Source organism: Chiloscyllium plagiosum, unplaced genomic scaffold (assembly GCF_037043375.1).
Source record: "Chiloscyllium plagiosum isolate Xiang-an unplaced genomic scaffold, Cpla_swu_hap1 HiC_scaffold_43, whole genome shotgun sequence".
In the NCBI taxonomy this organism is placed as follows: Eukaryota; Metazoa; Chordata; class Chondrichthyes; order Orectolobiformes; family Hemiscylliidae; genus Chiloscyllium; species Chiloscyllium plagiosum.
Window position 1 is genome coordinate 27,534,440 of NW_028270181.1, and position 144,179 is coordinate 27,678,618.

Below are 144,179 nucleotides of genomic sequence, written 5' to 3' on the forward strand. Positions count from 1 at the left end.
TTCCGTGCTGTATATCTCTATGACTCTAAATATATTGAACTCATCAGTTTTAAATATGTATACGTCTCTGGCAACTATTTCCAGGCAAACTGTTGTCCTTCCTGGTGCATAAACCCTGAGCAGTTTTCAGCTCCTGGGATTATTTTGTGACCAAACTTAACATTAACTTAGAAAAAGAAGACTTTCATTTACATAGCACCTTAGATGACCACTAGTGATATCTCTGTACAGCTAATGAAGTACAAAGAAACAGAAACAGACCAGCCTATGCTGTTTTTATTTCATTGATATACTTTGTAATTACATAATACAGCTGACATTTGGCAGCAATATATGACAGGAAGTTTGGTACTTTAATAGCAGATGAAATTTGGTGCATTAGGAGAAAGTGTGTTGTTGCAAAAATGAGGAAGTATGGTATAGAAGGAAGAATATGTGAGGAAGATTCACTTTGTCATAGAGCGGGAAGCTTGGTGCTGTGATATCGGAGGACGTTCAGAGCTACAATATCACAGAGGCAAAAAAAACTCATTAAAAATACTGGGAAGAAAAAAGATTGCGAGAGTCCAGTTTGTGACATATACCAGGTTTTTGCAGCTTTTTTCCTTTCTGGGATAGGAAGGAACTTGTTGCTAGAATATGGGAAGAAGATCAATATAACAGTATAGGACGAATTCTGAAATTTATAGTTCTAAGGAAGGGTCACTTGACCTGAAAAGTTAACTCTGATTTCTCTCCACAGGTGCTGCCAGACCTGCTGAGCTTTTCCAGCAATTTCTGTCTTTGTCCTGGATGAATTCTTGCGTTGTGATGTAGGATGAATCTTGGGGCTGTAATATATGGGGACGTTGAGTATTGCAATATAAGAGGGTGTTCTGTACTGTAATATAAGAGGAAGCTCACATAATAACATGAGAAGCTCAGTGGTGTAATGTAGGAGAATACTTTGTGTTGCAATACGGAAGGAAACTGAATGTACTAATATTGGAGGGAGTTTAGGATTAGCATTCAGCAATACTTTCACAATCAAACTCCAGTAAGTGGAGATGCAAAAATCCTTTGACTTTTGCTCTGTTGTATGTGGAGTGTGTGGATTAAGAAAGTAGGTCCCCACACAACAGGCACTTAGTTTTACTGTTGACTTTGTCTACGCCCTGCTGTCTGAGTTCTTCCTTAAAGTCTGAAATCAACCTTTTCTCCTCAGTGTAGTTGTACCATGCATCTTGACACGTCCTGGGAAAGTAGGCAGATGCTACGCCACTCACTCTTATGGAACTCTCTGGGAAAAGAACATAGAGAGAGTGAGGAGGTTCATTCATACAGGGCTTTGTGGGCTCTTTGTTTCACTGGCTGCGTCTCCACAGAGAGTTAGTGGAAGATTGTCCCCAGGTAGACTGTTACATAGAGCGATGGTTTCTGAAAGGATTGGACAATGCATTAAGCTCTTTCCAATTTGAGGATGCCATGAGGACTTGGATGAGGAGATGCTCAAACAACTCACAATCTCGGGGAATGTAAGTCGGTACTGTAGATCTCCCGTTCGTCTTAGTAACGATATTTATATTATTAATCTAATTAGTCCCTGATTCTGTCATGCAGGAAATGATGTCATGTTTAAGATGAGGTCCTCTTCTCATTAAGAATAACTTGGTTGCAGCAAACAACTGCAGGTATTCCAAAACAAACATAATATCTGTGGTGAAGATTGAAATTTGATTTAGTGGTTCCATGCAACCAAGTGACAGTGAAAGTTGTGGTAGCCCAAGGAGCAGTTGAGTCATAGAGATGTACAGCGTGGAAACAGAGCCTTCGGTCCAACCTGTCCATGCCGACCAGATATCCCAACCCAATCTAATCCCACCTGCCAGCACCCAGCCCATATCCCTCTAAACCCTTCCTATTCATATACCCATTCAAATGCCTTTTAAATGTTGCAGCTGTACCAGCCTCCACCACTTCTTCTGGCAGTTCATTCCATACACGTACCACCCTCTGCGTGAAAACACTGCCCCTTAGTTCCCCTTTTAAATCTTTTCCTTCTCACCGTAAACCTGTGCCCTCTACTTCTGGACTCTCCTACTCTGGGGAAAAGAGCTTGGCTATTCACCCTATCCATGCCCCTCATGTACTGGACTCGTACAGCATTATGGTTTTAAGATCCAGTCCAACAGCTGCAACAGATGAACAATAAAGCAGTTGAAGAGTTATATTATGTACAGAGAAAATATCCCAAAGGGGAAACAGCATTTTGTGGTAAAACCTTTCATTTAAGACAGAAAAGGAAGATCAGAAGAAAGCATGAGTGAGAAGCAGGTCACCCCTGGATTTGCCAGAATCTGTCGGAGCAATCCCTATAAGATGTTCATTCAGGGCGTGAATGGACATTGGAGCTCCATAAGTAAAGCTAGAAATCCTATGGAGCAAAACTCAACTTGAAATTATTGGAATGGAGTGGATGGGAAGGCTGGAAGGAGTACTTGCAGCACACAATGAGTGTGCAATCATAGTGATTAGATTACTTACAGTGTGGAAACAGGCCCTTTGGCCCAACAAGTCCACATCGACCCTCCGAAGAGCAACCCACCCAGTCCCATTCCCCTACATTTACCTCTTCACCTAATACTACAGGCAATTTAGCATGGCCAATTCACCTATCCTGCATGTTTCTGGACTGTGGGAGGAAACCCACGCAGACACAGGGAGAATGTGCAAACCTCACACAGACAGTTGCCTAAGGCAGGAATTGAACCTGCGTCTCTAGCACTGTGAGGCAGCAGTGCAAACCCACTGTGCCACCATGAGTGAATATCACATTGAATGGCTAGAGTAATGACATCAAGGGCCATAGAAGTAATTTCAACAAGGGTCACAGGAGTGAGAACATTGTGAAGCCAGAATTAAGATGTCAAAGGGACATTCAAAAACCTGAAGAAGGCAAAATATAAAAAAAGAACATAATGAGAGGTCTACTGAGGCTGCAATAAGAGCAAGAGGCATCAGGCATTGTTTGGGAAAAAACATTCTTTCCTGGGCCATGATTGGTTGGAAATCATGGATAGCTGTGCTACAAGAAAATGGAAAAATTTGCCTGCGAAATCAGGAAACCCCCACTCAGCAGTACAGAGATGCAGCCTTGCTAAATGACAGTTTAAATGTATTTAGGAGAAGAGAAACAAAACAGCCTTACTGTAATGAAGAAGTCAGAATCTCGTTGGGAGAAAGAATAAAACAGCATTGAGGTACGCTGAATTGAAAAACTTTAAATAAGAAAAAAATGTGTATTACATTAGAAAGACATGACAGGACAAATAATATGATCTGGCAGATTTAATTTCCGAGACCTCCCAAGTAGAACACAAGTTTTGACACCTTGGCAAAAAACAATTCCTAAGATACAGATTTGCTTTCAAGCTAAACACTAAATGACAAGCTGAACAAGCTAATCATAATGCATTCAGTTGAATCTGCAACTGATGGCTTTATAATTTGTCAAAATGTGAAAATATGTACAAATATTTTTGATGAAAATCTACACGATTTTAAAATTCCTTTAATTTGAAAACAAACTAAATTCTTGACAGAATAAGATTTAACAGAAGAGTGCAGTATCTGTAGAAATCCATTGATATATTAAATAATGATCTCTGCAGATTAGTATCTGCAAAGACTGTGGCATTTTGGAATTCAGAACTCATAAGTGACAGAATTGTTGTTGGAATTACCGAAGAGATTTTTAAATCAGGTTTATACAGTCTAAAGAAGGTTTGGTTTTGAAGTAAGCCATGCATTATGTGATAGAAGAATGGACCAGGAAGGAGAACAACAACGCTATCATAAAACTGCAAAAGAATCCATTCAGTTTATGAAGTATAAAAACCCTAAAAACACGTCTGATAACACAAAAAGTGGACCAGGCAACAGTTAGTGAGTGTCAGTGAGAATGCTTTGGAAGGACGATTTTGGTTGGAAAAACAACAAAATGGACTGTTATCTAAATGGTGAAAAATTGCAGCATGCTGCTGTGCAGAGGGACCTGGGTGACCTCGTGCATGAATCACAAAGTGTTGGTTTGCAGGTGCAGCAGGTCATTAGGAAGGCAAACAGAATATTATCCTTCATTGCCAGAGAGATGGAGTTTAAAAACAGGGAGGTCATGTTGCAGCTGTACAGAGTGTGTATAGTATACACCTGTGTATAGTTTTGGTCTCCTTACTTAAGAAAGGATTTACTGGCACTAGAGGGGGTGCAGAGGAGGTTCACTGGATCGACTTTGAAATTGAGAGGGTTGGCTTATGAGGAGAGATTGAGTCGAGTGAGACTTTACTCATTGGAATTTAGAAGAATGAGGGGGGATCTTATAGATATGTATAAATTAAGAAGGAAATAGATTTGTTAGAAGCAGGGAGGTTGTTTTCAATGGCAGGTAAAACTAGAACAAACGGGCATAACCTTAAAATAAGGGGTGGAGGAGGGGAGGGGGGTAGATTTTACTGAATGGAAGGGTTGTGAATCTGTGGGATTCCCTGCCCAGTGAAGCAGTTGAGGCTACTTCATGAAATGTTTTTTAAAGCAAAGGTAGACAGACTTTTGAACAATTAAGGGTTATAGTGAGCGGGTGGGTAAGTGAAGTTGCATGCACAAACAGACTAGTCGTGAATGGTGCAGCAGGCTTAATGGGCCAGGTGGCTGACCCCTGCTCCTGGTTCTTATGCCTTATCACAACGTTTCGCAAACTGCACCCAAATTATTACAAACAGGAACCTGTCGCAGGATGGGGAGAAACTCAACATGGATGTAATCTCTTCACCTGAAAGTACCATTGAGAAACCAGGATTTCACCGCCCACACTATTCAGCCGTCCACACCACAGGCTAGCTACTCCTACAGGCTCCATCATATCCACAATCCACCTGCACTTCTCCTCTCTCAACCCAAAGTCTCTAAGCAACTATATTTATGGCCTAGTTATTTTTGAGAAGTTTATGGCACTGCAATTAATGGCTGTTAGTTTCCTCAAGGTCCTCTTCTTCTCCAATAACTCTTAAAGAGAAATCAGTCTGTAATGCCATCATAATACCAGTCTGTAATACCTCGGTAATACCAATTTGTAATACCATGGTAATACCAATCCATAATACCGTGGTAATACTAGTTTGTAATACTGTGGTAATACCAGTCTGTAATACCATGGCTATATCAGTCTGTAATATCATGGTAATGCCAGTCTGTAATACCATGGTAATACCAGTCTGCAATACCATGGTAATACCAGTCTGCAATACCATGGTAATACCAGCCTGTAATTCTGTGGTAATACTTGTCTGTAATACCGTGGTAATACCAATCTGAATACCATGGTTATACCGGTCTGTAATACTGTGGTAATACCAGTCTGTAATACTGAGCTAATACCATGGCGATATAAGTCTGTAATGCCGTGATAATAGCATGGTAATATCATGGTAATACCAGTCTGTAACACAGTGGTAATACCATGGTAATACCAGTCTGTAATACCGTGGTAATAACTGTCTGTAGTACCGTGGTAATACCAGTCTGTAATACCATGGTAATATCCATCTATAATGCCATCGTAATACCAGTCTGTAATACCATGGTAATACCCGTCTGTAATACAATAGTAATACCAGTCTGTAACACCGTGGTAATAACGGGTTAGGGGGAGTTGACTAGACAACATTTAAAAATATCACAGCATACAATGAAACAGGAAGCAGTCAGGAAATCAAAAACTCACAGTATTGGTAATGGAGAAACAGTGTTAGTGTTACTTCCAGTGATAGGTGAACCTTTAAAAGCAAGTTTTAGTGGACCTTATCAAGTTGAAAGGAAATTGAGTGAGGTGAACTATTTGAAAAGGACTCTAGACAGAAAGAAATCTCACAAAGTGTGTCATCTGAATATACTGCAAAGGTATTTTGACAGGGAAGGAAAGCAAAAAGAGAATGTGCCACTTGTTACAACACAGACTGAAGAACCAAGTTCAGAGGATATTGAATTGGACATTCCTCAAATGAAATTGGACAATGAGGATGTTGTCATTGGGATAAACTATTGAGTTACCTTCCAGAGGGAAATTGAAATGATCTGAAAGAGTTATTGCTACTGCATGGGGAGATATGTGGAAATAAGCTGGGAGGTACTAATCTAATTATGCATGATGTAGATATAGGAAATGCTGTTCCAATTAAGCAACAGTCATATAGACTTAACTCTCCAAAGTTGGCACAGGTTCAAAAGGAGGTTGAACGTATGCTCCATGATGACATAATTGAAATGAGTTGCAGTGACTGGAGCTCACCCATAATATTGGTGCCAAAACCGGATGGTACCTAATTGTTATATGGTTCATTCTCATAAAGTCAACACAGTTACAAAGTCTGATTCATATCCAATTCCACATTTGGAATCTGGGACAAACTGCGTATATTTCTAAGTTGGACTTACTCAGGGGATACTAGCAGGTACCTTTATCCAAAAGACCAAAGACACCGGCCACTACAGCGGACAGCTGAAACTGACAACTGGAAGCGGTAGGGACAGGCCACTATAAATGCCGGAGGAAACACCACAGAAGCGCTTCACAGGAGGCTCCCAAGCACTGAGGATGTCACCTAGACAGGGGACGAAACGTTTGCAACAAAAACTTCCAGCTCGGCGAACAGAACCACAGCAACGAGCACCCGAGCTACAAATCTTCTCACAATCTTTGAAGACCAAAGACAATTTTGGCTTTTGTTATCCTGAATGGACTGTATCAATTTAAAGTCATGCCATTTGGTATGAAACATGTGGCAGCCACACTTCAAAGAATAATCAGTGAAGTCGTTTCCGTATGACCAAGTTGTGTGGTTTACATTAATGACCTGGTGATTTTTAGTCACACGTGGAAGGAAATTTATCAGAATTATTCGATTGGCTATGGAAGGCAGGCTCGGTGATAAACCTGGCAAAGCCCAACTCACCTTCTTGGGCCATGCTATTGGACATGGACAGATGGCCCCACGGAATGCTAAAACAAAGGTAAATGGGGAGTTTCCCATAGCATTGATGAAGCGAGCAGTACTATGATTCCTGGAATTGAATGGATTTTATTGGAAATTCATACCCAATTTTAGCAGTGTGGCTGCTCCACTCACTGATTTACTAAAGAAAAACAGGAGGTTTCAGTGGACAGTTGACTGTCAGAAGGCATTTGATAGCCTGAAAGCTGTGTTAACCACTGCCCCAGTATTAGCCACATCTAATTATGCAAAGCCATTCAAGTTGGCTATTGATGCAAATGATGTGGGTGTTGGTGCTGTGCTCTTGCATAAAGATGACGAGAAGATAAAAAAGACCTATCAGGTATTTCTCCATGAAGTTTAACATTCATCAGCAGAAATATTTGACAAATGAGAAGGAGACTTTGAAATTAGTGTTGGCATTACAACATTTCAACATTTATCTTGCCAGTAATGTGTCTGAGACAATTGGGTATATAAAACTGTATTCTTACCATAACCCATTGAAATTTTTGGAGAAATTAAAGGACATAAATTCTAGACTGTTTAGATGGACCTTATTATTAGTCATTCAATCTGGAAATTGTATATGTGGCAGGGCAGGATTGCCGACGTATTGTTGAGAAACAGAGGCATTCGATGGCGGGAGTAAAACAGACTCAAATAGAATGCAGTAGCGCATGTTTACATGGTTATAGTTAATGTAATATATACGTATTGTAGTGTACTAACAGTGTAAGACTAAGGGGTTTTAAAATGAAGCCATCTTTGTACATTGATTATTCATTTCCTTTTAAGAGGGAAGGCATGACGATGCTGTCTCTTTAAGAAGGTTATGTTGTCCCTGGGGTTTTGTTAAATAGAGATCGTAAAGGCAGAGGTGCCGATTTGTCTGGAAATGGTCACTATGAACAATGGCAGGGGAGTAGCCAGTTCTCCCAGTTCAGGTTTTTTTCTCCACACCTCTACACACATCATCTATTGCATCCGCTGCACCCGATGTGGCCTCCTCTATATTGGGGAGGCAGGCCGCCTACTTGCGGAACGTTTCAGAGAACACCTCTGGGACACCCGGACCAACCAACCCAACCACCCCGTAGCCCAACACTTTAACTCCCCCTCCCACTCCATCAAGGACATGCAGGTCCTTGGACTCCTCCATCACCAGACCATGGCAACACGACGGTTGGAGGAAGAGCGCCTCATCTTCTGCCTGGGAACCCTCCAACCACAAGGGATGAACTCAGATTTCTCCAGTTTCCTCATTTCCCCTCCCCCCACCTTGTCTCAGTCAAATCCCTCGAACTCAGCACCGCCTTCCTAACCTGCAATCTTCTTCCTGACCTCTCCGCCCCCACCCCACTCCAGCCTATCACCCTCACCTTGACCTCCTTCCACCTATCGCATTTCCAAAGCCCCTCCCCCAAGTCCCTCCTACCTACCTTTTATCTTAGCCTGCTGGACACACTTTCCTCATTCCTGAAGAAGGGCTTATGCCCGAAACGTCGATTCTCCTGCTCCTTGGATGCTGCCTGACCTGCTGCGCTTTTCCAGCAACACATTTTCAGGTTTTTTTCTAGCTTGGTTTAGTTTTAGCAGGCAGTCAGAAACTGATGGGGATCTAGAGAGGCAGCTACAGTGAAAAGAGGCTCCATGCTTCAACAAATGTTTCTTGCCCGGTCTTTCTGAAATTTCACTTGCCTGTAAGAACCTATGTTTGAATTTACCTTTTGTCAAGGGGTGCATTATTGGGATGTTGCACAGATTGAAGAGCTCGTTCATTAGGTCGCAATGGGTTATCTGATAAATTAGGGGAGAAAGTGAGGTCTGCAGATGCTGGAGATCAGAGCTGGAAATGTGTTGCTGGAAAAGCGCAGCAGGTCAGGCAGCATCCAGGGAACAGGAGAATCGACGTTTCGGGCATAAGCCCTTCTTCAGGAATATCCTTAATTTATCCTATCTGATAAATTAAGTTATTCTAAATTCTGCTTTCTTTTGTACGTGTTTAATCTGTAGTGTTTGAATAAATTCTGTTTTATTTAAAGCCAAGTGATTTGACCAAATGCGTCACACCAGGATTATCCACTCTACATCTGCCTTTAAAATAAGACAAAGTTAGGGTCTGGGCAACCTTCTTAAGATGTTTTGAGGGGGTCTGGCCTGGTCCACACACAACAAAACACACACTCACACACCCACACATACAAACATTAATAAATTTGATTAGTAAGGTTGCAGATAACAATAAAATCGTGGACTGAGGAAGGTTATCAGAAATTGCAGCAGGACCTTTATTATAAAGTTGAAGGCGTGTACTGTACCTTTAAGACAGTGTGAATGCATTTTGCACTGAGAGTTTACAAGCACTAGTAGGCTCAGAGTGTACTGGAAAATTGAAAATATGTAACATTGTGAAATAGATACCTGAGTTGGTTGCTGTTTTGACAACTATTCAAATTTAACCAATCAGTTTAACTTATGCCCCAGGATACTAAAACCCAATTGAGTTTGAATTTATTGTTTTACAAACATCGAGCCAATGAGACAATCTGATGTTGGGGCTATAAAAAAGGCAAGCATTATGAAAATCAGACAGAGCAACTGCCATCAGGAGAACAACAGCCACCTGAAACACTCTCTATCAAAGGTACCTTTCCATATGAAACATATTTACAGTAAAAAGAAAGAAGATGACCCAGGGAGATCCTCAGCCGGAAGAAGACAGTCGCTGTATGGTTTTGAAATTAAGTTGATGTAATTTTAATAAGTGTTTTATTGGAACAGCATATTGTTATAGAGTTGGAGGCAGGTAATAAGCAGTTAAGAGAAAGGGGGGCTTAGAGTTGTGAATAGCTGTTGTTTAATGTTCACTTTTCGAGTTAAAGAATGCATTTACGTTATTTTCTTTAAATGGTGGAATTTGGCAAGTTATCTGTCACTCATATTGATTATGAGGTGAGGTGAACTTTTGATTTAATTAACAGAGTGGTTCACCACTGTGTCATAACACCTTGATCAGCAGGGGAAGTGGGCTAAGAAATGGCAAATGGAGCTTAACATAGATAAGTGTGAGGTCTTGCATTTTGGAAAGTCAAATCAAGGTAGGAATTTCATGGTGAATGGGAGGGCCTTAAGGAGTGTAGTGGAACAGAGGGACCTTGGAGTTCAGGTGCACGCTTCTCTGAAAATGGAGTCACAGGTAGACAGGGCAGTGAAGGCGGCTTTTGGCACAGTGGCCTTCATCAGTCAGGGCATTGAGTATAGAAGTTGGGATGTTATATTGCAGTTATGCAGGACATTGGTGAGGCTGCACTTGGAATATTATGTTCAGTTTGGTCACCTTGTTATAGGAAGGATGTTATTAAACTGGAAAGAATGCAGAAGAAATTTACAAAGCTGTTGCCTGGACTCAATGGTCTGAGTTAAAGGGAAAGGCTGGACAAGCTAGGATGTTTTTCTTTTGAGTGGAGGAGACTGAGGGGGGTATCTTTTAGAAGTATATGGCATCATGAGAGGCAAGGATAGGGTGAATGCACTCAGTCTTTTTCCCAGGTTTGGGAAATTGAGGGCTAGAGGGTGTCAGTTTAAGGTCAGAGGGGAACGAATAAAAAGGAACCTGAGGGGCAACTTTTCTACAGAGAGGGTGGTACGCATATGGAATGAGCTGCCAGTGGAAGTGGTTGCCGGGTACATTAACAAGATTTCAAAGGCATTTGGACAAATACATGGATAGGAAAGGTTCAGAAGGATATGGGCTAAGTGCAGCGGAATCGGGTTAGCGTGGATGGACATTTTGGTCAGCATGGACCAGGTTGGGCCAAAGGGCCTGTCTCCGTGCTGTAGGACTCTATGACATACACACACACACAAACATGCACGTACACACACACAGAACCATACTCAACACCCACTCACATAAATGCACATGCACATGCGAACGCACACATACACACGCACATTCTCACGGATTCTCACACACACACATATACACTCACATATACACCAATACACATGCACACTCTGAGAAACACACATACACATACAGAGACACAGACATGTGCACAGACACTCACACACACATGCACACTCACACACACATGCTCAATCATTCACACACTCACAACACAGAGATACATGCACACTCACACAAAGGCACACACATATGCCCACTCAGCACACTCACTGAAACATGTATACACACAAAAACATACACACTCATACACACACACATGCGTATACACACACGTGCACACACACAGATGCACACACACAGACATGCACAGACACATACACATTCACACACAAAATACATGCACACCTATACATACACAAACACATGCACTGTCACACATGCAAACAGACACATGCACTGTCACACTTACACACATGCACACATAGACTCACACTCTGACATATACAGATACACCCATGCACACAACCACATGCACACAGGCACATGCACACTCACACACACACACACACATGCACACTCACATATACACGGACACACATGCACACTCTGATAAACACATACATGCACATGCTGCAACACACATGTGCACAAACTCATGCACACAGACATACACATAATATGTACACATAGACACATGCATACTTATACACATATGCACACACAAGCACACACACACATGTACACAGACGCACACACAAACACACATACACTAGCACACATACACCCATGCAGACACATGCACACAAATGCACAGATACACAGACACACACTTACACACATATGCATGCAGACTCACACACACACGCACACATCTTGCGACACTGTAACAGAAAGACGTACTTGAGCAGACAGCCAACCTATTCCCTCCAATATACTGTGAGCTCCAGGTATAGCCATTGTCATCCCCGCACTCTTCATACAGTCGCGACTTTCTTAGGAAAGCAAAATCGTAACCCTGTAAAACACAGTGAGAACATGTCAGCACGGGTTTGACTTTCACTTTAGGGAGAAATATCTTTTACAACGTGAATCAAATAGACCTGTGAAATTTTCCAGCCTGCAGGCCTGAACACAAGTGGATGTCACGATATAACACATCTGTCTGCATTGCAAAGTACAATGGGAATGCACTTCTGTTCCTCAGAAACCATTCAGGGATAAAGGGCCACCTGGAACAGTAGCATGATGGCTCGGTGGTGCTATCTCACAGCACCAGGGGCCCTGCTTCAATTCCACCCTCAGGCGACTGTCTGTGTGGAGCTTGTACGTTCTCCCTGTGTCTGGGTGGGTTTCCTCCAGGTGCTCTGGTTTCCTCCAGAGTCCAAAGATATGCAGGTTCGGTGGATTGGCCATGTTACATTACCCATAGTGCTCAGGGATGTGTAGGTTAGGTGGATTGGCCATGCTAAATTAACCATAGTGTTCAGGGATGTGCAGGTTAGGTGGATTGGCCATGCTAAATTAACCATAGTGTTCAGGGATGTGCAGGTTAGGTGGATTGGCCATGCTAAATTGCCCATAGTGTCCAGGGATGTGCAGGTTCGGTGGATTGGCCATGCTAAATTGCCAATAGTGTCCAGGGATGTGTAGGCTAGGTGGATTGGCCATTCTAAATTACCCATAGTGTCCAGGGATGTGCAGGTTCGGTGGATTGGCCATGCTAAATTAACCACAGTGTCCAAGGATGTGTAGGTTAGGTGGATTGACCATTCTAAATTACCCATAGTGTCCAGGGATGTGTAGGTTAGGGTGGATTGGCCATGCTAAATTACCCGTAGTGTCCAAGGATGTGTAGGTTAGGTGGATTGGCCATTCTAAATTACCCATAGTGTCCAGGGATGTGCAGGTTCGGTGGATTGGCCATTCTAAATTACCCATAGTGTCCAGGGATGTGCAGGTTCGGTGGATTGGCCATGCTAAATTAACCACAGTGTCCAAGGATGTGTAGGTTAGGTGGATTGGCCATTCTAAATTACCCATAGTGTCCAGGGATGTGCAGGTTCGGTGGATTGGCCATGCTAAATTAACCATAGTGTTCAGGGATGTGTAGGTTAGGTGGATTGGCCAAGCTAAATTACCCGTAGTGACCAGGGATGTGTAGGTTAGGTGGATTGGCCATGCTAAATTACCCATAGTGTCCAGGGATGTGTAGGTTAGGTGGATTGGCCATGCTAAATTACCCATAGTGTCCAGGGATGTGTAGGTTAGGTGGATTGGCCATGCTAAATTACCCGTAGTGTCCAAGGATGTGTAGGTTTGGTGGGAAATATGTAAGTTAGCCGTGGGAAATGCAGGGATGTGGGTCTGGGTGCGTTGCTCTTTGGAGGTCTGGTGCAGACCTGAAGGGCTGAATGGCCTGCTTTCACACCGTAGGGAATCTATGAGCATCATTTTAAAATAGTCTCTCCTGGGATGCGAGGGTTGCTGTTAAGAAAGCAGTTCCAGGATTTTGACCCAATGGCACTGAGGGAACGGCAATATATTTCCAATTCAGGATGGGGAGAGGCTTGGAGGGAAACTCACAGGGGGTGGTGTTCCCATGTATCTGATGCCATTGCCCTACTGGATGGTAGAGGTTGTGGGTCTGGAAGATGATACTGAAGGTCATGTCTTGGTGAGCTACTGCACTTCACCTTGTAAATTGGTACACACAGCTGCTACGCAGTGACACAGCAAGTGAATATTGAAAATGATGGGTGAGGTGCCAATCAAATGGGCTGCTTTGTCCTCAGTGGTACTGAGCTTTGTGAGTGTTGTTGGAGCTGCACTTGTCCAAGAGTGTGGGGAGTGTTCCATTATGCTCTTGACTTACGTCTTGGAGATGGTGGACAGACTTTGGGAGTTAGCAGCTAAGTTATTTGCTGCCAGATTCTTAGTCTCTGACCAACTGTAGGAGCCTCAGTGTATATATGGCTAATCTAGATCAGTTTTTGGTCCGTGGTAACCGCTAGACTGTTGAGTGGTGGAAACGTTGTTGAATGTCAAAGAGTGGTGTTTGGATTCCCTCTTGTGGAAGATGATTGCTGCCTGGCATTTGTGTGGGTGGTTATACTAATTACCACGATCCAAGCTGATAATGTGTGGACTGTCTCTGTACAGATCTGTGTCTTTATGTGTGAGTGTATCCCAGGCTGCTGTATACAAGGTTACATTTTTAAAAAAATTCATTCATGGGGTGTGGACATTGCTAGCTGGCTATTATTGGGTAATTATTATTGCCTAATTACCCAAAGGGCAGTTGGGTAATTATTATTGACTAATTACCTAGAGGGCAGTTGGGTAATTATTATTGACTAATTAGACAGAGGGCAGTTGGGTAATTATTATTATTAACTAATTACCCAGAGGGCAGTTGGATAATTATTATTGCTTAATTACCCAGTAGGCACTTGGGTAATTTTATTGCATAATTACCCAGAGGGCAGTTGGATAATTATTATTACCTAATTACCCAGAGGGCAGTGGTTAATTATTATTTCCTAATTACCCAGAGGGCAGTTGAGTAATTTAATGGCTAATTACCCAGAGGGCATTTGGGTAATTATTATTCTACTAATTACCTAGATGGCAGTTGGGCAATTGTTATCGCCTAAATACCCAGAGGGCAGCTGGGTAATTATTATTCCCTAGTTACGCAGAGGGCAGTTGGGTAATGATTATTGCCTAATTACCCAGAGGGCAGTTGGGTAATGATTATTGCCTATTTACCCACAGGGCAGCTGGGTAATTATTATTTTGTCTTATTACCCAGAGGGCAGTTAAGAGTCAGCCACATTGTTGTGACTCTAGAGCCCAGACACATCAATAAACTTCCGTCTTTCGAGGACTCCAGTGAGCCAGATGTATTTTTCCTGACAATTAACTATGGTTACTTAAATCACAAAAAGTCGGTTTACAGGTGCAGCAGATAATTAAAAAGGCAAGTAGAATATTGTCCTTCATTACTCGAGGAATGGAGTTTAAAAGCAGGAGGCAATGTTGCAGCTGTATAGGATGCTGGGGGGACCAGACCTGGAGTACTGTGTACAGTTTTGGTCTCCTTACTTGAGAAAGGATGTACTGGCACTGGAGGGGGTGCACAGGAGGTTCACAGGGTTGATTCTGGAGTTCAGAGGGTTGGCTTATGAAAAGCGATTGAGTAGACTGGGATTATATTCAGTGGAATTTAGAAGAATGAGGGGGTTTCTTATAGAAGGGAATAGATAAGATAGAAACAGGGAAGTTGTTTCCACAGGAAGGTGAAACCAGAACTAGGGGGCGTCACCTCAAAATAAGTGGGGGAGCAGATTTCAGGCTGAGTTGAGGAGGAACTTCTGCAGCCAAAGGATCATGAATCTGTGGAATTCCCTGTCCAGTAAAGTAGCTGAGGCTACCTCGTTGAATGTTTTTAAGGCAAAGATAGACAGATTTTTGAACAATTAAGGGCTATGGTGAGTGGGCGGGTAAGTGGAGCGGAGGTCATGAAAGATTCAGCCATGATCTTATTGAAGGTTGGAGCAGGCTTGAGGGACCAGATGGTCTGCACCTGCTCCTAGTTCCTATGTGCAGGAAAATCCGATGTTTTGGGCAAAAGCCCTTCATCAGGAAAAGTATTCCTGGTGAAGGGCTTTTGCCCGAAATGTCGGATTTTCCTTCTCCTCGGATGCTGCTTGAACTGTTGTGCTTTTCCAGCACCACTCTACTCCAGAATCTGATCTTCAGCATCTGCAGGCATTGTTTTCACCCAGTTCCTATGTAACTATTGGGACCACAGATTTTTTTTTTAAATTCCAGATTTCTATTCAAATCTGTCATAGTGGGATTCGAATCCCAGACTATTAGCCTTTTATTTTGCATTAAACGTTTAGTACAATGACCATGTCCACCAGTGCTGATACCCTGCTGTAATGTGTCACCTCTTCATTCGCTCCTGTTACCATCTTGATGCTGTACATCTGTTTAACTAGCCGCATACCTTCAACGGACACCATTTAACATTCTCTCTGGGAAACTCTGCACCAGCAAATGCCAAGTGATTTGACAGCAATTGATTTAAGTTATACATTCATTTTACTGTGATTGGAAGCAAGTGGACAAATCTTGGTCTGACCAAACTCACTAAATGACTATTTGCTTGCTCCATAGATTGCTATATCTTTACTGAGAGATTATCCCAGAACCATCAATATTTGCATCAGATATGAACATTGGAATGAGCTACCTATTGTGGTGGCTGCTACTGATATCTTTGGAAAGGTCATTGGGTCAACAAGTCCAAGGAAGATGAGGAATGAAGAAGATTGGTAACATTTTTGAAGAGTGCGAGATTGTTGTTGCAATGCTGTGAGTTCCCACCTGGTTACACATCGGCTTGCAATAGCGGGTTTTATTATGAGTCAGACATATCAGACCTCCATTAGCAGGGATCTGTGGAAAGCTGCAGTTCTTGGGAGGAACATTCTTGCAGGCTGTAACGGAAAGAGACGCAAGAGAACGTTACACATTCACCAGCATGGAAGGAAAGCAGCAACTCACGTTTCTCAGCAACCATTCAGAACATTAGCAATTTTCTGACAAAACGTTTGAAGTCCAGTCACCATTGTAAAGGAGCAAACAGCCAATTCTCACATAGCAAGGTCCCACAGTCAGTAAAAGTGATTGTGACCATTAAATCTGTTTTAATGATATTAGTTGAGGGATACGCATTGACTCAGACCACAGAGGAGACCTGTCCTACTTGTTTCTGAAGTGTGAAGTGATCTTTAACATTCATGCGAAGATTACCTTTAATATGAACAGAAAACATTTCAATCTCTCTGCAGTGCAAAGACTGCTCTTCTCATTTTTCTTGAGGTAAAACTTATTAACCTGCATGTCTCACTCTTCATCTCAATTGTACTGAATTCAAAACACCGCTCCTTCGCTTAACTGACCAGCTGCGCTTTTCCAGCAACACATTTTCAGCTCTGATCTCCAGCATCTGCAGTCCTCACTTTCCCCTCATAGAATCACAGAGTCATACAACACAGAAACAGACCTTATTGTCCAACCCATCTGCACTGACTAGACATCCCAGTGTGATTTCATCCCATTTGCAAACATTTGGCCCATATCCCTGTAAACTGGCACAGTAGTTAGCACTGCTGCCTCACAGTGCCAGGGACCTGGATTTGATTCCAGCCTCAGGTGACTGTGTGGAGTTTGCACATTCTCCCTATGACTGCATGGGTTTCGTCTGGGTTTCCTTCCACAATCCAAAGATGTGCAGGTTATGTGGATTGGCTGTGCTAAATTTCCCATGGTGTTGCAGAACTGTGTAGATTAGGTGCATTAGTCAGGGGTAAATGTACAGCAACAGGGTAGGGGAATGGGTTTGGATGGGTTACTTTTCAGAGGGTCAGTGTGGACTTGTTGAGCCGAAAGGCCTGTTTCCACACTGTAGGAATTCCATGATTCTAAACACTTCCTATACATATTCACATCCAGGTGCCTTTTAAATGTTGTAATTGTATCAGCGTCCACCACTTCCTCTGGCAGCTCATTCCATCATGAAAAAGATGCCCCTTAAGTCCCTTTTAAAACTTTCCCATCTCACCTTAAACTTATGCCCTCTAGTTCTGAACTTCCCCAACTCAGGGAGAAGACCTTATCTATTTATCCTATCTGTGTCCCACATGATTTTATAAACCTCTATAAGGTCATCCCTCAGTCTCCAACACCCCAGCCTATTCAGCCTTGTCCTATAGCTCAAACCCTCCAATCTGGGCAACATCCTTGTAAATCTTTTTTAAATCCTTTCAAATTTAATAACATCTATCCTATAGATGGGTGTTCAGAATTGTACGCAGTTTTTTAAAATTGACCTAACCAATGTCCTGTATAGCTGTAATATGACATCCCAATTCTTATACTCAATGTTCTGACCAATGAAGACAAGCGTGCTAAATGCTTTCTTCACCACCCTGTCTAACTGTGACTCCACTTTCAAGGAACTATGCACCTGCAACCCTAGGTCTCGCTGTACGACAACACTCCCCAGGACCTTACCATTAAGCATGTAAGTCCTGCCCTGGTTTGCCTTTCCATAATGCAATAACTCCCATTTATCTAAATTAAACTCTATCTGCCACTTCTCGGCCCATTGGCCCATCTGATCAAAGTCCTGTTGTACTCTGAAATTACCTTCTTCACTGTCCAACATAGCCACCTATTTCGGTGCCATCTGCAAACTTACTAACCATGCCTCCTCTATTCATATCGAAATTATTTATATAAATGATGAAAAGCAGTGCACTCAGCCCCAATCGTTAAGGCACACTGCTGGTCACAGTCCTCCACCCTGTACCACCACCTTCTGTCTCCTACCTTTAAGCATAGAAACATAGGAGCAGGAGTAGGCCATTCTGCCCCTCTAGCTTGTATTCAATGAGATCAGGGCTGATGTGTGGCCTAACTCCGTACACCTGCCTTTGGCTCGTATCCCTTAATACCTTTGCTGAACAAAAATGTGTCTCTCTCAGATTTAAAACTACCAACGGATCCAACATCCACTGCTGTTTGTGGAAGCAAGATCCAAACAGCTATCATCTTTTGTGTGTAGGAGTGCTTCAGACCATCTCCCCATGGACAGCCTGGTTCTAATTCTTGGACTATGCTTTTGAGTTCTAGAATCCTCAACCAGTTGAAATAGTCCATCTTTATCTACCCTGTCTTTCCCTGTCAATATCTAGAAGACTTCAATCAGATCGCCCCTTAACCTTCTAAAATCTCAAGAAAATAGGTCTAATTTAAACAAATTTATTTGTATAAACTCTCCTCATGGCTCCTGAAGTCTAGAATTCATTCTTGTAAACTCACATTGCCCTTCCTTCAAGGCCAGTATATCCTTCCTAAGGTGTGGTGCCCAGATCTGCTCAGAGTGCTCCAAGTGAGTTGTAACCATGGTTTTGTGTAATTTCAGCATAATGTCTACATTCTTGTACTCCAGTTCTCTAGACATAACTGGCCAGAATCCCATTTAGCTTCCTGATTATTTTCTCCACTTGTTTGTGACAATTTAAAGATCTGTGCAACCGAACCCTCAAGTCTACTGTATTTGACTTCATAATTTCCAGAAAGTCCCCTTATCTATGCTTTCTCAGTCTGTAAGGGATAATCTCACACTTGTTTACTTTGAACTCCATCCGCCACTGTTTTGCCAATTCACTTGGTCTATCAATATCCTTTTGTACTTTTATGCTATCAGATACACTATATACAATGCAAAGTCTCTCCTTCAAGATTCCAATCCATAGGTTAATCAGATTTCGAATTATCTGACTGGGTTTGTCAAGGTTTCATTTCTCCTGGAATTACAATGTGACTCAGGCGTGAGTTTAAAAGCAGAAACAGTACGACAAAGTTCTCCACGCCGATACCCAGTGGATTTAACATACTCCCACTCCTTATGTGCTAACAAACAAATTCATTACCTACTGCCTTCGGACCCTTTGGAGGGTTGGTGTGGACTTGTTGAGCCAAAGGGTTTGTTTCCACACTGTAGGGAATCAAATCTAATCTGATCTAAATTTCTCAACCCCATTTTCCCATATTCTCCCCATAACCCTTGATCACATTGACGAGCAAGAACCTATCTATCTCCATCTTAAATATACTCAATAATCTGGCTTTCGCAACTTCCTGTGGCAATGAATTCAATAGATTCACCATTTTCTGGCTAAAGAGGTTTCTCTTTATCTTCATTCTAAAAGGTCTTCCCTTTACTCTAAGGCTATGCCCTTGGGTCTAGTCTCGCCTACCAATGGAAATATCTTGCTAATATCTAATGTTTTAATTAGATCACCCCATCTCCTTTCAAAACTCCATCAAGTATAGACCCAGAGTCCTCAAACATTCCTCATATGTTAAGCTTTTCATTCCTGGGACCATCCTTGTGAACCTCCTCTGAACATGCTCCAGGACCAGTACATCCTTCCTGAGATATGGGGCCTAACACTGCACACAATACTCCAAATGTGGTCTGACCAGAGCCTGATAGAGCCTCAGAAGTACATCCCTGCTTTTATATTCAAGTCCTCTCAAAACAAATTCCATCATTACATTTGCCTTCCTAACCACTGACTCACCCTGCAAGTTTACCATAAAAGAATCGTGGACTAGAACTCCCAAGTCTCTTTGTGCTTCAGACTTCTGATTTGTCTCCCCATTTAGAAAACAGTCCATGCCTCTATTCTTCCTACTAAAGTGCATGACCTCACACTTTCCCAGGTTGTATTCCATCTGCCACATCTTTGCCCACTCTCCTAACCTGTCCAAATCCTTCTGCAGCCTCCCCGCCTCCTCAATGTACCTGTTCCTCTACCTATCTTTGTATCATCTGCAAACTTAGCCAGAATGCCCTCACTTCCTTCATCGAGATTGTTAATGTATAAAATGAAAAGTTGTGGTCCCAACACTCAGCCTTGCGGAACACCATGTGTCTTGGCTGCCATCCTGAGAAGGACCCTTTTATCCCCCTTTTATCCCCACTCTCTGCTTTCTGCCAGACAGCCAAGCCTCCAACTGTGCTAGCAACTTGCCTCTAACACCATGGGCCCTTATCTGGTTCAGCAGCCTCCTGTGTGGCACCTATCTTGAAGTCCAGGTGGATAACTGCCGTTGGCTGTCCTTCATCTAACCTTTGCGTTACTTCCTCAAAGAATTCTAGCTGATTTGTCAGGCATGACCTCTCCTTGATGAAACCATGCACTTCCAAGTATTCAGAAATCTCATCCTTCACAATGGACTCCAAAATCATACCCACGACCAAGGTTAGGCTAACCAGTCTGTAACTTTCCATGTTTTGCTTTACTCCCTTTTTAAATGGGGGTGTCATGTTAGTGATTTTCCAGTACTCTGGGACCCTCCCTGGCTCTAGTAATTCCTGAAAGATCACCACTAAGGCCTCCACTATCTCTTCAGCTATCTCTATTAGAACCCTGGTGTGTAGTCCGTCTGGTCCAGGCAATTTATCCACCTTCAGGCCATTCACTTTTTCTAGCACCTTCTCCTTGGTAATGGCCACTGTATTCAGCTCTGCCCCCTCACTCTCTTGGACCTTTGGGATGTTACTTGTATTTTTCCACCATGAAGATTGACGCAAAGTAATTATTCAGTTCCTCAGCCATTTCCTTGTTCCCCATTACTATCTCTCTACTTTGCCTCTCTGTTGCCCTTTATATATCTGAAGAAACTCTTACAGTCTTCCTTTATATTACTGGCAAGCTTACCCTCATACTTAGTCTTCTCCCTCCTTATTTCTCTTTTTGTTGCCCTCTGTTGGTCTCTGTAAGCTTCCCAATCCTGTGGTTTCCTCCTGCCCTTCAACATTTTATATGCTTTCTCTTGTGTTTTTATGCTACCCCTGACTTCCCTAGTCAGCCATGCTTGCCTCATCCTTCCTGTATAAGCTGCTTTTCCCTCGGGATGAATCTCTGCTGTGTCTCCTGAATTACTCCCAGAAACTCCTGCCATCGCTGTTCCACTGTCTTTCCTGCTAGGCTTCTCTCCCAGTCAATTGTGACTATTACGGGGGCAGTTGACCCCAATATTAAATACAGTTGGTTGATGGTAATTTAAAGTTTATTGAATAAGATTTATCTGCTTATACTAGGTAGAAAGGAGGCCTGGAACTTAATAATAAACTCAATAACAAAAAAAATCAACATTTAAATTGATCGATAAAAGAAAATATCGCGATATTTTATAACAAAGTTAAATTTTTTTAAAAAACGGTTTGTGAAATTAATTAGGGTTTGTGGAAGTCTGATTAGTGAGTAATAATTTTTTAAAAATTCTTTGCTATAAAACTGAAGTAATTTTAAAATGGGTAATTACATAGACAAAACAGATGATCCATCCTCAACATTCGTGAAGTTATGTGAAAAAGCTCGAGATCCAGGACTGTTTTGAATCTGATTTGCATTTTGGAAATTTAACATGATTTCTTTTAAGGTTAAGGGTTCAGAGATTATGAAATAAAATATTAACTCCTGTTCTTTTTTACAGGTTATGACTGCCTTACTGTCAGTTTCTAACTAATCTATTTTATCCTTACATGAAAGCCAACCTTATTTGATTTCAAATCAGTTTAATACAGAGGAGGTCAACATTATAACCTTTTTTAGTTTCAGACTTATTTGTTTCCACTTAATTTTAAGACTGCTGTGTTTTATTGGTGATTATTGATAAGGGCAGTTGTAATCTTATTGAGGGAGTCCCCCCCTCAATGACAGTTGAAGTTTCAGTTCAACATTAGGTTGTGATAAATCATCTAAAAAATTAATATCCTATGGTTAATATCTGTGTCTTTGGATTCGGCCATTATTTGTGCATTAGAAGTTGTTTTTTCTTTGAGTAGGCAAAACCTTTTAAAGGCAGCTCCAGTTATTTCATGACCTATAGCACTGTAAATGAGCAATGTCTGGTCAGGACTACTTAAGAAACCTAATCTTGGATTTAAATTAAGGGACTAAAACTGAGTAATTATCATGGATTTCAAAGTTGGGAATTGTATACATTTTACATTTTAAATATTAAATACTGAATAAATGAATTTCCAATTTATACTGATGACTGGAAGAAAATAATATGTTGCATGTTACTCATATATGTTATAAAAATAATGACCATTGATATATTACCACAGAGGAGTTCTGCTCTCAAAACAAGACAAAGAGAACTAAGCTCTGTTGATCCTCCAATGTCCACAAAAGTAAATGAAAACTTATTTTCTGGACTCTTCTTCAGCTGGATCCCCACTCAGTAATGCATAAAGTGTGCTTGGTATCATTCCACTCAGTGCTCTCTCCAAAATCCAAACAGAATTCTATCCATATCATTAGGTGTCCCTAACAAATGAGAAAGGACTACTGCCTGACTTAAGCAGGCATTGCTGTCACCCAGCATTCCACCCTTTCGACAATAGGGACAGCCAAACATATCGAGGAACAGGGTGGTAAATAAATCACTATTTCTTTTATCGTACCACTGCCCCCAATGCCATGGAGTTAGCGGGCTCCATAATGTCACAGCCATGTGATACAGTGACCAGGACAAGTGAACGAGACACATCACCTATTTAGTTATTCTCCTCTTGCAGTTTTTGATTAGCTGAAAATTCAAATCCTAAAACTAGCTTTCAGATTATGACAATCAAGTTTCCAAAAATGTATAGTTAGGAACAGGCTTTAAAGTTAGACAAACATAAATTGATAGATTGGTTAAATAAGGTTACAATGCAAGGAGATCAACTACAGAAGGGAAGAGAATGATGCAATAAGAAAGATAAAGCAGCAGAGCACAGTTCTTAAAAATGTTTTAGTCACTTGTTGCGTTTCAATATCAATATTGTGTAATATTTATAATAATCAATTGTATTAGCCCAAAACAAAATTAATTGGCATGATTGCTTGTTTTTAATTCCTTTACGTGATGTCAGTGGCCTGACTTACTACCTCATGGTTAATTTAAAACATGGCTGCATTAATTCATTGTTAATTAAAGAATGGAAAGCTACCTTACTGGCCAGTTGAAGAAATTCTGCTTATGATTGTGGGATAGGGATAGATATATATGGCAGATGGAACTCCCAAAATCTGGGGAGGTGACTGTGAATGGGTGTATGTAATATATATAATTTATAAGGCCACTAAGGTTGAGGAATATATAAATAAGGTTAAAGCAACAATACTATAAAATAAAGAACTTGGATTCTATTCAGAATCCCGAGTCTATGTCTGGCATACCGACCCTTTTTGAGGATTGGGATTTTGTTCCTGTATACCTGCTGAGCCCCGAACATCTCCTGATTGTCCCAGCCTTAATTTAAACCACTCACTTGCTACAAACCTTTCCTTCTTTTGAAAATGAAGCATCCAGTCTTCATAGCCGATATCATGTGGATAAGTTTTCTGTGCCACCCTAAACTGGGTCGCCTCCCGGGAATTAGAATTATGTTAATGAAGTATGCCCCTAACTGTAAGACTAAACCGGCCAAATTTGCTCAATTTGTCCAAGGGTGATACAAATGTAAATGCAGTAAAATTCTGGGAATAGCCTGAATATGAATGGCTTGTGTTACAAGACTGAAAGATGTGCCTATCTGTCTGATGGAGGTGACAAACAATTGAACAATAATCAAGAAGCTCAATTACCTTTATTTAACCCCATGTTTTTGCAATGTTTTCCGCCTAGAGTCACTGTCAGGATCCAGACCAACAGTACAAACCAGTCCAGGAATTTTCAGTCGCAAATGAGATGAGCCATGGTTTTCTATTGGGATGGCCAGAACTGAACTGAACCATGATGCAAGTTACAGGTAAAACCAATTATATCCACTGCCCTCGCGATCCCAAATGGCGTACGCCAGCCCTGATTGGTTTGGTTGGAGCCAGAATACCCACTGGGGGGCAGACCCTACCTCATGTACCTACCCGATGACTACTGTTGGTCAACCTTTTCCCAAGGGGATCCTGAAAATGGGGACAGGCAGGCCCCAGCATTTCACTGGCAACAAGACATCAAAAACTCCAGGGGCAAATGCTTGGTCCTTGCTTTAACTGTTGAAATTTGGCCAATGGGGAGCAATGTATCTTTAATGTTACCTCAGAGCTGGTGATTGGAAGTCGACATGCTTTCATCCTATCAAAAGGAAAATCTACTAATATACACTGACTCTTCATTGTGCTTTTAATATGACCCACGATTTTGGAGCCTTGTGGGAACATTGAAGATTTTTAAGTCCCTAAGGGCCAGCGTTATAGTAATACTATTTTGTCCAATCAATCTAACAATTGCTTGACTCATGCTGATGAAACTGATACTGTTTCTAAAGTAGTGGGTAAGTGTATGCAGCTGCCAAGCAGGCAACCTTACACCCCAAACTTCTGATCCCATTGGGTCCTCAGCAAATCCCGGTTAGACACAGTATAAGGATGGGTATGGCAGACCCGGGTAATGTGCAAAAAAATCACCTTGAGACTGTCTGTTCAGTGCCAGTTCACAATGTAGAAGTTGATTTCTTTATTGCTTACTGACTGTAATCATATGGGTTTAGTGTTTGGATTGTTTTCCATATTGTTTAGAAATTTGGAAGTAACTTGCAAATTTACATTTCTGAAATAATTACAGGGCACTTTATATTACAATATACTACTGACTGAATTATCAAGTGGTTTGATTTCATACATAGACGCTAAGCCTAAATTGTCTTTGCTTTGTGTATGGAGCTTATAAGAATACACACTGGTTGATTTGATTTATTTTTGGATTGGGCTGTTAGATCTAAGAAGGAGTATCTGGCTGAGCTATTATCTTCATTTAGATATTTAATACTGAACAGTGATGGTTTATCATTTTAAGACTGTACCAACATCTAAATTCTATGGTTAGCTCAATATTAGAAAAATTTCGGTGTTGTTTGAAAGCTTTGCATCTTGTTACCATAATCTTGGAAAAGCATTGCCCTCCAGCCAATACTCATCACCAACTTTTCTGCTGAAAATCACCATCTGGTTTCTACACTCAATTCTAAATACTACAGCTGTAGATCAGGCCATTTGATGGGGCACAAAGTTAATGTATGTTTTTTCTTAAACATATTACAGAACTAATCCAAATTTTAGATAAAATTGATGTTTTTAGTAGCAAAGCTTCAAAGAGTATTACATCCTAGCAAAGCTGGATTTATAAAAATAGGTTTGCTTAATTCGCCCATATCTGGGCTTTTCCATATAAAGTAAGAAAATGATGGGTAGGAAGCTTTTTTACCAGTATGGGCAATATATTAGCACAAATTATGGCCTCAAATTGGGTGCTCGTCTGATACTCAAACCAGAATAGATTAGTTTGTGTTACTTCTTTGCTGCTGCCTATTTTATTGAAATGGGTAAAGGTGGATAAATCCCCAGGACCTGATCAGGTGTTCCCGAGAACTCTGTGGGAAGGTAGGGAAGTGATTGCTGGGCCTCTTGCTGAGATATTTGTATCATCAATAGTCACAGGTGAGGTGCCGGAAGACTGGATGTTGGCAAACGTGGTGCCACTGTTTCAGAAGGGTGGTAAGGACAAGCCAGGGAACTATAGACCAGTGAGCCTGATGTCGGTGGTGGGCAAGTTGTTGGAGGGAATCCTGAGGGACATGATGTACATGTATTCAGAAAGGCAAGGACTGATTAGGGATAGTCAACATGGCTTTGTGCGTGGGAAATCATGTCTCACAAAATTGATTGTGGTTTTCGAGGAAGTAACAAAGAGGAATGATGAGGGCAGAGCGGTAGATGTGATCTATATGGTTCCCCATGGGAGACTGATTAGCAAGGTTAGATCTCATGGAATACAGGGAGAAATAGCCATTTGGATACAGAGCTGGCTCAAAGGTAGAAGACAGAGGGTGGTGGTGGAGGATTGTTTTTCAGACTGGAGGCCTGTGACCAGTGGAGTGCCACAAGGATCGGTGCTGGGTCCACTACTTTTTGTCATTTACATAAATGATTTGGATGCAAGCATAAGAGGTACAGTTAGTAAGTTTGCAGATGACACCAAAATTGGAGGTGTAGTGGACGGCGAAGAGGGTTACCTCAGATTACAACAGGATCTGGACCAGATGGGCCAATGGGTTGAGAAGTGGCAGATGGAGTTTAATTCAGATAAGTGTGAGGTGCTGCATTTTGGGAAAGCAAATCTTAGCAGGACTTATACACTTAATGGTAAGGTCCTAGGGAGTGTTGCTGAACAAAGAGACCTTGGAGTGCAGGTCCATAGCTCCTTGAAAGTGGAGTTACATGTAGAAAGGATAGTGAAGAAGACGGAGAAAGTGAGGTCTGCAGATGCTGGAGATCAGAGCTGAAAATGTGTTGCTGGAAAAGCGCAGCAGGTCAGGCAGCATCCAGGGAACAGGAGAATCGACGTTTCGGGCATAAGCCCTTCTTCCTGAAGAAGGGCTTATGCCCAAAACGTCGATTCTCCTGTTCCCTGGATGCTGCCTGACCTGCTGCGCTTTTCCAGCAACACATTTTCAGTAGTGAAGAAGACATTTGGTTTGCTTTCCTTTATTGGTCAGAGTATTGAGTACAGGAGTTGGGAGGTCATGTTGCGGCTGTACAGGACATTGGTTAGGCCACTGTTGGAATATTGCATGCAATTCTGGTCTCCTTCCTATCGGAAAGATGTTGTGAAACTTGAAAGGGTTCAGAAAAGATTTACAAGGGTTGGAGGATCTGAGCTACAGGGAGAGGCTGAACAGGCTGGGGCTGTTTTCCCTGGAGCATTGGAGGCTAAGAGGTGACCTTATAGAGGTTTACAAAATTATGAGGGGCATGGATAGGGTAAATAGGCAAAGTCTTTTCCCTGGGGTCGGTGGGTCCAGAACTAGAGGGCATCGGTTTAGGGTGAGAGGGGAAAGATATAAAAGACACTTAAGAGGCAACTTTCTCACGCAGAGGGAGGTACGTGTATGGAATGAGCTGCCAGAAGATGTGGTGGAGGCTGGTACAATTGCAACATTTAAGACCGTCCATGCAGAAGTGTCTGTTTCCATGCTGTACATCTCTATGACTCTATGGCTCTATGACAATGGACACTCTGCGGCCTCTAATCTTGCAAGGAGGGAGATGACAAAGATCAAACTTGCCTTGCTGTGTGGACAAGAAGAAACAACTTACCTGTGTGATCCTGAGCAAACAGAGACTGTGTACCAACTATGCCAGGAAGATGTCTTTGTGTGCCAAAAGACTGAATGCCACCAAGAATGACTATTGCAGTGGTCAACTGCATCAAAAGGATTCAACAGTTCATTTACAGAACAAGTCTAAATGTTCCTTACTCTGCAAAGGTGTTGTGTGCCAGTTTGATTACATATGTAGCCCTGGTAAGGCTTGTCCTCATTCAGATGGATCATGTAATAAAAGAGACAAAGGGGAGATGTTATTTTTAACTAACAATTTGTTTTTAGAAACCCATAATAAAATATTTGGAGAGGATGAGGTAGTTTGTTACACTCCTACTTTGACGAGAGACTCTTTCAACCCCTTTTTTCCTTCCAAATTCTAACATAGGGCTATGGAATAGTGCTAAAGTATTTACAGGGTGTAATATCTCTTTTAGTTATTATCTATCTCCACCTGCTTTTGGACTTCCTCCAATAAATCCGCAATATCCTATCCAAATTGCTATATTGGTAAGGGATGGGGGTGCGCTTATGTAAGAGTGTCTAGAATTATCCCCTGTGCTATGATTAAGCGTATTAGTCGTCACTGTTTCTCTGAAGGACCTCGCATGTCATGTGTATGACTTAACGAGAAATATATCTCTATTACCACTGGAATTCAACCCCTATGTGGGGAGGGTAACAACATCCACCTTCATTATGATACCCCGAACGGGGCTAATATTTTCCCAATTATTGGATAGGTAGAACCATTTTGGGATGTCGACATGTTTCTTAACAAGAAACCCACCTCATTCGATTAGATGATTTTCACCCTCAGCACCCAGGACCAAATTATGTAGTCGTGGACTATCTACATACTCCAGGAAGTCACAAATATAGGCCTGTTTCTTACTGGGAAGGTCCCGCAAGTATCTATACTAAACCTGGATATTATTTTTTCAGTTATAATAAGGCATCTAACTAGCTTGTCCTAAATTGAGCAAATACTCTTCATGCTGTGGCTGGAGGAACACTCTTTTCAATTACTGTTCCCTGTCCAATTACCTGGCAACGAGATCATAATTCCCCTTTTAAACGTTCAGTTTCTTCTGACTACTGTGCAGAATGGAAGAATCCAAAGGCCATATCAAGACGTAAAACACACTCATTGGCACATGCAGCTCTTAGCATTCTTTCATTAGGCGGATCTTCAGGAATTATTAGTTATCAAAACAGTAATTATCTCATTTGCGGACTCACGATTTTGGGAAATGAGACAACTGCTGCCTTAATAGAAATTAGGCACATGCTTTCAGAATTGCGCCTATTTGCCCAACAAAGCCGTTATGCCTTTGATTATATACTTGCGAAGGAAGGTGGAGTTTGTGCTATAGTGAAAGGAAAATGCATTATGGGGGTCACTGATCTTATCAAAAACATTACTAGACATATTGATAATATACGCACTCTTGTCAACCAAACGAATGAAGGTACGGGGTGGGGAGATTGGGGTTTTGGCTCATGGTACAACTGGCTAATTAATATGGCTAAGTATGGTGCTATTGTTTTAATGTTGGTATTGCTATAGTTCAGTGTATTATTGCTAAAATATTAACTTTTATTGACAATATTGGTTCCACCAAGAAAAAGCTTCTTCTCCACTTAGATAAAGATGAGGAAACACCATTGCCTGCCCTTGGTTCCTCTTCAGAGGAAGAATGGCAGTCTTTGGCTGCCACTGAATTGGAATAATTTGATCAATGCCATTATGGTATGGTCATGGGAGGTGATGAGGATCTAAAATTTGAATTTGAATTTAGGTTATTATTAGAAACAACAGGTATATGTAGATTTTCACTAACCACAAAATGGCTTTTCAATTTAAAAGAATACAAGAAAATAGCTGAGAATAGTGATTGAACCCTGTGAACTTCTACTGCTGTTTTGCTGAATTAAGCTGAAATCCAAAGATATGAGGACAATGGAACTTTCATAAAATGATACTGACACATTAATTGACCGTTCAAACTAACCTTGAACCACGACCAGGGCATTATGATTTATGTAAATTAAGACCCCTTTCCCAGGAAATATGATTGGATTAGCCTGTTGTCAATCATGTCACCTTATTACAGTTGATTGGACTTTTCTTGTAATTAAGAACCCTTTCCCAGGAAGTATCATTAGATTACCTTGCTGTAAATCACTCTTACAGATGTTAACCTGCTGCTTTGTGTTTGACTGGGGGAAGTTTTACCCCTCCCCCCCCATCTCTAATTTAAAGTCTGATGAACTCCTATATTGCTCCAGTTCAAACCTGGAATACTCCTCCTCTTGAATGCTGTGCCAATGGGAAATACATATCTCATGATGTCACTGTCCTCCAGTAAATCTTGTGACTACAATATCATGTGAGAGTTTTGCTCAGATTGACAAATACCACAGGGTCCTTCTGAACACTCATCTTCGACCTTAATCCCAAAAAAGTTGCTATTGTTCAAAGATGTCGGATATTCTGATTTCAAATGTTTCAATGAGGGAACAGCTTAATGGATGCTCTACTCTGAGCCTGTCGAAATTCAAAAGGACAATGGTATACATGCAAACAGCAACACGTTCCTTGGGCTCTGAGAGCCTGGCTACCAGGTTACCAAGGATGAGGACCAAGACTAAGAAGGGCGTTCCTTAGATTGAGAACATTATACCTTTTAAACGCAGAGATTTCAACTCATTGGCCACAGTTTGCAACAGTCCAAATAATTCACTCTGTTTTTCAACTTCCAAATGCTTGGTGAAATTGCCGGGACATTTGGCCAGTGCCTGAAGACAAAAGTGGAAAAGAAATTTGAAGAAGTGGTTGATGAACTACTACAGGTTAGAAGCTAACTTAGGTCTTTCTCTCTGACTAATTCTCTAAGTATCAAGACATTTTTGTAGACAATTGTACAACAGATGTTTGAATGAGTTCAAGTTGGTAAGGGTGAACGATTGAAAGATACTCACTCCCTCGGCCCACCATTGTATACTGTTCAGTTCATTACACATCTAGTTGGTGGCATCGCTACATGTCACTGGACAATGGTGCAATCGTGCACAGTGAATAAGCTGACACAACGCCTCCACCTTTGATTTTGGGGATTGGGGATTGGTACTGATTATAAAGAATTGATCCCCATGAGCTGGGTTTTCCCCTTCCAGCCAGGCTGTTCCGCATTAACATGGAAACATAACAAAAGGAGAAGGTTCATTAACCCCCTTCCTGCCTGCTTTGCCAGTCAATGAGATCATGGTCTAGATTAGAGTGGTGCTGGAAAAGCACAGCAGGTCAGGCAGCATCCGAGGAACAGATTTTCCTGCAGCTCGGATGCTGCCTGACCTGCTGTGCTTTTCCAGCACCACTCTAATCTCGACTCTGATCTCTAGCATCTGCAGTCCTCACTTTGGCCTAATGAGATTATGGTGATCACATTTCGAGTCCAGATCTTCAAAGAGTTATCCTGAGACCTGCTGGGTTTCTTTAATTTTTTTTTTCTTTCTTTGAATACAGTCATGACTAGCTCATAATTCCAGATTTATTGATTTGATTTAAGCTCCACTGGGTGCCATGATAGGATTTGTCCCCACATTCCATGTCATTAGCCTGTGCCACAGGATTATTGGGCCAGAGACGTTATCACTATGCCAGCATCTCCTTTGACAATCAAAGATCTGTCCTCGGCCTGCTGCAGAGTCCCAGTGAATCCCAGAGCAGACTGGAGGAACAACATCTCACTTTAAACAAGACACTTTACAACCTTGTTGTGGTTCTGTTCGCCGAGCTGGAAGTTTTTGTTGCAAACGTTTCGTCCCCTGTCTAGGTGACATCCTCAGTGCTTGGGAGCCTCCTGTGAAGCGCTTCTGTGGTGTTTCCTCCGGCATTTATAGTGGCCTGTCCCTGCCGCTTCCAGTTGTCAGTTTCAGCTGTCCGCTGTAGTGGCCGGTATATTGGGTCCAGGTCGATGTGTTTGTTGATGGAGTTTGTGGATGAGTGCCATGCTTCTAGGAATTCCCTGGCTGTTCTTTGTTTGGCTTGCCCTATAATGGTAGTGTTGTCCCAGTCAAATTCATGTTGCTTGTCGTCTGCATGTGTGGCTACTAAGGATAGCTGGTCGTGTCGTTTCGTGGCTAGTTGATGTTCGTGGATGCGGATCATTGGCTGTCTTCCTGTTTGTCCTATATAGTGTTTTGTGCAGTCCTTGCATGGGATTTTGTACACTACATTAGTTTTGCTCACGCTGGGTATCGGGTCCTTCGTTCTGGTGAGTTGTTGTCTGAGTGTGGCTGTTGGTTTGTGTGCTGTTATAACCAGCCACACTCAGACAACAACTCAGTCTGTTAACTGGAGAGCTCTGATGCTGTAGAAGTCTGGCTGACACACAAAGTTTAAAACACAGTTCCTGGTTTTGAGAAGATTTGTAGCTCAGGTTGAGGTTCTGGATGTAGGTTTGCTCGCTGAGCTGTAAGGTCCATTTCCAGACATTTCATCACCCTACTAAGTATTATCTTCAGTCGGCCTCTGGGTGAAGCACTGTTGATAATTCCTGCTTTCTATTTATATGTTTGGGTTTCTTTGGATTGGTGATGTCATTTCCTGTGGTGACGTCATTTGCTGTAGTGATGTCATTTCCTGTTATTTTCCACAGGGGGTGGTAGATGGGGTCTAACTCAATGTGTTTGTTGATAGAGTTCCGATTGGAATGCCATGCTCTAGGAGTTCTCGTGCATGTCTCTGTTTGACTTCTCCTAGGATGGATGTGTTGTCCCAGTTGAAGAAGAACAGGAAATGACACCACCACCGGAAATGATGTCACCACAGCAAATGACATCACCAACCCAAAGAAACCCAAACATATAAATAGAAAGCAGGAATTAGAAAGCTTTGCCCAGAGGATCACTGATGATGTTACCTAGTAGGGTGACAAAACGTCAGGAAATGAAACTTCCAGCTCAGTGAGCAAACCTACATCCAGAATATTCCCTCTATATGAGATCGAGTTGACAATCCTGATACTCACAGTGGAATTATAATCCTCAGAGTTATGAAACTGTTACCTTTAACTTATTGCTAAATTCCTGGTAGTTGGCATCATCAAACGTGGTCTGACAGGTTTCGGTCTCCTCAGTCAGGTATACCCCTAATGGGAAAGAAATAATTTAACTCAAAAACTACAAACATATGCTCAAAAGTTCAATTAATCTGTTTTTTCTGATGTCTCTGCATTTTAGATTAGATTCCCTACAGTGTGGAAACAGTGCAGGAAGGCTTTCGGTGTTTATAATTTCAGAAGGAAAGATGTTAGTGCTTTGGAAACAGTTCAGCCTCACACCTGCAATGAGCAGATTGCCTTTCGAGGAAAGGCTAGAAGGACTAACCCCTGAATCTATGGAAGTTTAGAAGAGTCAGAGATTTCATTCGAATGTCCACATCGTGAGTCAGGCAGGGGACTCTTCCAATGTCCTTTCGTTGCCCACCTTGTGCTGGGCTGTTTGACCTCCTTCACTGCTGTCAGATTCCTGAATTTTAGGGGCACCCTGCCACCAAGGTGGGAGTCTCGGCTGGGATGAGGGTAGGGTGGTGGTGGTTGGGTTGATTTAAAAACGCTGACGTCAACCGGTTGGGACAACAGTCAACCAATGGTCGAGGTGTTTTGGAGGAGCGTTTGTACATATAAACTGGAGCTGGTTACCCAGTGCCAGGGCAATGGGTCAACCTCTTGTTCTGCCCCAACAAGCTCCTTCTGCCTACTGTGAGTGGAGATGCAGCCAAAGGCCACTGTGGAGGGGGCACGCCCTTCCATTTTCCCCCACTGCGATGTCTTTACTGTTTGCGATGTTGCTTTTTGGTGCAAGTTTTTAAAAAGTGGGTGAGAGAACGACTTTCCCTTTTGAACCAAACTCTCAGTTACTTCCCCGTAACTGTAGTTGGGTGCTCCTCTGAAGTGGTAAGGCCCCAGATGGACCTCCATCTTCAAGTGGATGGTGGCCATGTTTAATTGGACAGGGATACCATCTCCAGGCCCCCTGGAAGTTTTTATTATTACCCCACCAACTGAGGTAGATTCCTGACCAGAAAATAAACCCATTTCCTGATTCCCAATTCTGCAGGTCGACTTCAGGATTTGATCAAGTTTGGATTTTTATTTCTGTCTAGGTCCCACTTAGACACACACACAGTGGTCAGCACTTCCAACATGTAATGGTTAGATTCACTATCCCCAATCCTTATTCTTGGTATTAATCCTGTTACAAATTGCGAAGGACATCCCCACTATATATTTAACAGAAGACTGGTGAAGTCTTGATTAAAGTTGTAAAAACGTATTACATTGTATTTATTAGTTTGTCACCTTATAGTTAAAGATACATGATTGTCTCTTGTGAGATATTAGGCTCAACTTAAGAGAAAGCTGCTGTGACCAGTGGTAGTGTCCCTCCCTAAGAGCCAGAAGGGCCTGGGTTCAAATCTCATTTGTTCCAGAGGTGTGTCGTAACATCTCTAAAACAGGGTGATTAAAACTATCACAGAGTATCTTAGCTGCATGCTGTTAATCACTGAAGCACTCGTTAGGTCATGCACAAATCCTAGCTCCTTCCAGGTTCAGGGGAAAATGAGGACTGCAGATGCTGGAGAGTCAGAGTCAGAAAGGGCTACGTTAGAAAAGCACAGCAGGTCAGGTAGCGTCAGAGGAGCAGGAGGGTCGACGTTTCGGGCATAAGCCCGCATTCCTGATGAAGGGCTTACACCTGAAACGTTGACTCTCCTGCTCCTCGGATGCTGCCTGACCGGCTGTGCTTTTCCAGCACCACACTCCTTCCAGGTTCAGTGCTCCATCTTCTTGCCTTTTATTGTGAGTTAACCCTGTCAAGTACCACACTGTCCTTACTTAGTACTTTGTATAATGGCTCTCAGAGGAGAGAGTTGCATCAAAGGCTCAAGAGGCTTGGGGAGCTGAGGCATTTCCCCAAATGCAGAGAAGATAGGAGCAGGAGGAAGCCATTCGGTCCATCCAGCCTGTACTGCCATTCATACATTTGTAATTATGACATCTTAGATACTATGATTGCCTCTGGTGAGATAAGACATAGAAAGGAAGACAGGCTTGGACTTTTCTTGTTTTTCACAGCCTTGGGACATTCAGATTCACCACACTGAGTCCTTTAAAGGTGCAAACTGACTGTTTAGTGGAGGAAATGGTGAGCATGAGTACACAGCACCAACGCAGCAGGCTAATTGGCAAAGTCAAACACAAATAGAACTTCGACCCACTGCATTCTTCCACCTAGGTCAATCTCACCTTTCTGATCACTCCCTTGAAATGATTCTGTGGACAATTATCAAATTATCTTCATTTAAGAAGATCGCCTCAAGACGTAACATCGAAACACCCTTACATTTTTGGTAAGTTGGTGGTTATTTTACTCCTTAATACTTTGTTCTTTTCACCCCATTTTGACCCCTCTTTTCATGGGTCTTTTGTGCATGCTGCTGTTTGGAAAGATTCATCTGAAATGCACCTACCTGGGACCAGAATGCACACTACAGCGCCCAGTACAAGAACTGTCTGCCGTCTGTGATCCATGTCTGCTTGTTTCAACTCTGCTTGGCAATGGCCAGTTTAACATGCCCTTGGAGTGTGGGTTTATATTGCAAACAGTGAGGGGGGAGAGAACGAGCAGGAATTACATTTGGTGAATCATTAAACAAACTGGAGTGCCTCCTGTTCTATCTGAATGCTTCCTGCAGGGAAATGCATTTAGAAATGCCAGCAAAAGCCCTCAGCTGACCTGCTCAGACAAAGCTGACATTCCAGTCCTGAATGACCACACAGTCACACAAAACAGCTTGTTCTGAAATGTATCCATGGAAACAAGTTTTTCTTATTAATTGGGTATGGGAAGGGAGGATAAGGGAGGATGACAACAGGGACGAGTACATGAAAAGGACTTTGTATTTTTGAAATGCAACATCGAATTCTACAAGAAAGAAAGTTTCAGGCAGAAAGGAACGTTTTAGATTTATATAGGACCTTCTGTAAAATCAAGAATTCTCAAAGGAGGATTTAGGATTTTTTGGAGCAACAATCAGCCCTCAGGCCTTCAGACATCCCGATGTAAATAATGCATGGAATAACTCCACAGAGGCTGGCATCCCGTCACCAAGTCACCCTTTATTTACACGTGCATGGTACCAAGACCCAAACCAGCCAACTCAGAGCCGATCCCTAGACTGAGGACGCTGTCTGAGTCTGCTGTTTATTTTTTTCTTTTTCTTTTCTTTTTTCTTTTTTTTAAAACCCCCCACACTACCACCTAAGTGCGGTAGTGCTTATTTTTTACCCCAGCACCCATGGTGTGTGTGTGCAGGTGTGAGACACAGTGAAAGACACAAAGTGCACGAATCTTTATTCAAATTCCACCACCAGGAAAATAGGAAAACACCCAAGTGGCCAGTGACAAACACTGCCCTTCACATCAAAGCTGAAAATGTGTTGCTGGAAAAGCGCAGCAGGTCCGGCAGCATCCAAGGAACAGGAGAATCGACGTTTCGGGCATAAGCCCTTCTTCAGGAAGCTCTCTTCCTCCCTCTACAAAGAAGCTCTCTTCCTCCCTCTACAAAGAAGCTCCCTTCACATCAAAGGGCAGTGCTGTGTGATCAAAACAGTGAAGGGGAGGGTAGGAACTAAATCAAAATAGAGTTGGAGGGAGAAATAATGCACTCCACTCCCTGCGGCGCCCACCTCTCCCTGAACAACTCCAGGGTGTTGGTGGACACCGTGTGCTCCTTCTCCAAGGACACCCGGGCCCTAGTCTGCTGTTTATATATGTCAACCAGAGCTCCCTGATTGGCCCAGGTTAACATCCCCATTTGGGGATCTCATACTCAATGAGATCCACCTAGCCAACCTCACTCCAATCACTACAACGCAACATTGAATATTGTGTACAAGTGGCAATGTAACGAATTGGAAAATATCTGTTTGATCTTCCTCTCACCAATCCGTGTATCATGGATGACAATGGTGATAGATGGACCATCATACTGTCCTTGTGATGTTGAAGTCCCGTCTTCACACTGAGGATAGTTTCTACCACTTTACCCTTATAACAACCGCGGTGCTGACTGGGGTAGATTAAGGGCATATCTAGCAGAGTTAAACTAGGCTTCCAGCCTGAGCTCAATATAAGCAGCAGAATTGTATTCAAGCACAAGGTGTGACCTCAGGGACCAATATTCTCCCATTTGCATCAAGGTGGGAGATCTACCCGAGTTGAATGAAGAGTGTAGGAGGGCAGGAGCAGTACCAGTAATACCTGAAAATGAGCTGTCAGCTTGGTAAGGCTACAACTCAAGGTGAAAGTGAGCACTGCAGATGCTGGAGATTAGAGTCAAGATTAGAGTGGTGCTGGAAAGGCACAGCAGGTCAGGCAGCATCTGAGGAGCAGGAAAATTGGATTTTCCTGCTCCTCAGATGCTGCCTGACCTGCTATGCCTTTCCAGCACCACTCTAATCAAGGCCACAAGACAGGCCTATCCTAATGTCAAGAAACAGCGTGCAATTGACAGGGCGAAACGATTCCACAGACAGCAGATGAGATCTAAACTCTGCAGTCCTGCCTTATCCAGTTGTGGATGGTGGTGGACAATTAAACAACTCGCTGGAGGAGGAAGCTCCACAAATATCCCCATCTTTAATGATGGGGGAGTCCAGCACATCAGCGCAAAACATAAGGCTGAAGCTTCCGCAGCAATCTTCAGCCAGACGTGTCTGGGTTGACGGTCTATCTCAGCCTTGCCCTGAGGTCTCTACCATCACAGATGCCAGTCTTCAGACATTTCGCTTCACTCGGTGTGATATAAAGAAATGGCTGAAGGCACTGAACATTGCAAGGGCTAAGGTCCTGACAAAATCCCTGCTGTAGTACTGAAGACTTCTGTTCCATGTCTTGCCACATCTCTAGCCAAGTTATTCCAGCATAGATGCAGACACCAGCTGACAATGTGGAAAACTGCCCAAGTATGTCCTAAGTGCAAAAAGCAGAACCGATATAACCTGGCTGATTACTGCCCCATCTGTCTACTCTTGACCATCAGCAAAATGATGGAAGGGGTTAACAACATTCCTATCAAATGACACTTGCAAAGGATTAACCTGCTCACTAACACTCTGTGTGAGCTCCACATGGCCACCCAGTTTCTGGCCTCCTTTTGGTCTTAGTCCAAACATTGACAAAAGAGCCAACTCCAGCTGTTATTTGAGAGTGACTGCCCTTGAAATCAAGGCAGCATATGACCAAACATGGCATTAAGAATTTAAGCAAAATTGGATTCAGTGGTAATCAGGTGAAAGCTATCCACTTGGCTGGAGTATTACCAAGCAGAAAGGAAGCTAGTTATGGTTGGTGGAGGGCAGTCATCACAGTCCTAACTCAGCACCAAAGGAGGCGGGGAGACAGTGGTGTAGTGGTAATTTCATAATGTCTGAGGGCAAGAGTTCAAATCCCCCTATGGCAAGTGGTGGGAATTGAATTCAACCTTTAAAAATAAATACCTGGAATGCAATCCTAGCAATGTGACCATGTTGTAAAAACCCGTCTGGTTCACTAATGCCCTTTAAGGAAGGAACTCTGCCATCCGAATCTGGTCTGGCTCACATGTGACTCCAGACCCATAGCAATGTGGTTGACTCTGGGCAATTTGGGATGGGAAATGAATGTTGGCCTAGCCAGTGACATCCTCATCCCATGAACAGATCAAAATCGAAGTTCCTCAGGGGAGTGTCCTTGGCCCTACCATCTTCAGCTGCTTCATCAACAATAAATTCAAGTCAATTCAATTCATCTTCTCTCCATCATAAGGTCAGAAATGAGGATGCGCGCCAAGAATTGCACAATGTTCAGCATCATTGATGACTCCTCAGATATTGAAGTGATCCATAACCTGATGATATGTAGCTCCATCCAAGGCCCTAAAGGAGCCTTCCACATCCATCAAAGTTTTACCTGCACATCCACTAATATCATTTATTGTATCTGTTGCTCCCGATGTGGTCTCCTCTACATTGGGGAGACTGGACGCCTCCTAGCAGAGCTCTTTAGGGAACATCTCCGAGACACCCGCACCAATCAACCAAACCGCCCCGTGGCTCAACATTTCAACTCCCCCTCCCACTCTGCCGAGGATATGGAGGTGCTGGGCCTCCTCCACCGCCGCTCCCTCACCACCAGACGCATGGAAGAAGAACGCCTCATCTTCCGCCTCGGAACACTTCAACCCCAGGGCATCAATGTGGACTTCAACAACTTCCTCATTTCCCCTTCCCCCACCTCATCATAGTTTCTAACCTCCAGCAACACTGTCCCCTTGACTTGTCCGACTTGTCCGACCTGCCCAGCTCCTTTTCCACCTATTCATCCACCCTCTCCTCCCTGACCTATCACCTTCATCTCCTCCCCCACTGACCTATTGTACTCTATGCTACTCTATCCACACCCCAACCCTCCTCCAGCTTATCTCTCCACGCTTCAGGCTCTCTGCCTTTATTCCTGATGAAGGGCTTTTGCCCGAAACGTTGATTTCGAAGCTGCTCGGGTGCTGCCTGAATTGCTGTGCTCTTCCAGCACCACTGATCCAGAATCTGGACAATATCTAGGCTTGTAGATATTCATGCCACACAATGACCACTTCCAACAAGAGAGAATTTAACTATTGTTCCTTGACATCCAATCACTGAATACACCATGATCGAGATCCTAGGGGTTCCCATTGATCAGAAACTGTAATGGACCATCGATGTAAACACTGATAGAATAATCCCCATTTACCTGGGTGAGTGGAGCTCCAAAAACATTCGAGAGGCTTGACACCGGCCAGGAGAAAGCAGGTTGCTTGTTCAGCGTGCCTTCTACCACTTTCAGCATTCACTTCATTCACCAAAGAAACACAATGGCAACAGTACGTACCATCTACAAGACACAGTGTAGAAATTCACCAAGGCTCTTTTGGCAACACCTTCCCAAGCCAAAACCTCAAGATGAGGGCAACAGATACATAGGAGCTCCAAGGCATTCACAATCTTGACTTGGAACTACATCATCTCTCATTAGCTGTCACTGGGCTAAGATCCTGCAACTCTCTCCTGACAACACTGTGGGTTTCTACCTCAGATGGACTGCAACAGTTCATGAAGGCAACTCAACCTTTCTTTCTCCAGGAAAATTAGGAGCACTATTGAACATAGAACCGCTGGCAGCCCTGTTGATAGGATTGACAATGAAGCTACCAGATCTTAGAATTGTCAGGATTAAAGTGCACAGGCTTGGACTCAATTCTCCACAAGGGAAAAGGTTTTGCGATGCTCTAATAAAAGGTCTCTAAAATTATGAAAGGTTTTAACAGGCTAGATACGAAGGGGATCATTCCACATGTAGTGGAGGTGCCCCTGTCAATATAATAAAAGCAACATGCTGCAGATGTTAGAAATCTGAAATGTGAAGAGTCATATCGGACTCAAAATGTTAACTCTGTTTTATCTGCTACTTGCTACCAGACCTGTTGAGTTTCCCCAGCTATAAGTATAATATTGTCACTAAAAAAACCAAGTTGAGATTGAATGACAAACCTATTTTTCTGGAGAAAGTTTAGAGTGTGGAACTCACTTCCACGGGGTGTGTTTGAGGTGAAACCATAGCTGGATTTAAGGTGAAGCTTGGAAAGCACATGATGAAAGAGCAATGTTTGGAGGAGTTTGCTGTTTGAGTTTTAGAAGCACAGGGACCAGAGCAGGTCATTCAGCCCCTTGTGCTTGGTCCGCCATTCACTAAGATCATGGCTGATCCATGGCCTTGGGTCCATATCCCTAGATGCCATTGCTTAATAAAAACATTTCTATCTCAGATTTAAATTGAACAATTGGATTAACATTGACCTCCATTTGAGGAAGAGCGTTTCAAACCTCTACTACGTTTTGCACATAGAAAGCATTCTAACATTTCTCCTAAATAGCCCGCCCTGAATTCACAGGCCATGCCCCCTGGTTCTGAAACCTTCAAGCAGTGAAAATAATTTATCTTTACCTGCCCTGTCTTTCTTCTGCTAACATCCTGAAGACCTACTAAGACCTACTAACCTTCTAAATTCGAGAGAATAAAGGCCTAATTTGTCTAATCTCCTTCATAACGTAAACCATGAAGTCCAAATATCACCCTTGTAAACCTGTGTTGAACTCCCTTCAGAGTCAAACCACCCTTCCAAAGGTATCGTCCCAGATCTGCTCACAGTACTTTGAGTGGAGTCTAACTAAGGATTTGTATAACTGCAGCATAATGTTTGCATCCTTGTCCTCCAACGATACGATGATATGAAGGCCAGCATTCCATTCGTTCTCTTGAATATTTTCTGCACCTGTTTGTGGCATTTTAAAGAGCTGAGCTCCTGAACCCACAGATCTCATTGGACACCCACTGTATTTAACTTTGTTGGATGACAATAGACAATAGGTGCAGGAGTAGGCCATTCTGCCCTTCGATCCATCACCACCATTCATTATGATCATGACTGATCATCCTCAATCAGTATCCTGTTCCTGCCTTATCCCCATAACCCTTGATTCCACTATCCTTAAGAGCTCTATCCAACTCTTTCTTGAGAGTATCCAGAGACTTGGCCTCCACTGCCCTCTGGGGCAGAGCATTCCATACACCCACCACTCTCTGGGTGAAGTAGTTTCTCCTCAACTCTGTTCTAAATGGCCTAACCCTTATTTTTAAACTGTGTGCTCTGGTTTGGGACTCACCCATCAGCGGAAACATGCTTCCTGCCTCCAGAGTGTCCAATCCTTTAATAATCTTATACATCTCAATCAGATCCCCTCTCAGCCTTCCAAACTCAAGGGTATACAAGCTCAGTCGCTCCAATCTTTCAGCGTACAATAGTCCTGCTATTCCGGGAATTGACCTCGTGAACCTACGCTGCACTCCCTCAATAGCCAGAATGTCTTTCCTCAAATTTGGAGACCAAAACTACACACAATATTCCAGGTGCGGTCTCATCAGGGCTCTGTACAGCTGCAGAAGGACCTCTTTGCTTCTATACTCAATTCCTCTTGTTATGAAGGCCAGCATGCTATTAGCTTTCTTCACTACCTGCTGTATCTGTATGCTTGCTTTCATTGACTGGTGTACAAGAACACCTAGATCTCATTGTACTGCCCCTTTACCTAACTTGACTCCATTTGGGTAGTAATCTTCCTTCCTGTTCTTGCCACCAAAGTGGATAACCACACATTTATCCACATTAAACTGCATCTGCCATACATCCGTCCACTCACCTAGCCTGTCGAGGTCACCCTGTATTCTCCTAACATCCTCCTCACATTTCACCTTGCCACCCAGCTTTTTCCCTTTTGTCTTTATATGGTCCTTAACTTCCCTCATCAGCCACGGCCACCTCTGCCTCCCCTTAGGATCTTTCTTCCTTTTTGGAATGAACTGATCCTGCATCTTCTGCATTATATCCAGAAATATCTGCCATTGTTGCTCCACTACCATCCCTGCTCGGGTATTGCACCATTGAACTTTGGCCAGCTCCTCCCTCATAGCTCCATAGTTTCGCTTATTCAATTGAAATATTGTCACTTCCGATTCTACCCTCTCCTTTTCAAACTGCAGACTAAAGCTTATTGTATTGTGGTCACTATCTCCTAATGGCTCCTTTACTTCGAGGTCCCTGATCAAATCCGGTTCGTTGCACAACACCAGATCCAGAATTGCTTTCTCCCTGGTAGGCTCCAGTACAAGCTGTTCTAAGAATCCATCTTGGAGGCACTGCACAAACTCCCTTTCTTGGGGTCCAGTACCATCCTGATTCTCCCAGTCTACCAGCATGTTGAAATCCCCCATAACAACTGTAGTAGTATCTTTGCGCCAGGCCAATTTCAGCTCCTTATTCAACTTACACACTACATCCAGGCTATTGTTTGGAGGCCTGAAGATAATTCCCATTAGGGTCTTTCTACCCTTAGAATTTCTCAGCCCTATCCATACTGACTCTACATCCCCAGATTCTAGGTCCCCCCGCCCCGCGCAAGGGACCGAATATCATTCCTTACCAACAGGGCCACCCCACCCCCCCTCTCCCAGTCAGTCTGTCCTTACGATAGCATGTATAGGGATAGGAAGCTCATGTGGAGCATAAATATCAACAAAGCGGAGTTGGGCTGAGTGGCCCTGTCCGTGTGCAGATGCACAGTCACATATCAGGGTCAGTATGCAACTTGGAAATTGTTTGCCCATGAAAGTTCATGGCACCTCAGGAGCAGCGCTTCATGATGCTGACACCATTTTCTTTAAGTGTTGGAAGCCCCAGAGACATGCTTGGTCTAGTGAGGTAGAGGTAATCCACTTCCTGTCTAAATAGAAGAGCCTTTTGTAGTCTACACGATATAATTTACAATGCCATATTAACAACTTGTTAAAAAAATGGTACTGGATCTACTTTTGTTTGTCTTTTATATAAATGATTTGGATGAGAACAAGGGAGGCATGGTTAGTAAGTTTGTGGATAACACCGAAATTGATGGTATTGTGGACAGCGAAGAAGCTAATTTAAGACTACAAAGAGATCTTGACCAATGGGCCAATGGGTTGAGGAGTAGCAGATAGAGTTTACTTTGGATAAATGCAAGGTATTGCATTTTGGTAAACCAAACAAGGGCAGGATATCTACAATTTATGGTAGGGCCCGTTTAAAATGTCGTAGAACAGAGTGAGCTTGAGGTTCAGGTACACAATTCCTTGAACTTTGTGTCACTCGTAGACAATGGTTAAGAAGACATTTGGTACGCTTATTTTCATTGCTCAGACCTTTGAGTATAGGAGTTGGGACGTCATGTTAAGTTGCATAGGATGCTGATCAGGCCACTTTTGGAGTACTGGTCACCCTGTTTTGAAAGGATATTATTAAATTGGAGAGGTTCCAGAAAAGATTTACAAGGATGTTGCCAGAAATGAAAAGTTTGAGATATAAAGATAGACTGGATAGGCTGGGACTTTTTCATTGGAGTGGTGGAAGTTGAGGGATGAGCTTACAGAATCTTGAGGGACATAGTTAAGATGAATAGCAATGGTCTTTTCTCTAGGGTGGAGGAGTTTCAACACTAAGGGGCATATTCTTAAGGTGAATGGAGAAAGATTTATAAAGGATATGAGGGGCAACATTTTTACACACATGGTCGGAATGAACTGCAAGAGGAAGTGGTAGATGCAGGTACAATTACATTTACAAGACATTTGGGTAGGTTCATGAATAGGAAAGGTTTGGAGGGATATGGGCCAAGCACAGGCAAGTGGGACTAGTTTAGTTTGAGAGTGTGGTCAGGGTGGGCTAGTTGGACTGAAGGGTCTGTTTCTGTGCTGTATGACTCTATGACTAATCACACCGATACTGAAACCGAGGAATGTTGGGTCTCACTCCTTCCTGATTCTAAACCATTCTATCTGCAAGTCTGTACCACATCATCGCAGTGGGCAGTTCTGCTGGAGCTCTTTGTATTGACCCTCTCCGGCTCACATACAATTAAATTATGATAAAACATTTTGAATGCCAATTAAAGAAACACAAGAATTAAAGGTATTCAGTCACCTTTTTTTTTTAGATTAGGAATTGTTGGTCAGTGACTTCAAAATGATGACAATGCAGATAAAAGATTCACCGTAGTAAAGGCCAATACCTTCACTTCAAGGTTAGCACTGCTGCCTCACAGCGCCAGAGACCCGGGTTCAATTCCCGACTCAGGTGACTGACTGTGTGGAGTTTGCACATTCTCCCTGTGTCTGCGTGGGTTTCCTCCGGGTGCTCCGGTTTCCTCCCACAGTCACAAAGATGTGCGGGTCAGGTGAATTGGCCATGCTAAATTGCCCGTAGTGTTAGGTTAAAGGGGTAAATGTAGGGGTATGGGTGCGTTGCGCTTCGGCGGGTCAGTGTGTACTTGTTGGGCCGAAGGGCCTGTTTCCACACTGTAAGTAATCTAATCTAAAAAAAAGGTGACTGAATACCTTTAATTCTTGTGTTTCTTTAATTGGCATTCAAGATGTTTTATCATAATTTAATTGTATGTGAGCCGGAGAGATAATATCATGGTAATGGTCACGGAGAGCAACTTATGGAACTTTCCCTGTTGCTAAATATTTGTTTATTTTAGAGGCACATGAATCGAAGGACACAGTGTACACAGGAATCAGCACTGGTTCAGTGATAACACTTACCAACTTGGTGGGGTGGGGGATGGTGGGAGGTTAGGAGGCCCTGTGTTCAATCTTTACTTTAGCACAGCACAGAGGGAGTGCCTTCGAGGACACTGACTCCAAGGTCCTGTCTGCCTTCACAGGACAGTCTAAAAGATCCCATACCTTGATTGACAATTATAATCGGACTAACTGGTTAATCATCTCGGGACTTTCTTGCGTGTAGGTTAAACTGCTGTGTCAGACGACACGGCAACTGTGCTGGGGTTAACATACAGAATGATGATTATAAAAGCAAATGCTATCAGGGTTGCATGATTAAGTGGAGTGAGCTGGAGGGAGCAGAAGCTCTTACCCCACGTAGTGATGATGTGTATGCAGCAGCATCATGGGGACGGATTAAAACTCTAAAGCACTTATGGAGATACCAAATGTTTAATTCCAATATGTTTTTTTAAAAAAGACATGATTGTGAAAGACAAGAGCTGACTGTGGATGTACCTTCAGTGACTTTGAGGTTTATGAGGGGCATAGATAAGTTGACTAGATCGGGTCTTTTCCCCAGGGTAGGGGAATTCAAAGCTAGGGGGCATTTTGTAAGGTGTGAGGAGAAACATTTAAAAAGGGTATGAGGGGCAACATTTGCACATAGAGAGTGTATACATGTGTGGACTGAACTGCCAGAGGAAATGGTGGATGTGAGTACAGGTACAACATTTAAAAGACATTTGGGTAAGTACGTGAATAGGAGAGGTTAGAGGCATATGGGTCAAATGTGGGTTCTGGCGGTGTTCTGTGTAGATAGATGAAAAGTCCCTGTTAACAGAGTCAAACAGAAAGAGTAATAAGGAGGAGATAGTGAGAGGCTGACTGCCCACACACCCCCTTCTCAGGAGGAAATCATCTGCTGAAGTTATGTTTGTTTTCTACTCTCCCACTGACATCCAGAAACGGAAGGTTAAAATTGACCACAGCTATTGGTCTCTGTGTTGTTAGTGATGTGGTGTAGTAGTGATTGGATTAGAATGCTGCAAAGGAGACAGATTAGGAATGGCCATTAAACACTCCTGCACTGCAAGTAAAGGAGATAACAATCTCTCGCTCTCAGTGTTGTCAGCCAGCTACCATCGAAAGGAACAATGACAAAATAATTTCAATCAACCGGCATCTCAAAATTGACTGCTCAACCACCAACATCACGCCCCACGAACAACATCCAGTGTAATGGCTGCAATATGTTAATATCTACTTTTCACAAGTGTGTCAGTGACTGATCCATATATCCATTTTAAACATGGTTTTGCACACATGTCTTATTCCTAATCTGTGTGTATGTGCTACATTATTATTTCTTCTTTTGGTTAGTAACCAATAAGCTCCCTCTTTTGATAACTCAAGGAAGTCTGGTTAAATTGGCCCATTTTAAAACATAAATTCATGCATAAGGTATCCACAAGGGAAAGGATCTTTGCGAAATTAATCTGGTTGTGATTAACTGAAGGGCCTGGTGATCACAGAAGATGAACCAGTTCATCCTTCCTCACCCAGGAACTTAACAATTTGGGGCATCCTCTTGGAATTGAAACATATTAGAGGGGACTTGCTTGGGGACTGATCATCAATAGATCAAGCTGCAAATAAAACATTTTATAGATAATTCCATAGACTCCAGCAGCATTACTTTGCGAGACTAAATATAGTTAAACATCACAGAAACACAGAGAATGATGGAGAAACTCAGCAGATCTGACAGCATCTGCAGAGAGAAAAAGCAGAGTTAACGTTTCAAATCCAGTGTGACTCTGCTTCAGAATGGAACAAGTTTTGAACTGAATTTGAAATGTTAACTCTGTTCCTCTCTCCACCAGTACTGCCAGACTTGCTGAGCTTCTCCAGCATTCTCTTTGTTTATTTTAGATCTCCAGCATCTGCATTGTTTTCATTGAAGAGCTGGACCCTAAATGCACAACAAAACATGAATCATGTGGAAAATCCTGAGGATGTGAAAGGTAAAATCTATAAAATGTTACAGTTGGATCCCCAGATATCTTCTGTTTAAATAGATACACCAAATGTCCTTCATTTTCCTCAACCTATATCCACTTGACCTCTGACTCATTCAATTCCTGAACAAAGGGTTTACTAATCAGTTCCACAAACGGTTCTGGCAGCTAATTTACTTATTTAACATTTGTAAATCTTTTTCTCACAGGAATTCACAGTTGATACGGCTCCGACCCACTCAGCAAACTGTCGTAAACGCAAAACCTAGTTTATGCTCAGTGTCACAGAGATGAGATTGAAATTATTTAATTCTGCGTTGTATATTGTAGGAAGAATGTTGCAGCCAGAGAAAGAGTGTGCAACTTGGAGTCACTGGGATCATTGGAAGATAGGAACAGAAAGAGTCTTTTTCCCAGGATGATGTACAAGGGGGCATAGCCACAAATTGAGGTGTGATAGATTTAAGGCAGATGTCAGAGGCAGGTTCTTTACTCAGAGAATGGTAAGGGCGTGGAATGCCCTCCCTGCCAACGTAGTTAACTCTATTATTAGGGGCATTTAAACAGTCCTTGGTTAAGCACATGGATGATGATGGGATAGTGTAGGGGGATGGGCTTAGATTAGTTCACAGGTCGGCGCCACATCGAGGGGCAAAGGGCCTGTTCTGCGCAGTATTCTTCTATGTCCTATGCTCTAACGAACACGCAAACCCACGAGTCTGCTGTACTCTGAGTCAAAAGGTCACAGGTTCAAATCCCACCTCAGAGACATTATTTCAATGAAAAACCAAGGAGTTTCCCTGATGACCTCAACAATAAGTATCCCTCTGCCAACACCAAAGCCTTGAATTCTGATCAATATTTCATTGCTTCTTTTTTGGATCTTGCTGTACATTTGGCTGCCAGGTTTGCAATGTCATAACAGTGAACCACTAATAAAGCACTTAATTGGCTGAAGAGTGCTTCCTGAGGTCACAAAGGCAGTACATGAATCTTCCTTGTGGTTCCCAACTTACTTCTCCCCCACCCCACAGATGGTGACAGATTTGGGCGATACTACTGTGTAGAGACGCTTGGGATATTAGAGTTATTTCCATTACAAGCAGAGAAGACAAAAGAGATTTAACAAAGAGATAGTAACTCATGGAGTGCTTTATTTAATTGATTGAGGAAAGATGAGTTGCTGAATTGGAGAAAGGTCATTGGAAGAGTGAGGACACAGATCAGGGAAATGTTGTTATACAGAAGGTCCTTGAAAGTTTCAATGTTTTGTGTCAAAGAACGTGAGGCAGAGACAATCTCATCTTATAATTTCCTCAGTGGGTGCTGCAGAGTAAATGGTTAACGATACTGTTACCATAATCGAACTGAATTGGCTTTATTGTCACATGTTGTTTCTTTATTCATTTACAAGATGATGGCGCTGCCGGTTAGACCAGCATGTATTGCCCATCCCTAATTGCTCAGAGGGCAGTTAAGAGTCAGCCATATTGCTGTGATCTGGAGTGACATGTAGGCCAGACCAACTAAGGATGGCAGATTGTCCTCCGACAGAACGTGTGTGAAGCAAATGGGTCTTTTTTTCCTGACAATTGACAGAGGTTTCACAATCATCATTAGACTCTTAATTCCAGATTTAAAAAAAATCAAATTCCACCACCTGTCATGGTGGGTCCCCAGAACCTTACCTGGGGTGTCTGGATGAATAGTCCTGTGATAATACCACAAGGATAGTGCCTCCCCCTCTCACATGAGTGCAGTGAAAAGTTTACAAGTCACCATTTACAGCGCCACCTTCGGTACAATTACCTAGGTGCAGATTCTTCAGGACAATTTCTTAAGAAAGCACAATTAGAAAAATAAGGAAATAAATAAGTCCAGCATTGTAGATTGTAGGAATAAATTAGAAAATAGAGAATTAAAAAGTTCAGAGCAACAGTCCTTCCAACCCAGCCCACGCTGGCACTCCAGGCTGCATTGGGCCTTGTATTCAGGCTGCACTGGACCTTGACTGCAGTCTGGGCTGGGCCTTAACTCTAGGCTGCACTGGGCCTTGAGTCCAGAATGCACTGAGCCTTGACTCTGGGATGTGCTGGGCCTTGACTCCAGGCTGCACTGGGCCGTGACTTCAGGATGCACTGAGCCTTGACTAGAGGACGCACTGAGCCTTGACTCCAGGACATGCCAGGCCTTGACTCCAGGCTGCACTGGGCCTTGACACCATGACGCACTGAGCCTTGACTCCGGGATGTGCTGGGCCTTGACTCCAGGCTGCACTGGGCCTTGATGCCAGGTCACGCTGGGTCTTGACTCAACGATGCGCTGGGCCTTGACTTCAGACTGCACTAGGCCTTGACTCCAGTATGCACCGGGACTTGAGTCCAGGGTGCACTGGGCCTTGACTCAAGGGCACGGTAGACGTTGACTCCAGGCTGCACTGGGCCTTGACACCAGGATGCATTGAGCCTTGACTCCAGGATGCATTGGGCCTTGATGCCAGGATGCATTGAGCCTTGACTCCAGGATGCATTGGGCCTTGATGCCAGGTCACGCTGGGTCTTGACTCAAGGATGCGCTGGGCCTTGACTCCAGGATGCACAGGCCTTGACTCCAGGATGTGCTGGGCCTTGACTCCAGGATGCGCTAGGCCTTGACTCCAGGATGTGCTAGGCCTTGACTCCAGGATGCGCTGGGCCTTGACTCCAGGATGCACAGGCCTTGACTCCAGGATATGCTGGGCCTTGACTCCAGGATGCGCTAGGCCTTGACTCCAGGATGTGCTGGGCCTTGACTCCAGGATGCACTAGGTCTTGACCCCAGGATGTGCTGAGCCTTGACTCTGGGATGCACTAGGCCTTGACTCCAGGATGCGCTGAGCCTTGCCTCCAGGCTGTGCTTTGCCTTGACTCCAGGATGCACTGTGCATTGACTCCAGGATGTGCTGGGCCTTGCCTCCAGACTGCACTGGGCTTTGACTCTAAGACGTACTGGGCCTTGACTCAAGGAAGTGGTAGGCCTTGACTCAAGGGCATGCTAGGCCTTGATTCCAGGATGTGCTCAGCTTCACCTCCAGGATGATGTGAGACTGATCTGGAATCCCCTTGAGCTCAGAAGTCCAATAGGTACTGAGCACGTGCATTAGGAACTATTTTGTAGTGATGCCAAATCACACAGAGCTAGAAACCAACTTTGTATGTGTCCAGAAAGGTCTTCTATTCCCATAAAAACCAAAAGAACTGTAAATCAGAAACAAAAACAGAAGTTGCTAGAAAAGCTCAGCAGGTCTGGCAGCATCTGAGGAGAGAAAGGGTCACTGCACCCAAAATGTTAACTCTGATTTCTCTGCACAGATGCTGCCAGACCTGCTGAGCTTTTCCAGCAATCTCTGTTCTTTTATTACCACACCTATTAGATGGTTAAACTTCTTCAGGCCTATTAACGTTTACTGAGCAGAGTGCAGAGCTGACCTCGCGACAGGGTGACAGTGATAACTAGAGCTGCAGGACCAGAGGCAGCTGACAAGCGAACATCTGAGGAAAAACCCAACTCCAATGTGGTGGCAATAGCCCTGGTCGAATCATTGCTCAACTATCGATGCAGAAAACCAAGGAATGTTTTGATTAGATTAGATTCCCTACAGTGTGGAAACAGGCCCTTTGGCCCAACAAGTTCACACTTGTTGGGCCAAATTGCCCTACATTTCCCCTTGACTAATGCACCTAACACTACAGGCAACCTAGCATGGCTAATTCACCTAACCTGCACATCTTTGGACTGTGGGAGGAAGCCCATGCAGCCACAGGGAGAATGTGCAAACTCCACACAGACAGTTGCCCGAGGTGGGAATTGAACCCGGGTCCCTGGTGCTGTGAGGCAGCAGTGCTAACCACTGAGCCACCAAGTCGTGTTCTGGGGGTTCTGGGTTTGAATTCAACCACGGCCGATTAATGTTGAATTCAATAAAAATCCAGAATTAAACATCTAATGATGACCACAAAATTAAGGCCAATTGTTAGGAAAACCCCATCTAGTTCACTAATGACCTTTAGAGAAGGAAATCTGTCATCCTTACCTGGTCTGGCCTACATGTGACTTCAGACACGCAGCAACTTGACACTCAATTGCACTTCCTCTGTGGGCAATCAGTGATGGGCAATAAATGCTGGTCCAGCCAGCCATTCCAATCCCGGGGATGAATTGAATGAATCCAGTGGGTGAGTGATAGGGCCAATCCAGCTATATGACTGTAGAGTGAGAATAATCTTAAAACAGCATACCATGGAGTGTGAAACCCTGTGTAATGCTGGCAAAGTGTGGGACAAGACTGCAGCAGGGACACACTGAGTAATAGATTAACACAGAATCCCCAAAGTGTGGAAACAGGCCATTTAGCCCATTGACGGCACACTGACCCTCCAAAGGGCATCCCACCCAGACCTACCTCCCTACTCTATCCCTGTGACTGCATTTCCCATGGTTAACCCACCTAACCTGAATGCTCCCAGACACTATGGACAATTTAGCAAGGCCAATCCACCTAACCTGCACGTCTTTGGATTGTGGGAGGAAACCCACGCAGATACGGGGAGAACTCCGCACAGACAGTCGCCCAAGGGTGGAACCGAGCCCAGGTCCCTGGTGCTGTGAGGCAGCAGTGCTAACCACTGAGCCACTGTGCCGTCCCACAGATTGGAGGACAATGGGAAAAAAAAGGGGGACTCAGAAAATGCAGCAGCAAAGAGAGTGGGAACCATCCTTAATGGTTGACACCATTAAAGATCCCTGCTGGTGGTGGTTCTGCTCAATTAGGGTCATGAGCGATGGGAGACAGAGATCATTTCAGACCAGACTCAGCAACACAGAACATTTAGATGAGACCACAACATTCTCTAAGTGTCCAAGCATCACAGGATGCTGAGGAACTGGCTCAGCTGGCAGGATTTCAACTCCTCTGATGACACAGAGCGACAAGACGAATTCTGGTAAGAAAAGGCAAGAAAGTTATCTTTTAAACTGGGCAAACATTTCTATTCTGTGATGGCTGCCACATTGTTGTTGAGGGCTCCAATTCTCCAATAGTCTTCCATTCAATGTTTAGATACAGGAGGCGTGAAAGTTCAGAGTGAGGTGAAGTGCGTGGGCTATACTTCGTTATAATGAGAGAGAGATGATTGATACTTTGTGTGGGTCATCCCTAGATATTACCCTTCTTCATTAACAGAGAAGCTTGAATGACCTTGAATTTTGTTCAGTTATCAGTTACAGGAGACATTGAAATCGGCTCAGTGCACAATGAATCAGTTTCTTCTGTCGAGTCTCAATCCTGAGGGCCATTGGAAGATAACAAAGATCTTTCATTTCCTTCAGAGGGGTGGCAGCAAACAGCAACTGAAGACACATCAAGAACTCTCGAGATTAGCCACAATTAGCCATTCCAGACCTTTCCGGAACATTGACAGAGAATGGATCTGTAAGTTGTATCAACTTTAGTGGAAGCAGAGGTCTGGGATTGTACTATATCCTTGGACTCCAACAACAATATCTGTGAAGACTCTGCTGTGTCTTTTGAGAAGATTTTGAGGATCGGGGTGATACAGTGGCTCAGTGGTTTAACACCGCTGCCTTACAGTGCCAGCGACTCAGGTTTGATTCCAGCCTTGGGCGACTCTGTGTGCTGTTTGCACATTGTCCCCATGTCTGTGTGGGCTTTCCTCTGGGTGCTCTGGTTTCCTTCCATAGTCCAAAGATGTGCAGGTTAGGGTGGATTGGCTGAGCTAAATTGCCCATAGTGTCCAGGGATGTGCAGGCTAGGTGTATTGGCCATTCAAGTACAGGGTTATGGGGATGGGATGAGGTGGGATGCTCTTTGGAAGGTCAGTGTGGACTTGATGGGCTGAATGGTTTGATTCCACACTGTCGGGATCCTATGATTCACCCTTCTGTTGCAGAAGGCAACAAACAGGTAAATTTGCCTTCCCATTCTGCCAATGAAGTGCAGCAGCAATTGTGATATCAACAGTTACATACAGATATGCCTGGATAAGTCCAGCTCCACCACTCACAAAGTTTGACACCATCCAGGGCAAAGAAGCCCGCTTCATTAACATCACATCCACAAACATCCATTCCCTCCACCTCCCGATGCTCAGTAGTAGCAGTGTATACTATTACTGCAAAACTCCTGAGACAGCACCTTCTGAACTCACAACATCTACCATCTAGAAGGACAGGAACAGCAGATACATGGGAGCACCACCAACTCCAAGTTCCCCTCCAAGCCACTCACCATCCTGACTTAGAAACTTATCGCTGCTCCATCAGTGTTATTGGGTCAAAATCCTGCTGCTCCCTTCCTAACAGCATTGGAGGTGTCCCTACACTAAGTGGACTGCAGCGGTTCAAGAAGGTGAATTCGCCATGAGGTATAGGCAATAAATGCTGGTCCAGCCAGTTCCCTGAAAGAATAAAAAAAATAACATTCTCCCCTGTGCTTGAGACTGAAGTGAAGGTAAGGAGGAGAATATCTGACCTTCTGAAGCCCCAACGGTATTTCAACAGTCTCAGAAAACTCAGCTCAAAGCAAAGGAGCTGCCAATATTACAGGTTACATACACCAAACAACCTCACGCCATCGAAGCTGAAGAGATGCTTACAGTAGTTTAAGATGAAGACTGTTAATAATTTGTGACTTACCAGTTTGTAGGAAGAGTGAATTCAGGGAGAAATGTGGACGAAAGGGTTAACTATAATTTTATTCTAAGAATAGCATCTAAGCATGTGCGACTGATCACATAGACTAAGAACCATGTCTACACAGTTCCCTTCTGCATAGTTATACCTTATAAATCTTTTCTGGGGTGGCACGATGGCTCAGTGTTTAGCACTGCTGCCTCACAGCACCAGGGTCCCAGGTTCGGGTGACCGTCTGTGTGGAGTTTGCATATTCTCCTCGTGTCTGCGTGGGTTTCCTCTGGGTGCTCCGGTTTCCTCCCACAGTCTAAAGATGTGCAGGTCAGGTGAATTGGTCATGCTAAATTGCCCGTAGTGTTAGGTGCATTAGTCAGAGGGAAATGGTGGGTTACTTTTCAGAAGGTTGGTGTGGGTTGGTTGGGCCGAAGGGTCTGTTTCCACACAGTAGGAAATTTAATCTAAAGCAAATTAATTTTCATGTATCAGAGTCCAAACCTGACCTTACAACAGAAGATACAGGACAATGAGGGGAACGAGACAATGCAATTAATTCTGAATTTATTCTATAAAAAGTCAGCACCGATGTTGTAAGGAAAGGGTTAATCAAACTGACTGTAGATGTGCTAAATGCAATGCTGCTATTGATTAAGCTTCATAATGTGGTAATGTTAGCTTTGAGTATTGGTTTGTTCGAATGAGACTATCATTCCATTCTGAGGAGCTAACCACTGAAACTTTGAACAGAGAATGAACTTTACAATCATGGCAGGAACTGGGTTTGTCGTAACCACTTGCTCAATAAGAGGAATTAGTTGACATTTGCAGATTGGCTCCTGAGTTCCAGATAGCCGCAAATACTGCTAATGGGGTAAAGGGGTAACAATTTGTTCTGTGAAAGAATACTACAGAGGGAAATATCCTCCCTATCATGAGGGATTTAAGGTGGTGCTAATTGGAACCAAGGCAGATTCATAATTAGTACTTTCATGAGATATAACAATTCCCTAATGGCAGGCTGGTACAAAAGGTGAAGTTACTTAGCATCAGGGGTGAGTTGGCAAGAAGGATACAGAACTGGCTTAGTCATAGGAGTCAGCGGGAAGCAGTGGAAGGATGCTGTTTGGAATGGAGAGTTGTGACTAGTGGTATTCCACAAGGATCAGAGCTGGGACCTCTGTTGTTTGTGGTCTATGTAAATGATTTGGAGGAAAACATAGCTGGTCTAATTATTAAGTGTGCAGATGATACAAAACTTGGTGGAGGTGCAGATCATGAGGAGGATTGTCAGAAGATACAGTAGGATATAGATCAGTTGGAGGCATGGGCAGAAAAATGGCAGATAGAGTTTAAGCTGGACAAATGTGAGGTCAAGTACAGGTGGAAATTATACAGTGAATCACAGAACCCTTTGGAGTGTTGATATGCAGAGGGATCTGGGTGTGCATGTCCACTGATCACTGAAGGTGGCAGTGCAGTTAGATAAAGTAATAAAAAAGGCCTATGGCATGCTTGCCTTCATTGGAAGGGGCATTGAGTATAAGCTGAAAATGTGTTGCTGGAACAGCGCAGCAGGTCAGGCAGCATCCAGGGAACAGGAGAATCGACGTTTTGGGCATAAGCCCTTCTCCCGGCATTGAGTATAAGGACAGACAAGTTATGCTGCAGCTTTATAGAACTTTAGTTAGGCCACACTTGGAATATTGCTTACAGTTCTGCTCACTACACTGTATGCAATGGCGAGCAGAATGCTTTGGAGACGGTACAGAAAAGATTTACTGGGATGTTACCTGGTATAAGGTTCTTAGCTATGAAGACAGGTTGGATAGACTGGGTTTGTTTTCACTGGAATGCAGGAGGTTTAAGGGTGACCCGATAGACGTTTATAAGATTGTGAATGGCATAATGGGATGTATGAGGTTTTTCCCCAAGTTGGAAAGGTCAACTACTGGGTGCACAGGTTCAAGGGAGGTGGGGGTTGGGGCGAGTTTAAAAGAGCTGTCTGAGGCAAGTTTTTCACACAAAGGGTGGTGAGTGCATGGAACACACTGCCAGAGGAGGCGGTGGAAGCAGACAGAATAGCAACATTCAAAAAGCACCTGGATGAATACATGAATAGGAAGGGAATAGAAGGATCCTGTAAGTGAAGACAGTTTTAGTATGGAAGGGCAAAGTGTGTCAGCACAGGCTTGATGGGCCGAAGGGCCCGTTCCTGTGCTGCATTGTTCTTTGTTCTAATTCCAAATGGAGCGAATGGTGTAAGGTGACAGTGAGTGAGCTAAAGCCACCATGTTAGTTTGACTGATCAACGACATTCTTATGAAGTAATTCAGCTTAGGAACTGAAGTCATTGATAAGACACAGATCCAAGTCAATTCGACCAATGACTGGGTTATATACTGGATGACAAAAGGCTCTGGAGTCAGTTCCCCGCCATCATACTCTCAGACGTCAGACATCAATGTCGTCAGCCTGCCTGCATCCCCACATAATTCAGTACAAAGTTAAAAATCACACAACACCAGGTTATAGTCCAACAGGTTTATTTGGAAGCCCTAGCATTTGGAGTGCTGCTCCGTCAGAAACAGCGCTCCAAAAGCTAATGCTTCCAAATAAACCTGTTGGACTATAACCTGGAGTTGTATGATTTTCAACTTTATACCCCCCAATCCAACATCAGCTCCTCCAAATCATAACTCATTACAGATCTTGTCAATAACATTAAGATAATGCCCATGTCAAGACAGCATGTGATGTGAGGCAGGAGTGAGGCAGCCCATTGTCTTTAAAAAAATGCTTCTAATGGGTTGGAAGGAAGTGGGGCTGCCCACCTCTGGGCTTTCGGTGGCGCAGCCTCCAAAGATAATGTCCCAAATTCTTTCCCACCCGCCTGCTCCAAGATACCAACTCCTCATGCTCTTCCTCGATTTTCCCTAAGGTAGTCAAGCCTTCGTCTTCTCTCAGTTACCTCACTCTGGCACCCCCTGGCCGTCTTTGGAGAAATGGTTACTATAGTAGACAGGACCAACGTAGGCACTTTAAGGAAGGCCATAAGGGCAGAAAGAGATCATTCAGCCTGTTGAGTCTATCCTGCCATTCAATGAGAAAATGGCTGATCTGGCAATCCACAACTCCACTTTCCTGTCTGTTTCCAATAACCCTTGATTCCCTAAATTAAAGTCAGTCTGACTCAACCTTGAATTTAAGTTATGACCAGTCTTGACAGCCCTCTGTGGTAAAAAAATTCCCCGATTCATAACTGTCTGAACAAAAAATTCATCCTCATCCTCATGAAAGCCTTACTCTAAGATTATGCCCTTTCGTCCTACACTCTCCCATAATGGGAAACAACTGCTCACCGTGCTGCCGTGGGGCGGCACGGTGGCACAGTGGTTAGCACTGCTGCCTCACAGCGCCGGAGACCCGGGTTCAATTCCCGCCTCAGGCGACTGACTGTGTGGAGTTTGCACGTTCTTCCCGTGTCTGCGTGGGTTTCCTCCGGGTGCTCCGGTTTCCTCCCACAGTCCAAAGATGTGCAGGTCAGGTGAATTGGCCATGCTAAATTGCCCGTAGTGTTAGGTAAGGGGTAAATGTAGGGGTATGGATGGGTTGCGCTTCGGCGGGTCGGTGTGGACTTGTTGGGCCGAAGGGCCTGTTTCCACACTGTAATGTAATCTAATCTAATCTAATCTAATCTAATCTATCCTGTAAAGTTTTCTAAGAATCTTGAGTGTTTCAGCCAAGCTGCCTTTCATTCTCCGACACTTCAATGAATACAGGCCCAATTTACAAAACCTCACCTCATAAGACAGTCCCTCCATACCCAGATCAGTCGAGTGAACCTTTTCTGGACTGAAACCGTGCATGTTACAAAAAATGTTCAGGGAATCATAGAATTGCTGCAGTGTGGAAGCAGGCCATTCAGCCCAATAAGCCCACATCGACCTTCCAAAGAGCATCTTCCACCCAGACCTATGCCTTACACAGCATGGTTGGCTTTATTAGATTCGATTAGATTCCCTACAGTGTGGAAACAGGCCCTTCAGCCCAACAAGTCCATACTAACCCTCCAAAGAGTAACCCACCCAAACCCATTCCCTTACCACATATTTACCCCCGACTAAAACACCTAACATGAGGGGAAATTCGCATATCCAATTCGCATGACGTGCACACCTTTGGACTCTGGGAGAAAACCGTTGCACCCAAAGGAAACCAAGCAGACACAGGGAGAATGTGCAAACTCCACACAGACAGTCGCACTAGGCCGGAATCAAACCCGGGTTCCTGGAGCTCTGAGGCTGCCGTGCTGACCACTGAGCCACCATGTTGTGGTATACAGGATGGTTGGTGTTGTGGTGTACAGGAAGGTTAGTATTGTGGCATACAGCATTGTTGGATTTGTGGTGTACATGATGGTTGATGTTGTGGTGTACAGGATGGTTGGTGTTGTGGTATATACGATGGTTGGTGTTGTGGCGTACAGCATTGTTGGATTTGTGGTGTTCAGGATGTTTGGTGTTGTGGCGTACAGGATGGTTCATGTTGTGGTATACAGGATGGTTGGTGTTGTGGCGTACAGGATGGTTCATGTTGTGGTATACAGGATGGTTGGTGTTGTGGCGTACAGGATGGTTCATGTTGTGGTATACAGGATGGTTGGTGTTGTGATGTACAGATGGTTGGTGTTGTGGTATACAGGCTTGTTGGTGTTGTAGTATACAGGATTGTTGGTGTTGTGGTATACAGGATGGTTGGTGTTGTGATGAACAGGATGGTTGGTGTTGTGGTGTACAGGATGTTTGGTGTTGTGGTATACAAGATAGTTGGTGTGATGTACAGGATGGTTGGTGTTGTGGCGTACAGGATGGTTCATGTTGTGGTATACAGGATGGTTGGTGTTGTGATGTACAGATGGTTGGTGTTGTGGTATACAGGCTTGTTGGTGTTGTGGTATACAGGATGATGGGTGTTGTGGTATACAGGATGTTTGGTGTTGTAGTATACAGGATTGTTGGTGTTGTGGTATACAGGATGGTTGGTGTTGTGATGAACAGGATGGTTGGTGTTGTGGTGTACAGGATGTTTGGTGTTGTGGTATACAAGATAGTTGGTGTGATGTACAGGATGGTTGGTGTTGTGGTATACAGGATGGTTGGTGTTGTGATGTACAGGATGGTTGGTGTTGTGATGTACAGGATGGTTGGGTTGTGGTGCACAGGATGGTTGGTGTTGTGGTATACAGGATGGTTGGTGTTGTGATGTACAGGATGGTTGGTGTTGTGATGTACAGGATGGTTGGGTTGTGATGTACAGGATGGTTGGTGTTGTGGTATACAGGATGGTTGGTGTTGTGATGTACAGGATGGTTGGTGTTGTGATGTACAGGATGGTTGGGTTGTGGTGCACAGGATGGTTGGTGTTGTGGTATACAGTATGGTTGGTGTTGTGGTGTGCAGGATGGTTGGTCTTGTGGCGTGCAGGGTGGTTGGTGTTGTGGTATATAGGATGTTGGTTTTGTGCTATACAGGATGGTTGGTGTTGTGATGTGCAGGATGGTTGGTGTTGTGATATACAGGATGTTTGATGTGGTGATGTACAGGATGGTTGGTGTTGTGGTGTACAGGATGGTTGGTGTTGTGGTACACAGGATCGTTGGTGTTGTGGTATACAGAATGGTTGGTGTTGTGGTATACAGAATGGTTGGTGTTGTGGTATACAGGATGGTTGGTGTTGTGATATACAGGATGTTTGATGTGGTGATGTACAGGATGGTTGGTGTTGTGGTGTACAGGATGTTTGGTGTTGTGGTATACAGGATGGTTGGTGTTGTGATGTACAGTATGGTTGGAGTTGTGGTGTGCAGGATGGTTGGTGTTGTGGTATATAGGATGGTTGGTGTTGTGATGTACAGGATGATTGGTGTTGTGGTATGCAGGATGATTGGTGTTGTGGTGTACAGGATGGTTGGTGTTGTGGTATACAGGATGGTTGGTGTTGTGGTACACAGGATGGTTGGTCTTGTGGCATGCAGGGTAGTTCATGTTGTGGTATACAGGATGGTTGGTGTTGTGGTATATAGGATGTTTGGTGTTGTGGTGTACAGGATGGTTGGTCTTGTGCTGTACAGGATGGTTGGTGTTGTGGTGTACAGGATGGTTGGTGTTGTGATGTACAGGATGTTTGGTGTTGTGGTATACAGGATGGTTTGCATTGTGATGTATAGGATGATTGGTGTTGTGATGTATAGGATGGTTGGTGTTGTAGCATACAGGATGGTTGGTGTTCTGATGTACAGGATGGTTGGAGTTCTGATGTACTGGATGATTGGTGTTGTGGTCTTCAGGATGGTTGGTGTTCCAGTGTTCAGGATGGTTAGTGTTCCAGTGTTCAGGATGGTTGGTGTTCCAGTGTTCAGGATGGTTGGTGTTGTGATGTACAGGATGGTTGGCGTTGTGGTGTACTGGCTGGTTGGTGTTGTGGTGTACAGGATAGCTGGTGTTGTGATGTACAGGATGCTTGGTGTTGTGGTGTACTGGGTGTTTGGTGTTGTGGCATACAGGATGGTTGGTGTTGTGGTATACAGGATGGTTGGTGTTTTGGTATACAGAATGGCTGGTGCTGTGCTATACAGGATGTTTGGTGTTGTGATGTACAGCATGTTTGGTGTTGTGATGTACAGGATGTTTGGTGTTGTGATGTACAGGATGATTGGTGTTGTGATGTACAGGATGTTTGGTGTTGTGATATACAGGATGTTTGGTGTTGTGATGTACAGGATGGTTGGTGCTGTGATGTACAGGATGATTGGTGTTGTGGTATACAGGATGATTGGTGTTGTGATGTACAGGATGTTTGGTGTTGTGATGTACAGGATGTTTGGTGTTGTGATATACAGGATGTTTGGTGTTGTGATGTACAGGATGGTTGGTGCTGTGATGTACAGGATGATTGGTGTTGTGGTATACAGGATGGTTGGTGTTGTGGTGTACAGGATGGTTGGTGTTGTGATGTACAGAATGGTTGGTGTTGTGGTATACAGGATGATTGGTGTTGTGATTTACAGGATGGTTGGTGTTGTGGTATACAGGATGATTGGTGTTGTGATGTACAGGATGGTTGGTGTTGTGGTGTACAGGGTGTTTGGTGTTGTGATGTACAGGATAGTTGGTGTTGTGGTGTCCAGGATGGTTGGTGTTGTGGTGTACAGGGTGTTTGGTGTTGTGGCATACAGGATGGTTGGTGTTGTGGTATCCAGGATGGTTGGTGCTGTGGTATACAGGATGGTTGGTGTTGTGATGTACAGCATGTTTGGTGTTGTGATATACAGGATGATTGGTGGTGTGGTGTACAGGATGGTTGGTGTTGTGGTGTACAGGGTGTTTGGTGTTGTGGCATACAGGATAGTTGGTGTTGTGGTATCCAGGATGGTTGGTGCTGTGGTATACAGGATAGTTGGTGTTGTGATGTATAGGATGATTGGTGCTGTGGTACACAGGATGGTTGGTGTTGTGATGTACAGCAGGTTTGGTGTTGTGTACAGGATGGTTTGCGTTGTGATGTACAGGATGGTTGGTGTTGTGATGTACAGCATGTTTGCTCTTGCGGTATACAGGATGGTTGGTGTTATGGTGTACAGGATGGTTGGTGTTCTGATGTACAGGATGGTTGGTGTTGTGGTGTACTGGGTGTTTTGTGTGTGTGGCATACGGGATGGTTGGTGTTGTTCAGGATGGCTGGTGCTGTGATGTACAGGATGGCTGGTGCTGTGATGTACAGGATGGTTGGTGTTGTGATATACAGGATGGTTGGTGTTGTGGTGTATAGGGTGTTTGGTGTTGTGATGTACAGGATGGTTGGTGTTGTGGTATACAGGATGGTTGGTGTTGTGATGTACAGAATGGTTGGTGTTGTGGTGTACAGGATGGTTGGTGTTGTGATATACAGGATGGTTGGTGTTGTGGTGTGCAGGGTATTTTGTGTTGTGGCATACAGGATGGTTGGTGTTGTGGTATACAGTATCGTTAGTGCTGTGGTATACAGGATGGTTAGTGCTGTGATGTACAGGATGGTTGGTGTTGTGGTATACAGGATGGTTGGTGTTGTGGTGTACAGGATGGTTGGTGTTGTGGTGTACAGGGTGTTTGGTGTTGTGATGTACTGGATGGTTGGTGTTGTGGTATACAGGATGGTTGGTGTTGTGGTGTACAGGATGGTTGGTGTTGTGATGTACAGGATGGTTGGTGTTGTGGTGTACAGGGTGTTTGGTGTTGTGGTATACAGGGTGGTTGGTGTTGTGATGTACAGGATGGTTGGTGTTGTGGTGTACAGGCTGTTTTGTGTTGTGGTGTACAGGATGGTTAGTGCTGTGATGTACAGGATGGTTGGTGTTGTGGTATACAGGATGGTTGGTGTTGTGGTGTACAGGATGGTTGGTGTTGTGGTGTACAGGGTGTTTGGTGTTGTGATGTACTGGATGGTTGGTGTTGTGGTATACAGGATGGTTGGTGTTGTGGTGTACAGGCTGTTTTGTGTTGTGGTGTACAGCATGTTTGGCGTTGTGATATACAGGATGATTGGTGGTGTGGTGTACAGGATGGTTGGTGTTGTGGTGTACAGGGTGTTTGGTGTTGTGGCATACAGGATAGTTGGTGTTGTGGTATCCAGGATGGTTGGTGCTGTGGTATACAGGATAGTTGGTGTTGTGATGTATAGGATGATTGGTGCTGTGGTACACAGGATGGTTGGTGTTGTGATGTACAGCAGGTTTGGTGTTGTGTACAGGATGGTTTGCGTTGTGATGTACAGGATGGTTGGTGTTGTGATGTACAGCATGTTTGCTCTTGCGGTATACAGGATGGTTGGTGTTATGGCGTACAGGATGGTTGGTGTTCTGATGTACAGGATGGTTGGTGTTGTGGTGTACTGGGTGTTTTGTGTGTGTGGCATACGGGATGGTTGGTGTTGTTCAGGATGGCTGGTGCTGTGATGTACAGGATGGCTGGTGCTGTGATGTACAGGATGGTTGGTGTTGTGATATACAGGATGGTTGGTGTTGTGGTGTATAGGGTGTTTGGTGTTGTGATGTACAGGATGGTTGGTGTTGTGGTATACAGGATGGTTGGTGTTGTGATGTACAGAATGGTTGGTGTTGTGGTGTACAGGATGGTTGGTGTTGTGATATACAGGATGGTTGGTGTTGTGGTGTGCAGGGTATTTTGTGTTGTGGCATACAGGATGGTTGGTGTTGTGGTATACAGTATCGTTAGTGTTGTGGTATACAGGATGGTTAGTGCTGTGATGTACAGGATGGTTGGTGTTGTGGTATACAGGATGGTTGGTGTTGTGGTGTACAGGGTGTTTGGTGTTGTGATGTACTGGATGGTTGGTGTTGTGGTATACAGGATGGTTGGTGTTGTGGTGTACAGGATGGTTGGTGTTGTGGTGTACAGGGTGTTTGGTGTTGTGGTATACAGGGTGGTTGGTGTTGTGATGTACAGGATGGTTGGTGTTGTGGTGTACAGGCTGTTTTGTGTTGTGGTGTACAGGATGGTTGGTGTTGTGGTATACAGTATCGTTAGTGTTGTGGTATACAGGATGGTTAGTGCTGTGATGTACAGGATGTTTGGTGTTGTGATGTACAGGATGGTTGCTGTTGTGATGTACAGGATGGTTGGTGTTGTGATGTACAGAATGGTGTTGTGGTGTACAGGATGGTTGGTGTTGTGATATACAGGATGATTGGTGTTGTGGTGTACAGGGTGTTTTGTATTGTGGCATACAGGATGGTTGGTGTTGTGGTATCCAGTATCGTTAGTGTTGTGGTATACAGGATGGTTAGTGCTGTGATGTACAGGATGGTTGGTGTTGTGATGTACAGGATGGTTGCTGTTGTGATGTACAGGATGTTTGCTGTTGTGATGTACAGGATTTTTGGTGTTGTGGTATACAGGATGGTTGGTGTTGTGATGTACAGGATGGTTAGTGTTGTGGTATACAGGGTGGTTGGTGTTGTGATGTACTGGATGTTTGGTGTTGTGATGTACAGAATGGTGTTGTGGTGTACAGGATGGTTGGTGTTGTGATATACAGGATGATTGGTGTTGTGGTGTACAGGGTGTTTTGTATTGTGGCATACAGGATGGTTGGTGTTGTGGTATCCAGTATCGTTAGTGTTGTGGTATACAGGATGGTTAGTGCTGTGATGTACAGGATGGTTGGTGTTGTGATGTACAGGATGGTTGCTGTTGTGATGTACAGGATGTTTGCTGTTGTGATGTACAGGATTTTTGGTGTTGTGGTATACAGGATGGTTGGTGTTGTGATGTACAGGATGGTTAGTGTTGTGGTATACAGGGTGGTTGGTGTTGTGATGTACTGGATGTTTGGTGTTGTGGTATACAGGATGGTTGGTGTTGTGGTATACAGGATGGTTAGTGTTGTGGTATACATGGTGGTTGGTGTTGTGATGTACTGGATGATTGGTGTTGTGATGTACAGGATGGTTGGTGTTGTGGTATACAGGATGATCGGTGTTGTGATGTACAGGATGGTTGGTGTTGTGGTATACAGGATGTTTGGTGTTGTGATGTACAGGATGGTTGGTGTTGTCGTGTATAGGATGGTTGGTGCTGTGGTACACAGGATGGTTGGTGTTGTGGTGTTCAGGAGGGTTGGTGTTGTGGTATAGAGTGGCTTTGATCTTTACAGCTAGATGGATCTCCCACAATGACACATTCTGATTCTTCGAACTGCTGTTGAAATAGGGCAATCACAAAAAGCAGGAAAAGAGCTTGACTCATTATCGACCAATGTCTCAGCACTTGAATGACTAATGTCACACTACCAATATACAATATGTGTTTTTAAAAATACTGTTTAATCATTCACCTATCACTTCCCCTTATTTGTAATACCTCCTTCACAGTTCATTGACTTATTCCCTATCTCTTACAGCCTCTCGCACTTTCTCTTCCCTTTTCATTGCAGAAACATACCTTTTGGCCCACCATGACTATGTGATCAACAAAGACTAAACTACACTAATCCCATTCAGTCCAAAGCCTACTGTCCCTTGGCATTTTAAATGCTTTCCTTTTTTCTCTCTCTCTTGCTCTGTCTCCTGACTCTGGGCTCTGTGACAAGTGTTGTCCCTGCTCAGAGAGATTGTCATCAAGGATATTGCAAAGTGTTATTCTGTCGGGGCTGCTCTATCCTTGCTTTGATCCTGCCAAATGTAGCATTTTGCATTATTTTTAAGTGACTGCACTATTGAGGAAAATAAATCTAAGCCTAACATGACCTGGGCTAAAGGGGACTTTTAAAATATATATTAGAGAACTCTTAGACAAACTACTTAATAAAATAGAAATTCAACTGAGGAGAGCAGCAAATGTTAAATTCTTTACTTTGTTTTCTTTATTTTCCTGCTTTGTATCAAGATTCTGGACCTCAATATCCTTGTACCTAAGATGGTTCCGTAAGTGGCAATTTGTAAATGTTTCACTGTACGTGACAATAAAGCTGATTTTAAATATCAGATTTTACTCTCGGCAAAAAATTCCAGGCAAGAAATTCCTTCCTCAAAATCTCACTCCTCTGCACAAATAAACTCACCTGCTGGATAGACTGCATCATAAACCAGTGACCTCGGAGGAAAGAGGAATTATTTTTCCTCTTCATCCACAGGAAGTGGAACCAAACAATAGATTGAGGTAATCTCTTGATTGGCAGCACAAGTTCCAGTCTAAGAACACCCCACACTCTGCATGTAATTTTCGATTTTGTATCTCTTCTAATTTTTCTAAAACATCTGCCAGACATTTAAACAGAAATTGCACCAGAACAATAACAGTAGAGGCTTCTTAAGGCAGAGCTAGAGAGAGGAAGCTTCCTGCATTGTTAGCCTGGTTAATACAACTATGTTATTGCCCATAGAGTTCAGGAATGTGTAGGTTAGTCAGGGGTATATGTAGAGTAATAGAGTAGGGGAATGGGTCTGGGTGGGTTACTCTTCAGAGGGTCAGTGTGGACTTGTTGGGACTAATGGCCCAATCCTACACTGTAGAGATTCTATGTTAAAAACCATGCAACACCAGGTTAGAGTCCAACAGGTTTATTTAGAAGAATTAGCTTTCGGAGCACTGCTCCTTCATCGGGTGGTTGTGATTCTATGATATTCAACTGTTTACTGATTTTCCTTGTTGAAGTAAATTGTGAAGAAACCACACTTTTAATCACTGTTGTAGAAAGGGTTCTTTAAGCTTTAGAGCACTGAACAAGTTATAATCTCTTCTATATTTAGCATATCTTTGACCTTCCTTTCTATCGTAATTAATGAAGCTATTGTAAATAGTTCAATTGTTAACAGCATTTGGAAAAGATTGGAATACCAGCTGACATGTAAGGGATGATTTAATTCCTGCCCATTGTTTGCACACTCAATCGCCCAAGCCCTAAACTTGTTCCAAGCACTAGTTAAAATACACTAGGACACCCTCTCAGGTCTGTTTGCCTTTTCTTCCATCCTCATTTCCAAAAGTTGCCCTGTGAACATCCATTGGTTTGGTCCATGCTCATAGATAAAGTACCATAGTGCTTTGCTATTGCTTTCTGTAATGTGGCTGACAAGGCAACTCTCCCACTCTGACCATCTGCTTATTAAAAGGATACGTAGGCTGAAAATCAGCACGCTTGGCCAGGCTACAGATGCACTACCAAACAAGTCCATGTGCAGGGCTTCAACCTGGAGGTAAAGACATCCTCTGCATCACAAGACTTCCACGGTGTGTGCTCTCAAATGTACTGAGGTATGTTATGGCCAGGCAATTCTGAGGGTTAATGCCCAATTGTAAGAATCAAGTAAAGCCTTCAATTTAGACACAGCAGCATGAAGTTAAAACAGTGGAAGTGGAGCCCAAATAAGAAGGGATAAGCAGCAATGGTCAAAAGCTTGGCTATGGACATAGATTGTGAGGTGTTATGAAGTTGAAGGTGTGGACTATACCTTTAAGAGAGATTGAATGCACCACCTGTCATGTGACTGACTAGCAGTCTCAGAGTGTACTGGAAAATTGAACATATGTAGCGCTTAACTGTGAAACAAATATCTGACTTTTGGCTGGTATGTTGTCACAACAGTTCAAATTTTACCAATCAGTTTAAATTATGCCCCAAGATACTAAAACCCAATTGAATTTGAATTTAATGTTTTAACAACATTGAACCAATGAAATGATCCAATGTTTTGGGTATAAAGTAGCCGGCATTTTGAGAGTTAGCCAGTGAGAGTGACCAACTGCCATCGAGAGAGACTGCCATTCAAAACACTCTCTTTCAAAAGTACCTTTATCATATGAAACATCTTTGTAGCAAAAGATGGAAGACGACCCGGGGGATCTTTAGCCAGACGAAGACTGATAACGATGACAACAGCTACTGTGTAGTTTTGAAATTAAGTTGATGTAATTTTAACATGGGGTTTTTATGGGAACAGTTTATTGTTATAGAGTGGGAGGTAGATAGCCAGCATTTAAGGGAAAGGAGGTTTAGAGTTGTGAAAAGTTGTTTGATGTTCACTTTTAGATTGAAAGAATAAATTGATATTTTCTTTATATAGCGAATTTGGGAGTTATCTGTGACTCATACTTTAACAAATTACGAGGTGAGGTGAACTTTTCTGGGTGTTTGGTTTAATTAACAGAAGGGTTTATCACTGTGTTGTAAAAAAAAGACCGAGCAATTTAAGGGAGGAATTCCAGAGATTGGGGCATTTGTGTCTGAAGGCATGGTGGGCGCCAGAGGGAAAGAGTTTGCAAGAAAAGCAAGTTAGCTGTAAAGCTTTTAAACAGGTTACAGTGAGGGAAATGAAAGACTGTAGTGGAAAAAAGCAAACACACGATTCAAGCTTGCTTGAAGTAGTGAAGCCAGGAGTATGGACAGGTGGGACCTAGCGTAGGATAGACAAATTAGATCAGATGAGCTGAAGGTTTTTAAGGGTGAAGGATGGAAGGTTGTTTGGTGGGTGGTTATCAAACATATAAGTGATAATAGCAATGGATTGGCTGATGCAGGCACAAAGGTAATGACATGGAGTCGGAAAATATTGGCATTGGATTAAAAAAAGATCAGAAGGTCATAAAATGGACACCAACATTGAGCCTGAGGCAGAGACTGAGAGTGAGCTTGAGACAGGGCCAATTAAACAAATGAAGTTGTGTGTGACGCGTTAGAAGAAAATAATAAATGTTTAAATTTTTGCGGAGGATTTGGCAAAACTGTCAGGAGAGAATATGTTTTAAACAAAGGCTGGCAGGACTGTCCAACAAAGAGAGATTGGGCAAACTGGAGCTGTACTCTCTGGAGTATTTAGCAATGATCTTGTTGAAACCTCCAGAATATTTAGTGACAGAGACAGGGTAAATGTAGGCAAGGTTTCCCCCTGGCTGCAGAGACTAGAACCAATTTCAAAGTAAGTGGAATGCCATTTAGGACTGAGATGAGGAAAGATGATTTTAACTCAGAGATAGAAGTGAATCTTTGGAATTGGGGTGCTGTGGAAGCTCAGTCTTTGTGTATAGTTATAGTAGAGGTTGATAAATTTTTTATTATCAATTCTGTGAAGGATTACAGGGCTAGTGTCAGTAAATGACATTGAAGTGTTCAATCAGCCATGATTGTATGGACAAATGGGCTGAATGGCCTACTCCTGTTCCTATGTTCCAAAGTAAATCAAAAAATGTTCAAGTGGAGAAAAGAGAGAAAATATGGAGTAACCGTTAAAAAAAAAATAGAGATTATAAAAGATAGAGAGGTGAAAGGAGTTAGAGAAGGAAAACAAAGACAATTACCTCAATACCCTGAAGATTCCACGTGAAATTTAACAGTGTCCATGATGGTCATGATATTTTGCCAGCAGAAGGTGAGGACTGCAGATGCTGGAGATGAGTCGAGAGTGTGGAGCTGGAAAAGCCCAGCAGGTCAGGCAGCATCCGAGGAGCAGGAGAATCAATGTTTTGGGCATAAGCCCTTCTTCAGGAATCAGATATTTTGCCAGAAGACTTAGTGCCTATTTGAGCAATTGGATTGGTATGAACATGTGAGGGAAAATGTGTCCCAAGAGAGCATCAATAAAAGAGTTGTTGAGCTATTTGTCTATGTTTTTATTCAGTAGCCCATGCTGGTGAAGACTGGGAGGAAGAGATAGAAACATTAACCCTGACTTGTGTATTGGCTGTGGAAAATGTGCCAATTTTCCACACAAAATGAAGACTTCAACCTATTCAATAATAAATATATTATTTATGAGCATCAGTAATTTGTTTTTTGAAAGAGGTGTATTAACATTCTTGTGAGACACCCCTGACTGCGCCATCTGCATCCCTCATATGATGCCATGTTTCCTGCTCAAGCAGGCTGGTACAAAGGCTGCTTTCTTCCAAGCTGTACCAATGCCGTTCTTGGACAACTGCCAGGTGCTCACTGCTTTGTGACACCTTGCAGACGTTCACAGCTAAAGTCCATCATGTTCGATCTGACGCCTGATAAGTTCTTTTGACCCCTAGGTTCATGAGGAGTGTGCAAAATATTGAACATTCATGGTAACTAAGGCAAATTATGTTGCGTGATTGGAAGATTTGGTCTCCATATATACAGCTTCCTATTATTTTGCTTTGATACCATTTCTGAGTTCCCATATCAGCAGCTTTTCCAGTAGAAATGTGCAATCATTTGGCCTTGCTTTGTTCATCCAAGAACTTTAAAGTAAATGGTCAAATTAGTGATAAAATTTGGGGCAGTACAGTGGCTCAGTGGTTATCACTGCTGCCTCACAACGCCAGGGACCTGGGTTTGATTCCAGCCTCAGGCAACTGTCTGTGTGGAGTTTACACAATCTCCCTGTATCTGCGTGGGTTTCCTCCGGGTGCTCCGGTTTCCTCCCACAGTCCAAAGGTGTGCAGGTCAGGTGAATTGGCCATGCTAAAATGCCTGTAGTGTTCAGGGATGTGTAGGTTAGGTGCATTAGTCAGGGGAAAATGTAAGGGAATGGGTCTGGGTGGGATACTCTTCAGAGGGTCGGTGTGGACTGGTTGGGCCAAAGAGCCTTTCCCCACACTGTAGGGATTCCAATTCTAGTGCAAATTAGACTCTGACTCGAAGGTAGCTCTGTATTTTGTAGCCAAGTTCACGTCCACCAGAATTCATTTTATTCAATAATTGGCAAAATGACCTGTATCTCCTAAAGCAAGAACATGCTGCTGAAGGACGAAGCAACAAATGGGTGCGCATGTTTTGTATTTTGCACACTCAATGGTTTTCCCAAAATACTCTTGTCTCTTTTAATAAAAGATACATCCCCATCAATTTTCAATCGCCTCAGAGTGTGGGTAGAGGAACTTTGGATAAATAATGATCTCTCTTGGTGCAATTCTGGAGCCATCTAAGGGGTTAGCAGGGGTAGTGCTTGGAATTTTTTGCTTCTTATGAGAAGCCTTGACACTGGAGCAGGGTGGGGGGCATATTAGAAACTCCAGTGAGTCTCGAGCATGTTTGAAAGAGATCATTCCGAACTTTCTTTGAATCCTGGAATCCTTTAATGGCTCACTCCACTTCCATATTCTGTTGCAAAGGAACTCTTTTTCCAATGTTTCTTCAAGCAGCCGAGGCAAGCATCGAAGTGATGCTTGCCATGTGACTCAGGCATTTCCCATTGGGTGAGAGAAGGCAACTTTAGCACGGAAGGGAGGTGGAGTTTACTCTGGTTTTCTGGGATTGTTTCCTCATTGTTAAAAGTGGAAACTGAACGAAATGTAACTTGGCACCACCTGGATGTGTTGATGGGATCTTAGACTGTCATAAATAGGAAAGGTTATTTCAATTTCACTTAGTTGTACAGATCTTGACTATTAGAGTCATAGAGATGTACAGCATGGAAACAGACCCTTCGGTCCAACCCATCCATGCCGACCAGCTATCCCAACCCAATCTAGTTCCACCTGCCAGCAACCGGCCCATATCCCTCCAAACCCTTCCTATTCATAAACCCATCCAAATGCCTCTTAAATGTTGCAATTGTACCAACCTCCACCACTTCCCCTGGCAGCTCATTCCATACCTGTACCACCCTCTGCGTGAAAACGTTGCCCCTTAGGTCTCTTTTATATCTTTACCCTCTCACCCTAAACCAATGCCCTCTAGTTCTGGACTCCCCGACCCCAGGGAAAAGACTTTGCCTATTTACCCAATCCATGCCCCTCAGAATTTTGTAAACCTCTATAAGATCACCCCTCAGCCTCCGACGCTCCAGGGAAAATAGCCCCAGCCTGTTCAGCTTCTCCCTATAGCTCAAGTCCTCAAATTACTGAGGAAAGGGACGTGCAACTGAAACTTGCCGCGGGACAAATGCAAGAATGCTAACTTTCAAATGATCACAGCAACTTATGCTTTAGGAGAAAAGAGTACTGATTGGTTGGCAAAAGGAATACATTTAGAGCTTGTCTTTTATTGATTTTTTAAAAATCTCTCAGGTTCCCCTGAAAGATTGAGGAACCTATCTCTCATTTTCTCCATGGCAATTGGAATTGATTAGTCAACCAATCAGCATCTTATTTTGCTGTGATGTTTTGCTATACAAAGTAAAGCTTTATGATGTGGAATTTTGTAAAGGAGTGACCCTGCCACAGAACTTTGAGCAGTGGGAATGTGGACACGGAGATCCAAGGACCCAGCTCAGTTTTCCATCCATTTATTAGGAAGATTCCGCGGGGTGCACAGCTCCCCATAGTCAAATCCCCCAAGCATTTCACACATCTCGATACCAGGCACATTGATCCAACACTTAATTTCCAAATGCTTTGAAATGACTTTGGAGATTTGAATTAAATCACAGACTTGATTTAGCCACTGCTGCAATATAACAGAGACAATCTTTTCCGCTTTGCACTGCAATTATCAGTTCAGAAATAAATCAAAATCCAACATTTTTGTTAAAAAAGGCAAGTGGAAAGAGGTAGAAGGAAAATAGTAGGAGATTAGAGGCATGGAAAGACTCATTAGATTCAGCCAGAATATAAGTTAACATTAAATAATGAACAAAATAAGAAGAATGGGAGAGTCATAAAGCAACAGGAAGACTGGAATTGTAGCAATTGATTGCATTTTTTTTGTGGATTAAGATAAGAAAGAAAGATTGTTTTTCTGTTCTGCTATTTATATTCACAGGATGTCCCAATACGTTTTAATTTTAAAGGAGTAGTGTAAGAAATGCAGCAATCAATTACAAATAGCAATGAGATAATGATGAAAGTACTGTGTTAGTTGAGGGAAAAATATTGGCTAGAACATCAAAGCGCACTCCATTCCTCTATGAGTTCTGCCACAGGATCTTTTGCGTCCACCTGAGTGAGCAGACAGGACCTGGTGTCAAAGGTGAAAGGATATGGCTTCTCCCTCAGTATTGAACAGAGGTGGCAATGTGGATGCAATGCTCCAGTCTTTGGAGTGAGCCCTAGCCCTGCAGCCCTGTGATTCAGCAGTGAGAGTGTTGGAAATGATCCAGGACTGACACTGCAAGGGAACAGCCGCCAAAACTGGAGTGGACCCGTGCACTTGAGCTGAATATTCTCAAAATGGCCCGGCTCGGAGCCAGACTATGTGACCAGATACAAGTTAAACTTGAGAAGGAAACACAATGTAGAACTAAAGAAGCCAGAGTAACTCCTGATGAGTTTGGGAAATGTGAATTCCATCCAGTTACACAGCTTGTCTCAGTCTATCTGCTTTGACGGAGGCTTGGACTGGTTCACTTGAAATAATGTCCTGCAAATCATGAAGTGAGGAATGTTGTCAGAAGCTGTGTAGGTAAACAGGAGTTAGAGGAATGAGAGCTGGTCTCATCGAAGCAGAATGGAACCTGAGGGGTTGCTCTGGAAGATACTGAAAGCATGTTTCCCCTTGTGGGAGAGGTTAGAACTTGAGGGGGGTCGGGGGGTGGGGGGGGGGGACAGAGGTGGGTGGTGCAGAGCTTTGAAATCTGGGGCCTCCAGTTTTAAACTTAAAATGAAGAAGAGGTTTTTTTTCTCCCAGAGATCCATGAGGTCCTTGGAATTTTCTTTCCTAGAGAACAGTGGAGGTAAGATCACTGAGTGTTCTTTAAGGTAGAGCTGGCCAGATTCAGGGTATTAGGGACAACCAGAAAAGCTGAGCTCACAATTATTCAGCCACAATCCTGTCAAATGGCTGTGGGGGCAAATGTCATACCCTTGCTCCAAATTCAAAATGTTGCCATGAATTGTAAGTCACGGATTTCTACTTTAAGGCAGGTTATGGTTTCTTTAGGGGCAGGGAGGCCAGATTTGATCCCAACCTTATTTTAGCACTAACTGCATGCTGCACAGGATGTCCAGGGAACTTGAAGGACAAATTTCAGGGTGCACCGATTTCACCCCTCAAACACAGAGGAGAGAGGAATGTTCCCTTGTTTTGTGAGATGGGGTCATCAAGAACAGAATTGAAATGCCATTGACAGTAGGATGCAGCTTTGCACCTCAACACTCCACCCTCAGGGAATGTAAGTATTAGCATCTGTCATTTTGGTCACTTTGTGGTTCAGTATTGGGTTCTGTCTCACGTCACCAGGCTTGGAGGTACTGGGCTGAAGCTACAGTTCAGATTTGTGGAATTTTGGTGGTGCCTATCCCTATGACAGGAAGAGGAGCTTGTTACGGTTCTGTAAACGACAGCAATGCAAAGAATAACAGAACTCTCCATGTAAACTCCCAGGAAACTCTTCTCCAACGTGGCATTATTACTGACGATTAAATTCTTCCCACTGATTGTGATTTGGTCCCTCCTGGAGGCAAGGATCTGACATGGACCGGCAGAAGCCAGTCTGTCATGGAATTTCAGGACAAATTACCCCTCTGTAGTTCACCGCAATGGACAGCAGCAGCAGTGGCTTCAGGACCAGGCTGGGATACATCAGTAATTCAGCTTCTTGACCTCTTCCCAAGGGAATTCACTCCTGCCAAAATGACCGTAGCAAGCTGTTTTTTGGTAAATTGGTTTCTTCAAGTTGAGGTCCCTGGAAAAGGAAACATTTTTTTTGTCTGATACAAGATCACAAAAACAGACCTAAATGACAGCCCAGTTATGGCACAGGAAGGGGCCATGCAGCCCAGCCTGTCTGTACCAGCTCTCCGAATGAACAATTCAGCTCATGCACCCCCCCCCCCCCCCCCCCATTCTCCTGCCGAAATACCGTCTTAGTTCATGCATACGGAATTATCTTTTTACTCTCTGAAGAAATGGGCATTCAATTGTTTCTAAAAAGTTCAAGATTTTTCTGATGTGCAAGTGAATTTTGTTTTTACTCCATTTGACCCCTTGGTCTCTTTTTCTTACTGTTTAATGGAGTTTTCCAAATGTACCTGTTCTAAGCTGGTGACTTCTAAAGGGCTTGCTTTATAATAACTGATAAGGGTGTCAAAACTGAATGGGGTAGGAGGGAAGATGGAGATGACACTATAACCAATCAGTCATTCTTGTATTGAATGGTGGAGCAAGCTAACAGTGTTAATTACAATAACAATTACAGTGCTTGCAATTATAATAGCTCCTGAATCTACGCAGCCTTAAGTTAGAAATTCCACATTCAATTGCAGGGAATTCATTACCTCGGTGATTGAAAGATTTCTCTGATCTCAGTGAACTGAGTATTCCTCTGAAGACAGATTTGTATTGCATCCCCTGTCCTCCCTTGCAACATCCCCAGTTCTCTTTCATCCGCATTCTTCCCTATCCCTGGATCTAGTTCCTGGAACTCCTAGATCTGGCAAAAGGCTCCTGATCCCGGTCTTGATTAAAGTAATCCCCCATTCCAGGCCCGGGGATGAAGGAAGGGAAACGTTTAATTGAATGAGGCATTGGGAGGTCGAAGACCGAGAAATGGATTCTCTGTAAATTTGCCAGTTGTTATGGATGGCAGTAGTGCCATCTACAAGGGTAGCCTCAAACTGGAGGCTGATTCCTTTTTGAAATCCAAGACCAATTTGATAAGTCCAGGCTGAAGAGTAGGCTGTACACATCAGGGAGTGGACAGGAGAGGGCAGGTTTTTCAGTGAAATTATATCTAGTGCCTCACGACAATAACGCTTCCTCCCACAATCCAAAGATGTACAGGTCAGGTGAGTTGGTCATGCTAAATTGCCCATAGTGTTAGGTGCATTAGTCAGGGATAAAATACAGGGTTGGGGAATGGGTCTGGGTGGGTTACTCCTCAGAGGGTCGGTGTGGGCTTGTTGGGCCAAATGGTCTGTTTCCATACTGTAGGGAATCTGATCTAATCTACTCATCACTCGAACACTGCATTGAACAAGTCAGGAAATGGTCATCAATCCTCACCTTTCGCTCCCAGAACTGAAGGTAGCAGCTTATTTTTACCTGACAATCATTCCAGGTCGTAGGTCAAAGTTATTTTTCACAATTTCCATCAATGCTTTGTCGCCCAGTTGTGAGGTTCCGTACGAGAAAACAGAGATAGAGAGTGGCTCAGCGACCCCGATGGCATAGGCGACCTGGAGATTTACAGTGAGAGAACTGCTTCACTGGAGCTGTCACACGGCACAGCTAAAAACCACCTCAAAATGGGAGAGCAAAAGTGACAACTGCAAATGTCAGTTCAGGCAATCGCAGACAAGCACATGCACCACCCACATACCCAACCAGCTTCACACGCACCACCCACATACCCACCCAGCTTCACACATACACACACACACACACCGCCCACCACCCACCACCCACTCACCCACCCAGCTTCACATATACACACACACGCCCCACCCACCACACACCATCCACACACCCACTCAGCTTCACACATACACACACACACACACACGGTCCACCCAGCTTCACACGCACCACCCACCCAGCTTCACACAGGCACACACACACCTCCCACACACCCACCCAGCTTCACACACATCATCCACACACCCACCCAGCTTCACACACACACACCACCCACCCAGCTTCACACGCACCACTCACACACCCACCCAGCTTCACACATACACACACACACACACCCAGCTTCACACATATACATACCACCCATACACTCACCCAGCTTCACACATACATACACAGCACCCAGCTTCACACACACACACCACCCAGCTTCACACACACACACCCACACACCCACCCAGCTTACCACACATCACCCACACACCACCCAGCTTCACACACATCACCTACACACCACCCACACACCCACCCAGCTTCTCACACACACCACCCACACACCCCACCCAGCTTCACAAACACACACACACCACCCACACACCCCACCCAGCTTCACACACACACACAGACCACCCACACACCTCACCCAGCTTCACACACACAGACCACCCACACACCCCACCCAGCTTCACACACACAGACCACCTATACACCCCACCCAGCTTCACACACACACAGACCACCCACACACCCACCCAGCTTCACACACACACTACCCACACACACTACCGACACACCCCACCCAGCTTCACACACACACACACACACAACCCACACACCCGACCCAGCTTCACACACACATACAACCCACACACCCACCCAGCTTCACACACACACAACCCACACACCCCACCCAGCTTCACACACACACCACCCACACACCCACCCAGCTTCACACACACAGACACACACACACCCACTCAGCTTCACACACACAGACACACACACACACCACCCACACACTCACTCAGCTTCACACACCACACACACACAACCACGCACCCAGCTTCACACACACACCACCCACACACCCCACCCAGCTTCATACACACACCACCCACACACCCACCCAGCTTCACACACACGGACACACACACACCCACTCAGCTTCACACACACAGACCACCAACACACCTTCCTGAAGAAGGGCTTATGCCCGAAACGTCGATTCTCCTGTTCCCTGGATGCTGCCTGACCTGCTGTGCTTTTCCAGCAACACATTTTCAGTACACACCCACACACACCACCCACACACTCACCCAGCTTCACACACACACACACACACAAAACCACCCACCCAGCTTCTCACACACACACACACACACACACACACACACAAAACCACCCACCCAACGTCACACACACACACACCACCCACACACCCACCCAGCTTCACACACACACGCACGCACACACCACCCACACACTCACTCAGCTTCATAGACCACACACACACATATGCACAAAACCACCCACCCAGCTTCACACACACACACACACACACAACCACCCACCCAACTTCACACACACACACACAACCCACACACCCACCCAGCTTCACACACACACTACCCACACACCCACCCAGCTTCACACACCTACCCAGCTTCACACACCACCCACCCAGCTTCACACACACCACCCACACACCCAACTTCACACACACCACCCACACACCCAGCTTCACACACACCACCCACACACCCAGCTTCACACACACACCACCCACACACCCAGCTTCACACACACCACCCACACACCCAGCTTCACACACACACCACCCACACACCCAGCTTCACACACCACCCAAACACCCACCCAGCTTCACACACTAGCCACACACACCTTCACACACACCCACCTTCACACACCACACATACCTTCACACACACACACCTTTACATACACCCACACACACAAACTTCACAAGCACACACAAACACAACTTCACATACACACATACACCTTCACATACACACACACACAAACTTCACACACACACACACCTTCACACACACACACACACATACATACACACAACTTCACACACACACACACACACAGAATCAGAATGCACTCACTTCCATCCACAAATACACATGCATCGCAACCTTATATCTGGTTGGGTATATGAATAGGAGGGGTTTGGAGGGATATGGGCCAAATGCCGGTAAATGGGATTAGATTAATTGAGGATATCTGCTTGGCATGGACGAGTAGGATTGAAGGGTCTGTTTCCATGCTGTACAATTCTACGACTATGACTTGCACAAATACACATTTGCAAACATTTCCTCAAACTCAGATCCATTCTGAATTTGATGTGTATCTCCATCTTTCTCACTGTCACTGTTACAAAATTCTGGAATGTCTGCCTTGATGACACTACGCAAGTGCCTACAGGATAAGGAGAGCATCTATTCAGAAGGAGATGCATGTTTACCCTCTCATGGTTACCATTTTCTGCTAATCAGCTCCCAGTGAGGAGTCTCTAGGGCACTACTGTCGGCTCATGTCACTGGAATCACAATCCAGAGGCCTGAGTTAAAACTCTGAGACATATGTCAATATGACAGCTGGTGGAATTTCACAGCTTAAAATCTGGAATGGAAACCTTGTTTCAATGACATCACCAATTGTGATACAAAAATCTATCTGGTCAAGGGTGAATCTTTAAAGAATAAAATCTGCTCCCCAGATATCCTAACTAATCTAAACCCATTTGCCAGCCCTTGGCCCATATCCCTCTAAACCCTTCCTATTCATAAACCCTTACAAATGCCTTTTAAATGTTGTAATTGTACCAGCCTCCACTTCTTCCTTTGGCAGCTCATTCCATACACGTGTGAAAAAGTTGCCCCTTCGATCCTTTTTAAATCTTTCCCCTCTCATCTTAAACCATGCCCTCTAGTTTTGGACTCCCCCGCCCTAGGGAATAGATGCTGTCTATTTATCCTGTCCATGGCCCTCATGATTTTGTAAACCTCTATAAGGTCACCCCTCAGCCTCTGACACTCCAGGGAAAACAGCCCCAGCCTATTCAGCCTTTCCCTGTAGCTCAAACCCTTCAACCCTGGCAGCATCCTTGTAAACCTTTTCTGAACCCTTTTAAGTTTCACAACATCCTTCCGATAGGAAGGAGACCAGAATTGCACACAATATTCCAAAAGGAAAGTGGTTGCCTCTTAAGTGGCCCTCTCACTCCAAGGAGAAAGTGAGGTCTGCAGATGCTGGAGATCAGAGATGGAAATGTGTTGCTGGAAAAGCGCAGCAGGTTAGGCAGCATCCAGGGAACAGGAGAAATGCCCGAAACGTCGATTCTCCTGTTCCCTAGATGCTGCCTGAACTGCTGCGCTTTTCCAGCAACACATTTCCACCTCTCACTCCAAGGGCAATTAAAGGTAGAGAACAAATACTGACCTCACCAGCAAAGTCCACATCCCACAAAAAGAAACATTCTGATACACAGACTCTAAATAATGCAAAAATCACAGACTTAAGCATTTTAAAAAGGGAGATTTTGCGAGTACCAACATTATTTATTCTTCAATGCTCAATGCAGCCCAGTTTATGGACTAAACTCCCTTCATTAGCCAAAACCACATGGTCTCGAACTAACAGTACTCTGTTAAAGCTCAGTTGTTCACCATGGTATGTCTCCATTAATTTAGTGGAAGCTTGAATCTGTTCAAAGTAAGACTAATAAATCCCTTAGTTAGATGGGGAAACAGAATAATATCATGGAGAGGTACTTATCATCCCAAAGTCTCACATCATGCATTCCGAGACTGGAGTGTCCACACCACTCAGTCCTTACCTGCACCAAGACACGTTTGCAGAGTCCGGCCTTTACGAGGGATTTGGCCACCCAGCGAGCAGCATAGGCAGCCGATCGGTCAACCTTCGTGTAGTCCTTGCCTGAGAAGGCACCGCCACCATGAGCTCCCCATCCCCCATACGTGTCCACAATGATTTTCCGCCCGGTGACTCCAGCATCACCCTAAAACAATCCAAACATGAGACACAGGGTGATATCTGCCACCATTGCAAAGACAGTCGATGCAGCTTACTGAGGGCTAACTGGTCAGAGCTCTTTCAGATTATGAAATTCTTTGATAAGCTTGATATTAAAACACCGACTCCATTGTCAGGCTAACCCAAGGCATTGGACCCTAAATATAAGATGGTTACTAATAAACCTAAATTCAGCAGAAACATCTTTCCATGGACAATGGTTTGAAATATAGGCGCATTGATAGTAGGAGCAGGTGTACACCATTCAGCCCCTCACAAGAAATGGTTGAGATGAATAACATTGACACATTTACGAGAAAGCTCAACAAGCATGTGAGGGAGAAAAGGATACATTGATTGTGGGAAATAAAATAAGATGGGGATTATGTGGAGCACAAATTGCTATTACTATGCTGTACTTTTTAACATAAAAAAAACGAGATGTTTAATGGTTCGCATTTTGATAACATAATGTCTACTTTAGGTTTGGGTCACAGTTACACTTGAAGGAAGTTCTTGCTAGTTGGAGCTAGACCTGCCACACCTCAGTTCTGACTCTCTCAGGCCCTGTCCAATGAGTAGCACTGGGCTCAGCGATCAGTTCCTTCCCGCACATGCCTCTAAGTGCTGACACTTAGATGGGTCATCACAGCTGCAAGTGTGATTTCAACTGACAAAGTCTGTGGCTGGTGGCTGAACAGATAGGATTGGAATCTGTATTTACCACATTTGGACCATTGAGTATTCTCCAATTGGTCCAACGTGCTTACTTTTCCCCCACTGTTTTGTAAACATTTTCTTTTCAAGTATTTATCCAAACCTCGTTTTCAACTTGACAATCAAATCTTTTTCTAAGTAAAAACAAGGACTGCAGATGCTGGAAACCAGGGTCTAGATTAGAGTGGTGCTGGAAAAACACAGCAGGTCAGGCAGCATCCGCGGAGCAGGAAAATCGGCGCTTTGGGCAAAAATTCTTATTCCACCACCACTGCAGACAGCACGGATTAAATAACCAACTGCATAAAACATTTATTTTACATGATCATTTGCCAATTATTATCCTTGGGTGATTGACACCCCTGTCACCAGAAACAGGTTTCCGCCTATCAATTCAGTCAAAACCTTTCACGAGTCTGATTACATTTGTTACATTTTGTTGTGGTTTAATGGTAATGTCATTGGACTAGCAACCCAGACATTCAGGCCAAGCTTTGGTGAGATAGGATCAAATCCCACCATGGCCGACAGTGAAATTAAATTTCAATTAAAAAAAATCTGGAACAAATTGACCACTGTCAATTATTGTAAAAAAAAACTCTTCAGGCTTAGTAATGCCCTTGAGGGAAGGAAATCTGCCATCCTTACTTGGTCTGGCCTACATGTGACTCCAGGCTAACAGCTATTTACCATATATACTCGAGTGATAGTCGATCTCATTAAAGGTTGACCCCCTAATTTTGGCCAAATAACCTGGACGTTTTCATACATCTCATGTGAAAATTGACCTTAGTTATTCACAGATAACAGATCAACGGTTATGAGTCTGTGCTGGGCATCATGTTCTGCTCCAGCTTTCCAGTCTGCTGGTTGTTCCGCTGAACCCCTAGTCTTCCAGTCGCTGGCTGTTGCTTTCCCCTCCGGATTTTCAGATTTATCATAATTTGTTTATTTTTCTTTATTAGTTCAGGGATCAGTTGGGCTTCTGCTAATGATACGGTATGAAATTTGATGGGCATGAATTTCAGCGCCTCAAAAGTAGTATCCATGTAATAGTCGACCCCATAAATTTAACCTTAACAAGTAGTCAAACAAATTCGACTATTACTCGAGTGTATATGGTAGTTGTTTCATCATTGTCCTCTGAGCAATTGTGAATGGGTCATAAATGCTGGTCCAGCCAGCGAAACCCACCTCCCATGAATGAATTGTTAAACTGCCCACATTATGTTCTTTAGACCAACCTGGGGTCCTCCAATGACGAACCTCCCGCTGGGCTGGAGGTGATACACAGTGTTATCATCCAGGTACTTGTTGGGCACCACAACATTAATCACCTGCTCCTTCAAAGCACACCGCATTTCGTCCACCGTCACATCTTCATCGTGCTGCACGGAGATAACAATAGTGTGCACACGAGTCGGGACGACCACCCCATTCTCCTGGCTGTACTGGACTGTCACCTGCAGAGAGAGAGAGAGAGAGGGAGAGGGGAGAATGCAGCAGCTGGTCAGCCCCAGGGCTTAGTGCAGGGAAGGGTGCAATCTAGTGCGATGAAGATTGGGGCCTCGTGTTTTGGATGAGAATTTAGAAGGTATGGTTAGTAAGCTTGCGGATGATACCAGGATTAGTGGTGTGGAGAACAGTGAAAAAAGGTTATCTAGAAATACAGCAAAATCTTGATCAGCTGGGCCAGTGGCCTGAGGAAAGCCAGATGGAATGTAATTTAGATAACTGCAAGGTGTTACATGTTGGTATGTCAAGCCAGGGCAGGACTTGCACAGTGGTAGGGCCTTATGGTGTGTTATAGAATAAAGCGATCTAGGGGTACAGGTTCATAGCTGCTTGGAAGTGGAGTCACAGGTAGACTGGGTGGTGAGGAATGGTTACTGCATTGGGTACAGGTGTTGGGGCATCTTGTTCCAGGAGTGCAGAGGGGGCGGGGCTTCGTGCAGGGGGCGGGGCTTCGGACAGGGGGCGGGGCTTCTGGTGGGGGGACTGAGGGCAGTAAGCGGTGGGGCCTCAGGCATGGAGAGGATGGGCTTAGGGCCGGGGGCGGGGCCTCAGGCCGGGTTGGGCGGGGTCTCGGACATAGAGGGGTGGGGCTTCGGGCAGGTAGAGGCGGGTACTCTGGGAGGGAGGGGAGGGACTAGCTGGGCCTAATGCAAGGACGGGAGGGGCCGAGAGCAGGGAGGGGAGGGGCCGAGAGCAGGGAAGGGAGGGGCCGAGATCAGGGAAGGGAGGGGCCGAGAGCAGGGAGGGGAGGGGCCGAGAGAAGGGAAGGGAGGGGCCGAGAGCAGGGAGGGGCGGGGCCGAGAGCAGGGAAGGGAGGGGCCGAGATCAGGGAAGGGAGGGGCCGAGAGCAGGGAGGGGAGGGGCCGAGAGAAGGGAAGGGAGGGGCCGAGAGCAGGGAGGGGCGGGGCCGAGAGCAGGGAAGGGAGAGGCCGAGATCAAGGAAGGGGAGGGACTAGCTGGGCCTAATGCAAGGACGGGAGGGGCCGAGAGCAGGGAGGGGAGGGGCCGAGAGCTGGGAAGGGAGGGGCCGAGAGCAGAGAGGGGAGGGGCCGAGAGCAGGGAGGGGAGGGGCCGAGAGCAGGGTAGAGTGGGGCCAAGAGCTGTGGGGGTGGGGAGATGGCATAGAGCAGGAAGGGGAGGAGACTAGTGCAGGGAAGGGCGGGGCCGTGGGCGAGGAGGGGCGGAGCCGAGCCTAGGGTTTGGCGGAGGCTGGGATGTGGGGGGCGGGGCCTGGTGTGAGAGTGGAGGGGCGGGGTCTAGTGGTGGGAGGTGAGTGCGCGAGGAGGGTGTGGCCAGCGCTGGAGGACTGCACACCCGGCCCATGAGCCTCTGCGAGGCCTTCCCGCCCCCCGCAGAGTCTCCGGGAGGTCAGTGACGAGAGAACCTCGTGCGTGTCGCTAGGGGGCGGGGAAGCGCCATGTACCTGGGTCTTGGAGTCAGGCCTGAGCCATGGGAGAGTGCTGTCACGCCGGAGCTCGGCTATCTTGGCGTTGAGCCGGTGAGCGAGTATAATAGTCAGCGGCATACACTCCTCGGTCTCGTCGGTGGCGTATCCGAACATCAGTCCCTGAGAGAGGGAGCACAAACACATTTATAAAAGGATTTACCTTTTCCCAGCTGGGGTGGGTCAAAGAGCTACACGGCCGTGAACCCCCCCCCCCCCCCATAACTTAGATCAATAAGGTTTGGGATATTAAAATACAAATGATGGACTGAATGGCCTCCATAATTAGTATGCCATTGTTTGATTCTGATAGGGGTGAATGAGGAGGCTTATCAGTCCTGGTACAATTGAATAGTAACACAAGGTTGAAAAAAATCTTATTTCTAGATGTGTACCAGTGGAGTGCTACAAAGATCGGTCCACTACTTTTTGTCGTTTACGTAAATGATTTGGATGCGAGCATAAGAGGTACAGTTGGTAAATTTGCAGATGACACCAAAATTGGAGGTGTAGTGGACAGCGAAGAGGGTTACCTCAGATTACAACAGGATCTCAGACCCTTGGCCCATCTGGTCCAGAAGTGGCAAATGGAGTTTAATTCATATAAATGCGAGGTGCTGCATTTTGGGAAAGCAAATCTTAGCAGGACTTATACACCTAATGGTAAGGTCCTTGGGAGTGTTGCTGAACAAAGAGACCTTGGAGTGCAGGTTAGTAGCTCCTTGAAAGTGGAGTTGCAGGTAGATAGGATAGTGAGGGTGGTGTTTGGTATGCTTTCCTTAATTGGTCAGAGTTTTCAGTACAGGAGTTGGGAGGTCATGTTGCGGCTGTACAGGACATGGTTAGGCCGCTGTTGGAATTTTGCATGCAGTTCTGGTCTCCTTCCTATTCGGAAAGATGTTGTGAAACTTGAAAGGGTTCAGAAAAGATTTACAAGGATGTTGCGAGAGTTGGGGGATTTGAGCTATAGGGAGAGAATGAATAGGTTAGGGCTGTTTTCCCTGGAGTGTGGGAAGCTGAGAGGTGACCTTAGAGGTTTATATAATCATAAGGGGCATGGATAGGGTAAATAGACAAGGTCTTTTCCCTGGGGTGGGGGAGACCAGAACTAGAGGGCATAGTTTTAAGGGTGAGAGGGGAAAGATATAAAAGAGACCTAAGGGGCAATGTTTTCATACACAGGGTGGTGCATGTATGGAATGGGCTGCCAGAGGAAGTGGTGGAGGCTGGTACAATTACAACATTTAAAGGGCACCTGGAATGGTGCATGTATAGGAAGGATTTGGAGGGATATGGGCTGGGTGCTGGCAAGTGGGACTAGATTGGGTTGGGATGTCTGGTCGGCATAGATGAGTTGGACCGAAGGGTTTGTTTCCATGCTGTACATCTCAATGACTCTAGGCTAGATTCCTGCATCATCAGTGATAATACGGAATTTATACTCAACCCAGATGATCTCGAGCAGTATATCAGCTCCACATAGTTTCATCCTGTCCACTCATTTCTCCATTCCTTCCTTCCTTATCTGTTTGTTTATATTTTATATACTCTTGATTAATCTAATTCAAATCAGCACAAGGAGGGAGCCAAGTGTTGGGTATTCTAAAAGGCATTAAGGTGGACAGGTCCCCAGGTCCGGATGGGTATATCCCAGGTTACTGCGGGAAGTGGGAAAGGAAATGGGACCTTAACAGATACCTTTGCAGCATCTTTGAACACTGGTGAGGTCCCGGAGGATTGCTAATGTTGTCCCCTTGCTTAAGAAGAATAGCAGAGGTATTTCAATTAATTATAGATCGGTGTGCCTGACATCAGTGGTAGGGAGGCTGCTGGAGAAGTTACTGAGGGGTAGGATATATTCCTGTTTGGAAGAAAGTAGGCTTATTGGTGATAGGCAACATGATTTTGTGCAAGGAAGGTCATTTCTTACCAACTTAATAGAATTCTTTGAGGAAGTGACAAAGCTGATTTATGAGGGAAGGGCTGTAGATGTCATATGCATGGACTTCAGTAAGGCATTTGCCAAGGTTCCCATGGTAGGCTGTTGGAGAAGGTGATGTCGCATGGGGTCCAGGATGTGCTAGGTAAATAGGTAGAGAACTAGCTGGGCAATAGGAGACAGAGAGTAATAGTGGAAGGGAGTTTCTCAAAATGGAGACCTGCGACTAGTGGTGTTCCACAGGGATCCATGCTGGGACCACTATTGTTTGTGATATACATAAATGATTTGGAGGAAGGCATAGATGGTCTGATTAGCAAGTTTGCAGATGAGACTAAGATTGGTGGAGTAGCAAATAATGAAGGGAACTGTCAGAGAATACAGATAAATTAGGGAATTGGGCAGAGAAATGGCAGATGGAGTTCAATCCGGGCAAATGCAAGGTGATGGATTTTGGAAAATTCAATTCAAGAGCAAACTATACAATAATTGGAAACGTCCTGGGGATAATTGATGTACAGAGAGAGATCTGGTTGTTCAGGTCCATTGTTCCCTGAAGGTGGCAACACTGGTTAATAGGGTGGTCAAGAAGGCATATGGCATGCTTTCCTTCATCGGACCGGGTAATGACTACAGGAGTTGGCAGGTCATGTTACAGTCGTATAAGCCTTTGGTTCGGCCACATTTGGAATACTGTGTACAGTTCTGGTCGCCACATTACCAAAATGATGTGGATGCCTTGGAGAAGGTGCAGAGGAGGTTCACCAGGATGTTGCCTGGTATGGAGGGTGCTAGCTTTGCAGAGAGGTTGAGTAGATTATTTTCAATAGAAAGATGGTGTTTGAGGGAGACCTGATTGAGGTCTACAAGATCATGAGACGTATAGACAGGATGAATAGAAAGAAGCTTTTCCCAGAGTGGGGGACTCAATTACTAGGGCTCATGAGTTCAAAGTGAGAGGGGAAACGTTTAGGGGAGATATACATGGAAGGTTCTTTATGTAGAGGGTGGTGGGTACCTGGAAAGCGTTGCCAGTGGATATGATAGAGTCGGACACGATAGCGTCATTTAAAATGTACCTAGACAGATACGTGAATGGGCAGGGAGCAGAGGGATACAGACCCTTAGAAAATAGGTGCCAGATTTAGATAGAGGGATCAGTGCAGGCTTGGAGGCCGAAGGGCCTGTTCCTGTGCTGTAATTTTCTTTGTTCTTGTATCTACGCAGTCACTCCCTGTGCTTCTAGATTTTCAGTGCTCTGTAAGCATGACCCATTCTCCTGAATTCCCCATTTGATTTACTCGTGGTTCTCTTAAATTGATTGTCCTTAGTTGTAGTTTCTTCTGGGCATCCCTCTGCAAATGGAAGTAATGTCTGCTATCTAGTCTATTGAACCTTTTGACAATCTTCATTAATGGAAGTTCAGTGCCATCTCTCTTTTCCCCTTATGAACTCCACAGTCTTCTGGGCTCAATATCAAGTTCATCGTGGAGTCAGAGCTGTACAGCATGAAAACAGACCCTTCGCTCCAACTCGTTCATGCCAACCAGATATCTTAAATTAATCTAGTCCCATTTGCCAGCATTGGCCCATAACTGTCTAAACTCTTCCAATTGTATACCCATTCAGATGTTTTTTAAATGTCGTAATTGTACCAGCCTCCATCACTTCCTGTGGCAGCTAATTCTGTACATGCACCACCCTCTGTGTGAAAAAGTTGCCCCTTAGGTCTTATTTAAATCTTACCTCTCTCACCTTAAAACCTATGCCCTCTAGTTAAGGACTGCCCCACCCTGGGAAAAAGACTTTGGTTATTCACCCGATCCATGCCCTTCATGATTTTATAAACCTCTGTAAGGTCACCCCACAGCCTCTGATTCTCCAAGGAAAATACTCCCAGCCTATTCAGCCTCTCCCTATAGCTCAAACCCTCCAATCCCGGTAACATCATTGTAAATCTTTTCTGAACCCTTCCAACTTTCAGAACATCCTTCCTGTAGCATGGCGACCAGAATTGAATGCAGTATTCCAAAAGTGGCAACGTGATCTCCCAACCCCTGTACTCAATGCACTGACCAAAAAAGGCAACCATACCAAATTCTGCCTTCACTATCCTATCTACCTGTGACTCCACGTTCAAGGAACTATGAACGTGCACTCTAAGGTGTCTTTGTTCAGCAGCACGCCTCAGGACCTTACTATTAAATGTATAAGTCCTGCTCTGATTTGCCTTTCCAAACTGCTGCACCTCACATTTACCTAAATTAAACTCCATCTGCCACTTCTCAGCCCATTGGCCCATCTGAACTCTGAGGTAACCTTGTTTGCTGTCACAACATCACCAGTTTTGGTGTCATCTGCACTATCCAACCAATCAATGTTTTCACGAATATAGGGCTTGAGGATCCTTCGCCTATTTCCTGAACCCAAACTCCACACACCAGGCCTTGTTATCATGTCATTTGCTATTACACACTACCCATTATTCGCCACTAATAGTTCCCAGTAGCAGCCAGTCATTCTCCTAATCTGACTGTTGTTTTCCACACCTTTCTCTGTGCACCTGTTGTTTTCTCTCTTTGGACTCTATCTCCACCCATCATTTACTCATCATCTCCTCCCCACCATATCATCTGCATAAAAATCAACTTTTCCTAGCTACCATCAGTTCTGAAGAACTGGATCCAGAACATTAACTCTGATTTCTCTGCACAGATGCTGCCAGACCTGCTGAGGTTTTCCAGCAATTTCTCTTTTGTTTCAGCATCATCTATCATTTCTTCCTCCCCAATGCTGTCTGTCCTGTTCAGTATTCCCTGGAATTAATGGGACTGTTTGTGTGTGACTTGAGTGTTCCATATTCTGTCCTTCAGAGACCTGACGCTGCCCAATTCAGTCACTGCTCTCCTTTGTCATTGTGACATTCTCACAGTTGTGCTCTACTGTGATTTCACTAAGAGAATATGCAAATTATATCAGGGACCAGAGTGTAAAGCAGCATGTGACAAGCAGTTAGTTGGTAGTGAGAGTATCGCTTTAGCAATAATAGTTATTTATGCTGTCAGGAATGATAGCTGCTGATTCCTTAGCATACATCTGTTTGTTGAGCTATCCTGCAATGTTGGAGTCTTTCAGATAGTATTGCCCCCATGTTGGGTTTCTGAGGTTCTGTCTGATCACGCAAAGGTAGGTTCAATTTAATTGAAAACTCTAACTGATACCCAAAACTGTCTGTTAGTATCTGCCACACTTTGGCCGTGAACTGAATGGATTCCTTGAGTCAAGGAAGCAGGCTAACAGTAGTACCTCTTGCCTATTTAAGTGAGCTGTGAATGGGTAGGTTTGGCTCATACCAAATAGAGAGGTGGGAGCTGGTTTTATTGGTGGTACAGTTTGGGGTTAGGTGGTACCAAATTGTCTGGGGTTACACGCAAATGGAGTGGTGGACACTGAGGGAGAGGATACAGTCACGTATCTCCCTTTAGGACACAGCAACAATCTGTATAGGGGTCCTGGGGGCAAGGCATTGGGATTGTCCAGTTTTATGTCTGATGTCTTTAAAGGATTGCGTCTGGCTCTGCTATAGTTGGCAATTTGTTTGCATTTGTTGCTTTTGAATTTTTAGTGTCATCGCAATCCTAAAATTAGATTGATCCGAAAGCCCTTAGCCAACAAGAGAAAGTGCGACCAAATAATCCTGAGCGGCAATCAAAAAGATTCCCTTCAAACAGCCTCCCAGCCCACTTTTACAGCACCATGATCCGACAGCGCTGCTGCTGCTATTACTTAGAATCACAACCTTGACTGATGCAATAGTTAATCCAGCTTAAGCATTGCTAATAACTCAGGAGTCAGCTGCTGCTCTGAGACAGGGGAGTGCAGAAAGCATGGAAGATGGCACATTATCAGCTGTTAGCATTTTGTATCTCCTGAAATCAGGGACTTCTGAGCCATCTCAGCAGAAAAACCATTGGGAGATCTTGGTTTGGCCACCAATCTGTTTAGAAGACACTGTATTAATAATCTGCCCGATTGATAGCAAGAGGAGTCTTTGTATCTGACTGATTCAAGTGAATGTGTTTTGGGCAGTTTTACCCCACCCTGTGTGATTGTACACAGACAGTCAGGCATCATGTGTGAAATTCACCATCACAATTAAAATGTGACAGATTGCACTTCCTCAATTTGGAGAGTTGTGCACAAACTCTGGAATGAGAGAAAGAAAAGGAATATGACACCGTTCACGACCACAATATACCCCAAAGCACTCTGCAGCTAATGTGGCACACTCAGAATGAAGTCGCTGTTGCAAAGCGATAGCCAATTTGTGCACAACAAGCTTCTGAAAAGCAAATGCAATATAGTGACCCAGATAACTTCAGTGATTCCTTATGAGCCAGGACACTGGGGGGAACACACAACCACACACACCCCCCCCCCCCAAATAATGCCACTGAATTTGTTTTATGTCCACTTCCTGACTGGATGAAAGGAGCTTTGATTTATTGACCCCTCAGAATGACTTTCCACAAAGTAGCATTCCCTTTGAGCTGCAGTCGGAGTGTCAGCTTATGCTGTCATCTTTGGGTAGGAGCTTGAATCTATGATTATCTGACCTGTTGAATAGCAAACCTGGCACCATCTGTATTAAATGGCACATAGTTTTCTATTTTAAGCAGAGACTGCATCACTTGCGTTATGCTATTGCACTCAACACCACCAGAAATGATGGGATTCAAGTAAACCATCAGCTTCATAGCCAGTCCATCTAATCTGGAGCATCAAGGGTCTTAAACAATGACAGTGGCCTTTTGCTCATGGATCTAAAGTGGACAAGTCTTGGTCTCTTACACACAGCTCTATCCAAGCCACCAGCTTTATAACCCCAAGGCAGTCTGGGCTGTGTACCCTTGGGCAGAATCAGTGCAGCCTGTAGCACGATTAAAAAGAAGTGCTCACCAGCTTCTCTGTAAACCCCAGGAGTTTCAGCTCTCCCATTGGTCACTTTGGCTCTCCCGACTCACCCAGTGAGGACCATTGAAACTGAAATGTTTAGTCAAGGTTGAAGCCAGAAACTCAGGCCTGCAATTAGATCTCAGTTCTTGATATTTCCAATTGGAGGGGGTGGGGGCGGGATTTGGATTTGAATCCTGAAACAATGGAAGTCCCAGGAGTTTGTCTGTGATACAATGCTTTGCTGGTTGCCTCAGAGTCTTCATTGGATTGTGACGGTGAGAGGCCTCAATATGATGGTTACACACAGAGTGGTGATGGCCATTAACACACCTGGTCTCCGGCGCCAATGTCATCTTCGTGTCTGTCTAGGTGGACTCCCTGTGCAATGTCAGGCGACTGCTGCTCCAAGGCAACCAGCACATTGCAGGTCTTGTAGTCAAAGCCTGCACACAGCAAACAGCAGTGAGAGCCCAGCAACAGATACATGTCCCACATACTGAAGAACATAGAGCACAGAGTTTAGAATCTTAAAGCAGGGGCTTTCCACTTCCCTTTGCCTTCCCACTCACTGGATCAGTGACCAGTCTTGGAACTCAGCAGCACTTGGACCCTCACAAAAAGCATAGTACTGTGGATTCTGAAACAAACAGTAGCTCTGAAGACAAGTCATACCAAACTCAAAACCTTATTTCTCTCCACAGGTGCTGCCAGACTGGAGTTTCTCCAGCTCATTGTGTTTATTACATCGCTCCTGCCATGTTGAGAATTATTTTATTGGTGCAAATTGCAGAAGGTTATAAGTTGGAAGTGAAAGAGAGCAAGATTTTAATAAGCTGGGGTGAAATTCCAAGCCATAGGACGTGAGAAAGCCCATAATATTTTCATGAATAATGAACACGTTCTCCATGTGTAGTAGAATTTAACTTTTCCAGTAGGGATTATTTGGAAGATGTTTGAACTATCGGATTAGGGTTTATGTCAGCAAGTGAGGACCGTTACTGTTAATTGTGCAGGTTGTTGTCAGTATACACAGGAACCTCGATTATCTGAACGAGATGGGCAGGCACATTTCCGTTCGGGTATTGATTATTCAGTTCATTGATTTCCTCCGGGGCTCGGAGTTTTCTGTGAAGTCTGCTCCCGGTTCAGGAGACGAGACAGCAGCACACTGTGCACGAGACCCCATCCGCTGCCTGCTCCCACCCTCCCGTCTGCCCCCACCCCGCCCCCCAACCCCGTCCGTTCCCAACACAGTCCGCTCCCAATACCGTCCCCCCCCCCCAACCACTCAAACCCTGTGCCACCCCCAACCTCATCCACTGCCACCCCGCCTGACCCCAACCCCACGTCTACCCCATCTCGCCCCCAAAACCCCGTCTGTTGCCAGCCTGCACGCCCCAACCCTATCTGCTCCCACCCCGCCTCCCCAAACGCCATCCACTCCCACTCCGCCTCCAAAACCCATTTGCCGCCAAATCCTGTCCGCTCCTACCCCCCCCCCCCCCCCCCGAATCCACCCCCCCCCCCCCCCGAATCCACCCCCAGCTACTACTGCCCGACCCACCTCTGTGCGCCCCATCCCACGGGGGCAGCCGGACTGGACACCAACAGGCTGCTGCTGCCTTTGTGGGGTAAGTCTCCAAACAGCGCACATACACAATTTTCTACAGGTTCCACCTCTACTCTCTACAGGAGAATGTTGGGGAGATTATCTGGGAAAGGGGGTTCAGAATACACCCTTGTGTAGAACCCCAGGGAAAGTGTGGAGAGAGGGGGAGGGTGGGAGGTCAGTCATTTAGAGACGGGGCCTGGACTGTTCAGGACTGTCCTCGGCAGCATTTCAATGAGCCAAATTCGTTTTTAATCATTGTACCTGTAAACAAAAGACGTGATCAGGGTTGAAACAGCTTTTTGACGTAATGTTCCTATCGGGACCTTGAGATCTCCTTCGGATAATCTGGCGTTTGGATAAATTAAATTCAGATAATCGAGGTTCCTCTGTATATTTAATGCAGGGGAGGATGAGACAGGAGTGAGGATTTCTGCTGGTTGTCAGCATGCAGTCTTAGTGCTGCTTTGGGGGTGAGGCTCTTCTGCTGTTGGAGGGCGAATTGAACTGCTGCAGTGTTTGGATGATTAGCACCATGTAACTGAGCTACGCTACAAACCTTGTGCTGAGTTACTGCATCTCAACAGACTTTTGGTCAAAACACCATCAGGAGTTTATTCAAAGTGAGCACCACCAACAAGCTGTGTGGGAAGCACTACCTGGACAATACTGACACAGGGACAGGATTGGGGTTTCTGTGAGACTCTGCAATGGTCTAGGCTTATTCGTGAAAAATGATAAATTGCACTACATTTCCCACTGCCTGGTGACCTCTCTGGCTCAGCTCTGTACAGTTAGCAGAGAAATCCAGTAAACTGATGATGCCTTGAGCTAGTTCCCATGTGTTAATCACTGGATAGATGAAGTGTAGAATTATTTTGTGAAATATTTTGAAGTGTATCATGTGAACTGAAATGGAGAGGCTTTTAAATAGTGGTTCCTTCTCAATGCAATGCAAGGTGTTGATCTTTTAGTTTAAGTAAAGTTGACACCATGGGACTTTTCACTGACCTTTAGTGGAATTGTCATATCCAATGTACTGTATTGTGTCTCTCACCACCTTCTGGTAATCAACAAAGGCGCGAGAGGTGATCTCCCCACATAACAGCACCATCCCGGTCTTGCAGACAGTCTCTGTGGAACATAAGAGGGAAATGGCAATGAGTGCAAAAGTTGCTCTCTTAAATTATGTTACTCATGGGGAGGTGGGGATTTAAGCACTGGCCATTACAGGCATCTGAAGCCAACATTAATCACAGCCATGTCGAGTAGAACATGGTTTTGATACAGAATAGAATTCACAATATGCTACAAAACCTCTCACTGCAGCTTCTGAGAAAGCTCCATGTTCTGGTCTGTAAGTGTGAGACCACCAAATTCATGTGGAATTATGGATTGTTTAGCTGAATTCTGGAGAATGTTTGCTTAGTTGCTTTCTAATTGTAAGTTCAGTAAAGTGGTTATTTGCTAATTACAGAGCACAAATGGTAATCAATTGCATTCCACAATCCCTTTGATTTCATTACAATTCACAAGTATCATCCAGTAATCAGACCTCACTTTCGCTGTACCCTCAGCTTCAAAGTTGAGAAGGTACTAAGGGATGCTGTTAAGGGCTGAAGAAGGGCTTATGCCCGAAACGTCGATTCTCCTGTTCCCTGGATGCTGCCTGACCTGCTGCGCTGTTCCAGCAACACATTTTCAGCTCCGATCTCCAGCATCTGCAGACCTCACTTTCTCCCCATGCTGTTAAGGGTGGCTCATTAAGGAGCCCGAGCAAAACAACTCGAAGGGAATTAAGGGGAAAATCTCACCACTGGCTTGAGTCATATCTGGCATTAATGAAAATGATTGTAGTTATTGAATGTCAGTCATCTCAGCTTCAGGACATCTCTGCAGACCAGAATTAACAGCTCAAAAGCAGGCCATTCGGCCCCAAAGGCTCATGTTGGTGTTAATGCTCAAAACAAACTTCCCATATCATCACCTCTCCTATGGACGCAATCTTTTCCATCTCATAGCCTCATGTAGTTTCTTCCTTAAATTCCTCTATGATTTTCACCTCAACCATGCCCGGTGATAGTGAGCTGTACATTCTCATCACTTTTTGACAGAGGAACCTCTAATGTAATCTCTATTGAGTTTATTGGTAACTATTGTATTTATGGGACTGAACTTTGGGTTCGCCTGCAGTTGAGAAACGTCTATGTTTACCCTGTCAAACTCCTTAATAATTGAAAGACTTGGAAGTTTAACTTCTTTGTAGTTTATTCCCATTGTTGTAAGCTAATTCATTGCAAATCCTTCCTGGGTTCAGTATTCAAACGGTTGAAGACATCACATTGCTCTAGACTCACAATGACACAGTTCACTCACCACATGCAACTTTAGCATCAGGGTCCTGTTTAAGATGGGCATCAAGCACAGCGTCACTGATCTGGTCACAGATTTTATCTGAGGAAGAGAAAATTTGTTTTAACATGAGCAACAACATAAATTTGTGTAAGTGGCTTGGGCCACTGAGTAAGGATTGGGCTACTGAGTAAGGAAGAGGGAGATTAGGAAAGGCTGGCAAATAATGACGGATTTAATGATTATTAAGAGTTGAAGTTAAGGATTCTGTGACTGCAGGATGGATCAGTGCACACCAAGATTTGTGTGGCCTCTGTATCCTCCCAGTCTGATGCCTCATGTACCCACCATTCATTCATATGTTATGTCAGCCATCTTCATTGCCCTTGAACTAAGTGGCTCATGGATTCATTTTAGAACATGTTTAAGAATGAACTATTTTGTTGTGGATGTGGAGTCACATGTAGGCCAGATTGGTAAGGATGGCAGATTTCCTTCTCCAAAATAAATTATTGAATCCCTACAATGCAGATAGGACCTTGGATCTCTACAATTACTAGGAATGGTGACAATATCAAGAGGCTAATTACCTCTCCTGTAAGCTTTACAGAAGCATCAAAACTAGGAGCAGGAGTAGGCCATTTGGCCTTTAAGCCTGCTGTGCCATTCAATATGACCATAGCTGGTTCTCTGTTTCAACGCTTTCTCTCCACACTTGTTGGTGCCTTCAAGATGAAAAAAATTATCAATCGCTTTGTTCAATATATTCAGTGACCTGGCCAGCACAGCCTTCTGTGGTAGAGCATGCCATGGATCAACCACCCTTTGAATGAAGAGATGTATCCTCATCACAGATCTAAATGATCCACCTTGTGACCTGAGACTATGATCCCTTGTTCTAGACTCCCCAACCAGTGGAAACATCCTTCCTGAATCCAGTCTGTCTATCATATTAAAGAGTTTTATACATTTCAATCAGATCACCTCTTATCCTTCTGAACTCCAGTGAATACAAGGCTGGTCAAACCGATCTCCCTACATAGAACAGTCCTGTCATCCCCAATATAAGCCGAGTGAACCTTTGCTATAAATTGCCAGTCACTTATTGAGAACAGCTTTCAATCCCTGTGGTAATTGAATTTCAATTTCACCAGTTGCTGAATTGGGAATTGAACCCACATTCTCTGGACATCGAGATTTCTAGTCTAAGTGGTTGTAATACCATACCATGTTCCACCCTGTCATTGGTCAAAGAAGAATGGGGGCAGGACGGGGTGGAGGGGGGGTACTTTCTCCAGTAATCTGATCAATATCAAGCCCTTATCAAACATCACTAGAAACAGGCTCTGCCACCATAGCCCCATTTCTCTTTGTGATGCCTTGTGAATTAGCTACTGAGTTGACATTTACAACAACTTCAAAATCTACTTGCTTGGTCATAAAGTGTCTTGGGACGGCTGATATCATGCAAGATGCTATATAAATGAACCTTTTTATTTGGAGACATTGCAGTGCCTCTGGAATGCATAGGCTAACAATATCAGCCAGAGTTTCAGCTTCCAATCACAAGCCAGCCACAGGGAGGGTGTTGGCTGGAGTGGATTTGATTAGTGGGATCTGGTTGCAGTACAGGAGGTTGACTTATGTACCTGGGACTGTCCTCTAGCTTAATATTGGTGCCTTCGGTCAGATGGGGAATATGAATGCAGGTTACATTGGGATTATATTGTCAGTAAAGAGCGCATCTCACCCTCAGTGTGAGACCCTGTGTGTCTTTGAAACATAGGCAGTGCAATCAGCTGTCATGGTGATGGGCAGAAAGTCGCATAACAGTTTTAGAAAACTGCAAGAGAATTTGTTGATTCTCATTGGAGTTCCTAGAACAGCTGAGTATTAGAGAGCAGCATTCCCAGTACTTTCCATTAACAAATCTGCTTTCAGATTCTCAGATAGCAGAAGGCAAGACACTTTTATCACAAGATTGCAGCAACAACAAAAGTTGACAGCTCAAGTTGAGCGTTGATGAGGAGGTGTGGACTAAGATTTCACATCCAGATCGCATCCACATTCTGAGATCACATGGTACTGCTTCGCAACTGTCTGTCCCACACATCTACTGTGTGTGACACTCCAGGACTGAATGAGTTGCACTCCCATGTACTGGAGACCATGTTGGTGTTGAATCGTGCTGTGTGGCTGGAACACTGACTGGCAACTGTACCAGATTGCAGGTAAAGACTATTCAAAATTAACCCCCCTTCCGTGCCCCCCAACTCTTGTGGTAGATCTTGAAAATGGAGCCAGATTCCCCACCCTCAGAAACATGTCATGTTTTCGCTGACACTTGTGGGGTTACAACCAGATGATCATTTTTAGGACCACCCTTTCACATCTCCACCTCACCCTCCGCACCCATCCTCGTTATTTCCCACTCGGGATTCTGTGTTTTAAAGTTTCAGGGCGGGAGGACGGTGATGGGGAGATGGATAGGTTACAGTAAGAGGTCACATTTTTAAGACAGAAAGGAAGAGGATGTTTTTTTCTCTCTGTGGGTTGTGAATCTGTGGAATTCTTTATTGCAATGGGCTGTTGAGTTGGGTCGTTAAGTATATTCAAAGATGAGATGGACAGATTTTTACTCAGGAAGGGAATCAAAGGTTATGGGGGGAATGACAGGGAAGTGGTGTTGAGGATTGTCAGATCCGCCATGATGACAGAGCAGACTCAATGGACTGAATGGCTTACTTCTGCTGCAGCTCATGGTTTGCCTGGGGGTGGGGACAGCTGGCTGTTCCTGGGATCTTGATGTGTTATATTCGTCACAGCAGAAAACATACCTAGGACCATCCCAGGAACAGAGAATCTGCAGCAACTGGGGTGTTTAGAGGGATTGGAAAACCCCAATTCCCTGGAGCCCACCACCCTTTGTGTTTGCCTCACATGCATGTCATTCCCCAATCTGTGTTCTTCAGGGAGTGCACATCGAGTTCCTCCTTCAGACAGTGTACACTCCAGATAGAGGAAAGATTAGCCTTGGAGAGAGTGCAGTATAAGTTCCCCTGAACGATAACATGGTTAAATAATGAGAACAGGTTGCGTAGGCTAACGTAAAGAGTGAGCACTAACTTGATGGCTTCATTATGTCCTGTACTACTCTTAAAGAAAAGAAACTTAATTCTTAATCAACCCATTTGTGCATATTATGACACACCTCCAGGTGAGAATCTGGATCTTCTGGCTGGAAGTAAGGAGACCAGCCATTGCCCTTATTGCCATATGTACTGTTTGATCATTTAAATCACTAGTCGGGCTAGGAAATAAATGCTAAACCGGTCAACAACTTCACAACCAGTGATGCATTCCACCTGTACTTAAAATGCTACGGAGCTAAATGCCTTCATCCCTTTTATGTGTACTGAACAGAGACAGGGTAAGGGATGATGGGTGAATACCTTAAAATCATAGATACAAAGTTGCACTTCGCTAGTGAATCACAGAGATACATTGCACATATGGACGAGCTGGTCAGTTGGTTCTTTGTTTCAAAAAACCATTCCATACAGAAAGATTCAAATCTATTGCCAAACCACCCCCTCCCCCCACCACCACCCAGGTCGCTAGTGATGGGACTCCCTTCTTGAATGCATCTTTGCCATGATCATACATTCCAGACTTGTCACTTAAATGTGAACTACTGAAGAATAAACCCAAACGACACTTCCTTGTTGAGAAAGTGGAATCAAGAGATCAGGTTACCTTTTGTTTCTTGCTAAAGGATGTTGGAATTACAAAGGACCTTGGGTTAATCTTCACGGCTGGTCTCTTTAAGGGGTTATTAAAATGAAAATGACCCTTCTTGTGGTTAATGGCTGAGATCTTCTAACTAATTAAAAAGCCTGTTCCACAAATAATGTTTGCAGACATTGCCACTGCAAAGGTGAAATCCAGAAAATGAGCATGAAAAGTTCAATCCTATCAAGGTGGTATGTGGATGGGTGATACTAAAACTCTGTTGGTCCAACTATCAGGAGCTATATATGAGAACAAATGGAAAGAAATGCTCTGGTTATGCGACATTAATTATGTTCCTCATAAAGAGATTTTGTAGGGCATATTCTAAGCAGAGAAGGAAAATGACTCTGCCTAAGAAACAGGAATGGGATGTGTAGAGAAATAGGTTGGTTTAGAAGTTTCACCTTGCGTAACCATACCACCATTTCGTTGTTAGGGATTCACTTTTGTACCTTGATTGAGTGGAACAAGAGAAATTTGCTACTATGAACATATAAATTAAGTAAATCCATCTTCCTAAATCTCCAGACTCTTCTTCAAGAGATAAAAGGATAAGAGTCCTGCATCATTTCAGGTCTACACCTCTAAGAAATGTGGTTGGAATAGAGAACTCCTGAAATCCTAAGATGTAAGCACATTGTACTTCTGTAACCATAAGTGGAAACATCTTCCAAATCTGCAACCTCTAACATTTCAAAGGGCAAGGGCAGCAGATACATGGGAGCAACCTCCTGCAGGGTCCCCTCCAAATCTCTCCGCACCCTGACTTGGAAATATATCACTGCTCCTTCACCGTTACTGGTTAAAATCCTGGAATTCCATCACAACATAGTGGGTGTGGCTACAGCACATGGACTGCAGAGGTTTAAGAAGGCAGCTCACCACCACTACCACCTCGAGGGGAGTTGGAGGATGTGCAGTAAATGTAAGCCCAGCCAATGATGCCTATAGCCAAAGTATTGTTTTAAAATTGATCATTAGTATAAAGAAGACAGTATGTACCAAATACTTACTTTGTCCCTCTTGGAAAGCTTGTTGACTTTATTCTTTGTTCACTGTCTGCCATCTTCTAACACTGAATAGGAAACAGATCTATGGGTAAGGTTCCGTTCGCTGTGTGTTAGTGGTATTGGAAGTCCATAGCTCCTGTTACACTCCAATTCTAAAGCTGAACCCTGGAGAGTTCTACTCAGTGGGTAGATGTCATCCAGGATGAACCAAGCCATGGCAAATGCAGGAACCCTTCCCCAGGCTAAACCCAGCAAGAGACAATGCAAATTGAATGATTGTAGAAGAGCCCCCCAAAACTGTTTGATATTGCAAGGAGGGGCAACTGGGAAACACCAAATTGTTCAGGTTTGGAGTCTGAGAGGAATAAAACAAGGAATGAGAAATAAAACAAGGCCTGGTTTACACTCTTTTTCTGAAATTTCTCTTTTATCATGTGGTTTGCTGATATTCCAAGAGTTTGTGTTCAAGACACACTGGTTAAGGAGAAGGCAAAGTCAAGGACTTCAAAGTAACTTTATTATAAATTAATTCTAAATACTGCAATACATGATAACAAATATACCAGGTCTGATTTTATAGATATATTAGGCAAGGACTAATGCACTTTCTTCATGTTCTTCCAAAGTATTCTGACCCTGTTCACACTTCTGCTATGCAGCTATGTGTCATCATTGGGAGGTTGCTTCATGGTCCTGAAACCATTACACAACACTTTCTGATGATCTGCTATTGAGGTTATGATATTGTATGTAGGAGAGCACTCTGGACATTTCTAGGCATTATTATTTGTGAATCACCTCCCCGGTAGCAGTCCAAAGCCCCCAAGCCAGAAAAACAGAGGTTGGTTCATTGTCACATGCTCAGATATTTGTGTAATTAACCCTAGGGAGTGCAGGTTGACAAACTGAGTTCACTGGGAGTGCTCAATGTTGGAATCGCTGACTGCTATCTGTTCATGCAGGTGGATACAAACAGACAGCACATCACGAAGAGTGCGCTCAGCATCTGGACCAACATTCACCCCTCAGTCCACACCACCAAAGTGAATTAATGACTTAAAATCATCAATCTGCAGTTTGCAGATCTCTATGTCATACAGTACATTTTCTCTCAGAACAACACTTGCTACTGTCAAGATGTTTTGTCATCATGAAGTCATTTGGGAATAAGATAATGAAGAAGGTGCTATACAAATGCAAATTCTTACCTTTGGCATCCCACTGCTGAGATTGTCCCACATTTCCATGACTACATAGTCACCCGAATGCACTCATTTCTCATTCTCCACTTTATTGCCTTAACCACTGTCACTCAGACACCCTCTTCCTACCAAGGGAAGTTTTGATTCCCTTCACTAATCAAACCCCAGCTGACCAAGGCTCATAATGTACCTTCCCATTTGTGTCTCCCCACCCTCACCTGCTCCATGTTTAGAGCACAGCCTGTCCAGTCAACATATTGTAACTATTACCAGAAGACAGTGGGTCAAGTCCCACTCATCACTGCAATCTAGGCTAACGTTCCCAGAGCAGCGCAAGGGGAACATAGCACTGCCTTTTAAAAGGGACATTAAACCGAGCTCCTGCCTGCCTCTGCAGGTGGACATTGACGATCCTCTGGTATTATTTCCAAGGAGAGCAAGGGAGGTGTCCAGAGATCAGTATTTATCCCTCAGCCATCACTCCAGCAAAAAAAAACAAGTTATCCAGTTGTGATCACTTCGGTGCCTATGGAATCTTGCCGAGCACCGACTGGCTGCTACATTTCCCACCTTGCTGTCGCATTTCACTTCCGAGGGGCGCTACAGAAATGCAAGGCCTCCCTGTGCCCTGACTTACCAGGGTGCCCCTCTCCCACAGATTCTGAAGTGAACATGAAGACCCCTTCATCGTGTACGGCGTTGCCATGGCGACCGTCCACCGGGCGACTCATTCTTGGAAGATTTGGAAAGGCTGGTGGATGTTCCAGATTTCTGTCCAGTTCTCTGTTTCTCTTCAGCCAGGAGGTGGGGACAAGGGAACCCCTGATCTCCTGACTCCACAGCTCTGGCTTGGAGAGGGCTCCTGCACCTCCTTTATAAGGCTAGGAGAAATGTTACTAACATCATGTGAGGTTCAATGTGAGCAGGGAGGAGGGGGCAGAGACTGACCCACTGAAACTGAGGACATTGTTTCCCTGAAGCCTACACATGCAGTCCATGTGACTCAGCACCCAGTCAGTTACACCCTAGCCAACTCTGCTTGATCAGCAGTGTCTATTTCTTAATTGCTGTTAATCATTTGTGCTATTTTAGGGTAGGATTCCCCCCCTAAGTATTTTGCTTTTGGACAGACCTGTTGGAGAGTTGAATCTGATTGATGGACACAGAGGGGAGGGTGCTAGGGGGACGGTCCAGCCGGAGGGATTTGTGTTTTTTTGGAAGCAGACGAGGCGAGATGATGCAATGGGTAAATAGTGATTGTGCAAAAAAAAACGTGTTTGGTTTGCGCTGCCTCTTTCCACTCGGTGGCTCTTTAGAAGCTGTTATCACAGACCAAGAGAGACAGGCGGGGAAAGTTGTTCCAGTTTCCTTTCTAGAAACCGTTCTGATGCCAAGATAGAAGGAGAAACAGCGGCAGCCCACGGTTCACAATCCCCTCCAAAGGTTGGATGTCAAAAATCTTTAACCAGCCTCAGAAACCTACACCTGTTGCTACAGCAGTTTTGTGGATTTGGCTGAAAGGGTCGATGGGTTTTCTGACGTTTCTCTCCGTTAATTCGAGCGATCTCAGCATCGAGAAATGTAATTTTGCTTTTTAAGAAGTTAGAATTTTCAGGGAGCATTTCAGCTTTTTGTTCCCAAAATGATAGGGGGTGTGGGTGGCGGAGAGAGATATAAAAAAAAATTGCGACCAAAGGAAGACATGGATGAATATCAACAAAGTTTCTTTTCATTTATTGCTCTGGTCAAATGGCATAGGAAAATTAAACACACCCAGTGTATCAGCAGAGGGGTGTATCAGTGGTGAGACTGAGTTCAAGTCTAACTGTGTTAGTATTGAGGCTTGTTGAGTGTGGAGGAGTGGCTGATTGTCACTTCCTGTTCAGGTGTCATGTACCCAGTGGTACATAACTCACCCTGTGTCATCTACCACCCTGACCCTGGGTGACGACCCCATCCACAGGACAGATCCTGGGCTGACCTTATTATCTAGCTCCTGGGTTCCTTGGTATGGGGACAGCCTGCAACCTGAGCAGTGGCCACCGGGAGTGCCGTTGGTAAAATACCAGTGTCGACGGGTAGAGACATCTAAGTGGTCATTCGTTATGTCACTTAGGGGCATCAGTTGGCTCAAGAGTGAGCAGGCTGCCTAACACGTGCTCTGCTGCTGGTGAAAAACCACTAGAGGTGGGTACATGATTGGTGCGGTGCTGTCAACCTGGCACCCAATTTTACACCTCACTCACTCGCAACTGTCTCAGAGTGGGTGTCCGGATAGGAGGTTGAATAGAGGCATAAAGTTCCAGCCATGGTGCCTGATGCCTCATGACTAGATCTTTCTGAACTCATCCTTCCTTCATCATATGACTGAACCCCCCCCCCCTCCCCCACACACACACACACACACACTCTCTTGCCATCCTATCCGTCTTCCACAGCTATGTGGACAGGACACCAGATCAGGGCAAAAACCAGGGCTGAAATGAAAACAAAATTTCTTGAAGATGGCTCTCTAACTAATTTCGCAATCAAAACCAGTCACCCCGGAGGGAATAAAAACAGTCAAAACGCAATAATATTTGGAGATGATCACATTGGCCATACTGAAGCTCCATTTTGAAGCATACATGACCAGTACATCTCATTCGTCAGTTTTACTGGGGTTTCCTTCTTGGATTAGAGGGTTTCAGCTATCTGCCTGGCCAGCAGCCCTCGGAAATGGGACTTCCTCCCACATGGCGATAGAAGACTCAATTAACAGCCAATTTAGTCAACCGAACTGATTTAAGACTCCAGCCCATGAACGTGGGGCAGGCTCGATTCAATACATTATCATAATAATCACTTGATGGGTTTGAGGAATAGGGGAGGGGTTGAGAGATAGGATGACAATGCAATCAAAATTTTAACACAGAAAATATGTGAGAATGCCAAGTTGATACAACACCAACACCGTGTTCAGAATCAATCCAGATCCATTCTTCCAAACGCCAGCACAAAACTGTCCTTCAATCCTGCACTCAGCTGCTCACTTCCAGTGGAATAATATGATCCACATTATTGACTGAAATTTATAAAATCTATAACATATTCATATATTAATAAAGCATGATAAACATACACATATGGATATTTACAATTGGGGTGTGAACAATACTGATATGGCTGCGTTTATTGTCAATCTCTGGTGCCGTTTGAATTAAGAGTTGGAGGCTTGTGTAAACCAGACTAGGGGAGGAAAGGATCACACTTTGGGATGCCAGTTGGGATTTTACATCAATCCTGCACATTCCATTTATTTGCTGGTGCCAGCCCTAAAATACTAGATTACAATGAGTCTTTTTGCACAATGATAGTATAATGTAATTGCTTAATAAATCTATAATTGTATAGTGGATGTTTGAAGATTTGGTCCAAAATAAGTCCTTTTTGCATTATTGGTGAAATTACAGTTTTACTGAAGATGGTTCCAATGTAATGAACAAAGGTGATTGCGGATTTCAGGGATAGTAGTGTGGCTCAGATGGTTGTATTGAGAAGCTGTTGATGAATCAATTGCCCTGTTAAGCTGTGCAGTTTTCCTCTCCCTGGTTATCTGATTTAAATGACTCAAATAAATTTCTATCCCCTCAACCCTAACACTGTCAAACGAAATTCCCAAGTTGCTCTTCATTATAGGCAATAAAGGTCAGCAGTCACACAATATATGTGCTTTCATCAGATATGGCTACTGATAGCTGGGTCAGCATTCAGTGCTCATCTCTAATTTCCCCAGAGAAGGTGCACTCTGTCCTGAGGAGGGTGCAGTGGTTGTGGTAAGAGTACCCACTGTATGGTTGTAGAGGGAGTTCCAGGATTTTGGCCCAGCACTCCTGCAGAAACAGCAATGTAGTTTCAAGTCAGGTTGGTGAGTGAATTGGAGGGGATCTTGAAGGATCTGGTACTCCCATGTACCTGGTGCTGTTGTCCCTAGGTGATGGAGATCATGTAGAATGACAAGGTCCTGTGGAAGTTTAATTAAAACTGGGGTATGAGAATGACGTCAAGTTCATATAGATGATTCAATCAGAAAATAGTTTGTCATGTGTTAATTTTCCTGTCCTCAACAGTCCATCAATTTGGCAAAACTAGACTCCTAGAGACTGTGTTGTGCTCAAAACAGAAAAATTTGTAAATTGAACCATTATGGATCAGTTATGGCAACAGTTTTTAATAGATTTTTTATAGAATCCCTACAGTGTGGAAACATGCCCTTCGGTCCAACAAGTTCACACTGACCCTCCAAAGAGTATCCTACCCAGACCTATACCCCGACCATATTACTCTACATTTCCCAGACTAATGCACCTAACCTACACATTCCTGAACACTATGGGCAGTTTAGCTTGGCCAGTTCACCTAACCTGCACATCTTTGGACTATGGGAGGAAATCGGAGCACCTGGAGGAAACTCACGCAGACATGGGAAGAATATGCAAATTCCACACTGACAGCCGCCCGAGGTTGGAATCAGTAAACTGTGAGAGATTATTCATATCCCCATTCTCTCTCTTCCCTACTTCCCTAAGGCATATTCAAGCATGTTATATTGTTTGCCTCCATGATTGTTTATTTCCTGGAACACCTCACTAGCCTGTTACCAGAAACTATAGCTTGATGAGTGCCATTCCATATCAGTTTTTAAAGCACTAATGTAATGTTTTAAGAATATTCCTATGTGGGACAATAACTGCCATGAGGTACGGATTCTTGTAACTATCACATTATCGGCAACTCATTTGAGACTAAAGTCTGAGATGGATGTTTAACACTATCACCAAGATGTGTAATGAATTTTCATCCATTGGCTGGAAACATAAATTAGATTAGATTACTTACAGTGTAGAAACAGGCCCTTCGACCCAACAAGTCCACACCGACCCTCCAAAGAGCAACCCACCCAGACCCATTCCCCTACATTTACCCCTTCACCTAACACTACAGGCAACATAGCATGGCCAATTCACCTAATCTGCACATCTTTGGACTGTGGGAGGAAACTGGAGCACCCGGAGGAAACCCACGCAGACACGGGGAGAATGTGCAAACTCCACACAGATAGTAGCCCGAGACGAGAAATGAACCCAGGTCTCTGGCGCTGTGAGGCAGCGATGCTAACCACTGTGCCATCGTGCCGCCCACAATTGAATCTTTTTAAAACAGATTTTGAAACTCAGACTGAACTCATGGGTTCAAGATGGCTAAACCAGACTTACATAATTATACATTCCACATTCCAACTCCAATGAGGATCATAACAGCAAGTCTGCAAAATTCTCCAGAGACAATGATCTCTGGGAACTCTCACCATCTTCTATTTTGTTAATAAGCACCAACGGGAACCACCTTAGTTATTCAAATATTCGAAGTGGACTGTTTAGGATTAATTGCTGGGACAATGGGACATGGGTTCAAGGTAGCTCATCAGTCAGGAGCTAATCGAGCTAGGGTTGGAATATACGACCATGCTTGAATTTCTAGCAACTGGGGAGATCAGTATCAAGCCAACAACTCTGTGTGCTTTAAGCACATGTTCCCTCTCTAGAAGTCAGATTAAGCAGTTGAGCAGCTGATTCTGTCACCATGTGCAGTGAACAGGTAATTTAAACAGAGAACTCAGATCTATAGTTGTGTCCTCAGTAGAACCGATAGATCATTGATCTCTGGTTTTAAACCCACAGCTATGTTGACAGGATAAAACCACTGGATTCAGCCTGGCGATAGCTGAGTCCCCAATCTATGAACCCTACACTGTTTTGCCTTTTTCATAGTAATCTAATCTAATAATGTTACCATCCCAGCTGATGTTATTGGTGCAGACGTCACATCCCAGACTGAAACTTGACTTGATAGATCATTTTTGTTCTGTTTTGGTTTTAATGAGCTGTTCTCCCACTACAGAATGCTATAGATTTTATTTTAACAGCAAAGCAGACATTATTAGCCAATAAAATGAAGATACGAGTAAATCAAGCTCTTTAGTTACAGCAGAAATAAAATTGTAATCCCATTAATCCAAGGACACTCATTTACGAGTTCCCAAACAAAATAACACTCCTTGCACCCAAAAGCACCCCTGTAGAGTATGCACATCTGAGAAAAATATACTTTTCTAATACCTCGAAGCCTTCAGGTGACAGCAACATAAACACTGGAAACTCTGCTAATATCTTTCTGGAGTTATCACACACTCTTGAGTTTAAATGTACTGAACTTCAACTAATCTCTTCAGGGTTTCTTATCCCAAAATTTCTGATTTGGGAGCATCACTGCCTCATTATTCTGAGGTAATCTAACCATCCCCATCTAAAGGACTTCACAGAACTGCCAAAACAAAGTAAAGCTGAGAGAAGTCACTCCCTTTACTGAAGGCATTTCTCTGATGTTTAAAGAAACCCCAAGTCTGTAAATTCCAAACTAATCTCAGTAAAGTCTATTTTGCTCAGCTGTAAAGCATCCTAAGGCAAGCAAAAATTCATCAGCACTGCCAAAGGAACTCTCACAGACTTTTATAAAATAGCTCACCCCAGCTACTGAAATACTTAATAGTTAATTTCGGACACACAGATAGCCCATATGTCACTATTCAAAATTCAAAACTCAAAATAAATGATGTTGAAAATCATACAGTTTATATCATAATGTGGACAAAAATGTATACAATTTTCCTTCCGCACTCTATAATCTGTATGTTTATATGTGGACTTGGGATGTGTCTGTGACAGTTGTTGTGTATTATTTTAAGTGTAATAAATCAACTCTTTGTCCTCTGTTCTGAGGAAGGGGCACCGGACTCAGACTGTGAACTCTGATTTTTTTGCCACAGATGCTGCCAGACCTGCTGAGCTTTTCCAGCATCTTCTGTTTTTGATCCTGACTTACAGCATCCGCAGTCCTTCCCTTTATTCTTTCTTTGTCAAAATCGGAAGATGTGTTTGATTAGTTCCTTTATGATCACAGAGTGTAAACAGCCAACAACCCTTTGAAATACCAAGTATAAGCTTTTCAAAGAAAGAAAACGGCTGCAGTCAACGAGGAGAGAGCAAAGTGAGGAACCATTCAGCTCCCCCCGCCCCACCCCCCACCCCGACCTATTTGTAACCACTTCACCTGGGGTCACCTTGTCCACCATTTTAACATTAATGGATCAGTGGCTATAAATCATAAATGGGGGGTCAGTGTGTGTGTGTGTGTGGGGCTGGGGAGGGGGGGGATGGGGGGGGGGGGGGAGGGGGAGGTGGGGGGGGAGGGGAATGTTAACCACTTGTTCTTTGATGCAATTTTGCTGCTTTTAGCAGCTCAGTCTTCCAGGGGCACTGACGTTCTCTGAATGGAGTAAAGAGATGCTAACTTAGCAGTAAGACTCCTTAAAGCAGCTGGGTTGATGCCAAGCCTCACGTTTGCCATCCTGCAATCATAATGGCATCATCTCAGTTCTGCAGTTACCTATTACAGCTATCTTAATGGTGTCAGCAAATTAAGCAACTGCGGCACAATTGAACTGTAGAGTTAGCAGTGAGGTATTCAGCTTATAATAAAACTTGTCAGCCTGGCTAGTTAGGTTGCTGTCTTGTTTCACAGTCAGAGTTGTGAGTTCATTATTTAATCACTGAGAGAGCGCTGCATTGTTAGATGTTTATTTGGGATGTTTAAGCCTCCCTGTTTAGTTGGCTATGTCTGTCTTCAGCACTTTGAGAAAATGGTGGTATAGCGGGATCTCATAGAAACCTGTCTGTGTCTAACAGGGTAAATGGAGGACCGATGTTCCCATTGACCAGGGAGTCTGGAACCAGGGGTCACAGTCTAAGGATATGGGACAGGACTGAGGTAAGGAGAAATGTCTTCACCCAGAGAGTGGTGAACCTGTGGAATTCTGTGCCACAGAAGGTGGTAGATAAGCAGGAGGCTGGGAGAACACAGTGAGCCAAGCAGTCCCGAAGAAGGGTTACATCCGAAATGTCGACTTCTGCACCTCCTGATGCTGCCTGGCTTGCTGTGTTCTTCCAGCCTCCTGCCTGTCTACCTTAGATTCCAGCATCTGCAGTTTTTTTTTGTCTCTAACCATTGAAAGTGGTTTTGGCTAAATTATTGAACGTTTTCATGAAGGAGTTAGATAGAGCTCTTAGGAAATAATGAGATCAGATTGAATGATAGAGCATGCTTGAAGGGCCGAATGGCCTATTCCATGTGCGGGCAGCACAGTGGCTCAGTGGTTAGCACTGCTGCCTCACAGCACCAGGGTCCTGGGTTCGATTCCTGGCTGTCTGTGTGGAGTTGGCACATTCTCCCTGTGTCTGCGTGGGTTTCCTCCGGGTGCTCCGGTTTCCTCCCACAATCCAGAAGTGTGCAGGTCAGGTTAATTGGCCATGCTAAATTGCCCATTGAGTTAGGTGCGTTAGTCAGGGGTAAATATAGGGTAGGGGAATAGACAATAGGTGCAGGAGTAGGCGATTCTGCCCTTCGAGCCTGCACCACCATTCATTATGATCATGGCTGATCATCCTCAATCAGTATCCTGTTCCTGCCTTATCTCCATAACCCTTGATTCCACTATCCTTGAGAGCTCTATCCAACTCTTTCTTAAACGAATCCAGAGACAGGGCCTCCACTGCCTTCTGGGGCAGAACATTCCACACACCCACCACTCTCTGGGTGAAGATGTTTCTCCTCATCTCTGTCCTAAATGGCCTACCCCTTATGTTTAAGCTGTGTCCTCTGGTTCGGGACTCACCCATCAGCGGGAACATGTTTCCTGCCTCCAGAGTGTCCAATCCTTTAATAATCTTATACGTCTCAATCAGATCCCCTCTCAGTCTTCTAAACTCAAGGGTATACAAGCCCAATCGCTCCAATCTTTCAACATAAGATAGTCCCGTCATTCCAGGAATTGGCCTCGTGAACTTACGCTGCACTCCCTCAATAGCCAGAATGTCTTTCCTCAAATTTGGAAAGAGAACTGCACACAATATTCCAGGTGCGGTCTCACCAGGGCCCTGTACAGCTGCAGAAGAACCTCTTGCTTCTATACTCAGTCCCTCTTGTTATGAAGGCCAGCATGCTATTAGCTTTCTTCACTACCTGCTGTACCTGCATGCTTGCCTTCATTGACTGGTGTACAAGAACACTCAGATCTCTTTGTACTGCCCCTTTACCTAACCTGACTCCATTTAGGTAGTAATCTGCCCTCCTGTTCTTGCCTTCAAAGTGGATAACCATACATTTATGGGTTTGGGTGGGTTTCTCTTCGGAGGGGCAGTGTGGACTTGTTGGGCCGAAGGGCCTGTTTCCACACTGTAGAGAATCTAATCTAATTTCTAAGTCTCTGATTTAAAGAAGTCGCAGAAAACATTCCCAGTATCTGGATTGAAATAGTGCTTTTATGCAACAAAAACATAATTCACCACGAAAAATGTCTTAAGCAACTTCACAAGGCCTTTATCTAACAAAAGTCAATGCTGAGACAAAGCATGTGATATTAGAAAGCTGTGATAAATAGTCAGATTTCAAAGAACACCTGAAATTGGAGAGGGAGGTAGAGGGTGTATTCCAAAATTGATAGAAATGAGATTCACTGTGTGCTAATAGTTTACGTGTACCTTCACAAACATACTTCAAAGTGATTCGTTGTAGTAACACTGCTTTGGGCCCATTCAGAGGGACATGCTAAGGTACTATTTATTCACAGCCTGCTCTTATTTTCATGGTTTCACTGTGTGCTTTTCAGTGTGCTGTGTCGATTTTTCTTATCTGAAACTGTGCCTGCATGGTCTCAGTGACCTTGAACCTTTGGTTAAGGAACACGGGTCACAAGCGTTCGGATGACAGGGCATTGCTGCCTCTTTGTATCAACGTGTATTGAATGCAGGTCACTGCAGTTAATATGGGCAGGATTTACAAGCTTCACCTGTAAACAGTTAGCAGCTACTTTCAACTTTATTGCTTTTCCCAATTGGTGAAACTAATTGGGGACTCCGGAACGATGGCATTCGGCCCGTCGAGTACACACTGATCCTCCAAAGAGTATCCCACCCAGACCCAGGCAACCCACAATATCCCCTTAACCCCACATCTATCCACCTCGTTCATTCATCCCTGACCACTACCAACAATTTCAGTACATCCAATCCACCTGACCTGCACATGTTTCTGACTGTGGGAGGAAACCGGAGCAAACCTATGCAGACACTGAGAGAATGTGCAAACTCCACACAAGACAGTCGCCTGAAGGTGGAATCAGGTCGCTGGGCCTGTGAGGCAGCAGTGCTAACCACTGAGCCACCCTCTCACATTTCAGTTTGTCTCACATCCTGAAGTGATATCTTGAAACATTTTAACACCATGAGCCCATCCGACAGGATTCGTTCCTTCTTTGTAGAAAATGTTGCAAGGCAGCAGGCTAACTGCTTAGCTTCAAAGGCATAGCTTTTAATGGACTGAGCCCCCTTTGTACTGGACACCTGCGAAATGTGTTCTCCATTGTGAGTGAATAACTGTGCACTCACTCCAAGCACACCAGATTAGGTCATTATCCTGGACTCCCAATGCTCTGAGCCCCCTCCAGCCGGCATGCACCGTGTCCATGCTGCTGACTATGAGCGATGGAACCATTGCAGAGCCCACAGGACGGTTTCCCCAAGCTCAGCAGCTGGATATGACAGAATATGAGTCAAGGCCTCTTTTACCCAGGGTGATACTGAGGAACGATTTCAATCTGAGACTGGTACAGTTGAGAACAAAAGCGGGTCAAACAGTCAGGGCAGGCAGGGACAAAGCAGAGAACAAGGTTGGGCTGATAAATTAAACTGCATTTATTTCAATGCAAGAGGCCGAACAGGGAAGGCAGATGAACTCAGGGCATGGTTAGGAACATGGGACTGGGATATCATAGCAATTATAGAAATGTGGCTCAGGGATGGACAGGACTGGCAGCTTAATGTTCCATGATACAAATGCGACAGGAAGGACAGAAAGGGAGGCAAGAGAGGAGGGGGACTGGCGTTTTTGATAAGGGATAGCATTACAGCTGTGCTGAGGGAGGATATTCCTGGAAATACATCCAGGGAAGTTATTTGGATGGAACTGAGAAATGAGAAAGGGATGATCACCTTATTGTGAGTATTATAGACTCCCTAATAGAGGGAAATTGAGAAATAAATTTGTAAGGAGATTTTGATTATCTCTAAGAATAATAGGGTAGTTATGGACAAGGATTTTAACTTTCTAAACATAGACTGGGACTGAAAATGTGTTGCTGGAAAAGCGCAGCAGGTCAGGCAGATTTCTCCATTTTCCTCATTTCCCCTCCTCCCACCTTGTCTCAGTCAAATCCCTCGAACTCAGCACCACCTTCCTAACCTGCTATCTTCTTCCTGACCTCTCTGCCCACACCTCACTCCGGCCTATCACCCTCACCTATGACTTTTCCAACACCCCTCCCCCAAGTCCCTCCTCCCTACCTTTTATCTTAGCCTGCTGGGCACACTTTCCTCATTCCTAAAGAAGGGCTTATGCTCGAAACGTCGATTCTCCTGTTCCTTGGATGCTGCCTGACCTGCGCTTTTCCAGCAACACATTTTCAGCTCTGATCTCCAGCATCTGCAGTCGTCACTTTCTCCTCATAGACTGGGACTGCCATAGTGTTAAGGGTTTCGATTAGATTAGATTCTCTACAGTGTGGAGACAGGCCCTTCGGCCCAACAAGTCCACACTGCCCTTCCGAAGAGAAACCCACCCAAGGAAAAGATGGAGAGGAATTTATTAAGTGTGTACAAGGAAAGTTTCTGATTCAGTATGTGGATGTACCTACTAGAGAAGGTGCAAAACTTGACCTACTCTTGGGAAATAAGGCAGGGAAGATGACTGAGGTGTCAGTGAGGGAGCACTTTGGGGTCAGCGACCATAATTCTATTAGTTTTAAAATAGTGATGGAAAAGGATAGACCTGATCTAAAAGTTGAAGTTCTAAATTGGAGGAAGGCCACTTTTGACGGTATTAGGCAAGAACTTTCAAAAGCTGATTAGGCACAGATGTTCACAGGTAAAGGGATGACTGGAAAATGGGAAGCCTTTAGAAATGAGATAATGAGAGTCCAGAGAAAGTATATTCCTGTTAGGGTGAAAGGAAAGGCTGGTAATTATAAGGAATGGTGGATGACTAAAGAAATTGAGGGTTTGGTTAAGAAAAAGAAGGAAGCATATGTCAGGTGCAGACAGGATAGATCGAGTGAATGCTTAGAAGAGTATAAAGGCAGTAGGAGTATAGTTAAGAGGGAAATCAGGAGGGCAAAAAGGGAACATGAGATAGCTTTGGCAAATAGAGTTAAGAAGAATCCAAAAGGTTTTTACAAATACACTAAGGACAAAAGGGTAACTAGGGAGAGAATAAGGCTGCTCAAAGATTAGCAATGCGGCCTTTGTGTGGAGCCGCAGGAGTTGGAGCAGATACTAAAAGAGTATTTTGCATAAGTGTTTACTGTGGAAAAGGACATGGAAGATATAGAATGTAGAGAAATAGATGGTGACATCTTGAAAAATGTCCATATTACAGAGAGTGAAGTGCTGGATGTCTTGAAACGCATAAAAGTGGATAAATCCCCAAGACCTGATCAGGTATAACCTAGAACTCTGTGGGAAGCTAGGGAAATGATTGCTGGGCCTCTTACTGAGATATTTGTATCATCGATAGTCACAGGTGAGGTGCCGGAAGACTGGAGGTTGGCTAACATGGTGCCAGTGTTTAAGAAAGGTGGTAAGGACAAGCCAGGGAACGATAGACCAGTGAGCCTGACCTCAGTGGTAGGCAAGCTGTTGGAGGGAATCCTGAGGACAGGATATACATGTATTTGGAAAGGCAAGGACTGATTCGGGATAGTCAACATGGCTTTATGCGTGGGAAATCATGTCTCACAAACTTGATTGAGTTTTTTGAAGAAGTAACAAAGAGGATTGATGAGGGCAGAGCAGTAGATGCGATCTATATGGACTTCAGTAAGGTGTTCGACAAGGTTCACCATGGGAGACTAGCTAGCAAAGTTAGATCTCATGGAATACAGGGAGAACTCGCCATTTGGATACAGAACTGGCTCAAAGGTAGAAGACAGAAGGTGGAGGTGGAGGGTTGTTTTTCAGACTGGAGGCCTGTGACCAGTGAAGTGCCACAAGGATCGGTGCTGGGTCCACTACTTTTCATCACTTATATAAATGATTTGGATGTGAGCATAAGAGGTAGAGTTAGTAAGTTTGCTGATGACACCAAAATTGGAGGTGTAGTGGACAGCGAAGAGGGTTACCTCAGATTACAACAGGATCTGGACTAGATGGGCCAATGGGCTGAGAAGTAGCAGATGGAGTTTAATTCAGATAAATATGAGGTGCTGCATTTTGGGAAAGCAAATCTTAGCAGGACTTATACACTTAATGGTAAGATCCTGGGGAGTGTTGCTGAACAAAGAGACCTTGGAGTGCAGGTTCATAGCTCCTTGAAAGTGGAGTCGCAGGTAGATAGGATAGTGAAGAAGGCGTTTGGTATGCCTTCCTTTATCGGTCAGAATGTTGAGTACAGGAGGTGGGAGGTCATGTTGCGGCTGTACAGGACATTGGTTAGGCCACTGTTGGAATATTGCGTGCAATTCTGGTCTCCTTCCTATCAGAAAGATGTTGTGAAACATAAAGGATTCAGAAAAGACTTACAAGGATGTTGCTAGAGTTGGAGGATTTGATATAGGGAGAGGTTGAATAGGCTGTGGCTGTTTTTCCTGGAGCGTCAGAGGCTGAGGGGTGACCTTATAGGGGTTTTTAAAATCATGAGGGGCATGGATAGGATAAAGTCTTTTCCCTGGGATGGGGGAGTCTAGAACGAGAGGGCATAGTTTTAGGGTGAGAGGGGAAAGATATAAAAGATACCTAAGAGGCAATTTTTTCACGCAGGGGTGGTACGTGTATGGAATGAGTTGCCAGAGGAAGTGGTGGAGGCTGGTACAATTGCAACATTTAAAAGGCATCTGGATGGGTTTATGAATGGGAAGGATTTGGAGTGATATGGGCCAGGTGCTGACAGATTGAGTTGGGATATCTGGTCGGCATGGACGAGTTGGACCGAAGGGTCTCTTTCTGTATTGTACATCTTTGTGACTCTATGACCTCTTGGAGAAAAAAAAACCCAGCAAGGTTGCTCAAGCTAGACGTTCCCCCTTGAAACCTATACTGACTGCACAATTATTATAATATTTTGTTTCTCGATGTTCTGCTGAACCTCTCCTTTTGCTGGGGTTCCCTCATCCTTCCAGACATTGAAGGTTAATTATATTCACCATCTGTTCCCTCGGTTTGCATTTCTAAATTAGCTTTTACAACCTCAGCACGCCTCACAGCACCGTACAACTAATTAAGTACTTTGAAACTATCATAATGCAGCATCTAATTTGCGCACAGCAAGCTCCCATAAAAAGCAATATGATAATGACCATATTGTCTGTTTCAGTGGCTGAAGGGTCTGTTCCCATGCTGTACATTTCTATGACTCTATGGTTGGGAGACATTTACATTTTTTTTAACATGATAATTCCTTTGCCATAATAGCGGATTGAAAGGCACAGAAAAAAAAACAGATGTTGAATGAATAGATCCAAGAACTGATTTTGACTTGCTATTGTGTGTAGTCATGGCTTTGAGACAGCACTCTTCCCCCAGGCAAAAGTGAGGACTGCAGATGCTGGAAACCAGAATTTAGATCAGAGTGGTGCTGGAAAAGCACAGCAGGTCAGGTAGCATCCAAGGAGCAGGAAAATCGACATTTCGGGCAAAAGCCCTTCATCAGGAATAGAAGCAGGAAGCCCCCCTGGTCAGGTCCATGCTCCTCAACAAACCATCCTCCCATCCTGGTACCCTCCCTTGCCACCACAGGAATTGCAAAACCTGCACCCACACCTCCATCCAAGGCCCTAAAGGAGCCTTCCACATCTATCAAAGTTTTACCTGCACAAGCACCAATGTCATTTATTGTATCCGTTGCTCCCGATGCAGTCTCCTCTACATTGGGGAGACTGGATGCCTCCTAGCAGAGTGCTTTAGGGAACATCTCCGGGACACCCGCACCAATCAACCACACCGCCCTGTGGCCCAACATTTCAACTCCCCCTCCCACTCTGCTCACTCACCATCCGACGCCTGGAGGAAGAACGCCTCACCTTCCGCCTCAGAACACTTCAACCCCAGGGCATCAATGTGGACTTCACCAGTTTCCTCATTTCCCCTTCCCCCACCTTACACCTTGGGCGGCACGGTGGCACAGTGGTTAGCACTGCTGCCTCACAGCGCCAGAGACCCGGGTTCAATTCCCGACTCAGGTGACTGTGTGGAGTTTGCACGTTCTCCCCGTGTCTGCGTGGGTTTCCTCCGGGTGCTCCGGTTTCCTCCCACTGTCCAAAGATGTGCAGGTCAGGTGAATTGGCCATGCTAAATTGCCCGTAGTGTTAGGTAAGGGGTAAATGTAGGGGTATGGGTGGGTTGCGCTTCGGCGGGGCGGTGTGGACTTGTTGGGCCGAAGGGCCTGTTTCCACACTGTAAGAAATCTAATCTAATCTAAAGTTCCAAACTTCCGGTTCAGCATCATCCTCATGACCTGTCCTATCTGCAAATCTCCCTTCCCACCTATCCACCTCACCCTCCTCTCTGACCTATCACCTCCATCCCCACCCCCATTCACCCATTGTACTCTTTGCTACCTTCTCCCCACCAACCCCGCCCGCCCCCCCACCACCCATTTATCTCTCCACCCTGAAGGCTCCCTGCCTGTATTCCTGATGAAGGGCTTTTGCCCGAAACGTTGATTTTCCTGCTCCTCGGATGCTGCCTGAACTGCTGTGCTTTTCCAGCATCACTCTGATCTCAGCACTCTTCCCTTGCATAATCCTGAACAAACAGGATTGGGAGGTACTTACCTTGGATATTTCAGGGCATGGCTAGCTTTGGTGAAAGGGACTCATTTGGATGGGAGAGTTTTTAATATTTGATTTGATTTATTATTGTCACATATATCCAGAGACAGTGAAAAGTATTTCTGTGCTATCTGGGCAAATCATACCTTACAAAAGAATATCAGAGAAATAGAACAGAATATAGAATATAGTGATACAGCTACAGAGAAGGTGCAGAGAAAGATCAACTCTAATATATGAAAGGTCTATTCATAAGTCTGATAACAGTGGGGAAGACATGATTTGGAGATGCCGGTGTTAGACTGGGGTGTACAAAGTTAAAAATCACACAACACCAGCTTTTAATCCAACCTTCAGGTGGTTGTGTGAAGGAGCAGTGCTCCGAAAGCTAGTTCTTCCAAACAAACCTGTTGGACTCTAACCTGGTGTTGTGTGATTTTTAACTTTGAACAGAGGGGAAGAAGCTGTTCTTAAATTTGTGGTATGTGTTTTCAAAGTTTTGTATCTTCTGCCAGATTGAGGAGGTGGGAGGGGTCTTTGATTATGTTAGCTGCTTTCCCAAGGCAGTGGGAAGTGTAGATAGGATCAATGGATGGAAGGCTGCTTTGTGATGGACTGCGCCGTGTTCACAACTTTTTGTAATTTCTGGTAGTCCTAGTCAGAGCAGTTGCCAAACCAAGCTGTGACGTATCCAGATAGGATGCTTTCTATGGTGCATCTATAAAAAGTGGTGAGAGTCAATATTGGACGTGTCAAGTTTTCTTAGCCTCCTGAGTAAGTAGAGGCATTGGTGTGCTTTCTTGACTGTAATGTCAATGTGGATAGACCAGGACAGATTGTTGTTGATATTTTCTCCTGGGAACTTGAAACTTTTGATCTTGTCCACCTCACCCCCATTGAGGCAGACAGGGGTGTGTCCTCCACTCTGCTTCCTGAAGTCGATGACCAACTCCCTCATTTTGCTGACATTGAGGGAGGGTTTGTTGTCTTGACACCATGCTACTTAGCTGTCAATCTCTTTCCTGGACTCTGCCTTGTCGTTTTTTGAAATCTGATCTGTCATAGTGGTGTCATCATGAAAGATTATTATGATTATTATCATCATAAAACGTTGAGGAGACCTGCTCTATCATCACAACATGGGTATCCAATATCCGATACCATTTTGAGCTCTGCGGTGAGTGTGCTTCCAGAATCTGGCTATCTCTGGACATACGGGTATTGAACATTGGAGCCAATGTGCCTGAGTTTCCTTGATACTGACTGTGAAATTCCTCAGAAATGCTCCTGCCATGAATTTGTGCCGAAGGTGGGGGAGGGGTATTTTCCAGCTTCCGCACGGAGCCACCGACTGACGACTGGGTGCTCCGACTAAATCCACTGCTTGTTTCCGAAATACCCAAACAGCCATCGATCACAAGGTGTCAGTCTTAAAGTGGTGTCAAGACTCCAGCTCGACTTTGCTTTGGCTGAAGAGCAACAGAAAGGAGGCTGTTTGTTTTGGATTGAAAGTCAGGCGTCTGTACGGGAAAACAACTGTTAGTGACATCGGCTGTGGAGCCTTCAAACAGGAAAAGGTTCCTTTGTTTGTCTCCACTCTCTCCTGCCAGTCATCGCTGATGAGGTTACAAAGTGCTCTTGTTAGTGTTCACTGAATATTCGCAGATGTGGGAGAAACAAGGGGAGCTGCCAGAGGTAACAAGGTAATGTTATTAAGTCTGGACACCATGAGTTGGTGTTGTTGTCTCCCACTTTTGACAAGGAGTGGGGCATGTTGGGTGGTTAGCCCACCTCCACTTTTCACTCTTCACCTGGAATACAGGGGGTGATCCCTCATTTTTGGTCCAATTTGGTGCCAATTAAGGCAGTCAGTGCACCTCCATTGTCGGCGATGGGCAGGGGGAGCGAAGTCGGGGTACATTGATTCAGAGCTGGCACTTCTCCCCATTCAAGCTCCCACCCCACCCATTTGTTCCTCTTCAGCTGAACCCACCCCCTCCCACCCCCCCCAACACTTCTGACCCGACAGTGTCTGATTAGTAGTATCAGGGACATACCTCACTCCAGTCACTTTTCATGGACACGCAAACATACAAATTGAATCAGGAGTATATTTTGACCAACTTCAGCCATTCAGTAATATCACGGCCAATCATGATTGTAACCTCAAACCAATAACCTCTCACCCCACAAATATCTGTCCACCGCTGCCTTAAAATATTCAAGGAATCTGCTTCCAACATCTTTACAGGAAAATTATTTCATGATCATCTGAGTGAAAAAATAATCTCTGCTTTATATATACATTATTCCATATTTTCCCATAAAATCATGGAATCCCTACAGTGTGGAAGCAGGCCATTCAGCCAATCAAGTCCACACTGCCCCGCTGAAGAGCATCCCACTCAGACCTACCCCATGACCCTGCATTCCCATGGCTGATCCACCCGGCCTGCACACCATGGGGCAATTTAGCATGGCCATTTTACCTGATCTGCACGTCTTTGGACTGTGGGAGCACTCAGAGGAAACCCATACAGACCCGGGGAGAAGGTGCAAACTCCACACTGACAGTCGCCCGAGGATGGATCAAACCTGGTCCCTGGTGCTGTGAGGCAGCAGTGCTAACCACTGAGCCATCATGCCGCCCTTAAGAACAAGCATTCTCTCATTATCTACCTTGTCAAGACCTCTCAGGATCTTACATGAATGAAGTTGCCGCTTACTCTTCTCAGCTCCAGAAGATTTAAATCTGGTCTGTCCAACCTTTCCCTGCAATAAAACACGTCATTCCAGGTACAAAACAAAAGCAGCAAGTGCTGGAGAAACTCCAAAGGTCTGGCAACATCTGTAGAGAGGCAAGAATTTCAGTACATGTATAGGGAGTGAAGACCAGTAAATATGGTTGATCAGTCACGCTCCTTTCTCCCTAAGGTAGAGCTAAAGTCCGGCAGAGGGTAACCGAGAGGGAGAGGCATCACTTCGACACATACATTACAGCCTGGAAGCAGTCACCTGCATTGAAGAGTGGATCGTCATGGTATTGGTGTCACGGAGTGTTTAAGGCCCAAACACTCGATCACAGCAGGGTTTCCCTCCTTCCCTCCTTCTCTAATCAAAACAAAAAGGGTGTGTGGCTGCACCAAACTGTGCGTGGATCCCCGGTACACAAACACCAAGTGTCACTTCGTACTGAGGTTCTACCTGTCCCCGGTGTTGCGAAGGATGGGCCTGACCTCGCTGCCGCGGAACACTCCGAGTAGTTGGACCGTTCCGTATCACCTGTCCTTCGTGGAGAAGTTTATGAAGAAAAACACCTTTGACCACAAGTCCATCAGGAAGTGGTCAGCACGTAGTGTCCTTGAGACCCTTCGGGAAAAGGAGAGGGCGGATCCTATCGAGTGGTTCTCTGAGCAGACTGTCAAAGCCATTTGGCAGAATGCCTCATCGCCAGAACTTTCCAACAAGCACCAAGACATGGCTTGGCTGGTGGTGAGAAGGGCTCTGCCTGTGAGATCCTTTATGCATGCCCGGACTCTCAGCCACACCACACGCTGCCCTCGAAGCGGCTGCGGGGGGGACGAGACTGTCACACACCTCCTTCTGGAATGTGCCTATGCAGAAGAAGTCTGGAGAGGAATGCAGTGGTGTTTGTCGAGGTTCGTCCTGAACAGCGCCGTGACGCGGGACTCCGTGCTCTACGGCCTGTATCCCGGGACACACACCGAGACGAACATCAACTGTGTCTGGAGGATCATCAACTCGGTGAAGGACACTCTCTGGGCGGTCCGAAACCTGTTGATCTTCCAGCTGAAGGAGTTGACCCCGACTGAGTGTTGCAGGCTGGCACATTCCAAGGTCCAGGACTACATGTTGAGGGACGCGCTGAAGCTTGGGGCAGCTGCCGCCAAGGCGCGGTGGGGAAAGACCACCGTGTAACGTCTGCCTGCCTAAGAAGAACAGGGGGCCCACGCAGTCATTTGGGCTCCGCTGACGCCTCAGCTAAATATGTAATCGTACAGACTTGTATATATGAATGATTACTCTGTCTCTGTCCAAGAAATGGAATGTTTACGGATGTATGGCATGACCAATTGTACAGATCATCAAAATATTTTATGAATAAAGTATATTTTTGAAATAAAAAAATCAAAACAAAAAGGGAGGGGGGCTGTATGCTATTGCAAAATTGTTCGTAGCACAGTAAGTAGTTTGGGGCCAGAGTTGAGTGAGACTGAACAAAGAGCAGCCTGGGAGGGTAAGAGATTATAAAAAGTTACCTCATGGGTTTGGGGTTGGTGCTGAGTGAGAGCGAGCAGATAGCAGCATGGGAAGGTAAGAGACTCTGATTCAAAAAAGTTTTAATTGAGGAGAAACTGAAAAGTGATGTCAAAGGATGGCTGTGCTTTGATTGGCTAATAAGGAGTCTGCTAAATTTGAATGTATTAAATTGAATCTTGTTAATTCATTGGTTACAACTTGCATAAGTAGATAAATAAAGACTGTTTCAAATTAAAAAAAAACAAATTCAAAACGAATCGAATCAAATAAGGATGGAGGGTCTGATGATGTGTTGTTTCTGCATGATGTGGGAGCTGGTGGACCCCATTGTGGTTCCCAGTGACCACGACTGCAGTAAATGCTGGAAGAATTCTGGCTGAAGTCTGAGCTTCAAATAATGTGACACTTAAGGGAGGGGGCAGAATTACCTGGATGCTGTGTTTCAGGAGACAGTCACACCTTTAGGCTAACTAACTTGAATTCACCCAATCATTAGGGACAGAATGTCTACGAGATGACCTTTTGGAGCAGCTTGTGGTGGAGCCCACTAGGGAACAGGCAATACTGGATTTAGTGTTGTTCAATGAGGCAGACTTGATAAGGGAGCTTAAGGTGAAAGGACCCTTAGGAGGCAGTGATCATAATATAATTGAATTTGCTCTGCAGTTTGAGAAGATGATGATAGAATCCGAGGTTTCGGTATCACAACTGAATAAAGGCAACTATAGAGGCAAGAGGGAGGAGCTGGGTAGAATTGACTGGGACAGGAGCCTAGCAGGAAAGACAGTGGAACAGCAATGGCAGGAGTTTCTGGAAATAATTCAGGAGACAAAACAAAAATTTATCCCTAGGGAAAAGCAGCATGGTACAGGGAGGATGAGGGAAGTCAGGGATAGCATAAAAACAAAAGAGAAAGCATATAATGTGGTGAAGGGCAGTGGAAAAGCAGAGAATTGGAAAGCTTATAAAGGCCAACAGAGGGCAACAAAAAAAAGAAATAAGGAGGGAGAAGATTAACTATGAGGGTAAGCTAGCCAGTAATATAAAGGAAGAATGTAAGAGTTTCTTTAGATCTATAAAGGGCAAAAGGGAGGCAAAGTGGACATTGGGCCACTGGAGAATGATCCAAGAGAGATTGTAGTGGGGAACAAGGAAGTGGCTGAGGAACTGAATAATTACTTTGCGTCAATCTTCACGGTGGAAGATATGAGTAATATCCCAAAGGTCCAAGAGAGTGAGGGGACAGAGCTGAGTACGGTGGCCATCACCAAGGAGAAGGTGCTAGCAAAACTGAATGGCCTGAAGGTGGATAAATTGCCAGGACCAGATGGACTAAACCCCAGAATTCTAATGGAGATAGTTGAAGAGATAGTGTTAGTGGTGATCTTTCAGGAATTGCTAGAATCCAGGGAGGACTGGAAAATCGCTAATGTGACACCCCTGTTTAAAAAGGGAGTAAGGCAAAAGATGGAAATTTATAGGCCGATTAGCCGAACCTCAGTTGTGGGTAAGATCCTGGAATCCATTGCGAAGGATGAGATTTCTGAATACTTGGAAGTGTATGGTAAAATAGGGTAAAGTCAACATGGTTTCATCCAGGAGAGGTCAAGCCTGACAAATCAGCTAGAATTCTTTGAGGAAGTAATGAGCAGGTTAGGCCAAGGAGAGCCAATCGATGTTATCTATCTAGACTTCAAGAAGGCCTTTGACAAAGTCCACCCAGGAGGCTGCTGAGTAAGATAAGGGCCCATGGTATTAGAGGCAAAGTGCTAGCATGGATAGAGGCTTGGCTGTCTGGCAGAAAGCAGAGAGTGGGGATAAAAGGGTCCTACTCAGAATGGCAGCCAGTGATAAGTGGTGTTCTGCAAGGCTCAGTGTTGGGACCACAACTTCTCACTTTATATATTAGTGATCAAGATGAAGGAACTGAAGGTATTCTGGCTAAGTTTGCAGATGATACAAAGATAGGTAGAGGAACATGTAGCATTGAGGAGGCAGGGAGGCTACAGAAGGTTTGGACAGGTTAGGAGAATGGGGAAAGAAGTGGCAGATGGAGTACAACGTGGGAAAGTGTGAGGTCATGCTCTTTGGTAGGAAGAATAGAGGCATGGACTGTTTTCTAAATGGGGACAAAATTCAGGAGACTGAAGCACAAAGAGATTTGGAAGTTTTAGTTCAGAATTCTCTCAAGGTAAACTTGCAGGGTGAGTCAATAGTTAGGAAGGCAAATGCAATGATGAAATTTATTTGAGAGGACTTGAATATAAAAGCAGGGATGTACTTCTGAGGCTCTATAAGGCTCTGGTCAGACCACATTTGGAGAATTGTGCGCAGTGTTGGGCTCCATACCTCAGGAAGGATGTACTGGCCCTGGAGCCATGTTCAGAGGAGGTTCATGAGAATGGTCCCAGCAATGAAAATTAACATATGAGGAATGTTAGAGGACCCTGGGTTTATACTCGATGGAGTTTCAAAGGAGATGGGGTGATGAAATTGAAGCATACAGAATTCTGAATGGCCTGGACAGAGTAGATGTTGGGAAGCTGTTTCCATTGGTAGGAGAGACTAGGACCCAAGGGCATAGCCCTGGAATAAAGGGAAGACTTTTTAGAATGGAGATAAGGAGAAACCTCTTCAGCCAGAGAGGGGTGAGTCTATGGAATTCTTTACCACTGAAGACTGTGGAGGTCAGGTCATTGAGTATATCTAAGACTGAGATAGACAGGTTCTTGAGTATCAAGGGGATCAAGTGTCATGGGGAGAAAGCGGGAGAATGGAGTTGAGTAACTTATCAGCCATGATTGAATGGCAGCACAGAATCAATGGGCTGAATGGCCTGATTTCTGCTCCTATCTCTTATGGTCTAAAACTGAAAAGGTATTGCATGGCCATGGAAACCAGTTGAAAGTACGACTGTGCATTCAGAGAATTAGAATTCTGATGTCCAGTTTAAATTAGATTAGATTAGATTACATTACAGTGTGGAAACAGGCCCTTCGGCCCAACAAGTCCACACCGACCCGCCAAAGCGCAACTCACCCATACCCCTACATTTACCCCTAACCTAACACTACGGGAAATTTAGCATAGCCAATTCACCTGACCCTGCACATCTTTGGACTGTGGGAGGAAACCGGAGCACCCGGAGGAAACCCACGCAGACACGGGGAGAACGTGCAAACTACACACAGTCAGTCGCCCGAGGCGGGAATTGAACCCGGGTCTCTGGCGCTGTGAGGCAGCAGTGCTAACCACTGTGCCACCGTGCCGCCCAAATTAGAAGAAATATTTGACCAAAACGCAGTAATACCATTCTGATACTTGGAAGGAGTAAATTGAGTGGACTCTTTCTACAATTACTATACTATATAATTTGTCAAACTTATGTAAGCACTTAATTCTGAATAAATTGGATTAGTGATCTTATCCTGTGTAAAGTTTATCTCATATCCATAGACAGGATCAACAAAAAGCATGCTGCTTGATTTTCAGTCAGTGGTATAACTACAAATCAATACAAATACTACTCATGGCCAACACAGCTTGAGACATTTGCTCAACCTCATAGGAATCTCCTGACTGCTCTTGGATAACAACTGAAAGGCTGGTGACTTGTTGGTGGTGTATTTTTTTCTTAAGCAAGTACGCGATTTGCAGCAAATTTGTTTGTTACCCAATGCTGCAGATAGATAAACAGAACACTGGCATAAAGTCAAAGTCCAAGCTCAAGGCTAAAACCATCATTAGATAACTTATACCCTGTTTACAATTTGCTTTTACATTCAAAGGTAAAGAAACATAACTATTCCATGAGCTTTCCGTCTTCAAGCTGTTATAGACACATTGAGGCACTGTTTAATTCAACATCATACAGAAGCTGGAGACCAAGTAGGATCACGGACAGGGACGGAAGAGAAAGTGATTGTTCACAAAACGGAGAAAGATGTTGAATCCCCACTCGGTCACCCATCCACAAAGAGCAACATTGCCTCTTTTGCAATCTCTCCCACCTGAAAGTTCACTGTGGGGAATGTATAAAACATCATGGTCAGAAAGATGGCAGATGGAGTTTAAACCGGACAAATGTGAGGTGATGCACTTTGGAAAGTCAAGTACAGGTGGAAATTATACAGTGAATGGCAGAACCCTTAGGAATACAGGGAGAACTAGTCATTTGGATACAGAACTGGCTCAAAGGTAGAAGACAGAGGGTGGTGGTGGAGGGTTGTTTTTCAGACTGGAGGCATGTGACCAGTGGAGTGCCACAAGGATGGGTGCTGGGTCCACTACCTTTCATCATTTATATAAATGATTTGGATGTGAGCATAAGAGGTATAGTTAATATGTTTGCAGATGACACTAAAACTGGAGGTGTAGTGGACAATGAAGAAGGTTACCTCAGATTACAACGGGATCTTGATCAGATGGGCCAATGGGCTGAGGAGTGGCAGATGGAGTTTAATTCAGATAAATGCGAGGTGCTGCATTTTGGGAAAGCAAATCTTAGCAGGACTTATACACTTAATGGTAAGATCCTAGGGAGTGCTGCTGAACAAAGAGACCTTGGAGTGCAGGTTCATAGCTCCTTGAAAGTGGAAATCACAGACAACAGGATAGTGAAGATGGCATTTGGTATGCTTTCCTTTATTGGTCAGAGTAGTGGTCTCCTTCCTATCAGAAAGATGTTGTGAAACTTGAAAGGGTTCAGAAAAGATTTACAAGGATGTTGCCAGGGTTGGAGGATTTGAGCTATAGGGAGAGGTTGAACAGGCTGGGGCTGTTTTCCCTGGAGCGTCGGAGGCTGAAGGGTGACCTTATAGAGGTTTATAAAATCATGAGGGGCATGATAGGACAGTTAGACAAAGTCTTTTCCCTGAGTTGGGGGAGTCCAGAACTCAAATAGCATAGGTTTAGGGTGAGAGGGGAAAGTGAAAAAAGAGTCCTAAGAAGCAACTTTTTCATGCAGAGGGTGGTACGCGGATGGAATGAGCTACCAGAGGAAGTGGTGGAGGCTGGTACAATTGCAATATTTAAAAGGCATCTGGATGGGTATATGAATAGGAAGGGTTTGGAGGGAAATAGGCCAGGTGCTGGCAGGTGGGACTAGATTGGGTTGGGATATCTGGTTGGAATGGATAAGTTGGACTGAAGGGTCTGTTTCCGTGCTGTACATCTCTATGACTCCATGACTCGATGTCCTTCTTTGGTTTAGTGTCAATTTTTGTCTGAAGATGACCCTGTGAAACACGTTAAAATCTTTTGTTAAATTTAAGCTGGGATATGAATGCATCACCTTGTCATTGTCCATTTTCAGGCCTAAGTAGCCAATTTCTTTCAATCTTCTCAACCGACCAAGCAGTATTGGTAGTGTATTCATTCAGAGACCAGGTAATGTCTGGGTTCAAATCCTGCCATTGCAAGATGAAATTTGAATTGAATAAAAATCTGGAATTAAGAGTCTGGTGATGACCATGTCAATTGCTGCACAAACCCATCTGGTTCACTAATACACTTTAGAGAACAAAATCTGCAGTCCTTATCCAGTCTGGCCGACATTTGACAGCAATGTAGTTGACTCCTAATTGCCCTCTGGGCAATGAATGTGGCCCAGATTTTGAACAGAGCTTAAAGTTTCACTCAAGAAGGCATGATTAGATGGTAAGGTGACTGATTTTTTTAGGACAGATTCGAAAAGTAGAACATGATATTAGAGAGAGTCAAGCCGTGGCTGCTGATGGTCCTATACAGTATAGGAAATTAGAGCAGGAAAAGGCCATTCAGTCCATTTAGCTTGCTAGTCAATAGTCATGGCTGATCTCGAGTGGCCTTAACTTGGCTCCTATAAAATATGATAATCAAAAATGACCTTGAATATACTCAAAGACCTGAGCTCCACTGCTCTCTGGGAACAGAATGACCTGGATGTAGGTTTGCTCACTGAGCTGTAAAGGTTCATTTTCTGACGTTTCGTCACCATACTAGGTAACATTATTTGTGGGTGGCACAGTGGCACAGTGGTTAGCACTGCTGCCTCACAGCGCCAGAGACCCGGGTTCAATTCCCGCCTCAGGCGACTAACTGTGTGGAGTTTGCACGTTCTCCCCGTGTCTGCGTGGGTTTCCTCCGGGTGCTCCGGTTTCCTCCCACAGTCCAAAGATGTGCAGGTCAGGTGAATTGGCCATGCTAAATTGCCCGTAGTGTTAGATAAGGGGTAAATGTAGGGGTATGGGTGGGTTGCGCTTCGGCGGGTCGGTGTGGACTTGTTGGGCTGAAGGGCCTGTTTCCACACTATGTAATCTAATCTAATCTAATCTAATTAGTAAACCTCCAGGTGAAGCACTGGTGGCATGGCCTGCTTTCTATTTATATGTTTAGGTTTCCTTGTGTTGGTGATGTCATTTCCCATGGTAACATCATTTTCTGTGGTGACGTCATTTTTTTGCTGTTTTCTTAGACTTGGATCCCATTTACCACCCCTGAGAAAAAGAACAGGAAATAATGTCACTACAGGAAATGACATCATCACAGGAAATTGCAACACCAACCCAAGGAGACCTGAACACATAAGTAAAAAGTGGGCCATGCCACTTGTGCTTCATCTGGAGGCTCACTGATGATGTTTCCTCGTATGGTGATGAAACGTCTGACAACGAATCTTCCAGCTCAGCAAGCAAACCTACATTAGAAGCTCAACCTGAGCTACAAATCTCCTCAAAACTCGCTAACAGAATGACCCTTTGAGAGTTGATAGTCCTGTTCATCTCCCTCATAAATGGGAGATTCCTTATTTTGAAACAGTGCTCCCAGATTCTAGATTCCCCTGGGTCTTCACATTAAGAATCCTGCATCTTTCAATGTTTCGGATTGCATCAGATTGGTTTGAGTATAATTTGGTCTGGATAGTATGAATTGGTCTAAAGACAGGCTAATTGAATCATCTTACAATCCTTACGCTTGATCAACTAGTACCATTATTGATTTCCTAACAGGATTGGACTTAAAAGTCTCTAATTCTTAAAAACATGTACAGAATCAATATTAGAAATGTGACTTACATATTTTAAAGATATTGGGCATGATTTAACTATCTCACAAAGATTAAGGAGACCCTGAGATTTTTGGAGGCTGGAACATGGAATAATGTTGGTTACAGATTGGGTTACATCAAATTAATAGCACGGAAGAAAAGGAGTTTTGGACCAATTAGTTTAAGTTCCATATCAGCACTCCTGATGTCATGGATTGACATTATAAGTGCAAATTTATTTCTTTTAAGTGGATAATGGAATAATATCTTCAGGCCAAGAGCTCAGTCCCTCAGATATGAATTATTTATAGAAAATAGTATTTTTTCGTCATGTACATTGCATGGGTAGTCCAGACAAAGGAGTAACTAAACTGGAATAAATGTATTCACTGGCCTGAAACTGGAGTCAATCTGATCTGGTGACTGTGTTGGAAGTGACTGTGAAATGGATGCGACACATTATCAGGTAAGGGTTACAGTCAGCGATGTGTGTCAACCACCACAACAACTTGTATTTGTCCAGCACCCTTTATGTCGAAGAACATCACATTAAAGGCTAGTCATGTGGGCTTTGCCAGGAATCAATGATTTCAATGTCAGTTTACCCAGTAGAGCATCGGACTGAAGGCCACCGGGACTGGTGTTTCCTGGCAAGGGGAGGAAATCAAACTCAGGATTACCAACCTGTGAAGTAGACTTGATGCCAACAAGCATGCACTGGTCACTCAAAAGGCAGTGTCATCCCAGCTGGTCAGAGCCAGTTAACAGAAAAATGAAGGCCAGCAAAACATGCGTCTGCACTTTTCAGACAGTGGTGGACAATCCAAACCCTTTGGTTGTTTATGGCAAAAATAGGTGGTGTGATTGTCCGTCTGGGATTGCCATCAGCTGACAGTCCCCAGGTGAAAATGACACTGGGGAAGGGTCACCGGACCTGAAACATGAACTCTGATTTCTCCTCACAGATGCTGCCAGACCTGCTGAGCTTTTCCAACAATTTCTGTTTTTGTTTCTGATGACAACTGTTGTGTGTGAGAGTAAACTGTCCCCGTCTCTGGCATATTGCCATGGAAATTTTCAGTAGTGTTTATGAATATAGTTGTGGTTACCCTGTTAGAGGAAGGATGTTATAAAACTGGAAAGGGTGCAAAGAAGATTTACAGGATGTTAACAAAGACTGGAAGGTTTGAGTTACAATGAGAGGCTGGATAGGCTAGGACTATATTCCTTGGAGCGTAGGAGGTAACCCTATAGAGGTTTATAAAATCATGACAGCCGTAGATAAGGTGGCCATGACTTGGAGGTGCACAACACCGGGTTATAGTCCAACAAGTTTATTTGGAAGCACTAGCTTTCGGAGCGCTGCTCCTTCATCAGGTGGTTGTTGAGGTTAAGATCATGCTCACGAATTTATAGCCAAAGGAGTCCAGTGTCATGGAGATGTGATACAGTAAACAATCTTAGATTAAAACTTTCATCTTTCAGAATGGGATATACTGGTTTCTGATTTTTGATATGTAAATCCCAGAACTTCTTATAAAATACATTCTCAAGGTAGCTCAGTTTTTTGTTGAAACTTTATTGCTGGAACAGCACAGCAGGTCAGGCAGCATCCAGGGAACAGGAGATTCGACGTTTCGGGCACAGGCCCTTCTTCAGGAATGAGCAGAGAGTGTTCAGCAGGAGAAGATAAAAGGTAGGGAGGAGGGACTTGGAGGAGGGGGGTTGGAAATGTGATAGGTGGAAAGAGGTCAAGGTGAGGGTGATAGGTCGGAGTAGGATGGAGGCGGAGAGGTCAAGAAGAAGACTGCAGGTCAGGAAGGCGGTGCCGGGCTGGAGGGATCCGGCTGAGACAAGGTGGGGGAAGGGGGGATGAAGAAACTGGTGAAGTCCAAGTTCATCCCCTGCGGTTGGAGGGTTCTACTACAAACCAACCGACTCCCACAGCTACCTGGACTACACCTCCTCCCATCCTGCCCCCTGTAAAAACGCCATCCCATTCTCCCAATTCCTTCGTCTCCGCCGCATCTGCTCCCAGGAGGACCAGATCAAAATACGTACAACACAGATGGCCTCCTTCTTCAAGGACCGCAATTTCCCCCCCGACGTGGTCGACGGTGCCCTCCACCGCATCTCCTCCACTTCCCGCTCCTCCGCCCTTGAGCCCCGCCCCTCCAACCGCCACCAGGACAGAACCCCACTGGTCCTCACCTACCACCCCACCAATCTCCATGTACAGCGCATCATCCGCCGTCACTTCCGCCACCTCCAAACAGACCCCAGCACCAAGGATATATTTCCCTCCCCTCCCCTATCAGCTTTCCGTAGAGACCACTCCCTCCGCGACTCCCTTGTCAGATCCACACCCCCCACCGACCCAACCTCCACTCCCGGCACCTTCCCTTGCAACCGCAGGAGGTGCAACACTTGCGCCCACACCTCCCCCCTCACTTCTCTCCAAGGCCCCAAAGGAAACTTCCATATCCGCCACAGATTCACCTGCACCTCCACCCACATCATCTACTGCATCCGCTGCAGCCGGTGTGGCCTCCTCTATATTGGGGAGACAGGCCGCCTACTTGCGGAGCGATTCAGAGAGCACCTCTGGGCCACCCGGACGAACCAACCCAACCAACCTGTAGCACAGCATTTCAACTCCCCCTCCCACTCCACCGAGGATATGCAGGTCATTGGACTCATCCACCGCCAAACCACAACAACCCGACGGTCGGAGGAGGAGCGTCTTATCTTCCGACTGGGAACCCTCCAACCGCAGGGGATGAACTTGGACTTCACCAGTTTCTTCATCCCCCCTTCCCCCACCTTGTCTCAGCCGGATCCCTCCAGCCCGGCACCGCCTTCCTGACCTGCAGTCTTCTTCTTGACCTCTCCGCCTCCATCCTACTCCGACCTATCACCCTCACCTTGACCTCTTTCCACCTATCACATTTCCAACGCCCCTCCTCCAAGTCCCTCCTCCCTACCTTTTATCTTCTCCTGCTGAACACTCTCTGCTCATTCCTGAAGAAGGCCTGTGCCCGAAACGTCGAATCTCCTGTTCCCTGGATGCTGCCTGACCTGCTGTGCTGTTCCAGCAATAAAGTTTCAACTTTGATCTCCAGCATCTGCAGACCTCACTTTCTCCAGCTCAGTTTTTTAAACATTAGGTGTGTCCCAATGCTCTATCAGACTGACAAACCCTCTGTATAGTTTTACAGAGTTTGACATGGATTCATGCAGTTTTTGAGCAAAACAAAATGTAATTTTGCAAAAAGAAATTCACTCCATAAGCTTATATGAGTGCGCATGTAGGAGAGGCAGATTGGGTGTGCATGCGAGTGTGTGCGTGTAGATGTGAGTGCACATGATAGAGTGTGTATGTAAGCTTGGTTAAGTATGTGTGAGTGTGATGGGCTATGTGTGAGAGGGAGGGTGTGTCGGTGTGAGTGCAGGGGGTGTATGAGTGTGAACATATGAGAGAGAGCTTGTGTAAGAGGGAGGTTTTGGGGTGTGAGTGCGCGTGTGTGTGTGTCGGAGTGTGTGTGTGAGTATGTGTATGTAGGAGTGTGTATAGGAGTGTGTGGTGTGTGTGTGAGAGTATGTGTATGTAGGAGTGTGTCTATAGGAGTGTGTGGTGTGTGTGTGAGAGTATGTGTATGTAGGAGTGTGTGTGTGTGTGAGAGAGTATGTGTATGTAGGAGTGTGTGTGTATGTAGAAGTATGTGCGAGTATATGTATGTAGGAGTGCGTGTGTGAGTGTGTGTAGGAGTGTGTGGTGTGTGTGAGAGAGAGTATGTGTATGTAGGAGTGTGTGTATGTAGAAGTATGTGTGGGTATATGTATGTAGGAGTGTGTGTATGTAGGAGTGTGTGGTGTGTGTGAGAGAGTATGTGTATGCAGGAGTGTGTGTGTGTGAGAGAGTATGTGGTGTGTGTGTGTGAGAGTATGTGTATGTAGGAGTGTGTGTGTGTATGTAGGAGTGTGGTGTGTGTGTGAGAGAGTATTGTATGTAGGAGTGTGTGTATGTAGGAGTGTGTGGTATGTGTGAGAGAGTATGTGTATGTAGGAGTGTGTGTGTGAGAGAGTATGTGGTGTGTGTGAGAGAGAGTATGTGTATGTAGGAGTGAGTGTGTGTGTATGTAGGAGTGTGGTGTGTGTGTGAGAGTATTGTATGTAGGAGTGTGTGTGTATGTAGGAGTATGTGTGAGTAGATGTATGTAGGATTGTGTGTGTGTATGTAGGAGTGTGGTGTGTGTGTGAGAATATGTGTATGTAGGAGTGTGTGTGTGTGTGAGAGTATGTGTATGTAGGAGTGTGTGAGTGTATGTATGTGTGAGAGTATGTATATGTAGGAGTGTGTGTGTAGGAGTGTGGCGTGTGTGTGAGAGAGTATGTGTATGTAGGAGTGTGTGTGTGTGTATGTAGGAGTGTGTGGTGTGTGTGTGAGAGTATGTGTATGTAGGAGTGTGGTGTGTGTGAGAGTATGTGTATGTAGGAGTATGTGTGTGTGAGTATGTGTATGTAGGAGTGTGTCTGTAGGAGTGTGGTGTGTGTGTGTGAGAATATGTGTATGTAGGAGTGTGTGTGTGTGAGAGTATGTATGTAGGAGTGTGTGTGTATGTAGGAGTGTGGTGTGTGTGTGAGAGTATTGTATGTAGGAGTGTGTGTGTGAGAGTATGTGTATGTAGGAGTGTGTGAGTGTGTGTATGTGTGAGAGTATGTATATGTAGGAGTGTGTGTGTAGGAGTGTGGCGTGTGTGTGAGAGAGTATGTGTATGTAGGAGTGTGTGTGTGTGTATGTAGGAGTGTGTGGTGTGTGTGTGAGAGTATGTGTATGTAGGAGTATGTGTGTGTGAGTATGTGTATGTAGGAGTGTGTCTGTAGGAGTGTGGTGTGTGTGTGTGAGAATATGTGTATGTAGGAGTGTGTGTGTGTGAGAGTATGTGTATGTAGGAGTGTGTGTGTATGTAGGAGTGTGGTGTGTGTGTGAGAATATGTGTATGTAGGAGTGTGTGTGTGTGTGAGAGTATGTGTATGTAGGAGTGTGTGAGTGTGTGTATGTGTGAGAGTATGTATATGTAGGAGTGTGTGTGTAGGAGTGTGGCGTGTGTGTGAGAGAGTATGTGTATGTAGGAGTGTGTGTGTGTATGTAGGAGTATGTGTGTGTGAGTATGTGTATGTAGGAGTGTGTCTGTAGGAGTGTGGTGTGTGTGTGTGAGAATATGTGTATGTAGGAGTGTGGTGTGTGTGAGAGTATGTGTATGTAGGAGTGTGGTGTGTGTGAGAGTATGTGTATGTAGGAGTATGTGTGTGTATGTGTATGTAGGAGTGTGTCTGCAGGAGTGTGGTGTGTGTGTGTGAGAATATGTGTATGTAGGAGTGTGTGTGTGTGTGTGAGAGAGTATGTGTATGTAGGAGTGTGTGTGTATGTAGGAGTATGTATGAGTATATGTATGTAGGAGTGTGGTGTGTGTGTGTATGTAGGAGTGTGTGTAGGAGTGTGTGGTGTGTGTGTGAGAGTATGTGTATGTAGGAGTGTGTCTATAGGAGTGTGTGGTGTGTGTGTGAGAGTATGTGTATGTAGGAGTGTGTGTGTATGTAGAAGTATGTGTGAGTATATGTATGTAGGAGTGTGTGTGTGTGAGTGTGTATGTAGGAGTGTGTGGTGTGTGTGTGAGAGAGAATGTGTATGTAGGAGTGTGTGTGTATGTAGAAGTATGTGTGGGTATATGTATGTAGGAGTGTGTGTATGTAGGAGTGTGTGGTGTGTGTGAGAGAGTATGTGTATGTAGGAGTGTGTGTGTATGTGTATGTAGGAGTGTGTGTGTATGTAGGAGTGTGGTGTGTGTGTGAGAGTATTGTATGTAGGAGTATGTGTATGTAGGAGTGTGGTGTGTGTGAGAGAGTATGTGTATGTAGGAGTGTGTGTGAGAGAGAGTATGTGGTGTGTGTGTGAGAGTATGTATGTAGGAGTGTGGTGTGTGTGAGAGAGTATGTGTATGTAGGAGTGTGTGTGTGAGAGAGAGTATGTGGTGTGTGTGTGAGAGTATGTGTATGTAGGAGTGTGTGTGTATGTAGGAGTGTGTATGTAGGAGTGTGGTGTGTGTGTGAGAGTATTGTATGTAGGAGTGTGTGTGTATGTAGGAGTATGTGTGAGTATATGTACGTAGGAGTGTGTGAGTGTGTGTATGTAGGAGTGTGTGGTGTGTGTGAGAATATGTGTATGTAGGAGTGTGTGTGTGTGAGTGTGTGTATGTGTGAGAGTATGTATATGTAGGAGTGTGTGGCATGTGTGTGTGAGAGTATGTGTTTGTAGGAGTGTGTGTATGTGTGTAGGAGTGTGTGGTGTGTGTGTGAGAGTATGTGTATGTAGGAGTGTGTGGTGTGTGTGTGAGAGTATGTGTATGTAGGAGTGTGTGTGTGTGAGTATGTGTATGTAGGAGTGTGTCTGTAGGAGTGTGGTGTGTGTGAGAATATGTGTATGTAGGAGTGTGTGTGTATGTGAGAGTATGTGTATGTAGGAGTGTGTGTGAGTATATGTATGTAGGAGTGTGTGTGAGTGTATGTAGGAATGTGTGGTGTGTGTGTGTGTAGGAGTGTGTGGCGTGTGTGTGAGAGAGTATGTGTATGTAGGAGTATGTGTAGGAGTGTGTGGCATGTGTGTGAGAGAGTATGTATGTAGGAGTGTGTGAGTGTGTATGTCGGAGTGTGTGGTGTGTGTGAGAGTATGTGTATGTAGGAGTGTGTGTGTGTGAGTATGTGTATGTGGGAGTGTGTGGTGTGTGTGTGAGTATGTGTATGTAGGAGTGTGTGTGTGTGTATGTAGGAGTGTGTGTATGTAGGAGTGTGTGTATGTGTATGTAGGAGTGTGTGTGTGTGTGTATATGTGTATGTAGGAGTGTGTGTGAGTATGTGTATGTAGGAATGTGTGTGTGTGTGTATGTGAGTATGTGTATGTAGGAGTGTCTGTGTGTATGTAGGAGTGTGTGTGTATGTGTATGTAGGTGTGTGTGTGTGTGTGTATATGTGTATGTAGGAGTGTGTGTGAGTATGTGTATATAGGAATGTGTGTGTGTGTATGTGAGTGTGTATGTAGGAGTGTGTGTATGTAGGAGTGTGTGTGTGTATGTAGGAATGTGTGTGTGTATGTGTATGTAGGAGTGTGTGTGTATGTAGGAGTGTGTATGTGTATGTAGGAGTGTGTATGTATATGTAGGAGTGTGTGTGAGTATGTGTATGTAGGAATGTGTGTGTGTATGTGAGTATATGTATGTAGGAGTGTGTGTGAGTATGTATGTAGGAGTGTGTGTGTGTATGTGTATGTAGGAGTGTGTGTGTATGTGTATGTAGGAGTGTGTGTGAGTATGTGTATGTAGGAGTGTGTCTATAGGAGTGTGTGGTGTGTGTGTGAGAGTATGTGTATGTAGGAGTGTGTGTGTATGTAGAAGTATGTGTGAGTATATGTATGTAGGAGTGTGTGTGTGTGAGTGTGTATGTAGGAGTGTGTGGTGTGTGTGAGAGAGAATGTGTATGTAGGAGTGTGTGTGTATGTAGAAGTATGTGTGGGTATATGTATGTAGGAGTGTGTGTATGTAGGAGTGTGTGGTGTGTGTGAGAGAGTATGTGTATGTAGGAGTGTGTGTGTATGTGTATGTAGGAGTGTGTGTGTATGTAGGAGTGTGGTGTGTGTGTGAGAGTATTGTATGTAGGAGTATGTGTATGTAGGAGTGTGGTGTGTGTGAGAGAGTATGTGTATGTAGGAGTGTGTGTGATAGAGAGTATGTGGTGTGTGTGTGAGAGTATGTATGTAGGAGTGTGGTGTGTGTGAGAGAGTATGTGTATGTAGGAGTGTGTGTGTGAGAGAGAGTATGTGGTGTGTGTGTGAGAGTATGTGTATGTAGGAGTGTGTGTGTATGTAGGAGTGTGTATGTAGGAGTGTGGTGTGTGTGTGAGAGTATTGTATGTAGAAGTGTGTGTGTATGTAGGAGTATGTGTGAGTATATGTACGTAGGAGTGTGTGAGTGTGTGTATGTAGGAGTGTGTGGTGTGTGTGAGAATATGTGTATGTAGGAGTGTGTGTGTGTGAGTGTGTGTATGTGTGAGAGTATGTATATGTAGGAGTGTGTGGCATGTGTGTGTGAGAGTATGTGTATGTAGGAGTGTGTGTATGTGTGTAGGAGTGTGTGGTGTGTGTGTGAGAGTATGTGTATGTAGGAGTGTGTGGTGTGTGTGTGAGAGTATGTGTATGTAGGAGTGTGTGTGTGTGAGTATGTGTATGTAGGAGTGTGTCTGTAGGAGTGTGGTGTGTGTGAGAATATGTGTATGTAGGAGTGTGTGTGTATGTGAGAGTATGTGTATGTAGGAGTGTGTGTGAGTATATGTATGTAGGAGTGTGTGTGCGTGTATGTAGGAATGTGTGGTGTGTGTGTGTGTATGTGTGTGTAGGAGTGTGTGGCGTGTGTGTGAGAGAGTATGTGTATGTAGGAGTATGTGTAGGAGTGTGTGGCATGTGTGTGAGAGAGTATGTATGTAGGAGTGTGTGAGTGTGTATGTCGGAGTGTGTGGTGTGTGTGAGAGTATGTGTATGTAGGAGTGTGTGTGTGTGAGTATGTGTATGTGGGAGTGTGTGGTGTGTGTGTGAGTATGTGTATGTAGGAGTGTGTGTGTGTATGTAGGAGTGTGTGTATGTAGGAGTGTGTGTATGTGTATGTAGGAGTGTGTGTGTGTGTGTATATGTGTATGTAGGAGTGTGTGTGAGTATGTGTATGTAGGAATGTGTGTGTGTGTATGTGAGTATGTGTATGTAGGAGTGTGTGTGTGTATGTGTATGTAGGTGTGTGTGTGTGTGTGTATGTGTATGTAGGAGTGTGTGTGAGTATGTGTATATAGGAATGTGTGTGTGTGTGTATGTGAGTGTGTATGTAGGAGTGTGTGTGTGTATGTAGGAATGTGTGTGTGTATGTAGGAATGTGTGTGTGTATGTGTATGTAGGAGTGTGTGTGTATGTAGGAGTGTGTATGTGTATGTAGGAGTGTGTATGTATATGTAGGAGTGTGTGTGAGTATGTGTATGTAGGAATGTGTGTGTGTATGTGAGTATATGTATGTAGGAGTGTGTGTGAGTATGTATGTAGGAGTGTGTGTGTGTATGTGTATGTAGGAGTGTGTGTGTGTATGTGTATGTAGGAGTGTGTGTGTATGTGTATGTAGGAGTGTGTGTGAGTATGTGTATGTAGGAATGTGTGTGTGTGTGTGTTTAATGCAGTGGGGTCACCTGTAGTGTGACATGAACCCCAGGTCCTGGTTGAGGCCATCCACATGGGTACCGAACTTGGCTAACAGCCTCAGCTCGGCCACTTTTCGTTGTTGCCTGTCCCGAAGTCTGCCTTGTAGGATGGTCACCCGAAGGTCCGAGTTCGAATTTCCTGGACCGCTGAAGTGTTCTCCAACTGGGAGGGAACACTCCTGTCTGTTGATTGTTGTGCGGTGCCTGTTCATCTGTTGCTGTAGCTCTGCTCGGTCTCGCCAATGTACCATGCCTCAGGGCATCCTTGCCTGCAGCGTATGAGATAGACAACATTGGCCGAGTCACATGAGTACCTGCCGCATACATGGTGGGTGGTGTCCCCACGTGTAATGGTGCCATCCATGTCAACACTCTGGCATGTCTTGCAGCAGCTGCTGTAGCAGGGTTGTACTGTGTTGTTGTCCTGAAGGCTGGGCCATTTGCTACAAGTAATTTCCCATTATAAAAGATGAAAGTTTTAATCTAAGATTGTTTACTGTATCACATCTCCATGACACTAGACTCCTTTGGCTATAAATTCTGTGAGCATGATCTTAACCTCCACAACCACCTGATGAAGGAGCAGTGCTCTGAAAGCTAGTGCTTCCAAATAAACCTGTTGGACTATAACCCGGTGTTGTGTGATTTTTAACATAGATAAGGTGAATAGCCAAGGTTTTTTTTCCAGGGTAGGGGAGGCTAAAACTGGAGGTTTAAGGTTAGAGTGGAAAGATTTACAAGGGACCTAAGGGGCAAATATTTCAGGCAGAGGGTGGTGCATGAATGGAATGTGCTGCCAGAGGATGTGGTGCAGGCTGGTACAACTACAACATTTAAAAGGCATCTGGATGGGTATATGAATAGGAAGGGTTTGGAGGGATGTGGGCCAAATGCTGGCAAATTGGTCTGGTTCATCAGCATGGATGAGTTGGACTGAAAGGTCTGTTTCCATGCTGTATGACTGTATGCATCTATGACTCGATAAATCTTTTCAGAAAGTATATGCTTGTATAATTGCTTTCCCGGAATCCAGCAACCCTAACCCTGACCCTAATCCTAACCCTAACCTGAACCACAGTCCAAATCCCTCCCCTCACTGCAGACCTGAAAAGGGAGGACAGTCTCAGGATGAATTTACACTGTTCTGAACTGGTCTCATAGAAGCCCTGCAGTGTGGAAAAAGGCTCTTTGGCTCAACAAGTCTACACCGACCCTCTGAAGAGTAACCCACCCAGACCCATTCCCCTATTCTACATTTACCCCTGACTAATGCACCTAACCTACACATCCCTTAACACTATGAGCAAACTAGCACAGCCAATCCACCCTAACCTGCACATCTTTGGATTGTGGGAGGTAACCCACACAGACACGGGGAGAATTTGCAAGCTCCACCCAGACAGTCCCTTGAGGCTGGAATTGAACCAAGGTCCCTGATGCTGTGAGGCAGCAGTGCTAACCACTGAGCCACCGTGCCACCAGTCTGAGCCTGCTATCAAGTAGCTAAAGGGGCCACAACAATGTGCTATCTCAAGTTGCCAGGTTAGCCCACCTTGTTCACTTAGTCCTGTACATGATAAGGAGAGCACAGGCCTTAGCGTTTGATGGCTATAGGATATTCGCAGGTCAGCTGTTTTCTTCAGCTGGTTGAATTCAGCCTGACCAGGTGTTACTTGCCTTCAGGTCATTGATCTGACCTGAGCACGTTGATGTGCCTGTTGAAAATATTTGTCTCAGCTGTAGCTGTTTGATTTAAAAGCTGGCCAAATGAGAGTGACGTCCCATCTTCCAGCCATTGAACGTAACCTTGGCTGAGCACAATACTGCGTCAACACTGAACCAGAACCAACTGGTCCCTGAGCTCTGCACTGGACTCCGTTATAGCTAATGCCTGGAACCCATCCGTGGCAAAGGGAAAATCTGGTTTCCAAGTTCCTCCATAGTTTTGCCCCTCTTCATTCTCTCTCTACACCCTCCCAGTCCTGTCACCCTTGAAGAATTCTGAACCCTTCGAACCTTGCCTGTTGTGCAGAGCTGGATTCTGATTCTCCATCACTGGAGATGTAGCCATCTGCCCTGTGCCCACCTGAAGTCTCGCTGCCTTTCCACTTCTCTTTTCTATGAAGACCCCCTTTAGAACCTACCTCTGTCACCATGCTTTTGGTCACCTGTCTGAATAACTCTTTATGTGGCTGGGTGTCAATTTGATGACACTCCTGTGAAATCCCTTGAGACATCTTGCCACATAGCAAGTGCTTTATAAATGCAACTTGTTCCAGTTCTAAAATGAGGAGGTGCTGGAGTTGGACCTGACGAAAGGAGCAGCACTCTGAAAGCGGGTTGGACTATAACCTGGTGTTGTGTGATTTTTTTTTAACCCAGTTCTAAAATGTGTGAGTTTTCACCCAGGATGTAAATTGTTAAATATATTTTTTTTAATTCATTGATTTGATGTGGACATCACTGGCTGTACCAGCCTTTATTGCCCATCACTAATTTGCCCAGAGGGCAGTTAAGAGTCAAACACAGTGCCATGGGTCTGGAGTCACATGTAGGCCAGACAGGATCAGGATGGCAGATTTCCTTCCCTGAAGGATATTAGTGAATCAGATGGGGTTTTTCCCAACAATTGACAATGGTTGCATGGTCATCATTAGACTCTTATTTTCAGATTCTTATTGAATTCAAATTTCACTATCTGCTGTGGTGGGAATTAAATCCAGGTCTCCAGAACATTACCTGGGTCTCTGGGTTAATAGTCTCGTGATAATAGCACTAAGCATTGCCTACCTATTGCTTACCCTGATTACTCAACATTATGCATAAATTACAGACAAAAGTCACCCAGGTCTGTCTAAGTTGCTTTTCTTTCACCGGTGCCTCAGCACGATGACATCCCCCCTCACTGACAACGTGCTGGAAACAAGCTGGGAACCCTAATGCCCCTTGGCTTGGGATGGACGTGGCAGGTCCACAGCACCTGAAGTCCTTTGTGCCAATGGCAGAATGATGGGAGAGAAGCCCAACCCCCTTCTGGAGCAGAGAATGCCTCAGGCCTTCCACCCTCTGGGTGAAGACAGTTCTCTTCATCTCAGTCCAAAATGGCCAGCCTCATTAGACAGTATCATGAGACTGTAACCCCTGGTTCTGGACTCCCTAGTCATCAGGAACATCCTTCCTGCGTTTAACCTGTCTTGGCCTGTTTGAATGTTTTGGTGCAGTGGAGATTAGAGACAAGATGAAGGGACGCAGGTCAGAATGCCTGGGTGAGTTGCCAGGTTCCGGTCTCCAACCAGTCTCCCAAGGTGAAGGCATGTATTCTGAAGACTGTATGATCATGGTGATCTCTGACCCCTCTAATGTCCAAGCCAGTGTGCATAACCCTTCAGTACACTTCACACATCTCGCGCTGTGCACCTTACGTCTACCCCTTGTCAGATCACCCCAGAAGTTTGTCACTGGACTAGGGCTCACCATGTTACCTCTAACATTCCCGTAAGACTTCTTTATTTCTTAATGGGACATGGACATTTATGGTAAGGCTGGCATTTTGTTCTAATACCAAATATTTTTTCATTCACTCATGGGACATGGATATTGCTGGTTGGGCCCAGCATTTATTGCCCGTCCCTAGTTGCCCCTTGAGAAGGTGGTGGTGAGCTGCTTTCTTCAACGACTGCAGTCTACCTGCTGTGGGTTGACCCCCAATGCCATGGGGGAGACGTTAAGGATTTTGACCCAGTGACAGTGAAGGAGCGACAATATATTTCCAAATTAGGATGTGAATGGCTTGGAGGGGAACTTGTAGGTTCTGATGGTGTTCCCATGCATCTGCTGCCCTGTCCTTTCAGATGGTAGAGGTCCTGGGTTTGGAAGATACTGTCGAAGGACCCTTGGTAAATTTGTGCAGTGCACCTTGTAGATGGTACCCACTGCTGCGACTGAGCGTCAGGGGTGGTGGGAGTGGATGTTTGTGGATGTGGTGCCAATCAAGTGGACTGCTTTGTCCTGGATGGTGTTGGGCTTCTTGAGTGTTGTTGGAACTGCACTCATCCAGACAAGTGAGGAATATTCCATCACACCTCTGATTTGTGCCTTGTAGATGATGGAAAGGCTTTTGGGAGATGAAAATGAATTATTAGCTAGGATATTTGTATTATTGATAGCCACAGGTGAGCTGTCGGAAGACTGGAGGTTGGCTAATGTGGTGCCACTGTTTATGAAAGGTGATAAGGACAAGCCAGGGAACTATAAACCAGTGAGCCTTATATCAGTGGTGGGCAAGCTGTTGGAGGGAATCCTGAGGGACAGGATGTACATGTATTTGGAAAGGCAAGGATGGATTAGGGATAGTCAACATGGCTTAACATGTGGGAAATTGGGTTCTTTTTCATCACTATTTTAAAACTAATAGAATTATGGTCACTGGCCCCAAAGTGCTCCCCCACTGGTACCTCAGTCACCTGCTCTGCCTTATCTCATGATTTTATAAATCTCTATAAGGTCACCTCTCAGCCTATGGTGCTCCAGAGAAAATAGCCCCAGCTTAGCATCTGACCTGCTGTTGTGGCCATAGTATTTATAGAGCTTGTCTAGTTCAGTTTCCAGTCAATGGTAACCCCCAGGATGCTGTATGTGGAGGAGTCAGTGGTGACAATGCCATGGTTAGATTCTCTCCTGTTGGAAATGGCCATCCCCTTGAGAAGATTGTCATGAATCTCTTACAAGTGAATAGTTTCCTTCAGAGGACACTTGAGTCAGCCATATTGTTTTGGCTTTGGAGTGCCATATACACCAGACCAGGGAAGGATGGCAGAATTCTTCCGTGATGATTACCTAGTGATCAACTGGGTTTGTATATCAGTCGACATTAGTTTCATGGTCTTACTGAGATTCGCTTTCGGTTTTAGATTTATTATTTGAATTTAAATCTTACCAGCTGCCACCATGGGATTTGAACCCCTGTCTCGAGGACATTTTCTGGGGCTCGAGACTACAGTCTAGCATGTCTTGCAGCTATGAAGTGCCACACCAGAGTTTGGATGTGCACATACCCACTGGGGGTGGGGGACGGGGCAGCATGTGTATTTGCGCTGGTGCTGGGTGTGGGAATGAGGACACTTTGCTGCAACCTTTGAGGGTCTGCCCTCCTCCTCAGAGGTTAAGAGTCTTCCTAAGGGCTGATGGACACCACACCTGGGTTTGTCCTGTGAAGGAAATAAAACAAGGGAGAATGAGGGGCATCTTTATCAGTTGAGATAAGTTCAGTGGGGCACAGTTCCCCAAAAGATACTCTGGCTCCATCGGGGGATGGTTACATTGAAACTGATAATGAAAGACAGCATTCTCTCTGGAATCTGCAATACCCCACAGCTAACGGCCATCATTGCTTCCTGACAGCACCCCCACTAGCTTTCAAGACAATTACCCCCCCCTCAGCCTTCAGTCCTCGGAATCTCACCAACCCATGTCCTTCCTCAAAACTTGTCTCAACCAATGGCTTGGTTCCAGAGATTGACTCCAAGTTCCAAGACTTCCCCCTCCATTAGAGTGGGGATGGTCAGGTTAGGTTGACCACCTCCAGCCCAGGCCCCTTCCTGGGCATCATGTGTTCTGCATTTGAAAAGGAGCATTGCAGTGCTTATACCGTGTTGCAACCTGATCTCCCAATGCGTGCTCCAAATGGATTTATTCAACATTGACCAATGTCCTTTGCTACTGTGGTTCTATTCTCTCCCCAACTCAGAAACCCCTTGCTGCCAGGCAGCTTGGTATATTGGCATCATACCACCTTCTAGAGTTGTGTAACTCATGGGCAACGCCATATTTGATTCACTTCACAGCCTTCCATTGACGTCCATCTTGGAAATGGTACTAAACTCCCCCAAGTAGCTCTGCACTTGTCCTTCAGCTTTTTCCAGCTTCAACGCTGGTTCTTTGGATGATTTTTCTCAACCCTCCACATCCCTTCCCCACCCCACCCCACCCCTCATGGCCGCTGACCTCTACTGTGACCTCTGCCCAGGCCATTTCAGGTCTGGCCTTTTGTCGTCTTGGGGCACCTGTCAATCAGACAGGGCCTGGAGGAAGATTCTAAGGGGGCCATCGATAAAGCACAGGGTCACTGTGGGCCTGGACCCTCACCTACTGGTGGATCCAACTCCCTATCCCCATCCTGTGGAAATGGACAGAGAGGACTACAGCGCTGAATGTGAGTCTTTTCCTCAGTACTTGCTGCTGAACTATGTGTAAATATCCTCCTCCCACTCCCACCTTCATGAATGAATCACTACAGGCACAAGAGGCTGCAAGGATTTAAAGACAAGTTTCTTTCTGCAATTCTTCATTAGGTTTAACAGTCTTCACACTCCACACGATGGCTTCTCACGTAGCTGCCACAATCCTGTACCAGGGACACCTTCAAATGGGTGTGACCTCACAGCCTTCCGCTTCTGCCCTGCCCTACCCACCTTCCTATGCTCCACTGGGCATCCTGCCCAGCATTCCAAGCTGCTGCAGGCCAGCTGCCCCAGGGAGCAGATTCCAATTGGCCATCATACCCCCAGTGTAATGGAGTTCATATATTCCCAACAGTGTGGAAACAGGCCCTTCAGCTCAACAAGTCCACACTGACCCTCCAGAGAGTAACCCACTCCCTGAACCCATCGCTCTACATTTACCCCTAACCCAACCTACAGGTCCCTGAACACTACAGGCAATTTAGTTAGGCCAACTCACCTAACCTGCACATCTTTTGTTTACACAGGGAGAATGTGTAAATTCCACACAGACAGTCACCTGAGGCTAGAATCTAACCTGAATCCCTGTGCGCTGTGAGGCTGCAGTGCTTGCTGCTGAGTGGTGTCAATTTCAGCCCTTGGAGTCCGATTGGCACCGAAATCTACAGATTGAGAGGATCAAGTGCTGACCACTGGGCCACAGCAAGTGACACTGAAGCATTTGTTGCAAAACCAGTCCAGACCCATGTACAGAAAGTTTCCTCCCTCTACCTTCTCTCAGGGTGCCAGTTGAATCCCATCAATCTAATTCCCACTGGATGTGGACACGGCCCTCAGTTGGCAAATACACATATTGGACGTTATTAGAGAAATAGCAACATTATAATGTTTGTTCTTATTGCAAGTGTTCATTTGTTTGATTCTAGAGTGCTTAATGATAACACTGCAATGCATGTCAGGAATAAGGACCCTACTGTGTGTGCTATGCTAGGTCGAATCCTGTGCTGGATCTGAGTGTGGGTAAAATTAACTCACGGGTGCGAGGTTGTGCGATATGTCCAGTAGTTGGCAAACGTCCTGTTCCTTGAAGGTAGGGTGTGGATACCAAGGCGTGCACAGGATTGGCTCTACCACAACACACCCCCTCGATTTAATGACTGAAAAGCCAGATATGAATTTCACAGGAAGAACTTCCATATGTTGAGATTACAGGAATGTAAACAGTTCAAACCAGTTACCTACTTTTTAACACTTTATGCTATTGAGTTTCTCATGGAATCCAGGAGATATTGAAAGACATATTGAATTTCAACTGAAGTTGATGGTAAAGGTGCAAGTTGAGTTGTCCTGTGGCCCCTGACTATTTCAGTTTGGTGCCCCAGC

The 144,179-nt window shown here is 44.5% G+C and overlaps 2 protein-coding genes across 2 annotated transcripts; both read right to left on the reverse strand.

Annotated features, from left to right (window-relative positions):
* Window positions 1-258: 258 nt before the first annotated feature.
* On the reverse strand, window positions 259-35,361 carry LOC122541758 (uncharacterized). The gene is made up of 6 exons (XM_043678704.2): window positions 35,223-35,361; window positions 32,756-32,838; window positions 30,370-30,484; window positions 16,333-16,445; window positions 11,839-11,953; window positions 259-1,279 (listed from the first exon to the last, which is right to left on the reverse strand). Exons 1-6 carry the CDS (start codon window positions 35,281-35,283, stop codon window positions 1,095-1,097), a joined length of 672 nt encoding a protein of 223 aa, XP_043534639.2. The 5' UTR covers window positions 35,284-35,361; the 3' UTR covers window positions 259-1,094.
* Window positions 35,362-71,361: 36,000 nt separating this feature from the next.
* Window positions 71,362-100,918, reverse strand: LOC122541757 (S-adenosylmethionine synthase-like). The gene is made up of 9 exons (XM_043678702.2): window positions 100,629-100,918; window positions 94,012-94,089; window positions 92,647-92,769; window positions 90,357-90,469; window positions 83,111-83,254; window positions 81,417-81,635; window positions 79,259-79,441; window positions 75,073-75,206; window positions 71,362-73,714 (listed from the first exon to the last, which is right to left on the reverse strand). Exons 1-9 carry the CDS (start codon window positions 100,720-100,722, stop codon window positions 73,612-73,614), a joined length of 1,191 nt encoding a protein of 396 aa, XP_043534637.1. The 5' UTR covers window positions 100,723-100,918; the 3' UTR covers window positions 71,362-73,611.
* Between the last annotated feature and the right edge of the window lie 43,261 nt (window positions 100,919-144,179).

Coding starts and splice junctions, on each gene's coding strand:
- LOC122541758 (XM_043678704.2), bottom strand. CDS start 35,283: ATGGATCACAGACGGCAGACAGTTCTTGTACTGGGCGCTGTAGTGTGC. Junction 32,839..35,222: donor AGTGTGCATTCTGGTCCCAG/GTAGGTGCATTT, acceptor CTTTCCCATTAG/GGGTATACCTGACTGAGGAG. Junction 30,485..32,755: donor AATTTAGCAATAAGTTAAAG/GTAACAGTTTCA, acceptor TTTTGTCTTCAG/GCACTGGCCAAATGTCCCGG.
- LOC122541757 (XM_043678702.2), bottom strand. CDS start 100,722: ATGAGTCGCCCGGTGGACGGTCGCCATGGCAACGCCGTACACGATGAA. Junction 92,770..94,011: donor TGATGCTAAAGTTGCATGTG/GTGAGTGAACTG, acceptor TATGTTCCACAG/AGACTGTCTGCAAGACCGGG. Junction 75,207..79,258: donor GCAAACGTGTCTTGGTGCAG/GTAAGGACTGAG, acceptor GTAAATCTCCAG/GTCGCCTATGCCATCGGGGT.